Below are 144,179 nucleotides of genomic sequence, written 5' to 3' on the forward strand. Positions count from 1 at the left end.
GTGAAATAAAATACTGAAGACCGAGACACCCGATAATAAAACACGCCTCTTGCACGACACTCTCACACTAACTACGCGTGTCTCCAAGTAGCTACAGATACTGACCTTCGGAATCTCTCAGCCCCCACAGACACCACAACTCCTCCTCTAACCTCCTCCAATCACCCAGCGGCTTCCGTACAGGCTGTACCCACATCCCTCCACCAGAGAGCATTCCCCCTCAGCTCGCCTGCTCATTGAACACACCTCCCAATAAACACACGTCTCCCCCAATAACATCTCTCCACAAGCCTCCAACGGAGACCATTCCCCCTCATCCCGCCTTACATGTATCGGGATTTAAACTTGTATGTTGTGCTACTTGGCCCCGAATCGGAAGCCACACATGCCTCTTCCTCCGCCCCTCACCACTGGGGATCATTTTACCAGTATGGGAGGGATATGGTCCGGAGGAACCAGGGATATTTTGGATCCTGTCCTTAATTTAGAATTCCAAAGGACATTCCGGACAGTACTGGGCCGTCAGATGCCCGCCATGGTGGGACGGAATTTGCCTCACCCTCGGTTCAGAGTATTCTCAGCACTTTGTTTTTCCCTTTTGCTGCTTTTTTTGGTCATTCTCTGAGTTTTATTAATTATAGTTATAATGTGTTGTCGCGCTTCGGGGATTTTTATATGTTAGAGTTGTGTCTTCCATAGTTTACAATCACGCTGCAATTATCCTTGGATACTTCGAATTAATTCTCCTTCAGACTTTGCAGGAATCCAGTTGAGTCCCCTTGGACTTTTGCCTCTCATCAGACTGATTACCTGTAAACTTGTCCCGAGTCTGGGCTCTGATTCCTTCGTGCCCTGGAGTATATCAAACGGGGCGGTGCTAATCCCTCGGGGCTCGGTCGTCCTGATCCTCGCCGAATGAACTTCTAGCCGAGTTATTCCGAGTTATCCAGCATCCTGTAAGTTCTTCTCTCTCACTCCTCCTCTCTCTCTCGCTCACATTTTCACACTCTCTCTCTTTCTCTTTCTCCACCCCCTCTCTCTCTCCTCCTTTCTCTCTATCTTTCTCTCACCCTCTCTCCTCCTCTCTCTCCCTCTCTCACTCTCTCGCTCTCTGTCTCTCTCTCTTTCTCTTTCTCACTCTCTCTCTCGTTCTCTGTCTCTCTCACTCTCTCTTCCTCTCTCTCTCTCTCTCTCTCTCTCTCTCTCTCTCTCTCTCTCTCTCTCTCTCTCTCTCTCTCTCTCTCTCTCTCTCTCACCGTGGGAGAAGAGATCTCCTTGAATGTCATAGAATCATAGAAACCTGCAGCACAATACAGGCCCTTCGGCCCACAATGTTGTGCTGACCATATAAAGTACTCTTGGAACTGCCTAGAATGACGATACTGCATTACCCTCTAATTTTCTAAGTTCCACGTACCTATCTTATACACCTGCATGATTTTCTCCAGACTAAATAGGACGATGAGCTCACTGTGGTTGTGACGTTCCCCAGGGCTCCGGACTAAGTTGGTTAAACTCCTTCCCTGCTCTTTTGAACGTCATTGTAATATTTTCACATTTCAGAGGACGTCCTTCAGACAGCTGGGTTGTTGCAATGCGCCTCTAAAGTCTGACAGCAGACCAGTGAGTGAATCTTCGATGGTGCAGAGTCAGAAAGCAAAGAGCTGCCAGCCTGAGTCAGGACTTTGGGGCTCCAGAGAGAGATGGGGTCTAGAGTTTCCCAGGAGAAGGGGGAAGCAGGCGAGCAGGATGTGCCTACAGATGAACGATCGGAAACATTTGGAAATTGATTGAAAAAAAATGCAAAACGCTGGAGGAAATCGGCAGATCAGGCAGCAAAATTGGAGAGGAATAAATGGACAACGTGCAGGCCGGGCTCCTTCAGAATGCCTGGACTGTGTACTCCTCTGTTTAGTTGCTGCCTGAACTGCAGAGTTCCTCCAGCATTTTGTGTGTGCGTCTCTGTATTTCCAGCAACTGCAGAATTTCTTGTGTTTCATATCGACCTTTGTAAGAGATTGTACTTTGGCATTAGATACACGTTGATATTGAGTATATTGTTTATGGGAGCCTCTTTCTGCGTTGAAACAGCTGTTGAGTTTTCTATATACCAAAAAATACTGAGATATGGACATGGAACCGGGGCTTGCAGAAACAGTTAATGGCAGTGTGATTACCTATAATGCCGTGCATTAAAAATATCACCGGCACTGAAGCATCGATCATTTGCGCAGGCGTCAAGTTTGATGACGTTGGCGAATATCACCCATGCGCGCAGCTCAGAAAAGGCTTCTCGGGAACACGGCTGCTGGTCTCGGACGCAGGTAAGCGATTATCTCGGAGTGACTGTCTTAAACACCGAGTGAGGGTCAATTGCTGTGAACTGCGGGTGCCGTGGCCCGCAATCCCGACACAGTCATGCTCTCTTACCGCTCTCTCAGCCCCACGATCCGTACACGGGCCCCGGGGAGCTTCTTTCCCCTGAGGGAATGGGAACCGATGGATCTCTCACACAGAGCTGAGCTCCAACTATCTAAATGCAAGGATTAGGAACTCGGAGAAAGGGAACAGAATCTTTTACATCACCAGTTGAGAAAATCACCTTTGTTACACTTCCAATCACAAACAAGAGAAAATCTGCAGATGCTGGAAATCCAAGCAACGCACACAGAATGCCGGAGGAACTCAGCATTAGTACTCTTTTCCGTAGATGCTGCCTGGTCTGCTGAGTTTTTCCAGAATTTTGTGTGTGTTACTTGTTCTACCTCCTTTTGTTCTGGACTTTTCTACCCGTGACGACATGTTTTGACCCATTCTCTCTGGGAAGATAATGACATCAAAAACCTTGGTCCAGGGCAACAAGTAGCTTTCACATAACAAACGTGCCGGAGCCTGTTGGTCCTTTTGCTGTGGTACCGTTTCCTGGATGGTAGCAGCAGGAACAGTTTGTAGTTGTGGTGAACTGGGTCCCCAATATCCTTTGGACATTTTTACACACCTGTCTCTGTAAATGGATGAATAGTGGGAAGTTCACATCTGCAGATGTGCTGGGCTGTCTCCAACACACTCTGCAGTTTCCTGCGATTGAGGGAAGTACAGTTCCCATACCAGGCAGTGTGCAGCCAGTCAAGGAGCTCTCAATTGTGTTCCTGTAGAAAGTTCTTGGTATTTGGGGCCCCAACCCAAACTTCTTCAGTCGTCTGAGGTGAAAGAGGTGCTATTGTGCTTTTTTCACAACACAGCCGGTACGTACACACGAGGAAATCTGCAGATGCTGGAAATTCAAGCAACACACACAAAATGCTGGTGGAACACAGCAGGCCAGGCAGCATCTATAGGGAGAAGCACTGTCGACGTTTCTGGCCGAGACCCTTCGTCAGGGCACCATGTGAGATCCTCAGTGGTGTTTATGCCAAGGAACTTAAAGCTCTTCACCTTCTTAACCACAGATTGGTTAATGTTAATAGGGGTTAGCCTGTCTCCATTCCTCCTGTAGTCCACAATCAGCTCCTTTGTTTTTGTGACAATGAGGGAGAGTTTGTTTTCTTGACACCAGTCAGATGTTGTTCAGACCTCAGATAGAGTCAGCAATCAAATGGTTGAGCATGATGCGATGGATGTGCTGAGCTGTGTATATCACAATGCAAGAAGCATCGTAGGAAATCCCGATGAGCTCAGGACAGGGAATTATGATATTGTAGCCATTATTGGGACTTGTTTACACCCAACAGTCTGAGGGATTTAGAGGAACAAAGTTGTAGATAGATTGTAGACCATGTCAATAAACATAGGTTTATTCAGTAAGTGATTTTAACTTTCCATATATTGACTGGGACTCCCATACTGTAAAAGGACTAGATGGGGTAAAGTTTGTCAAATGTGCCTTTAATCAGTATGTAAAATTCCCAACGTAGAAGTGTGCAATAACCTGTTAGGAAATGATCCAGGGCTGGTGACAGAATTTAGTGATTATAGTGCCATGAGATTCAAAGGAAATATGGAAAAAGAAAGGTCTGGACCATGGGTTGAGATTCTAAATTGGGGGAAGGTCAATTTTGATGGTATCAGAAAGGATTTGACAAGTGTGGTTTGGGACTGGCTGTTTCCTGGCAACGAAGTACTTGTAAGTGGGAGGCCTTCAGAAGTGAAATTTTGGGGGTGCAGGGTTTGCATGTGCCTGCCAAAATAAAAATTGAAAATTTCCAGCTGTAGGGAACCTTGCTTTTAATGAGATATAGAGGCGCCGGATATTTTGTTCCTCAAAAAACCTCAGACTGTTGGGTGCTACCAAGACCCATTAATGAGTACAATTTCACGCACTGAGCTCACCTGAGTTTTTTTTAGTTGTCTGCTGTTGGTTTCGAAAAGTTTCCCTATAGTTTTTGCTCTATTATGTGCCCTCTCTCTGGCTTTTATGGTGGCTTTGGCTTCTCATTTTAGCCACGGTTGTGTCCTCCTGTCTTTCTAATATTTCCACTTCTGTGGAATTGCTCAGTTCCCGAATTGCTCCCAGAAACTGCAGCCATTGTTGCTCCATTGTCACTCATATCTTTCCTTTCCAAACAAGTTTGGCCAGCATCTCTGTCACAGAAACATGGAGAAGTTCAGTACGGAAATGGGCTATTTGGCCCATCTAGTCAATGGTGAAAAAATATTTAAGCTGTCTAATGCAACCACCTGCACTGGGACCATCACCCTCCATACCCCTACCATTCAGTGTCCCATCCAAACTTCCTTTAAGTGGTGAAACCGAGCTCATATTCACCACTTGTGCTGGCATCTCATTCCACACCCCCACAACCATTTCAGTAAAGAGCTTTTCCAAATGTTCCCGTTAAATTTTCACCTTCCCCACTGATCCATGACCTCTGGTTGTCATCCCACCCAACCTCAGTGGAAAAAGCTGCTTGACTTTACCCTATCTATACTCTCATAATTTTCTATACTTCTAACAAATCCTCAATCCAATGTATAATTTCCTTCGTTATGTTTAGAGCCTTTTTTAGGTGTATAAAATGATGAGGGGCATTGAGCTGTTGGGAAATGATCTAAGGCTCGTGACAGAATTTAGTGATCATAATGCCATGAGATTCAAAATAAAGATGGAATAAGAGAGGTCTGGACCACAGGTTCAGATTCTAAATTGAAGAAAGGTCAATTTTGATGGTATGAGAAAGGATCTAACAAGTGTGGATTGGAACAGGCTGTTCCCTGGCAACAGAGTACTTGTAAGCGGGAGTCCTTCAGAAGTGAAATTTTGAGGGTGTAGAGTTTGTATGTGCCTGCCAAAATAAAAGTTGAGTGATAACAGGTGCAGGGAACCTTGGTTTTCAAGAGATATCGAGGCCCCAGATATTTTGTTCCTCTAAATCCCTCAGACTGTTGGGAGCTACCAAGACCCATTAATGACTACAATATCATGCTTCCACGCACTGAGCTCATGTGAGTTTTTTTAGTTGTCTGCTGTTGGTTTCTAAAAGCTTTTGCTCTATTATGTGCCCTCTCTCTGGCTTTATGCTGGTTTTGGCTTCTCATTTTAGCTACGTTTGTGTCCTCCTGTCTTTCTAATATTTCCACTCTGTGGAATCACTCAGCTCTCGAATTGCTCCCAGAAACTCCAGCCATTGCTGCTCCGTTGTCACTCCTATCTTTCCCTTCCAAACAAGTTTGGCCAGCTTCTCTGTCATAGAAACATGGAGAAGTTCAGTACGGAAATGGGCTATTTGGCCCATCTAGTCAATGCTGAAAAAACATTTAAGCTGTCTAATGCAACTACCTGCACTGGGACCATCGCCCTTCATACCCCTGACATCCAGGCTCCCATGCAAACTTCTTTTAAATGGTAAAAACAAGGTCATATCCACCACTTGGGCTGGCATCTCATTCCACGCTCTCACAACCATTTCAGTAAAGAGCTTTTCCACATGTTCCATTAAATATTAACCTTCCCCACTTACCCATGACCTCTGGTTGTCGTCCCACACAACCTCCGTGGAAGAAGCTGCTTGCATTTAACCTATCTATACACTCATAATTTTCTATACTTCTAACAAATCTCCAATCCAATGTATAATTTCCTTCTTTATGTTTAGAGCCTTTTTTAGGTGTATAAAATGATGAGGGGCATTGAGCGTGTGGATAGCCAAAGGTTTTTTCCCAGGGTTGAAATGGCTAACACGAGGGGCATAGTTTTAAGGTGCCTGGAAATAGATACTGAGGGATGTCAGGGGTAAGATTTTTACACAGAGAGTGGTGCGTGCGTGGAATGCACTGCCAGCAGAGGTGTTCCAGGCAGATACAAATGGGTATTTTAACAGCCTCTTAGATATCTAGAGCTTAGATAAACAGAGGGCCGTGTGCTAGGGAAATTCTAGGCAGTTACTAGAGTAGGTTACATGGTTGGCACAACATTTTAGGCTGAATGGTCTGGAATATGCTGCAGATTTCTATCTTCTATTTTGAACAGTGAAGTAACTACTCTTCTTTAATTTGTATAGGGTCCACGATTTTAATGCCACTTTTCTACACTCCCGTGGACTCTTTGTCCATCTCCTGAGTAGATAGAGATGGAAAAATATTTAAGAATTAAGATATCCACCATCTGCTTTGTTTCCACACGTGGATTACCATTCCGGTCTTCCAGAGGACCTTGCAATCCTTTTGCTCTTAATCTATCTCTAGAATCTCAGAGAATTATCCTTCATCTTTTCTGTGAGGGCAACCTCATGCCTTCTTTTAGCCATACTGGTTTATTTCTTAAGTGTTCTCTTGCATTTCTTATACCCCATAAGATTCTGCCTGCCTATACCTTTGCCATAAAGCAGCCTGTCTCAATCCACAGTTGCCAGATCCTAGTGTTAATTCCAGGTGTTGATCCATGCCCTGAACACATCCGCCTTTCCTACGCTGCTCCTTGAATTGAAATATACAGGCTTCAGCATATTCACTGCACCATGCTCAACTTTTTCATTCCTGACTTTGTCTGAGGACTGAACAAAATCTGTCTCCACAACCCCTCCACTATCTGTTCTGTTATTCAGGCTCCCATTCCCCCTGCAACTTTAGTGTAACCTCCCCCAACCACCCCCACCTCCCAGCATGCAGCTGTATCACCCCTTTGGCTTTCCTCTCCCAGATCAATAAAAAGGAGGTGCATACCAGGTACAGGCAGATAGGAACAAATGGGGTACTTATGAAATACAGGAAATTCAAGTGAACACTTTTGAAAGAAATAAAAGAAGGCATGAGGTTGCCCCAGTAGACAAGATCAGAATGGTAATCTATATGAGGAAACAAAATAGATGGGGAGGTCAAATCAGTGGATGTTGTCTACATGAACTTTAGCAAGGCAATTGACAAAGTCTCATAAGGAAGTTTGGTCAAGAAGGTTCAGTCACTCAGCATTCAAGGTGAGACAGTAAATTGGATGATCAAACCTTGGCAACTCAAGTAATCTCATCTGAAATGTTGTCCTGCACCCATTGATGTATTTTGTAAATCTTTTTACAGGTTAAAAATGAGAAATAATTTGTCTCCAGGAATCTCAAACACGACACGCCAGTTTTGCTGTCTCTGTCTAGATGTTTAAAAAGTGGAGCAAGAGATTTAATCGACCATCCTTCCTGCTCAGACTGTGGGGAGGGATTCACTCGGCCTTTGACCAACTGGCATGCCCATCATTTTAGTCAGGCAAAAGGCCGTTCACCTGCTCAGACAGTGGGACTGGATTCACTCGGTCATCTCAACTGAAGGTAAGTTCACACTGGGCAAGGCCATTCACCTGTTCTGTGTGTGAGAAAGGATTCAGTCAGTCTTCCCACCTGTGGACACAACAGTCAGTCCACACCGGGCAGAGGCTGTCATCTGCTGAATTTCTGGGAGAGAATGCACTCAGTCATCTGACCTAATGGCACACCAGTGAGTTCACACTGGGGAAAAGCCGTTCACTTGCTCAGTCTGTGGGAAGGGATTCGCTCAGTCATCCAATCTGCAGAGTCATCAGGGAATTCACATTGGAGAGAGGCCATTCACATGCTCAGTCTGCAGGAAGTTATTCACTCATTCATCTCACCTACAGAGTCACCAGCGAGTTCACACTGGGTAGAAGCCGTTCACACGCTCAGTCTGTGGGAAGGGATTCACTCGATCATCCCAATTACAGGCACACCAGTTAGTTCACACTGGGGAAAAGCAGTTCACCTGCTCAGAATGTGGGAAAGGATTCATTGAGTCATCCACCCTACAGATACACCAGTGAGTTCACACTGGAGAGAGGCCATTCACCTGCTCAGAATGTGGGGCGAGATTCACTCATTCATCCACCCTATGAGTCACCAGCAAGTTCACACTGGGGAGAAGCCATTCACCTGCTCAGTCTGTGGGAAGGGATTCACTAAATCATCCCATCTACAGGGACATCAGCAAGTTCACACTGGAGAGAGCCCATTCACCTGCTCAGAATGTGGGAAAGGATTCACTCAGTCACCACAATTACTGGCACACCAGTCAGTTCACATTGGGGTGTGGCCGTTGTTATGATTCCCTAGGTTTTGTTTGCCGTGGACTGTCATTTTAAGAGAGAGAGAGATTAAGAAGGTGAATCAGTCTGCCCTGCAGCTTGTTTACATCGCTCGCAGCTTGTTTAGTTTTAACCGAGGACAAAGATACTCAGAGTCAGACTGAAATGAAGGAGGGAAAATAGGATCGAAACCAGGGAACTAGTGGCCAAGGGTCACTGATTGCAACTTTCCTATGCCCACAAGGGTGGGTTAATTATCGATTCAGCATACATCGAATGTGTGGATGTCACCTCGTTTGATCCATAGGAGTGGATCTGATTTGGGGTATCCTGTGACGACCACTGATGTGTTAACCCTTGCCTGGGTGTGGTGGGGTAATTCACTTGAAGACGATACCCTTTGTGACAAGTCACTTTCGGTGATAATTCATATGTGGATTTGGAACGAAGACAGATAAAATCTACAGCAACTGTTGTCTTGTTTTACCACCATGAAACCTGTGGTATTCAACATAATTGCCTTCTCTCAACATTTACGCTGGATTACAAATATCTCTCTCATCAGCTATTCCATGGTTGAACTGCAACTTTCATACTTTGCCTTCTCAAAACTCCAAGTCTTGTTTCTCCCGAGCTCAATAGTTTTGGAGTTATATTTGCACATATATATACACATAACAATGTTAACTTTTGTTTATCTTGATTGTTACTATATTATAAGTAGATTCTAATAAAGATTGTTTTAACTTCAAAAACAGACTCCAGGTGTAGTCTATTGCTGCTGGTTCATTTCTAAAGCGTTATGATTCATAACAAAATTGGGCCTGCGTCCGAGATATCAACAGTTTTGGGGGCATTGTCATTAATTATCGATTTCATTGAGGAAGTCCCTTTGATTTATTTGTGTGTGGAAAATCAGCAGCAATGGATGTTGATAGATGTCTGGAAGCGCCAACCTCTGAGGTATTAGAGGACGCCAGAAGGATTGAGTTGTTTTGTATTGCTAGGTTAAAACTTGCTAAGGTGAAATCGACAATAAGGAGGGTACAGATGCAGAGGATAATAGCTGAACATTATGTATCTGAGGGTGTGTTTAAAGTGGAGGATTTGGACGTGTTTCCTGAAAGTAAACATCATGAGCGTATGCTGCAGTACAAGTGAGAAAAATTAAAGATGGAGGCTGCAGAAGGCAGAGGCAGTTTGAGGCTAGGGAGGTAGAAAAACAGGGAGGAAGCAGAAAGACAGAGGCTGTTTAAGCTGGAAAAGATAGAGAGATTGCAGCAAATGGGTCTCGCGTTAGACTCTAGTGATAAGTTTAAAGCCAGTCAGGAAGTTAAATTGGTACCTCCATTTGACGAGGCAGAGGTTGATATATACTTTCAGCACTTTGAGAAGGTTGCTCAAAGTTTAAAGTGGCCAAAAGAGGGTTGGCCTATTATCTTACAAAGTGTATTTAAGGGGAAGGGTCAGCAAGCCCATTCTGCTTTGACAGTTGATGAAGCAGCTGATTCTAACATAGTGAAACAGTTTGTGCTCAAAGCTTACGAGTTGGTCCCAGAAGCATACAGGCAAAAGATTGGAAATTTGAGGGAATCTGAAACAGACTTATATGGAACTTGCTTATGAGAGGTTTGTGTGTTTTGACTGCCGGTACACATATAAAAATATAAATGATGATTGTAACAGCTTGAAAGTGTTGCTTTTAATTGAAGAATTCAAAAGGTGCATTCCTGATGACATAAAGACCTATTTAGATGAAAAGGATGCTGCCACTTTGCAGGAGTCTGATAGAATAACAGATGAGTTTGTTTTTACTCATAAGGTTAAGACTGTCCCGAATAAGAGCTTCCAAAAGAGGAGCAGGGATCACCAGGGTAAACCAGACATTAAAGCTGGAATACTGACAAGAGTAAGGATGAAGGGAAGCAGTTGAAGGAGAAATATTCTGGTCTCACTTGTTACTATTGTAAGAAAGCTGGTCATATGATGGTTAATTGTTCCATCCTGAAGATGAAAAAGGAAAAGGAGTCAGTCCCGAATGCCTGTGTCAGTATGTTGAAGCACCTATCAACCCACAGTGTTCTGAACATTCTGTTTGCGGTTCAGTTAGGGTCTGAGAGGTCTGACCGAGTTAAGATGGGATTCGATCATTTTATGTCAGATGGGTTTGTATTAGTAAAAGTAGGGTCAACCCGGGTACCAGTGAAAATTCTTTGAGTTACTGGGGCTTCTCAGTCACTTATATCAGACAGCGTTCTAAAGTTTGGTGATGAGACTAACACTGGTGAGGTAAATCTTATTAAAGTCATTGGGGGCGACATGGTTTCCGTGCCATTGCACAAGCTAACTTTACTGTCAGGTTTGGTTTCTGGACCTGTTCAGATGGGAGTATGCTCCAGTTTACCAGAGGAAGATGTTACTTTCCTGTTAGTGAATGACCTGGCAGATGGTAAAGTTGTTCCTGCAGTGCAGTTAACAACTAACCCAACCACTGACGACCCACAGATGGATTTTAACATTTATTCTTCCTGCGCAGGAACTCGAAGTATAGCTAAAATGTCTGCTGACGCAGACGAGTTTATCACAGAACAGAACCAAGACCCTGAGTTTGAAGCTTTAAAAGAAACAGCTTTCTCCAATGATGAAATTAAGAAGGTGCCAGTAGGGTATTATCTCAAGGATGGAGTGATAATGAGGAAATGGAGGCCAACTGCTATACCAGCGAGTGCGAAGTGGGCAATTGTTCACCGTTGTAGTTCATGAAGTTTATAGGACTGAAATTTTAACTTTGGCCCACAGTCTGCCCTCAGTTGGCCATTTTGGAGTAAATAAAACTGTAAACAGGATTATGAAATAATTCTACTGGCCTAATCTGAGGAAAGATGTTGTGACCTTTTGCTAAAACTGTCACATTAGTCAAGTTGTTGGTAAACCTAATCAGATCTCCACAGTGCCCCACTGCAGTCTATATATAACTGCATTTGGTGAACCCTTTTCAAAATTTATAGTGGATTGTATTGGCCCCTTGCCAAAGACTAAAGCTGGCCATCAGTATCTGCTAACTATCATGTGAACTGCATCCAGATTCCCAGAGGCAATACCTCTCAGAAATATTAAACCTAAAACTGCGCCGAAGGCTCTTACCAAGTTTTTTTTTTTACTTTATTTGATTTGCCTAAAGAAATCCAGTCTGATCAAGGAAGCAATTTAACATCTGGATTATTCCAGCAGGTATTTTATGTACTGGGAGCTAAACAAATTACACCGTCTGCGTACCATCCAGAATTACGATGGGTTCTAGAAAGGTTTCATTCTACCCTCAAAACAATGATTAAGACACAATGTGTTCCACACTGTCTCTCTCTCTCTCTCTCAATGACTTGTAAAGGCTTGAAAAATACATCATCGGACGCACGCACACACATGCCAAAAAAAGACATACTGTGTTGAAAATGGAAAGGACTGAGATGAAGGAATATATTTGCTTTTGTTCGCAGTAAGAGAGTTCGTACAGGAATCACTGGGCTTTAGTTCATTTGAATTTGTATTTGGTCATAGAGTGAGGGGACTTTTGACCTTGTTAAAGGAACAGTGAATGGATGGGGATGTGCGTGTTAACTTGTTAGACTAAGTTTTGAAGTTCAACAATGAACTACTCCAGGCCTGTAGTCTAGCGAGACAAAACTTAAAGATTTCTCAAAACAAAATGAAGTGTTGGTTTGATAAGTGGGCTTGCGAAAGAAAATACCAGGTGGGGGATAAGGTGCTTACTTTATGTCCAATGTTGACAAATCCACTTCAGGCAAAACTCAATGGACCGTATGAAATAGCCTCTCAAATTAATACTGTGAATTATGTTATCAAAACACCCGACCGATGTAAACTAACACAGGTGGTACAGATAAATATAATAATGCCTTATTTTGACAAGCAGGCACCATCTGTGAGTGTTGTTGTCAAAACATATGAATCTGGCAACCCTGAGAATAAAGCAATTGACTTGTCTGAGACTTTTCACAAGCCAAACATTGTCCCAGTTAGGCTAATGATCTAGGTTGTTCCAGAAAACTTTGATAACAGGTTGGCTCAACTGCAGCCAAAAGAACAACAACAGCTGAAGGAATTAATTCTGCAGTTTCAAGATTTATTTCCCGATGTTCCCAAGCAAACCACGGTCGCAATACATGATGTAGATATTGGTTAAACCGATTAAAGAACACCCATATCGCATGAACGTAGAAAAGTGTAAATAGGCTGAGAAAGAAATTGAAAAAATGCGGGAAAATGGTATTATTAGTCCTTCAGCATCAGATTTGAGCTCACCCTGCATTATTGTGCCTAAACCTGATAGTAGTGTTAGATTTTACACTGATTATAGGAAGGCAAATGCAGTAATAAAAACACATGCCTATTCTATCCCGAGGATGGATGATTGCATCAATAAGGTTGGAAAAGCTTAATTTCTTACAAAGATTGATCTGTTTACAGGGTATTGGTGTGTTACATTGACGGACAGAGGTAGAACAAATTGTGCATTTGTGATACCATCTGGGTTGTATGAATATAATGTCTTGCTGTTTGAATGAAAACCGGTCCAGGAACATTCCGGAAAATGAATGATTCTGTAATTCGAGGGTTGGAACACACAGATGCCTATATTGATGACTTAGTCACAGGTAGTGACACTTGGGAAGAGCATATCTCTGCAGTAGAAAAACTGTTTGACAGGTTTTCCCAGGCCAGCCTTACAGTTAACTTAGCTAAGAGTGAATTTGGCCATGCCACTGTGACCTGTCTTGGCTATGTTGTAGGTCAATGCAAGTTGGCTCCTGTTCGGGCAAAAGTCCAGGCAATTTCTTAAATTCCTATTCTGACTGCTAAAAACGCTCTTAGAAGGTTTCTGGGAATGGATGGATATTACCGTAAGTTCTGTAAGAACTTTGCTGCTATCGCTCTTCTTCTGACTAACCTGAAGAAGGGTGAAAAGTTTGTTTGGATCGAGCCTTGTCAGGAGGCATTTGAACGATTTTAAGTTATTATGTGAGATTAGGCCAATCAATGGAGTGCTGTCAGCAAATTTAATTAGCAGATTGGAGCTGTGGGTGGCAACACAAATCATGGGTGCACACAAAGTAAAGGAGAGGGGCAAAGAGACAACCCTGTGGGTTATGTGTCCTGAGGGTCAGAGAGACAGTTGAGATGGAGCCCATTCTTACCACCTGCCGGCGATCTGACAGGAAATCCAGGATTCAGCTACACAAGGCAGGGTGAAGGCCCCGGTCTCTGAGCTTCTTGTCGATACGTCACGCCTTCGTATGGCTACTGCTCTGCCCATGACTGCAAGGAACTGCAGAGAACTTTGGAGAGCAGATAACATCAGAGAAACAAGCCTCCACTCCATGGACTCTTCCTACACTTCCCCTCCCTCGGAAAAGCAGGACATGTACTCAAGGATCCTCACAACCTGTACATTCTTACTGCAAACCCGCTCCCCCATCGGGGAAGAGATACAAAAGCCTTAAAGTGCGTAACACCAGGCTGAAGGATGGCTTCCTGTCTGCAGTTATAAGCCAAATGAATGATAAAATGGACTCGACCTCACAATGTAACTCGACCTGACCCTGCACCATATGTCTATCTGCACTGCACATTCTCTGCAGCCATAATGCTTTGATACAGTTATTTTTTTGTTGTATATCAGCTCGATGTACCGTCGTAATGTATCGATCTGTGTTGATGATACATCAGGCAAGATTTTCACAGTAGCTTCGTACGTGATGATAATAAACAAATTTCCAATTTTAATTGTGTGGAAATATTAGACAGACTGAGCTTCTGCTCTGGAACCACAGAAGGAAACTGAACTGTTGTAATTTCTATGGAAAGCAAATATATGGAAAATGCTTCAATCTCACATCACAATCTGCAGTAACAGGGATCACGTGACCGGTGGTTGGTCTCCCATATCAATATCAGAATCTGGTTTAATAACACCAGCATACGCCAGGAAATCCGTTGTTAATTGTTAATTCTTAACAAAAGATTTTAACAATTGTGATTTAAAATAAGAATATATATATATATATATATATATATATATAGTACAAAAATAGAAAAAGTAAAAATGTAATAAACTATTTTAATTGTGTGGAACTATTTGACTAACTGGGTTGTTGCTTTGGAAATTCTGAAGTGAAGCTGAATTAAACTGTACACATTTATGAGAAGCTCAGAGAAATACAGATGGCTAAATTCTCACATAAACGGGTCATACACCCAGAAACGTTGGCAGCACTTCAGCACGTCGAAACAGTGAATGAAACATGCAGAAAATATTACAGAAAAAAAATCATTGTCCACCCACAACGAGAGGACGTGACAGATCCGGATCTCACTGCCTTGTCTGCAGGGGCAAAAAGTGAGCTACACGTACACGTTGAGCAGTGACCCGCAGATGCTGCAGATCTACAGAAAAACGTGAACGGGAAACGGGATCAGGTGACGGGTGGAGGATCTCCCTCCTGAACTGGTGACTCTGCTCCTCTCCCCTCACACCCTGCCCGACCCATCTGCCGCATTCCCTACATTATTCCATATTTACACCAGATACATGTCTACTTTTCCACACCATATCTACACCGATCCCTTTCCCTCCACCCCAGGTCACAGAGTCACAGGCTCGATTCCCATCCCGGTCCGAAACATAATTCAAGCCCAAACAGGAAGTGTTCACGTTTCATTTAAATCAGTTCTGTGTTTATAAACACTAATTTCTATTCACATTCCACGGGCCTCAGTGGACAGGAACCCTGAAACATCAAGAGAGAAACTGCAGGAGGTGACCATTCGGCCCCTCTGACCATCAACAAGATGGCGGCTGCTCTCCTATCTCATCCATGTTTCTGTCCGATCCTCAATTCCTCGATCCCTTCCACACTTCTGCCGGCCTCTTTTCCACGTGAGGACGATCACTGAGTCTTCACCGCCCTCTGTGGAGGGGATTTACAGATATTCACCACCCTCGGAATGGAGACATTTCCCCTCATCACAGTCCCGGACAGTCCACCCCCTTTTTCAGAGACTGGGATCTCTGGTTCAACCGGTAATGATGTTGTGCATTTCAATGTGTTCTCCTCTCAGTCCTCGAATCTCTAAATGACATTTAGAGTTATCACGTTTGATCTTTCTTCAAGTTATGACCCCAGCACTCCAGGGATCAGTCAGGTGAATCTTCTTAATCTTCTTCTAACAAATACTCTCTAACCTCTTTGCTCATCCTCTATGGAATTAATTTACATCTTCTTCAGCCCCGTGTTGCCCCAAGCACTAACCTCCCACCCCTGTCACTATTTCCACCTTCCCACCTCCCCCCTCACCTGGATCCACCTCTCACTCCCCAGCTCTTGCCTCATCCCCACCCTCACCTCTTTTCTCTGACTATTTCCCGTCCACACTCAGTCCAGAGGGTGGGTGTCGGCCCGAAATGTTGACGGTCCATTTCCCTCCACAGATGCTGCCCGACCCACTGAGATCCTCCAGCAGTTTGTCCTTGGTCTGTATAACCCGTGTTACTATGGGGAGAGGGATTTTACACCATATTCCAGGGTTAGGGTTAGGGTTAATGGACATCTCGGTGAGACAACAACATTAATCACGGGTTTCATCACTGAATCCAGTGTTGTGGGATGTAAAGTCCCCTGTTATGTGTCCGGCTGTGCCGTGTTGTTGGTGGAGTGGGCAGCGTGGTGTTTGTCTCGATTCGGGTCACAACACCAGAATTGCCAGCGGGGTCCACACACAGTGTATTAGTCAACAGAAAACCTCTCGTCCCTGCAGTCTTTGTCTCCTGGTAAACTCAACACCCTGACAGTGTGGACCATAGATACCCCTTCCTCTCAGAGTCAGGGAATCATTCTGACAGCTGATCGCTGAGAGGAATTATATTGGTTGGCCATTAAAGTTCATCGAGATTCGTTTGGACGGATTTGATGTGGAGTTCGGGGTGTCACAGTGAAAGGGCCGGACGGCCGAACTCTCTCCGTTGTCCAATCATCCTTGCAGGTGAGGCGACACTTCACCTGTGAATCTTCCGGGGTCGCCCGTTGTGTCCGCTGCTCCCGATGCGGCCGCCTCTACACTGGTGACACCGGATCCTCCGCAGTTGTGCCGGGTAGGAATGTTTTTATAACGGGTGCCGATATGTTTCTTCCCTTTGTGCGGGAGGGGTGGGTTTTGGGCGTTGATGATCGGGATGCCGTCCTTTTTGATTCAGGGGGTGGGGAGGGAGTTTCATTTTTTTTCTCTCCGAACGACTTCCCTTTTTTCTTTGTTTCGTGGTTCTCTGGAGAAGAAAAAAAAATCTCAGCGTTATTTATGGATACCTGCTTTGATAGTAAATTAACCTTTGAACTATCCACTCCGAGCGGGACTTACTTACTTGGTCACTCAGCCAGGAACAGTCTGTGAATGCTCCCACCCAAATCACCAATTCCCCTTACACCACAGATATATCTGTCCAGATACTCCCCACACAAGACAGGCTGGAGCCAAAAATATTTACTACATGCCAGGCCCTAAAGAGAAATTACAAAATAGTCATAATGGCTTATACACACAGAACAGACTGAAGCTGTCCTATCTCTACACATGAGTGCACAAGGAGATAAGCATCCTGAAACCCTAGCTAGCTACCCTGAAGAAGAAATATGGCTCAGCATGGCTTAGTACATCTGTTGATCATCAGCAGTTTCTTTCAGAAAAACAGGCTGCTATGGTTTAACGAAGTGTTAACCTTCTAACATACTTTATCATTCCCTCCTTTAGATCATTACATGATCAACAAAGCAGTAACTTTTTACAGAGAAAGCAACCAAGTACAGCATTGACTTCTCAGTGGGTAAAAACGGCATACATCAGTGATTATAACAATGATATGTACAACCATTTAGACATAATGCAATATCATGCCTCACCTATTACCGACAGGTCTTCGTAGATCACCATTTCGACCCTTTGGTGAACGCGTGTAAATCCTGCCCTACTCTCTTGATGCTGTCAGTCTCCTCGGCAGTGTGCTTGGAGAGGGATGTAGACTCATCAGGGATATAGGTGCAGCATTCTGTGTCAATAATAGAACAGGTTCCGACTATTTGCCGGATTGCAATCATTTCAGTGGATATTTCTGTTACTTGGGCCTGTGTTTCTGTCAGGGCCCCTGTAGTATTGTGGCCAGCTCCTCAAGTGCTTGTAGCCAAACTGATTATCTCTCGTGAATTCCTGGCTACTCCATAGGAGAGAAAAGCGATCATCCAAAATCGCACAGTCTCAGTTATTCCTCTCGGCTGCTGGGCACCTGCAGTTATGGCCAGGATGTATGTTTCCCAGTATAGGAAGTTCAGTTTGGTGGGGGCCTGCGATACCATCCCGGAAAACACCGACAGCCACAGTCGTCTCTGACTGGACCACAGTTCCTCACTCTCTTCCCCAGGTGTTATTTGAGGAAGCCCAGGCTGAGAGTTCCTCACTCTAGTTGAGCAGGATTACAGACATTGGAATCATAGTTTTACGCAGCAGGCCCCTAGTTCTACCAGTTGGGCAAGGTGTGACAGAGAGACAGAAAGGTGTTAACATGGGGGCCCCCAGAAAGTCATAAACACGAACACCTCCATTACATTCCCGTAACGGTTTAAATGAACCAGCAGCAATAGACCACACCTGGAGTGTGCTTTTGATGTTAAAACCACTGTCTTTATTGGTATCTACTTATAATATAACAAATTAGCAAAATAATCAAAAGCTAAAAGTGTTAGGAGGACACATATGTGTAAATATAACTCCCAAACCACTGAGCGCAGGGACTACCAAGCTTAAAGTCTTGAGATGGTAAAGTATGAAATTCAGTTCATCCACGGGATCAATGACGAGAGAGAGATATTTGTAATCCAAGGTGAATGTCAAGAGAAGGCAATTACGTTGAATTCCACAAATTCCACAGTAGTAAAACAAGATAACAGTCGCTGTAGGTCGTATCCGTCGTTGTTCTAAATCCACATACGAATTATCACCAGAAGTAGCTTATCACAGGAGTACTGTCTTCAGAAGGAACTACCACCCAGGCAAGGGTTAACACACAGGTAGATTCCGCAAGGTACTCCCAATCCAGACCCAACACACAAAGTATTACCGACAGTGATTTCCACAGAATATCCCTTCTCACAAGTGTTTACCACATAACACACCCGAATCCAGCTAAGGGTTAACAAAAGTGGTAGCCACGGGATACTCCAACAAAATCCCCAGATGGATTATACGAATTATCACCAACAGTGATTGGTCACAGGGGTACCCTTTTCAAGTGAATTACCACACCAAGGCAAGGGTTAGCACAAGTGGTCCTCACAGGATACTCCCAAACCAACAGATCCACTCCAATGGATCAAACAAAGTGACAATCACATATTCGGTTTACGCTGGATCAATAGTCAACCCACCTTGGGGGCATAGGAGAGTCCAAACAGTGGCCTTTGACCTCTAGGAACCTTTGTTTCGAACTTTCCATCTTCCTTCTTTCTCTCTGGCTGACGGTGTTTGTGACTGTCCTTGCTTAAATAAAACAAACTGTGAGCTATGTAAACACAAGCTGCAAGCAAGTGTAAACACGCTGCATGGTCAAATAGTTCCGCCCCTCTTTCTGTCTCAGTAAGAATTAAACAGGAGCCGGGAAAGCCAGGCTTGTATACACAGGAATTTAGTAGGAGAATTTAGAATTTTGTATTTTCTCCCCGTATTACCTTTTTAGATATCTTCTGTTGCTCTTTAAAAGTTTCCCAATCCTCTGGCTTCCCTCTCATCTTTGCTATGTAATACATCTTCTCTTTTATTTTTATACTGTCCTTGAATTCCCTTGTCATCCACGGTCGCCCCCTACTCCCCTTAGCTGGCTTTTACCACAGAGATTGCGTGGGACTACAACCAGAGGCCATGGGTTAAGGGTGAAAGGTGAAATGTTAAGGGGAACATGAGGGGAAACTTCTTTACACAGACGGTCATCCGGGTGTGGAATGAGCAGCCAGCACAAGTGGTGCATGCGAGCATGTTTTCAATATTTAGGAGGTTCGTGTAGGTACCTGGATGGTAGGGATGTGGGAGTGGGCAGTTTAATTAGTTCAGCACAAACCAGATGGCCCAAATGGCCTGTTTCTGTATTGTAATTTTCCACAAGAACCTGAAGTAATAGTAATATTCACTCTAAGTCCTTTTAACAGCTGTACAGACCAACCATTCATCTCAGCAGGGATTTTTTATATGGCGTTAAAATTGTGGAACTTTAAGTTAATAATACGTTGAAGAAAATCCCAGATGCACGTCAAGAAAGGCAATTTGCATGAGATTGTTTCAGTTACTGTGGGGCCAGGCACCCATGCAGCTCAGCAGGAAGAGGGAATAATACCAATGGAGAGAGTCAAACTGAGCCAAGGCACAGATTGGAGATGGCAGAAATGCCCCATTCTTATAGAGACAGGACGAGCATCAGGGAATTGATGGTCAGTCCAGATACCAGCACTCTGCCCAGTCAGGAGATGATTTCTCTCAACTTGGGTTGAACCTCATTGTAACAGTGAGGAACAGCCAGATCAAAACTTGGCGATTCCAACAATCTCATCTGAAATATTGTCCTACAGCCATTGATGGACTTTGTAAATCATTTCGCAGGTTAAAACAAGAAGGAATTTGTCTCCAGAAATCTCAAACACAGCACACCAGTTTTGCTGTCTCTGTCCAGATATTTAAGAAGTGGAGTGAAGGATTCAATCGACTATCCTTCCTACTCAGACTGTGGGGAGGGATTTATTCGGTCATCTGACCAACTGGCACGGCCGTCATTTTACACAGGAGAAGGGCCGTTCACCTGCTCAGACAGTGGGAATAGATTCACTCGGTCCTCTCAACTGAAGGTACATCAGCAAGTTCACACTGGGCAAGGCCATTCACCTGTTCTGTGTGTGAGAAAGGATTCAATTGGTCTTCCCACCTGCCGACACACCAGTCAATTCACATCGGGTAAAGGCTGGTGATCTGCTGAATTTGTGGGAAAGGATTCACTCAATCATCTGACGTAATGTCACACCAGCGAGTTCACACTGGGGAGAGGCTATTCACCTGCTCAGTCTGTGGAGCGGGATTCACTTGGTCTTCCAACCTGCAGAGACACTAGCGAGTTCACACTGGGGAGAAGCCATTCACCTGCTCAGTCTGTGAGGAGAGATTCACTCGGTCAGACTTACTACAGGTACATCAGCGACTTCACACCGGGGAGATGCCATTCACTTGCTCAGTCTGTGGGAAGCGATTCACTCAGTCATCCCACCTACAGAGTCATCAGCGAGTTCACACCGGGGAGAAGCCATTCACCTGCTCAGTCTGTGGGAAGGGATTCAGTCAGTCAGCCAACCTACAGAGTCACTTGCGAGTTCACACTGGGGAGATGCCATTCACCTGCTCAGTTTGTGGCGCGGGATTCACTCAGTCTTCCAACCTACAGAGACACCAGCGAGTTCACAGTGGGGAGAAGCCATTCACCTGCTCAGTCTGCGGGGAGAGATTCACTCGGTCAGACAACCTACAGACTCATCAGCGAGTTCACACTGGGGAGAAGCCGTTCTCCTGCTCAGAATGACGGAAAGGATTCACTCAGTCATCTCAAGTACTGGCACATCAGTCAGTTCACAATGGGGAGTGGCCGTTGTTATGAATTCCTGGGTTTCGCTTGCTGTGGACTGTCATTTTAAGAGAGATTAAGAAGGCGAATCAGTTTGACTTGTAGCTTGTTTACATCGCTCGCAGCTTGTTTAGTTTTAACCGAGGACACAGACACTCAGAGTCAGATGGAGACGAAGGAGGAAAAATGGAAAGATCAAAACAAGGGAACTAGTGGCCAAGGGTCACTGATCGCAACTTTCCTATGCCCACAAGGGTGAGTTAATTATCGATTCAGCGTACTGAAAAGTGTGGTTGTCACCTCGTTTGATCCGTAGGAGTGGATCTGATTTGGGGTATCCTGTGAAGGCCACCGATCAAAACAATGCTCAAATTGGAGACGGCAGAAATGCCCCATTCTGATAGAGACAGGAAGAGTATCAGAGAATTGATGGTCATTCCAGATACCAGCACTCTGCCCAGTCAGGAGATGGTTTCTCTTCCAACTTGGGATTAACGTCAATGTAACAATGTGATACCAAATCAAACGTTGGCAACTCATGTAATCTCATCTGAAATGTTGTCCTACAGTCATTGACGAATTTTGTAAATCTTTTTACAGGTTAAAAATTAGAAGGAATTTGTCTCCAGGAATCTCAAACAAAGCACGCCAGTTTTGCTCTCTCTGTCTAGGTATTTAAGAAGTGGAGCGAGGGACTCAATCGACCATCCTTCCTACTCAGACTGTGGGGAGGGATTCATTCGGTCAACTGACCAACTGGCACGCCTGTCATCTTACACAGGAGAAAGGCTGTTCACCTGCTCAGAATGTGCGAAACGATTCACTCGGTCATCCGACCTACAGAGACATCAGCCAGTTCACACCGGGGAGAAGCCATTCACCTGCACAGTCTGTGGGAAGGGATTCACTCAGTCACATCACCTACAGAGTCACTTGCGAGTTCACACTGGGGAGAAGCCGTTCACCTGCTCAGTCTGTGGGAAGGGATTCACTCAGTCATCCCACCTACAGAGTCACTTGCGAGTTCACACCGAGGAGAAGCCGTTCACCTGCTCAGAATGAGGGAAGCGATTCACTCGGTCAGCCAACCTACAGAGTCACCAGCGATTTCACACTGGGGAGAGGACGTTCACATGCTCAGAATGTGGGAAAGGATTCACTCAGTCATCCCAAGTACTGGCTCATCAGTCAGTTCACAATGGGGAGTTGCCGTTGTTATGAATCCCTAGAGTTCGTTTGCTGTGGACTGTCATTTTAAGAGAGTGAAATTAAAAATTTAAATCAGTTTGACTTGCAGCTTCTTTACATCGTTCGCAGCTTGTTTAGTTTTAACCGAGGACACAGACACTCAGAGTCAGACGGAGACTAAGGAGGAAAAATGAAAGGATGGCAACCAGGGAACTAGTGACCAAGTGTCACTGATCGCAACTTTCCTATGCCCCCAAGGGTGGGTTAATTATCGATTCAGCGTACTCAAATGTGTGGTTGTCACCTCGTTTGATCCGTAGGAGTGGATCTGACTTGGGGTATCCTGTGAAGACCACTGATGTGTTAACCCTTGCCTGGGTGTGGTGGGGTAATTCACTTGAAGACGATACCCCTTGTGACAAGTCACTTTCCGTGATAATTCGTATGTGGATTTGGAATGATGACGGATAAAATCTACAGCAACTGTTGTCTCGTTTTACCACCATGAAACCTGTGTAATTCGACATAATTGCCTTCTCTCAACATTTACGCTGGATTACAAATATCTCTCTCATCACCTATTCCATGGTTGAACTGAACTTTCCTACTTTGCCATCTGAAGATTCCAAGCCTTGTTTCTCCCGAGCTCAATAGTCTGGGAGTTATAAGTACACACATATATACACATAACACATTTGTTTCTCTTGTTTAAGTTACTATATTATAAGTAGATTCTAATAAAGATAGTTTTAACATTAAAACAGACTCCAGGTGTAGCCTATTGCTGCTGGTCGTTTCTAAAGCGTCACAATTCATAACAAAATTTGGGCCTGCGTCTGGGATACGAACAGATTAGGCGGCGTAGTCATTAATTATCGATTTCATTGGGGAAATACCTTTTGATTTATTTATGTGTGGAAAATCAGTAGCAATGGATGTTGATAGATGTCTCGAAGTGCCAGGCATTGGAGGACGCCAGAAGGGTTGAGTTGTAATGTATTGCTAAAAGGTTAAAACTTGCTAAGGGGAATTCGACAATGTGGTGGGCACAGATGCAGAGTGTAGTAGCTGAACATTATATATCTGAGGGTGTGTTTAAAGTGGAGGAGTTAGACGTGTTTCCTGAAAGTAAACCTCGTGAGCTTGAGCTCCCGTACAAGTGAGAAAATTAAATGCGGAGGCTGCGGAAAGGCAGAGGCAGTTTGAGGCTAGAGAGGCAGAAAAACAGGGAGGAAGCAGAAAGGCAGAGGCTGTTCGAGCTGGAAAAGACAGAGAGATTGCAGCAAAGGGGTCGAGCGTTAGACTCCAGAGATAAGTTTAAGGCCAGTCGGGAAGTTAAATTGGTACCTCGATTTGACGAAGCAGAGGTTGATAAATACTTTCAGCAGTTTGAGAAGGTTGCTCAGAGATTAAAGTGGCCAAAAGAGGGTTGGCCTATTCTCTTACAAAGTGTAATTAAGGGGAAGGCTCAGCAAGCCTATTCTGCTTTGACAGTTGATGAAGCAGCTGATTATGACATTGTGAAACAGGCTGTGCTCAAGCTTACGAGTTTTTCCCAGAATCATACAGGCAAAAGTTTAGAAATTTGAGGAAGGCTGTGAACCAAACTTATATGGAACTTGCTTATGAGAAGTTTGTGTGTTTTGACCGCTGGTGCACATATAAAAATATAAATGATGATTTTAACAGCTTGAAAGTGTTGCTTCTAATTGAAGAATTCAAAAGGTGCGTGCCTGATGACATAAAGAGATATTTAGATGAAAAGGATGCTGCCGCTTTGCAGGAGTCTGCTGGATTAACAGATGAGTTTGCTTTAACTCATAACGTTAAGTTTACCTTGAATAAGAGCTTCCAAAAGAGTAGCACGGATCACCAGAGAAAACCAGAAATTAAAGCTGGGACTAGTGACAAGAGTAAGGATGAAGGGAAGCAGTTGAAGGAGAAATATGCAGGTCTTACTTGTTACTATTGTAAGAAAGTTGCTCATATGATGGTTAATTGTTGCCTCCTGGGGAAGAAAAAGGAAAAGGAGGCAGTCCCGAATGCCTGTGATCAGTATGTTGAAGCACCTGTAAACCCACAGGGTTCTGAACATTCTGTTGAGGTTCAGATAAGGATTTGAGAGGTCTGACCCAGTGTCATTTTATGTCAGACGGGATTGTATTATTAAAGGAAGGCTCAACCCCGGTACCACTGAAAATTGTTTGAGATACAGGGGCTTCGCAGTCACTTATATTAGACAGCGTTCCAAAGTCTGGTGATGAGACTGAAACCGGTAAGGTAAATCTTATTAAAGGCATTGGGGGCGGTGTGGTTTCTGTTCCATTGTACAAGGTAACTTTACAGACAGGGTTGGTTTCGGGACCTGTTGAGATCGGATTATGCTCCAGTTTACCGGTGGAAGATGTTACCTTGCTGTCAGGGAATGACCTGGCAGATAAAGTTGTTCCTGCAGTGTAGTTGACAACTAAGCCAACCACTGACGACCCACAGATGGATTTTTAACATTTATCCTTCCTGCCCAGTAGCCCGAAGTATGGTTAAAAAGTCTGCCGACGCAGACGGTTCTGAGCAGCATGATTCTGATACCCGTGATAGCCAAAATCGGGATGCAGGTTATGATGAATGTCAGGGAGTTTTCTGCCTTCATTCTTTCAAAAGGATTCAGGTAGTAAGTCTGACGAGAAAGATATATCCCTGTCCAGGAAGGAGTTTATAGCAGAACAGAACTGAGACCCTGAGAGTGAAGCTTCATAAAAACAGCTCTCTGAGATGATTAGATTAAGAAAGTGCCAGTAGGGTATTATCTAAAGGATAGAGTGATAATGAGGAAGTGGAGGCCACCTGCTATACCAGAGAGTGAGGAATGGGCAATTGTTCACCAAATTGTAGTTCCTAAAGATTATAGGGCTCATATTTTAACTTTGGCCCACAGTATGCCCTTAGGTAGCCATTTTGGAGTGAATATAACTGTGAACAGGTTTATGAAATAAATTTACTGGCCTAATTTGAGGAAAGCTGTGACCTTTTGCAAACCTGTCACACTTGTCCAGTTGTGGGTAAACCCCAACAGGTCACCCCAGTGGCCCCACTGTGGTCTATACCTGCATTTGGTGAACCCTTTTCTAAAGTTATAGTGGATTGTGTTGGCCCATTGCCAAAGCCTAAAGCTGGCCATCAGTATCTGCTAACTACAAAGTATTATGTATACTGCATCCAGATTCACAGAGGCAATACCTTTCAGAAATATTTAAGCTAAAACTGTGGCGAAGGCTCTTACCAAGTTGTTTTTCTACTTTTTCTGGATTGCCTAAATAAATCCAATCTGATCAAGAAAGAAATTTTACACCTGGATTATTTCAGTAGGTAGTTTATGAACTAGGAGCTGAACAAATAACGTCATCTGCCTACCATCTGGAATCACACTCAAAACAATGATTAAGAAATATTGTGTTGAAAATGGAAAGACTGGAACGAAGGAATATATTTGCTTTTGTTCTCAGTAAGAGAGTCAGTACAGAATCACTGGGCTTTAGTCCATTTGAACTAGTATTTGGTTGTAGACTGAGGAGACCTTTGACCTTGTTAAAGGAACAGTGGATTGATGAGGATGTGCATGTTAACTTGTTAGACTATGTTTTGAAGTTCAAAAATAAACTACACCAAGCGTGTAGTCTAGTGAGACAAAACTTAAAGATTTCTCAAAACAAAATGAAATGTTGGTTTGATAAACGGGCTTGCGAAAGAAAATACCAGGTGGGGGATATCTTATCTTATCTTATTTTATCTCCAATGTTGACGAATCCACTCCACGTGAAATTCAACGGACCGTATGAAATAGGCTATCAAATTAATGATGTGAATTATGTTATTAAAACACCCGACTGACGTAAACTAACACAGGTTGTGCACATAAATATGATAAAGCCTTATTTTGACAAACACGCACCATCTGTGAGTGTTGTTTTCAAAACATATGAATCTGGTAACCCTAAGAATGAAACAATTCACTCGTCTGAGACTTTTCACAAGCCAAACATGGTTCCAGTTAGGCTAATGAAATCGGTTGTTCTAGAAAACATTGATAACAAGTTGGCTCATCTGCAGTCAAAGCAACAACAACAGCTGAAGGAATTAATTCTGAAGTTTAAAGATTTATTTCCCGATGTTCCCAGGCAAACCACGGTGGCGGTACATTATGTAGATATTGGTCAAGCCAAACCGATTAAACAACACCAATATCGTATGAAAGTAGAAAAGTGTAAATTGGCTGAGCAAGAAATTAAAAATATGCTGGCAAATGGTACTATTAGTCATTCAGCATCAGTTTGGAGCTCACCCTGCATTGTTGTGCACAAACCTGATGGTAGTGTTAGATTTTGCACTGATTATAGGAAGGTAAATGCAGCAACAAAAAGAGATGCCTATCCTATCCCTAGGGTGGATGATTGCATCGATAAAGTTGGAAAAGCTAAATTTCCAACAAAGATTGATCTGTTGAAAGGGTTTTGGTGTGTTCCATTGATGGAGAGAGGTAGAGAAATTTCTGCGTTTGTGAGACCTTCTGAGTCGTATGAATACAATGTTTTGCCTTTTGGAATGAAAAAAAAAATGGTCCAGGATCATTCCAGAGAATGATTGATTTTGTAATTCGAAGATTAGAGCACACAGATGCCTATATTGATGACTTAGTCACAGGGAGTGACACTTGGGAAGAGCATATCTCTGCAGTAGAGAAGCTGTTTGACAGGCTTTCGCAGGTCAGCCTTACATTTAGCTAAGAGTGAATTTTGCCATGCCACTGTGACTTATCTTGGCTATGTTGTAGGTCAAAGCAAGTTGGCTCCTGTTCAGGCAAAAGTCCAGGCAATTTCTGAAGTTCCTGTTTCGACTGGTAAGAAGGCTCTTAGAAGGTTTCTGGGAATGGTTGGATAAAGTTCACCAATAAATTTACTGATATCGCTCTTCCTCTGACTAATCTCCTGAGCAAAAATATTTTTTTTGGGGGGGAGGGGATGTGTTATGAATCCCTAGGTTTCGTTTGCTGTGAACTGTCACTTTAAGAGAGTGCCTGAGTGAGGTGGGGACTAACAATGACGTCAGCCACTGACTTTCTCAGCTCATTTTTTATTTTTACAGAGAGAGAGAGAGATCAAGGAGGCGGGACTGTCTGACTTGCAGCTTGTTTACATTACTTGCAGTTTGTTTCGTTTTAAGCGAGGACACAGACACTCACAGTCAGAAGGACGCAAAGAAAGAGAACAAAAGGATTTAGACAAGGAAACTAATGGCCAAGGGTCATTGTTTAGAACTCTCCTGTGCCCACAAGGGAGGTTTGATTATCAATCCAGTGCACATCGGAAGTGTACCTGTCACCTCGAATAATCCACAGAAGTGGGTTTTGTTTGAGCAATCCTGTGGAGAGCACTTATGTGTTAACCCTTGCCTGGGTATGTGGTCTGGCGATTCACTTGAAGACGATATCCCTAAAAGCAAACACGAGGATATCTGCAGATGCTGGAAATTCAAACAACAGCACACACAAAATGCTGGTGGTACACAGCAGGCCAGGCAGCATCCATAGGGAGAAGCGCTGTCGACGTATCGGGCCGAGACCCTTCGTCAGGACTAACCGAAAGTAAGATTGTAAGAGATTTGAAAGTAGTGGGGGGAGGAGAAAATGCGAAATGATAGGAGAAGACCGGAGGGGGTGGGATGAAGCTAAGAGCTGGAAAAGTGATTGGCGAAAATGATACAGAGCTGAAGGGAAAGGATCATGGGACGGGAGGCCTTGGGAGAAAGAAAGGAGAGGGAGGAGATGGTGAACAGGTAAACAACTATATATGTCAGGGATGGGGTAAGAAGGGGAGGAGGGCATTAACGGAAGTTAGACATTTTAATTACACGTCCCATTCCCATTCTGATATGTCTATACATGGCCTCCTCTATTGTCAAAATGTTCTTGCCATCAGGTTGGAGGGACAACACCTTATATACCGACTGGGTATCATCCAACCTGATGGCACGAACATTGACTTCTCTAACTTCCGTTACTGCCCCTACTCCCCCATCCCTGACATATTTAGTTGTTTGCATGTTCTCCATCTCCCTCTGGTGTCCCACCCCCCTTTCTTTCTTCCGAGGCCTCCCGTCCCATGATCCTTTCCCTTCTCCAGCTCTGTATCACTTTCGCCAATCACCTTCCCAGCTCTTAGCTTCACCCCACCCCTTCCGGTCTTCTCCTATCATTTCGCATTTCCCCCTCCCCCCCCCCCACTACTTTCAACTCTGTTACCATCTTTCCTTTCGGTTAGTCCTGACGAAGGATCTAAGCCCGAAACGTCGAGAACGCTTCTCCCTATAGATGCTGCCAGGCCTGCTGTGTTCCACCAGCATTTTGTGTGTGTTGTTGATCCCTGTGACAAGTCACTTTCGGTGATAATTATTATGTGGATTTGGAACGGCGACGGATAAAACCTGCGATGACTGTTATCTCATTTTACCACCGTGGACCCTATGGAATTCAACGTAATTGCCTTCTCTCTGCATTTGCCCTGGATTACAATTATCTCTCTCCCATCCCTTATTCCGTGAATGAACTACACTTTCATACTTTACCACCTCAAGACTCTAAGCCTTGTTCCCCCGCCCCCCCCACCCACCACCGAGCTCAATAGTTCGGGAGGTATATTTACACATACATTTACACACATATCTTGCTTAAGTTACTATATTGTAAGTAGATACTAATGAAGATAGTGGTTTTAACATGAAAAACGTGCTAGTCAGAGTAGAAATAGGAGGATATTTCAGATGGATACGTGGCTTGAAAAATGGTGCAAGGGGGAGGGATTCAAATTTCTGGGGCATTGTAACCAGTTCTGGGGGAGGTGGGACCGGTATGTCTGCACCTGGGCTGGACTGGAACCAATGTCCTAGGGGGAGCGTTTGCTACTGCTGTTCAGGAGGATTTAAACTAATGTGGCAGGGGGATGGGGACAAGTGCAAAGAGACAGAGGGGTGTAAAATGAGAGTAGAAGCAAAAAGTAGTAAAATGAAAAGTAAAAGTGGCAGGCAGGCAAATCCAGGGCAAAAAGCAAAAAGAGCCACTTTTCAACATAATTGTATAAGGGCTAGGAGTGTTGTGAAAACAAGCCTGAAGGCTTTGTGTGTCAATGAGAGGAGCATTCGTAACAAGGTGGATGAATTGAATGTGCAGATAGTTATTAATGAATATGATATAGTTGGGATCAGAGACATGGCTCCAGGGTGACCAAGGATGGGAGCTCAACATCCAGGGATATTCAATATTCAGGAGGGATAGACAGGAAAGAAAAGGAGGTGAGGTAGCATTGCTGGTTAGAGAGGAGATTAACGCAATAGAAAGGATGGACATTAGCCTGGAGGATGTGGAATCGATATGGGTAGAGCTGCATAACACTAAGGGGCAGAAAACGCTGGTGGGAGTTGTGTACGGGCCACCTAACAGTAGTAGTGAGGTTGGAGATGGCATAAAACAGGAAATTAGAAATGCGTGCAATAAAGGAACAGTAGTTATAATGGGTGACTTCAGTCTACATATAGATTGGGTGTACCAAATTGGTAAGGGTGCTGAGGAAGAGGATTTCTTGGAATGTATGCGGGATGGTTTTCTGAACCAACATGTCGAGGAACCAACTAGAGAGCAGGCCATTCTAGATTGGGTATTGAGCAATGAGGAAGTGTTAGTTAGCAATCTTGTCGTGCGAGGCCCCTTGGGTAAGAGTGACCATAATATGGTGGAATTCTTCATTAAGATGGAGATTGACATAGTTAATTCAGAAACAATAGTTCTGAACTTAAAGAAGGGTAACTTTGAAGGTATGAGACGTGAATTAGCTAGGATAGACTGGCAAATTATACTTAAAGGGTTGACGGTGGATATACAATGGCAAGCATTTAAAGATCGCATGGATGTACTACAACAAGTGTTCATCCCAGTTTGGCAAAAGAATAAACCAGGGAAGGTAGTGCCCCCGTGGCTGACAAGGGAAATTAGGGATAGTATCAAGTCCAAAGCAGAAACATAAATTAGCAAAAAAAAAAAAAGCGGCGCACCTGAGGACTGGGAGAAATTCAGAGACCAGCAGAGGAGGACAAAGGGCTTAATTAGGAAAGGGAAAAAAGATTATGAGAGAAAGCTGGCAGGGAACATAAAAACTGACTGTAAAAGCTTTTATAGATAAGTGAAAAGAAAAAGATTGGTCAAGACAATTGTAGGTCCTTTACAGTCAGAAACAGGTGAATTGATCATAGGGAACAAAGACATGGCAGACAAATTGAATAACTACTTTGGTTCTGTCTTTACTAAGGAGGACATAAATAATCTTCCAGAAATAATAGGGGACCGAGGTTCTAGTGAGAGGGAGGAACTGAGGGAAATACATGTTAGTAGGGCAGTGGTGTTAGGTAAATTGAAGGGATTAAAGGCAGATAAATCCCCAGGGCCAGATGGTCTGCATCCCAGAGTGCTTAAGGGAATAGCCCAAGAAATAGTGGATGCAGTAGTGATAATTTTTCAAAACTTCTTAGATTTTGGATTAGTTCCTGAGGATTGGAGGCTGGCTAATGTAACCCCACTTTTTTAAAAAAAAGGAGGGAGAGATAAACCGGGGAATTATAGACCGGTTAGTCTGACATCGGTGGTGGGGAAAATGCTAGAGTCGTTTTTCAAAGATGTGATAACAGCACATTTGGAAAGAGGTGAAATCATCGGATAAAGTCAGCATGGATTTGTGAAAGGAAAATCATGTCTGACGAATCTTATAGAATTTTTTAAAGATGTAACTAGTAGAGTGGATAGGAGAGAGCCAGTGGATGTGGTATATTTAGATTTTCAAAAGGCTTTTCACAAGGTCCCACAAGGAGATTCGTGTGCAAACTTAAAGCACATGGTATTGGGGGTATGGTATTGATGTGGATAGAGAATTGGTTGGCAGACAGGAAGCAAAGGGTGGGAGTAAACGGGACCTTTTCAGAATGGCAGGCAGGGACTAGTGGGGTACCGCAATGCTCAGTGCTGGGACCCCAGTTGTTTACAATATATATTAATGATTTAGACGAGGAAATTAAATGCAGCAACTTCAAGTTTGCAGATGACACGAAGCTGAGCGGCGGTGTTAGCTGTGCGGAGGATGGTAAGAGGATGCAGGGTGACTTGGATAGGTTAGGTGAGTGGGCAAATTCATGGCAGATGCAATTTAATGTGGATAAATATGAGGTTATCCACTTTGTTTGCAAGAACAGGAAAACAGATTATTATCTGAACGGTGGCCGATTAGGAAAAGGGGAGGTGCAACGAGCCCTGGGTGTCATTGTACACCAGTCATTGAAGGTGGGCATGCAGGTACAGCAGGCAGTGAAAAAGGCAAATGGTATGTTGGCATTCATAGCAAAAGGATTTGAATGACAGGAGCAGGGAGGTTCTACTGCAGTTGAAGAAGACCTTGGTGAGACCGCACCTGGTATAATGTGTGCAGTTTTGGTCCTCTAATCTGAGGAAAGACATTTTTGCCATAGAGGGTGTACAGAGAAGGTTCACCAGATTGATTACTGGGATAGCAGGACTTTCATATAAAGAAAGACTGGATCGACTAGGCTTATACTCACTGGAATTTAGAAGATTAACGGGTAATCTTATTGAAACATATAAAATTCTAAAGGGAATGGAAAGGCTAAATGCAGGAAGATTGTTTCCTATGTTGGGGAAGTCCAGAATGAGGGGTCAGAGTTTAAGGATAAAGGAGAAGCCTTTTAGGACCGAGATGAGGAAAAACGTCTTCACACAGAGAGTGGTGATTCTGTGGAATTCTCTGTTTCTCAGGAAACAGTTGAGGCCGGTTCATTGGTTATAATTGAGGAAGTTAGATATGACCCTTGTGGCGAAAGGGATCGGGGTATGGAGAGAAAGCAGGTACAGGGTTCTGAGTTGGATGATCAGCCATGATCATACTGAATGGCGGAGCAGGATCGAAGGGCCGAATGGCCTACTCCTACACCTATTTTCTATGTTTCTATGTTTCTAAAACCAGACTCGAGTGCAGTCTGTTCCTGTTGGTTCGTTTCTGAAGTGTTACTGTTCGTAACAAAATGCTAGAATCTATCCTGCCATACCCTATGATCGTAGCTTATAACTCTTACCCCACCAGGTGCTGCATTCAATTAAACCTCTTGTCGTTCTAGCTAAGAGAAACTGATTCTTGGAAAACTCAGTGAGATAGAAGGTGCAAGATAAGACTTCACAATGAAGTCAAATGTTACAGGAAACTTTACTGATACACTGTACATCTTTGCCTCATTCAAAGTAAGAATTATAAAGCTCAATTGTTTAATCAAATGTTGTGTACCATTTGTGATTTCGGGGTACAGTACTAATTTGTAACAGTGGACACATCACGCAGCATCCACCCAAATGAGATTTCTTAAGTTTGGCCGGGTGGGGAGGGGACTATCACCTCCTATTTTAAGCTGCCAGCCGAAGCGAGAGTTACATAAGGTTAGATGAATAAGCGAATCGCTTCCCAAATTCACAGTAGGTGAAAAGCCTCTCCCCAGTGTAACGTCAGTAATGCACATTTGGTAGTTTTGGCTGAAAGAATCTCTTCCCAAAGTCCGAGCAGGTGATCAGACTCTACCCAGTGTGAATTCGATGGTGTCCCCGTAGTTGAGATGACCTCATGTTTGCTTTTAGGGATTCGGTCTTCAAGTGAATCGCCACGCCACATACACAGGCAAGAGTTAACACATGAGTGGTATTCACAGAATAGCCCAAACAAAATCCACTCCTGCGAATTATTTGAATCCCTTCACACAGTCGGAGCAGGTGAACAGCCGCTCCCCGGTGTGAACTCGTTGGTGTGCCAGTAGGTCGGATGACCGTGAATCCCTTCCCCCAGTCTGAGCAGGTGAACCGCTTTTCCCCAGTGTGAACTCTCTGATGTACCTTCAGTTGAGATGACCAAGTGAATCCCTTCCCGCACACGGAGCAGGAGAACGGCCTCTCCCTCGTGTGAACTGACTTATGTACCAGAGGTAGATGGAGAACATGCAAACAACTAAATATTTCAGGGATGGGGTAAGAAGGGGAGGAGGGGCATTAACGGAAGTAGAGAAGTCAATGTTCATGGCATCAGGTTGGAGGCGACCCAGCCGGTAGATAAGGTTTTGTTCCTTCAACCTGAATTTGGATTCATTTTAACAATAGAGGAGGCCATGGATAGACATATCAGAATGGGAATGGGACGTGTAATTAAAATGTCTAACTTCCGTTAATGCTCCTCCTCCCCTTCTTACCCTATCCCTGATATATTTAGTTGATTACCTGTTCTCCATCTGCCCCCCCCCCCTTTCTCCCGAGGCCTCCCGTTCCATGATCCTTTCCCTTCTCCAGCTCTGTATCACTGTCATCAATCACCTTTCCAGCTTTTAGCTTCATCCCACCCCCTCCGGTCTTCTCCTATCATTTCGCATTTCCCCCTTACCCCACTACTTTCAAATCTCTTACTATCTTTCCTTTCGGTTTGTCCCGACGAAGGGTCTCGGCCCGAAACGTCGGCAGCGCTTCTCCCCATAGATGCTGCCTGGCCTGCTGTGTTCCACCAGCATTTTGTTTGTGTTGTTGTTTGAATTTCAGATTTCCTAGGGGATATCATCTTCAAGTGAATCGCCATACCACATACTCATGTAAGGGTTAACATGTAAGTGGTCACCGCAGGATTCCCCAAACAAAATCCACTCCTGTGGATTATTCGTGGTGACAGGCACACATTCGATGTGCACTGGATCGATAATCAAACCACCCTTGTGGGCACAGGAGAGTTCCAAACAGTGACCCTTGGCCACTAGCTTCCTTGTCTAAATCCTTTCGTTTTCTTTCTTTGCGTCCTTCTGACTGTGAGTGTCTGTGTCCTCGCTTAAAACGAAACAAACTGCGAGTAATGTAAACAAGCTGCAAGTCAGTCAGTCCCGCCTCCTTGAGCTCTCTCTCTCTCTGTAAAAATCGAAAGTGAGCTGATAAAGTCAGCGGCTGACGTCATTGTTAGTCCCCACCTCACTCAGGCACACTCTTAAAGTGACAGTACACAGCAAACGAAACTTAGGGATTCATAACACTTCCCCTCACACAAAACATTTATATGGAAAGACAATGGGCAATGATATTGTCCGTGCTTTTCATATGCATTATCACAATACCATATTCTTGCAAAATCAGACTCTAGTTTAACAATCATCTGGTTTTGCCCTTTACCTGAATCAAAAACAACAACAGATCATGATCAGTATGAACTACAAGAGGTTTCTTCTCAGGACAAACACAGACATCGAAATGCCGCAAAGCCAAGATGAGTGACAACAACTCTTTCTCTAAGAACCATAGAACATTATAGCACAGAAACACGCCTTTTGGCCCTTGTTGGCTGTGCCGAACCATTTTTTCTGCCTAGTCCCACTGACCTGCACCTGGACCATATCAACCCAAACGGCTCTTATCCATATACCTGTCCAGGTTTTTCTTAAATGTCAAAAATGACCCGCTAAGGTGGAATAATTTCTTTGATGCTCATTGAATTTTCTCGAAAAGTAAGCTACGGGATGTTCAACATCATGATCATCTTTTTGTAATAACATTGCCCCGGCAGCTTCATCACTGGCATCCACATTTATAGAAAATGGCTTTGTAAAGTCAGAGCAGAGGTGAACAACATAAAAACGGCTTTCAATCGATCAAATGCCTACTGACGAGGTTCGCTCCGAAGAAACTTTTCACCCTTCTACAGGACATTATTCAGAGGAAGAGCGATATCAGCAACGTTCTTACAGAAGTTACGATAATATCCGACCATTCCCAGAAACCTTCTAAGAGCCTTCTTACCAGTCAGAATAGGAACTTGAGAAATTGCCCGGACTTTTGCCTGAACAGGAGCCCACTTGCCTTGAGCTACAACATAGCCAAGATAGGTCACAGTGGCATGGCAAAATTCACTCTTAGCCAAGTTAACTGTAAGGCTGGCCTGGGAAAACCTGTCAAACAGCTTTTCTACTGCAGAGATATGCTCTTCCCAAGTGTCACTCCCTGTGACGAAGTCATCAATATAGGCATCTGTGTGTTCTAATCTTCGAATAACAAAATCAATCATTCTCTGGAATGTTCATGGAGCATTTTGCCTTCCAAAAGGTAAAACATTGTATTCATACAACTCAGAAGGTGTCACAAACGCAGAAATTTATCTACCGCTCTGTATCAATGGAACACACCAATACCCTTTCAACAGATCAATCTTTGTTGGAAATTTAGCTTTTCCAGCTTTATCGATGCAACCATCCATCCTAGGGATAGGATAGGCATCTGTTTTTGTTGCTGCATTTACCTTCCTATAATCAGTGCAAAATCTAACACTACCATCAGGTTTGGGCACAATAATACAGGGTGACTCCAATCTGATGATGAATGACTAATAATACCATTTACCAGCATATTTTCAAATTCTTGCTCTGCTAATTTACACTTTTCTACGTTCATGCGATATGGGTGTTGTTTAATCGGTTTGGCTTGACCATTATCTACATCATGTACTGCGACCGTGGTTTGCTTGGGAACATCAGGAAATACATCTTTAAACTTCCGAATTAATTCCTTCAGCTGTTGTTGTTGCTTTGGCTGCCGATGAGCCAACCTGTTATCAATATTTTCTAGAACAACCGAGTTCATTAGCCTAACTGGGACCATGTTTGGCTTGTGAAAAGTCTCAGACGAGTCAATTGTTTCATTCTCAGGGTTACCAGATGCATATGTTTTGACAACAACACACACAGATGGTGCCTGTTTGTCAAAATAAGGCTTTGTCATATTTATGTGTACAACTTGTGTTAGTTACGTCAGTCGGGTGTTTTAATAACATAATTCACATCATTAATTTGAGAGCCTATTTCATACAGTCCATTGAATTTCACCTGGAGTGGATTCATCAACATTGGAGATAAGATAAGATATCCCCCACCTGCTATTTTCTTTCACAAGCCCGCTTATCAAACCAACACTTCATTTTGTTTTGAGAAATCTTTAAGTTTTGTCTCATGAGACTACACGCTTGGTGTAGTTTATTATTGAACTTCAAAACATAGTCTAACAAGTTAACATGCACATCCCCATCAATCCACTGTTCCTTTAACAAGTCAAAGGTCCCCTCAGTCTACAACCAAATAGTTCAAGTGAACTAAAGCCCAGTGGTCCTGTACCGACTCTCTTACTGAGAACAAAAGCAAATATATTCCTTCATCCCAGTCTTTCCATTTTCAATACAGTATGTCTTAATCATTGTTTTGAGTGTAGAATGAAAACTTTCTACAGCCCTTGTGATTCCAGATGGTACGCAGATGATGTTATTTGTTCAGCGCCTAATTCATAAACTACCTACTGAAATAATCCAGGTGTAAAATTACTTTCTTGATCAGACTGGATTTCTTTAGGCAATCCAGAAAATGTATAAAAAAACAGCTTGGTAAGAACTTTCGCTACAGTTTTAGCTTTAATATTCCTGAGTGGTATTGCCTCTGGGAATCTGGATGCAGTACACATAATAGTTAGCAGATAATGATGGCCAGCTTTAGGCTTTGCCAATGGGCCAACGCAGTCCACTATAAATTTAGAAAAGGGCTCACCGAATGCACGTATAAACCACAGTGGGGCCACTGGGGTGACCTAGTGGGGTTTACCCACAAATGGGCAAGTGTGACATGTTTGAAAAAGGTCACATCTTTCCTCAAATTAGGCCAGTACAATTATTTCATAAACCTGCTTACAGTTATATTCATTCCAATATGGCCACCTAAGGGTATACTGTGGGCCAAAGTGAAAATTTCAGCCCTATAAACTTTAGGAACTACAACTTGGGGAACAATTGTCCATTCCTTACTCGCTGGTATAGCAGGTGGCCTCCACTTCATCATTAACACTCCATCCTTGAGTTAATACCCTACTGGCACTTTCTGAATCACATCATCTGAGAGAGCTGTTTCTTTTAAAGCTTCAATCTCAGGGTCTCGGTTCTGTTCTGCTATAAACTCCTTCCTAGACAGGGATAAATCTTTCTCATCAGACTTACTACCTGAATCCTGTTGAAACAATGAAGGCAGAAAACTCCCTGACATTCATCATAACCTGAATCCCGATTTTGGCTATCACGGGTATCAGAATCATGCTGCTCAGAACCGTCTGTGTCGGCAGACTTTTTAACCATACTTCGAGTTACTTGGCAGGAAGGATAAATGTTAAAATCCATCTGTGGGTCGTCAGTGGTTGGGTTAGTTGTCAACAGCAATGCAGGAACAACTTTACCATCTGCCAGGTCATTCCCTAACAGCAAAGTAACATCTCCCACCGGTAAACTGGAGCACAATCCGATTTTAACAAGTCCCGAAACCAACCCTGACTGTAAAGTTAATTTGTACAATGGAACAGAACCCACACCGCCTCCAATGCCTTTAATAAGATTTACCTCACCTGTTTCAGTCTCATCACCAAACTTTGGAATGCTGTCTCATATAAGTGACTGAGAAGCCCCTGTATCTCAAACAGTTTTCAGTGGTACCGGGGTTGACCCTTCCTTTAATAATACAATCCCATCTGACGTAAAATGATCGAATCTCTTCTTAACTGGGTCAGACCTCTCAAATGCTTATTTGAGCCTCAGCAGAATGTTCAGAACCCTGTGGGTTTACTGGTGCTTCAACAGACTGATCACAGGCATTCGGGACTGCTTCCTTTTCCTTTTTCCTTTCTGAGCCTTAACAGAATGTTCAGAACCCTATGGGTTTACTGGTGCTTCGACATACTGATCACAGGCATTCGGGACTGCCTCCTTTTCCTTTTTCCTAAAGAGCCTCCACAGAGCCACTATATAACCAGTTTTCTTACAATAGTAACCAGGAAGACCAGAATATTTCTCCTTCAACTGCTTCCCTTCATCCTTACTCTTGTTACTAGTTCCAGCTTTAATTTCTGGATTACCCTGGTGATCCCTGCTACTCTTTTGGAAGCTCTTATTCGGGATAAACTTAACCTTCTGAGTTAAAGCAAGCTCATCTGCTAATCCAGCAGACTCCTGAAAAGTGGCAGCATCCTTTTCATCTAAATATCTCTTTATGTCATCAGGCACGCACCCTCTGAAATCTTCAATTAAAACCAACTCTTACAAGCTCTTAAAATCATCAGTTATATTTTTATATGTGCACCAGCGGTCAAAACTCATAACCTTATCATAAGCAAGATCCATATAAGTTTGGTTCACAGACTTCCTCAAATTTCTAAACTTTTGCCTGTATGATTCTGGGAAAAACTTGTAAGCTTTGAGCACAGCCTGTTTCACAATGTCATCATCAGCTGCTTCATCAACTGTCAAAGCAGAATAGGCTTGCTGAGCCTTCCCCTTAATTACACTTTGTAAGAGAATAGGCCAACCCTCTTTTGGCCACTTTAATCTCTGAGCAACCTTCTCAAAATGCTGAAAGTATTTATCAACCTCTGCTTCGTCAAATGGAGGTACCAATTTAACTTCCCGACTAGCCTTAAACTTATCACCAGAGTCTAACACTCGAACACTTTGCTGCAATCTCTCTATCTTTTCCAGCTCGAACAGCCTCTGCCTTTCTGCTTCCACCCTCTGTTTTTCTGCCTCTCTAGACTCAAACTGACTCTGACTTTCCGCAGCTTCCGCATTTAATTTTTTTCACTTGAACTGGAGCTCAAGCTCACGAGGTTTACTTTCAGGAAACACATCCAACTCTTCCACTTTAAACACACCCTCCGGTACATAATGTTCAGCTATTACACTCTGCATCTGTGCACTCCTCATTGTCGATATCCCCTTAGCAAGTTTTAACCTTTTAGCAATACATAACAACTCAACCCTTCTGGCGTCCTCCAATGCCTGGCACTTCGAGACATCTATAAACATCCGTTGCTACTGATTTTTCACACACATAAAAATCAAAAGGTATTTCCCCAATGAAATCGATAATTAATGACTACGCCCCCAAATCTGTTCATATCCCAGACGCAGGCCCAAATTTTGCTATGAATTGTAACGCTTTAGAAACGAACACCAGCAATAGGCTACACCTGGAATCTGTTTTTAATGTTAAAACTATCTTTATTAGAATCTACTTGTAATATAGTAACTTAAACAAGATAAACAAATGTGTTATGTGTATATATGTGTGTAAATATAACTCCCAGACTATGGAGTTCGGGAGAAACATGGCTTGGAGTCTTGAGATGGCAAAGTATGAAAGTTCAGTTCAACAATGTTATAGGTGATGAGAGAGATATTTGTAATACAGCGTAAATGTTGAGAAGGCAATTATGTCGAATTCCACAGGTTCCATAGTGGTAAAACGAGACAACAGTTGCTGTAGATTTTATCCGTCATCATTCCAAATCCACATACGAATTATCACGGAAAGTTACTTGTCACAAGGGGTATCGTCTTCAAGTGAAGTACCCCACCACACCCAGGCAAGGGTTAACACATCAGTGGTCTTCACAGGATACCCCAAATAAGATCCACTCCTACGGATCAAACGAGGTGACAACCACACATTTGAGTACGCTGAATCGATAATTAACCCACCCTTGTGGGCATAGGAAAGTTGCGATCAGTGACCCTTGGCCACCAGTTCCCTGGTTTCGATACTTCCATTTTACCTCCTTCGTCTCCGTCTGACTCTGAGTGTCTGTGTCCTCGGTTAAAACTAAATAAGCTGCGAGCGATGTAAACAAGCTGCAAGTCAAACTGATTTAACTTTTTAATTTCTCTCTCTTAAAATGACAGTCCACTTCAAACAAAACCTAGGGATTCATAACAACGGCAACTCCCCATTGTGAACTGACTGATGTGCCAGTACGTGGGATGACTGAGTGAATCCTTTCCCACAGACTGAGCAGGTGAATGGCTTCTCTCCAGTGTGGACTCGCTGGTGTCTCTGTAGGGTGGATGACTGAGTGAATCCCTTCCCACAGACTGAGCAGGTGAATGGCTTCTCCCCAGTGTGAACTCGCTGATGTCTCTGTAGGTTGGCTGACCGAGTGAATCGCTTCCCTCATTCTGAGCAGGTGAACGGCTTCTCCCCAGTGTGAACTCGCTGATGACTCTGAAGGTGGGATGACCGAGTGAATCGCTTCCCTCATTCTGAGCAGGTGAATGGCTTCTCCCCAGTGTGAACTCGCTGGTGTGTCTGAAGGTGGGATGACCGAGTGAATCCCTTCCCACAGACTGAGCAGGTGAATGGTTTCTCCCCGGTGTGAACTCGCTGATGACACTGTAGGTTGGATGACTGACTGAATCCCGTCCCACAGAATGAGCAGGTGAATGGCTTCTCCCCAGTGTGAACTCGCTGATGTCTCTGTAGGTTGGCTGACTGACTGAATCCCTTCCCGCAGAATGAGCAGGTGAATGGCTTCTCCCCAGTGTGAACTCGCTGATGTATCTGTAGGGTGGAAGATTGAGTGAATCGCTTCCCACATTCTGAGCAGGTGAATGTCCTCTCCCCAGTGTGAACCCGCTGGTGTGCCATTACGTCAGATGATTGAGTGAATCCTTTCCCACAAATTCAGCAGATCACCAGCCTCTGCCCGGTGTGAACTGACTGGTGTGTCCACAGGTTGGAAGACCAACTGAATCCCTTCTCACACAGAGAACAGGTGAATGGCCTTGCCCAGTGTGAACTTGCTGATGTACCTTCAGTTGAGATGACCGAGTGAATCTATTCCCACTGTCTGAGCAGGTGAACGGACTTTCTCCCGTGTAAAATGACGGGCGTGCCAGTTGGTCAGATGACCGAATAAATCCCTCCCCACAGTCTGAGTAGGAAGGATAGTCGATTGAATCCCTCGCTCCACTTCTTAAATATCCGGACAGAGACAACAAAACTGGCGTGCTGTGTTTGAGATTCCTGGAGACTAATTCCTTCTCGTTTTAACCTCTGAAATGCTTTACAAACTCCATCAATGGCTGTAGGACAACATTTCAGATGAGACTGCTTGAGTCGTCAAGTTTTGATCTGGCTGTTCCTCACTGTTACAATGAGGTTGAACCCAAGTTGGACAGATAAATCATTTCCTGACTGGGCAGAGTGCTGGTATCTGGAATGACCATCAATTCCGATGCTCTTCCTGTTTCTATAAGAATGGGGCATTTCTGCCATCTGCAATTTGTACCCTGGCTCAGTTTGACTCTCTCCATTGATATTATTCCCTGTTCCTGCTGAGCTGCATGGGTGCCTGGCCCCACAGTAACTGAAACACTCTCATGCAAATTGTCTTTGTTGACGTGCATCTGGGATTTTCTTTCACGTATTATTAACTTAAAGTTCCACAATTTTAACACCAGATAAAAAATCCCTGCTGAGCTGAATGGTTGGTCTGCACATCTGTTAAAAGGACTTAGAGTGAATATTAGTGTTACTTCAGGTTCCTGTGGAAAATTACAATACAGAAACAGGCCATTTGGGCCATCTGGTTTGTGCTGAACTAATTAAACTGCCCACTCCCACACCCCTATCATCCAGGTACCTACACGAACCTCTTAAATGTTGAAATCGAGCTCGCATGCACCACTTGTGCTGGCTGCTCATTCCACACCCGGGTGACTGTCTGTGTGAAGGAGTTTCCCCTCATGTTCCCCTTAACGTTTCGCCTCTCACCCTTAACCCATGGCCTCTGATTGTAGTCCCACCCAATCTCAGTGTTAAAAGCCAGCTATGGGGAGTAGAGGTCGACCGGGGATGACAAGGGAAGTCAAGGACAGTATAAAAATAGAAGAGAAGATGTATAACATAGCAAAGATGAGAGGAAAGCCAGAGGATTGGAAAACTTTTAAAGAGCAACATAAGATAACTAAAAAGGCAATACGTTGAGAAAATACTAAATTCTAAATTTTCCTTCTAAATTCCTGTGTATACAAGCCTGGCTTTCCCGGCTCCTGTTTGATTCTTACTGAGAGGGGGGGGGGGGGGGAGAGAGAGAGAGAGAGAGAGAGAGAGAGAGAGAGAGAGAGAGAGAGAGAGAGAGAGAGAGAGAGAGAGAGAGAGAGAGAGAGAGAGAGAGAGAGAGAGAGAGAGAGAGAGAGAGAGAGAGAGAGAGAGAGAGAGGGGGAACTATTTGACTATGCAGCGTGTTTACACTTGCTCGCAGCTTGTGTTTACATAACTTACAGTTTGTTTTATTTAAGCAAGGACAGTCACAAACACAGTAAGCCGGAGAGAAAGAAATAAGATGGAAGGTTCGAAACAAAGGACCTAGTGGCCAAAGGTCACTGTTTGGACTCTCCTGTGCCCACAAGGTGGGTTGATTATTGATGCAGCGTATACCGAATGTGTGATTGTCACTTTGTTTGATCCATTGGAGTGGATCTGTTGGTTTGGGAGTATCCTGTGAGGACCACTTCTGCTAACCCTTGCCTGGGGGTGGTAATTCACTTGAAGAGGTACCCCTGTGACCAATCACTGTTGGTGATAATTCGTATAATCCATCTGGGGATTTTGTTGGAGTATCCCGTGGCTACCACTTTTGTTAACCCTTAGCTGGATTCGGGTATGTTATGCGGTATCCACTTGTGAGAAGGGATATTCTGTGGAAACCACTGTCGCTAATACGTTGTGTGTTGGATCTGGATTGGGAGTACCTTCCCGAATCTACCTGTGTGTTAACCCTTGCTTGGATGGTAGTTCCTTCTGAAGACAGTACTCCTGTGATAAGCTACTTTTGGAGATAATTCGTATGTGAATTTAGAACAACGACGGATAAGACCTACAGCGACTGTTATCTTGTTTTACCACTGTGGAATTTGTGGAATTCAACGTAATTGCCCTCTCTCGACATTCACCTTGGATAACAACTATCTCTCTCTCGTCATTGATTCCGTGGATGAACTGAACTTTCATTCTTTACCTTCTAAAGACTTTAACCTTGGTATTCTCTGAGCTCAGTGGTTTCGGAGTTATATTTACACATATGTGTACTCATAACACTTTTATCTTTTGATTATTTTGGTTAATTTGTTATATTATAAGTAGATACGAATAAAGACAGTGGTTTTAACATCAAAACCACACTCCAGGTGTGGTCTATTGCTGCTGGTTGATTTAAACCGTTAGGGGAATGTAACAGAGGTGTTCGTGTTTATGTCTTTCTGGGGGCCCCCATGTTAACACCTTTCTGTCTCTCTGTCACACCTTGCCAAACAGGTAGAACCAGGGACCTGCTGGGTAAAACTATGATTCCAATGTCAGTAATCCTGCTCAACCAGAGTGAGGAACTCTCAGCCTGGGCTTCCTCAAATAACACCTGGGGAAGCGAGTGAGGAACTGTGGTCCAGTCAGAGGTGACTGTGGCTGTCGGTGTTTTGAGGGATGTTTCTCAGGACCCCTCCAAACTGAACTTCCTATACAGGGAAACATGCATCCTGGCCATAGCTGCAGGTGCCCAGCAGCCGAGAGGAATAACTGAGACTGAGCGATTTTGGATGATCGCTTTTCTCTCCTATGGAGTAGCCAGGAATTCACGAGAGATAATCAATTTGGCTACAAGCACTTGAGGAGCTGGCCACAATACTGCAGGGGCCCTGACGGAAACACAGGCCCAAGTAACAGAAATATCCACTGAAATGATTGCAATCCGGCAAACAGTCATACAGAATCGTACGGCTTTAGATTTTATCCCAGCTGAGAAAAGGGGAACCTGTGCTATTATTGACACAGAATACTGCACCTATATCCCTGATGAGGCTACTAACGTTACATCCCTCTCCAACCACACTGCCAAGGAGACTGACAGCATGAAGAGAGTAGGGCAGGATTTACACGGGTTCACCGAAGGGTCGAAATGGTGATCTTCGAAGACCTGTCGGTAATATGTGGGGCATGATATTGCATTATGTCCAAATGGTTGTACATATCATTGTTATAATTACTGAGGTATGCCGTTTTTACCCATTGAGAAATTAATGCTCTACTTGGTTTCTTTCTCCGTAAAAAGTTACTACTTTGTTAATTATGAATAATCTAAATGAGGGAATGATATAGTATGCAAAATGGTTAACACTACATTAAAAATAGCAGCCTGTTTTTCTGAAAGAAACTTCTGATGATCAACCAATGTGCTAAGCCGTGCTGAGCCATATTTCTTCTTGAGGGTAGCTAGCTCGGGTTTCAGGATGCTTATCTCCTTGTGCACTCTTGTGTAGAGATGGGACAGCTTCAGTCTGTTCTCTGTGTGTAAGCCATTATGACTATTTTGTAATTTGTCTTTAGGGTCTGTCATGTAGTAAATATTTTTGGCTCCAGCCTGTCTTGTGTGGGGAGTATCTGGACAGATATATCTTTGGTGTAAGGGGAATTGGTGAACCGGGTGGGAGCATTCACAGACTGTTCCTATCTGAGTGACTAACTAAGTAAGTCCCGCTCGGAGTGGATAGTTCAAAGGTTAATTTTAAAGGTTAAAAGTTCAAAGCAGGTATTCATAAATAACGCTGAGTTTTTTTTCCTTCTCCAGAGAACCACGGAACAAGGAAAACATGAAAGTCGTTCAGAGAGAAAAAAAAATGAAACTCCATCCCTATCCCCCGCATCAAAAAGGACGGCATTCCGATCATCAACCAACAAAACCCACCCCTCCCGCACAAAAGGGAAGAAAAATATCGACACTCGTTAAAAAAAACATTCCTACCCGGAACAACTGAGGAGGAGCCGGTGTCACCAGTGCCGAGGTGGCCATATCGGATGCAGCGGACACAATAGGCGACCCCGGAAGATTCACAGGTGAAGTGTCGCCTCACCTGGAAGGAGGTTTGGCAACGGAGATTGATCGGTCGTCCCGCCCTTTCACTGTGACACCCCGAACCCCACATCAAATCCGTCCAAACGAATCTGGGGAACTTTAATGACCAATAAATATAATTCATCTCAGCGATCAGCTGTCTGAATGATTCCCTGACTCTGAGAGGAAGGGGTATCTATGATCCACACTGTCAGGGTGTTGAGTTTACCAGGAGACAAAGACTGCAGGGACGAGAGGTTTTCTGTTGACTAATACACTGTGTGTGGACCCCGCTGGCAATTCTGGTGTTGTGACCCGAATCGAGACAAACACCACGCTGCCCACTCCACCAACAACACGGCACAGCTGGACACATAACAGGGGACTTTACATCTCACAACACCGGATTCAGTGATGAAACCCGTGATTAATGTTGTTGTCTCACCGAAAAGTCCATTAACCCTAACCCTAACCCTGCAATATGGTGTAAAATCCCGCTCCCCATACCAACACGGGTTATACTGACCAAAGAACAAATTGCCGGAGGAACTCAGTGGGTCGGGCAGCATCTGTGGAGGGAAATGGACCGTCAACATTTCGGGCCGAGACCCTCCCTCTGGACTGAGAGTGGACGGGAAATAGTCAGAGAAAAGAGGTGAGGGGTGGGGATGGGGCAAGAGCTGGGGATGTAGATGTGGATCCAGGTTAGGGGGGATGTGGAAGGTGAAAATAGTGACAAGGGTGGGAGGTGAGTGGTTGGGGCAACACGGGGCTGCAGAAGATGGAAATTAATTCCATAGAGGATGAACAAAGAGGTTAGAGAGTATTTGTTATAGAGAGTGCAATGAAGATTCACCTGACTGATCCCTGGAGCGGTGGGGTCATCATATGAAGAAAGATCAAATGTGATAACTCTAAATGTCATTTAGAGAATCGAGGACTGAGAGGTGAATACATTGAAATGCACAACATCATTACCGGTTGAACCAGGGATCCCAGTCTCTGAAAAAGGGGGTGGACTGTCCGGGACTGTGATGAGGGGAAATGTCTCCATTCCGAGGGTGGTAAATCTCTGTAAATCCCCACCACAGAGGGCGGTGAAGACTCAGTGATCATCCTGACGTAGAAAAGAGGCCGGCAGATGTGTGGAGACCGAAGGGATCGAGAAAATGAGGATCGGACAGAAAAATGTGGCTGAGATGGGAGAGCAGCCGCCATCTTGTTGATGGTTAGAGGGGCCGAATGGCCACCTCCTGCTGTTTCTCACTTGATGTTTCAGTGTTCCTGTCCACTGAGGCCGGAGGAATGTGAATAGAAATTAGTGTTTATAAACACTGAACCGATTTAAATGAAACGTGAACACTTCCTGTTTGGGCTTGAATTATGTTTCGGAACGGGATGGGAATCGAGCCCGTGACTCTGTGACCTAGGGGTGGAGGGAAAGGGATCGGTGTAGATATGGTGTGGAAAAGTAGACATGTATCTGCTGTAAATATGGAATAATGTGGGGAATGCGGCGGATGGGTCGGGCAGTGTGTGAGGGGAGAGGAGCAGAGTCACCGGTTCAGCTGGGAGACTCTCCACCCATCACCTGATCCCGGTTGCTCTTCACGTTTTTCTGCAGATCTGCAGCATCTGCGGGTCACTGCTCTACGTGTACGTGTAGCTTCATCTTTCCCCGTTCAGACAAGTCAGTGAGATCCGGATCTGTCACGTCCTCTCGTTGTGGGTGGACAATGTTTTTTTTTCTGTAATATTTTCTGCATGTTTCATTCCACTGTTTCGACGTGCGGAAGTGCTGCCAACGTTTCTGGGTGTCTGACCCATTTATGTGAGAATTTAGCCATTTATATTTCTCTGAGCTTCTCATAAATGTGTAAAGTTTAATTCAGCTTCACTTCAGAATTTCCAAAGGAACAACCTAGTCAGACAAATCGTTCCACACAATTAAAATAGTTTATTACATTTTTATTTTTTCTACTTTTGTACTATATATATTCTTATTTTAAATCACAATTGTTAAAATCTTTTGATAAGAATTAACAATTAACAACAAATTTCCTGGCATATGCCGGTGCTATTAAACCTGATTCTGATATTGATATGGGAGACCAACCACCGGTCACCTGATCCCAGTTACTGCAGACCGTAATGTGAGAATGAAGCATTTTCCAGATATTTGCTTTCCACAGAAATGACAACAGTGCAGTTTCCTTCTGAGGTTCCAGAGCAGAAGCTCAGTCTGTCTAATATTTCCACACAGTTAAAATGGGGAATTTGTATATTATCATCACGTACAGAGCTACAGTGAAAATCTTGCCTGATGTACCATCCACACAGATCGATACATTACGATGGTACATTGAGCTGATATACAACAGAAAATAACTAACAAAGCATTATGGCTGCAGAGAAAGTGCAGTGCAGATAGACATATGGTGCAGGGTCACGTCGTTACACTGTGAGATCGAGTCCATTTTATCATTCATTTGGCTTATAACTGCAGACAGGAAGCCGTCCTTCAGCCTGGTGTTACGCACTTTAAGGCTTTTGTATCTCTCCGCCAATGTGGGAGCGGGTTTGCAGCAAGAATGTCCAGGTTATGAGGTTTTTTTGTGTACATGGCCTGCTTTTCCGAGGGAGGGGAAGTGTAGGGAGAGTCCATGGAGGGGAGGCTTGTTTCTCTGATGTTCTCTGCTCTCCAAAGTTCTCTGCAGTTCCTTGCAGTCATGGGCGGAGCAGTAGCCATACAAAGGCATGAAGTATCGACAGGGAGCTCAGAGACCTCTGCCTTCACCCTGTCTTTTGTAGCTGAATCCTGGACTTCCTGTCAGATCTCCGGTCCAAACAATCTTTTCACACTTCTTCAGGTTAGTCAGAGGAAGAGCGATAGCAGCAAAGTTCTTACAGAACTTACGATAATATCCATCCATTCCCAAAAACCTTCTAAGAGCCTTCTTAGCAGTCAGAATAGGAATATAAGAAATTGCCTGGACTTTTGCCCGAACAGGAGCCAACTTGCATTGACCAAGACAGGTCACAGTGGCATGGCGGAATTCACTCTTAGCTAAGTTAACTGTAAGGCTGGCCTGGGAAACCTGTCAAACAGCTTTTATACTGCAGAGATATGCTCTTCCCAAGTGTCACTCCCTGTGACTAAGTCATCAATATAGGCATCTGTGTGTGCCAACCCTCGAATTACAGAATCATTCATTTTCCGGAATGTTCCTGGACCAGTTTTCATTCCAAACAGCAAATCATTGTATTCATACAACCCAGATGGTATCACAAATGCAGAATTTTTTCTACCTCTGTCCGTCAATGGAACACACCAATACCCTGTAAACAGATCAATCTTTGTAAGAAATTCAGCTTTTCCAACCTTATCGATGCAATCATCTATCCTAGGGATAGAATAGGCATCTGTTTTTGTTACTGCATTTGCCTTCCTATAATCAGTGCAAAATCTAACACCACCATCAGGTTTGCGCAAAATAATGCAGGGTGAGCTCCAATCTGATGCTGAAGGGCTAACAATACCATTTTCCAGCATATATTCAATTTTTTGCTCAGCCTATTTACACTTTTCTACGTTCATGGGATATGGGTGTTGTTTAATCGGTTTAACCAATATCTACATCATGTATTGCGACCGTGGTTTGCTTGGGAACATCGGGAAATAAATCTTTAAACTGCAGAATTAATTCCTTCAGCTGTTGTTGTTGCTTTGGCTGCAGATGAGACAACCTGTTATCAATGTTTTCTGGAACAACAGAGTTCATTAGCTTAACTGGGCCAATGTTTGGCTTGTGAAAAGTCTCAGACAAGTCAATTGCTTCATTCTCAGGGTTGCCAGATTCATATGTTTTGACAACAACACTCACAGATGGTGCCTGCTTGTCAAAATAAGGCTTTATTATATTTATCGGTCGGGTGTTTTGATAACATAATTCACATTATTAATTTGAGAGACTATTTCACAGGGTCCATTGAGTTTTGCCTGAAGTGGATTTGTCAGCATTGGAGATAAGGTAAGCACCTTATCCCCCACCTGGTATTTTCTTTCGCAAGCCCACTTATCAAACCAACACTTCATTTTGTTTTGAGAAATCTTTAAGTTTTGTCTCGCTAGACTACAGGCCTGGAGTAGTTCATTGTTGAACTTCAAAACTTAGTCTAACAAGTTAACATGCACATCCCCATCAATTCACTGTTCCTTTAACAAGGTCAATGCTGTCCTCACTCTATGACCAAATACAAATTCAAATGGAGTAAAGGCCAATGATTCCTGTACCAACACTCTTACTGCGAACAAAAGCAAATATATTCCTTCATCTCAGTGTTTTCCATTTTCAACACAATGTCTTTTTTTGGCGTGTGCGTGCATGCGTCCGATGATGTATTTTTCAAGCCTTTCCAAGGCACGGAGTGAGAGAGAGACAGTGTGGAACACATTGTGTCTTAATCATTGTTTTGAGGGTAGAATGAAATCTTTCTAGAACCCATCGTAATTCTGGATGTTACGCAGACGATGTAATTTGCTTAGCTCCCAGTACATAAAATACCTGCTGGAATAATCTAGATGTAAAATTGCTTCCTTGATCAGACTGGATTTCTTTAGGCAAATCAAATAAAGTAAAAAAAAAAACTCGGTAAGAGCCTTCGCCACAGTTTTAGCTTTAATATTTCTGAGAGGTATTGCCTCTGGGAATCTGAATGCAGTACACATAATAGTTAGCAGATACTGATGGCCAGCTTTAGTCTTTGGCAATGGGCCAACACAATCCACTATAAATTTTGAAAAGGGTTCACCAAATGCAGTTATATATAGACTGCAGTGGGGCACTGTGGAGACCTGATTAGGTTTACCGACAACTTGACCAATGTGACAGGTTCTGCAAAAGGTCACAACATCTTTCCTCAGATTAGGCCAGTAGAATTATTACATAATCCTTACAGTTTTATTCACTCCAAAATGGCCACCTGAGGGCAGACTGTGGGCCAAAGTTAAAATTTCAGTCCTATAAACTTTAGGAACTACACCTTGGTGACCAATTGCCCATGCCTCACTCGCTGGTATAGCAGGTGGCCTCCACTTCCTCATTATCACTCCATCCTTGAGATAATATCCTACTGGCACTTTCTTAATCTCATCATCTGAGAAAGCTGTTTCTTTTAAAGCTTCAAACTCAGGGTCTTGGTTCTGTTCTGCGATTAACTCGTCTGCGTCGGAAGACATTTTAGCCATACTTCGAGTTCCTGCGCAGGAAGGATAAATGGTAAAATCCATCTGTGGGTCGTCAGTGTTTGGGTTAATTGTTAACTGCACTGCAGGAACAACTTTACCATCTGCCAGGTCATTCACTAACAGCAAAATAACATCTTCCTCTGGTAAACTGGAGCATAATCCGATCTTAACAGGTCCTGAAACCAACCCTGACAGTAAAGTTACCTTGTGCAATGGCACGGAAACCATGTCGCCCCCAATGACTTTAATAAGATTTACCTCACCAGTGTTAGTCTCATCACCAAACTTTAGAACGCTGTCTGATATAAGTGACTGAGAAGCCCCAGTAACTCCTAGAATTTTCACTGGTACCAGGGTTGACCCTTCCTTTAATAATACAAACCCATCTGACATAAAATGATCGATTCCCTTCTTAACACAGTCAGACCTCTCAGACCTTAACTGAGCTTGAAACAGAATGTTCAGAACCCTGTGGGTTGATAGGTGCTTCAACATACTGAACACAGGCATTTGGAACTGACTCCTTTTCCTTTTTCTTCTTCAGGATGGAACAATTAGCCATAATATAACCAGCTTTCTTACAATAGCAACAAGTGAGACCAGAATATTTCTCCTTCAACTGCTTCCCTTCATCCTTACTATTGTCACAAGTCCAGCTTTAATTTCTGGTTTACCCTGGTGATCCCTGCTACTCTTTTGGAATCTCTTATTCGAGATAATCTTAACCTTATGAGTAGAAACAAACTCACCTGCTATTCTATCAGACTCCTGCAAATTGGCAGCATCCTTTTCATCTAAATAGGTCTTTATGTCATCACGAATGCACCCTTTGAATTCTTCAATTAAAAGCAACACTTTCAAGCTGGTACAATCGTCATTTATATTTTTATATGTGTACCGGCAGTCAAAACACACAAACTTCTCATAAGCAAGTTCCATATAATTCTGTTTCACAGATTCCCTCAAATTTCCAAACTTTTGTCTGTATGATTCTGGGACCAACTCGTAAGCTTTGAGCACAGACTGTATCACTAGGTCATAATCAGCTGTTTCATCAACTGTCAAAGCAGAATAGGCTTGCTGGGCCTTCCCCTTAATTACACTTTGTAACAGAATAGGCTAACCCTCTTTTGGCCACTTTAAACTCTGAGCAACCTTCTCAAAATGCTGAAAGTATATATCAACCTCTGCCTCGTCAAATGGAGGTACCAATTTAACTTCCTGACTGGCCTTAAACTTATCACTAGAGTCTAACGCTAGACCCCTTTGCTGCAATCTCTCTATCTTTTCCAGCTCAAACAGCCTCTGTCTTTCTGCTTCCTCCCTGTTTTTCTGCCTCTCTAGCCTCAAACTGCCTCTGCCTTCTCCATCTTTATTTTTTCTCACCTGTTCTGCAGCTCAAGCTAACGAGGTTTACTTTCAGGAAACGCCTCCACTTTAAACAGTCCCTCAGATACATAATGTTTAGCTATTATCCTCTGCATCTGTGCCTTCCTTATTGTCGATTTCACCTTAGCAAGTTTTAACCTTCTAGCAAGACTCAACAACTCAATCCTTCTGGCGTCCTCTATTACCTCAGAGGTTGGCGCTTCCTGACATCTATCAACATCCATTGCTGCTGATTTTCCACACACAAATAAATCAGAGGGACTTCCTCAATGAAATCGATAATTAATGACAATGCCCCCAAATCTGTTAATATCTCGGACGCAGGCCCAATTTTGTTATGAATCATAACGCTTTAGAAATGAACCAGCAGCAATAGACTACACCTGGGGTCTGTTTTTGAAGTTGAAACTATCTTTATTAGAATCTACTTATAATATAGAAACAAGCAAGGTAAACAAAAGTTAACATTGTTGTGTGTATATATATGTGCAAATATAACTCCAAAACTATTGAGCTCGAGAGAAACAAGACTTGGAGTCTTGAGATGGCAAAGTATGAAAGTTCAGTTCAACCATGGAATAGGTGATGAGAGAGATATTTGTAATCCAGCGTAAATGTTGAGGGAAGGCAATTATGTCAAATTCCTCGGGTTTCATGGTGGTAAAACAAGACAACAGTTGCTGTAAATTTTATCCGTTATCATTACAAATCCACATACGAATTATCACGGAAAGTGACTTGTCACAAGGGGTATCGTCTTCAAGTGAATTACCACACCACACCCAGGTAAGGGTTAATACATCAGTGGTCTTCACAGGATACTCCAAATCACATCCACTCCTACGGATCAAACGAGGTGACAACCACACATTTGAGTACGCTGAATCGATAATTAACCCACCCTTGTGGGCATAGGAAAGTTGCGATCAGTGACCCTTGGCCGCCACTTCCCTTGTTTTGATCTTTCCATTTTTCCTTCTTCGTCTCCGTCTGACTCTGAGTGTCTGTGTCCTCGGTTAAAACTAAACAAGCTGCGAGCGATGTAAACAAGCTGCAAGTCAGACTGATTCACCTTCTTAATCTCTCTCTCTCTCTTAAAATGACAGTCCACGGCAAACAAAACCTAGGGAATCATAACAACGGCCACATCCCAAAGGGAACTGACTGGTTTGCCAGTAATTGGGGTGACTGTGTGAATCCTTTCCCACATTCTGAGCAGGTGAATGGGCTCTCTCCAGTGTGAACTCGCTGATGTCTCTGTAGATGGGATGACTGAGTGAATGTCTTCCCACAGTCTGAGCAGGTGAACGGCCTGTCTCCGGCATGAACTTGCTGATGTACCTTCAGATGCGATGATTTAGTGAATCCCTTCCCACATTCTGAGCAGGTGAATGGTTTCTCCTCAGTGTGAACTTGCTGGTGACTCTGTCGGGTGGATGAATGAGTGAATCTCGTCCCACATTCTGAGCAGATGAATGGCCTCTCTCCAGTGTGAACTCACTGGTGTATCTGTAGGGTGGATTACAGTGTGAATGGCTTCTCCCCAGTGCGAACTCGCTGATGACTCTGCAGAGTGGATGACTGAGTGAATGCCTTCCCACAGACTGAGCAGGTGAATGGCTTCTCCCCAGTGTGAACTTGCTGGTGACTCTGTCGGGTGGATGAATGAATGAATCTCGTCCCACAGTCTCACAGGTGAATGGCTTCTCCCCAGTGTGAACTTGCTGGTGACTCTGTATGGTGGATGAGTGAGTGAATCTCGTCCCACATTCTGAGCAGGTGAACGGCTTCTCCCCAGTGCGAACTCACTGATGACTCTGCAGATTGGATGACTGAGTGAATCCCTTCCCACAGACTGAGCAAGTGAACGGCTTCTCCCCAGTGTGAACTCACTGGTGTGCCATTAGGTCAGATGACTGAGTGAATCCTTTCCCAGAAATTCAGCAGATGACAGCCTCTGCCCGGTGTGAACAGACTGTTGTGTCCACAGGTGGGAAGACTGACTGAATCCTTTCTCACACACAGAACAGGTGAATGGCCTTGCCCAGTGTGAACTTACCTTCAGTTGAGATGACCGAGTGAATCCATTTCCACCGTCTGAGCAGGTGAATGGCCTTTTTCCTGTGAAAAATGACTGGCATGCCAGTTGGTCAAATGCACGAGTGAATCCCTCCCTACAGTCTGAGCAGGAAGGATGGTCGATTGGATCCTTCGCTCCACTTCTTAAATATCTGGACAGAGACAGCAAAACTGGCATGCCGTGTTTGAGATCCCTGGAGAGAAATTCCTTCTCATTTTTAACCTGTAAAAAGATTTACAAAATACATCAATGGATGTAGGACAACATTTCAACAGAGATTACTTGAGTTGCCAAGATTTGATCATCCAATTTACTATCTCATCTTGAATGCCGAATGACTGAACCTTCTTGACCAACCTCCCATATGAGACTTTGTCAAGTGCCTTGCGGAAGTCCATGTAGACAACATCTACTGCCTTGACCTCCCCATCTATTTTGTTTCCTCATATGGATTACCATTCTGATCTTGCAGAGGATTAATTTTTCCCTTCCAATCCTTTTGCTTTTAACATATCTGCAGTATCCCTGAGGATTCTCCTTCACCTTATCTGCTGGGGCAACCTCATGCCTTCTTTTATTTCTTTCATAAGTGTTCACTTGAATTTCCTGTATTTCATAAGGACCCCATTTGTTCCTATCTGCCTGTACCTGGTATGCACCTCCTTTTTATTGATCTGGGAGAGGAAAGCCAAATGGGTGATAGAGCTGAATGCTGGGAAGTAGGGGTAAAGGTTGGGGGTTAAACGAAAATGGCAGGGGGAATGGGAGCCTGAATAACTGAACAGAGAGTGGAGTGTTTGTGGAGATAGTTGTTGTTCAGTCCTCAAAGTCAGGAATGAAAAAGTTGAGCATGGTGCAGTGAATATGCTGATCAATGTATATTTCAATACAAGGAGCATTGTAGGAAAGGTGGATGTGTTCAGGGCATGGATCAACACCTGGAATTAAGATACTAGGATCTGGCAACTGTCGATTGGGACAGGCTGCTTTATGGCAAAGGGAGAGGCAGGCAGAATCTTATGGAGTATAAGAACTGCAAGAGAACACATAAGAAATAAACCAGTATGGCTAAAAGAAGGCATAAGGTTGCCCTCACAGAAAAGATGAAGGATAATTCTCGGAGATTCTAGAGAGAGATTAAGAGCAAAAGGATTGCAAGGCACAAAGTTGGTCCTCTGGAAGACCGGAATGGCAATCCACGTGTGGAAACAAAGCAGAAAGGGGAGATCTTAAATCTTAAATATTTTTACATCTCTGTTTACTCAGGAGATGATCAAAGAGTCCATGGGAGTGTGGAAAAGTGGCATTAAAATCGTGGACCCTGTACAGATTAAAGAAGAGTAGTTACTTCACTGTTCAAAATAGAAGATAGAAATCTACAGTATATTCCAGGCCATTCAGCCTAAAATGTTGTGCCAACCATGTAACCTACTCTAGTAACTGTCTAGAATTTCCCTAGCACACAGCCCTCTGTTTTTCTAAGCTCCATGTGCCTATCTAAGAGGCTGTTAAAAGACCCTATTGTATCTGCCTGGAACACCGCTGCTGGCAGTGCATTCCACGGACGCACCACTCTCTGTGTAAAAATCTTACCCCTGACATCCCTCAGTATCTAGTTCCTAGCACCTTCAAACTATGCCCCCTCATGTTAGCCATTTCAACCCTGGGACAAAACCTCTGGCTATCCACACGCTCAATGCCCCTCATCATTTTATACACCTAAAAAAGGCTCTAAACATAACGAAGGAAATTATACATTGGATTGAGGATTTGTTAGAAGTATAGAAAATTATGAGAGTATAGATAGGGTAAAGTCAAGCAGCTTTTTCCACTGAGGTTGGGTGGGATGACAACCAGAGGTCATGGATCAGTGGGGAAGGTGAAAATTTAACGGGAACATTTGGAAAAGCTCTTTACTGAAATGGTTGTGGGGGTGTGGAATGAGATGCCAGCACAAGTGGTGAATATGAGCTCGGTTTCACCACTTAAAGGAAGTTTGGATGGGACCCTGAATGGTAGGGGTATGGAGGGTGATGGTCCCAGTGCAGGTGGTTGCATTAGACAGCTTAAATATTTTTTCACCATTGACTAGATGGGCCAAATAGCCCATTTCCGTACTGAACTTCTCCATGTTTCTGTGACAGAGATGCTGGCCAAACTTGTTTGGAAAGGAAAGATATGAGTGACAATGGAGCAACAATGGCTGCAGTTTCTGGGAGCAATTCGGGAACTGAGCAATTCCACAGAAGTGGAAATATTAGAAAGACAGGAGGACACAACCGTGGCTAAAATGAGAAGCCAAAGCCACCATAAAAGCCAGAGAGAGGGCACATAATAGAGCAAAAACTATAGGGAAACTTTTCGAAACCAACAGCAGACAACTAAAAAAAACTCAGGTGAGCTCAGTGCGTGAAATTGTACTCATTAATGGGTCTTGGTAGCACCCAACAGTCTGAGGTTTTTTGAGGAACAAAATATCCGGCGCCTCTATATCTCATTAAAAGCAAGGTTCCCTACAGCTGGAAATTTTCAATTTTTATTTTGGCAGGCACATGCAAACCCTGCACCCCCAAAATTTCACTTCTGAAGGCCTCCCACTTACAAGTACTTCGTTGCCAGGAAACAGCCAGTCCCAAACCACACTTGTCAAATCCTTTCTGATACCATCAAAATTGACCTTCCCCCAATTTAGAATCTCAACCCATGGTTCAGACCTTTCTTTTTCCATATTTCCTTTGAATCTCATGGCACTATAATCACTAAATTCTGTCACCAGCCCTGGATCATTTCCTAACAGCTTATTGCACACTTCTACGTCGGGAATTCTACGTACTGACTAAGGAAACATTTGACAAACTCTACCCCATCTAGTCCTTTTACAGTATGGGAGTCCCAGTCAATATATGGAAAGTTAAAATCACTTAGTGAATCAACCTTTGTTTATTGGCATGGTCTGCGATCTCTCTACAAATGTGTTCCTCTAATTCCCACAGACTGTTGGGTCTTGCATTGTGATATACACAGCTCAGCACATTCATCGCATCATGCTCAACCATTTGATTGCTGACTCTATCTGAGGTCTGAACAACATCTGACTGGTGTCAAGAAAACAACCTCTCCCTCAATGTCACAAAAATAAAGGAGCTGATTGTGGACGACAGAAGGAATGGAGACAGGGTAACCCCTATTGACATTAATCAATCTGTGGTTAAGAAGGTGAGTAGCTTTAAGTTCCTTGGCATAAACACCACCGAGGATCTCACATGGTGCCCTGATGAAGGGTCTCGGCCAGAAACGTCGAAAGTGCTTCTCCCTATAGATGCTACCTGGCCTGCTGTGTTCCACCAGCATTTTGTGTGTGTTGCTTGAATTTCCAGCATCTGCAGATTTCCTCGTGTGTATGTACTGGCTGTGTTGTAAAAAAAAAGCACAACAGCACCTCTTTCACCTCAGACGACTGAAGAAGTTTGGGTTGGGGCCCCAAATACCAAGAACTTTCTACAGGAACACAACTGAGAGCACCCTGACTGGCTGCATCACTGCCTGGTATGGGAACTGTACTTCCCTTAATTGCAGGAACCTGCAGAGAGTGGTGCGGACAGCCCAGCACATCTGTAGACGTGAACTTCCCATTATTCAGGACATTTACAGAGACAGGTGTGTAAAAAGGGCACAAAGGACATCGGGGACCAAATTCACCACAACCACAAACTGTTCCTATTGCTACCATCCAGGAAATGGTACCACAGCAAAAGGACCAACAGGCTCCGGGACACCATCTTCTACCAGGTCATCAGACTGATTAATTCATGCTGATACAATTGCATTTGTATATTATATTAACTGTCCTATGTACAAACTATTTATCATAAATGACTATATATTACACACTGCACATTTAGATGGAGACATAAAGTAAACGTTTCTACTCGATGTAATAAAGTCAATTCAATTCAATTCACCCTCTCCACCATCTGTTCGGTCATTCTGGCTCCCATTCCCCTACAACTTATTTTAACCACATTACCCCTCACCCCCCACCCTACCACTAGCAACCCTTACCACCCTTACCTCTTCTTCTGTTCCCCTAACAAATCCCCTATCACCCCTTTCCTCTACTAGGTAATCCCCCCCCCCCAACAGCTTCTAAAATGGTCCACCTGTTGTTTTGGGGGGATGGGCACCAGAGTACTCTGCGATGCCAAGTCACCCCAACCACAAAGTGTTCCAGCTTCTACCAACCGGGAAACGGTACTGCAGCATAAAAGCCAGGCCCAACAGGCTCCTGGACAGCTCCTTCCACCAGGCCAACAAGTTAATTTATGCTGATACAGTTGTGTTTCTGTCATAATGACTGTCCTATGTACACACAATTTATTGTAAATTACACATTGCACATTTAGATGGAGAAGTAATATCAAGCTTTCTACTCCTCATGTATATGAATGATATAAGTCAATTCATTTCACCCACTTCACTATCTGTTCTGGCATTCTGACTCCCGTTCCCCCCTGCAAATTTAGTTTCATCACACACTAGCAACAGCAAGCCTTACCACTAGGATATTAGATCTCTGCTAGTCTTAATTCCCAAACTAACAAATCCCCTATCAACCATTTGACATTCCTCTGCCAGGTAATCCCCCCAACAGTTTCTATAGTGGTCTATCTGTTGTTGTGTGAGATGGCAACAAGAGTACTCTGGAATGGCTATTTAACTTTATTCCCCTTCATGTCTCTCAACCAGTTTCCTGTGTTCTGCACCTTGGGTGTAACTCACCTCTCTTCATGTCATAACTATCACCCCCTCCAACTCCCGGATGATCCAGAATTCATCAATTTCTAGCTCCAACTCCTTAAATTGCAGCTGGACACACATCTTGTAGGTGAGGGCATCAGGGACACTGGAGGTCGCCCCAGCTTCCCACCAATGTCCCCTCTAATTTGTAATGACCAGTGTGCACATAAATCTTGTACTGTGCATTCTTTTACCCAGTGACAACATGTGCACAGTGAATTTTATCTGGAGAGGTAATAACTTGGATCTCCTCTGGGTTCGATGGAGTTCATCTGCCCTCTCACAGAACCTACGTAGCAGGCCTGTAATGGGTAATGAAGGATTTGCACATTGTCCATATGTGGTTTGCTTGCTAAGTTACGCTTTAAAAAGTTGCATTTTCCAAATATCACTCCACTTCTTCACACCTGAAAATTCTCCAGCAACTTTTGCATCTCCACAACAAACACAGGTAACACAAGTTTCCGTATTCTACATAAATATATCCCCTGAACCCTCCCCCAAGTGACAGATGGTGGTGAACTCAGTGATGGCAATGCCAATGAATATGAAGGGAAGGGCAGTAGTCTGTCTCATTGGAGTCTGGCACATTTGTTATGTGAAAGCTGCTTGTTGCCCAGGGCAAAGGTGTTTGATATCATTAACTTCCCAGACAGAATGAGTCAAAACATGTCGTCACGGGTAGAAAAGTCGAGAACAAAAGGAGGTAGCTCAAGCAACACACACAAAATGCTAAAGGAACTCAGCAGGCCAGGCAGCATCTATGGAAAAGAGTACTATTACTGAGTTCCTCCGGTATTTTGTGTATGTTGCTTGCATTTCCAGCATCTGCAGATTTTCTCGTTTGTGATTGGAAGTGGAACAAAGGTGATTTTCTCAACTGTTGATGTAAAAGACCCGATTTTGTTCCCTTTCTCCGAGTTCCTAATCCTTGCATTTGGATAGCTGGAGCTCAGCTCTGTCTGAGAGATCCATCGGTTCCCATTCCCTCATCGGCCGGAAGCTCCCCGGGGCCCGTGTACGGATCGCGGGGCTGAGAGAGCGAGAGGTGAGCAGGGCTGTCCCGGGATTGCGGGGATGCTCACAGCAGTTGCCCCTCTGTCGGTGTTTAGGATAGTCGCCCGCAGATAACCGCTTACCTGCGTCCGATCCAGCAGCCTTTTGTGAACTGCGCGCATGCGTTAAATTCGCCACCGTCACAACCTTCACGCCAGCGCATATGATCGATGCTTCAGCGCAGGCGAAATTTTTAATGCAGAGCATTATGGGTAATCACGGTGCCATTAAAAGTTTCTGCAAGCGCCAGTTCCATGTCCAAACCTCATTTTTTTTTGTATATAGAAAACTCAGCAGCTGCTTTAACGCAGAAAGCGGCTCCCATACTCAATATACTCAATATCAAAGTGTATCTAATGCCAAAGTACAATCCTCTTGCAAAGGCAGATATAAAACACAGGAGATTCTGCAGTTGCTGCAAGTACAGACACACACACACACACACACACACACACACACACACACACACACACACACACACAAAATGTTGGAGGAACTCTGCAGTTCTGGCAGCAACTAAGCAGAGGATTACAAAAACAGCAAAGGGAAAAACAGAGAGCTGAGAATACTCTACCGCCGACCCGAGGGTGCGGCAAATCCCGTCCCACCATGGCCGGCATCTGACGGCCAAGTACTGTCCGAAATGTCATTTGGAATTCTGAATAAAGGACAGAATCGAAAATATCCCTGGTTCCTCCGGACCATATCCCTCCCATACAAGTAAAATGATTCTCGATGGTGAGGGGCGGAGGGAGAGGCATGTGTGGCTTCCGATTCGGGGCCAAGTAGTGACTTGTACTTTAAGTTTAAATCCCCATACATGTGAGGCGGGATGAATTTTTAAAGAACGGGGAAGATGTGATGTGTATGTTGCCGGGGCAGTTTCCCTCATGACTTTAGAGAGACGGATAAAGCGAGGGGCTAGATTCCGCCTTTCCAGATTGAATGGACGATCTTTACTTGAACAGAGACCCGCTTGTCAATATTGAAAGACGGGCCAAGCCGCCTGTGTCTGTTGGCCTTGGCCCGCAGCCCGGCTGAACTTCCTTTCTGAGTCTTTGTCCTTGAGACACCTTTGAACAAATTACTCGGCGGAGGGGACCCCGACATCTAATTCCTGATCAGGAGATTGAGCGGGCAGAAACTCAATTTGACATGCGAATGGGGTCATAGCCAGCGGTGAATGCTGAAGGGTATTGTGGGCGGACTCGGCCCGGATTAAATGGTCACTCCAAGAGGACAGATTCCCGGACAGAAGGCAGAGAAGGGCTTGCTCCAGGTCCGGGTCCGTCCTCTCAGCCTGCCCATTAGTCTGAGGGTTGAACACCCACTGGCACAAGCTGATGGGGAGGATCAGAGACATTGCCGGGTGTCGATGGCGAAGAGGAAGATTCAGAGGGAGGGTTCAGTGAGGTGGTGTGTGGTCTTTGGATGTGTGTAAAACGTGTGGGGTGGGTGTCGGTGATTTCAATGCGAAGGGCCTGTGCTGATGGAATGGACTCGGGGGGTTTCCGTGTAGGAGGACTGGGCTCATTCGGACAGGTTATTGGGGGAGACGTGTGTTTACTGGGAGGTGAGTTTAATAAGCAGGCGAGCTGAGGGGGAACGGTCTCTGGAGGAGGGATGTGGGTACAGCCCGTACGGAAGGCGCTGGGTGATTGGAGGAGGTTAGAGGAGGAGTTGTGGTGTCTGTGGGGGCTGAGAGATTCCGAAGGTCAGTATCTGTAGCTACTTGGAGACACGCGTAGTCAGTGTGAGAGTGTCGCGCAAGAGGCGTGTTTTATTATCGGGAGTCACGGTCTTCAGTATTTTATTTCACCTGCTATATTTCCCATTAACCTTCATCTATATCACGGTTATGTCCTCCCGAAGTTTTCCTGCTCTCCACTAATGATCATAACAATTTGAAAATACTACTGGCATCTGAGAAAGTCCAGTGTGAATCCTTCACCGGTCCGGAGAAGCAGCAACATTTCAGGGCTTGATTCTGCAGAGTCGCGCTCCCCGTTATTGCACGATGTCAAATCTCCATGGCAACCCGATTATCCAGCAGCTTTTGGGAGTCAGTAACTGCCCCGTTGCATCAGATTATGCTTCTTCTGCTGCATTGAAAGATTCTGCCATGTCACTAAGAAGCGATTTTTTTTTAACAACCTAGTTCAAATATATCGCAATTTTCCCAGTGAACGCAAATCGAGCCACTTCCCCGCATCTCCATCCTCTGTGTGGAATGTGTTTTGATTCCCGGTCAGATTCTTCGAGACACATTCACTGTATTCTTCCGGTAGCGACCGTCCACAGTCATTACACCGACTCTGACTCTGCCTTTCAAATTCTCATATCATCCCGGCAGACTCCCAACATCTTCTATCTTCTAAGGATAATTTAAGTACTTCAAACTTAGCAGGAATCCAATTCAGACCCCTTGGACTTTTGCCTCTCATCCGATTGGTTACCTGTGAACTTGCCCGAGTCTGGGTTCGGATTCCTTCCTGCCCTGGAGTATATCTAAAGGGGCGGTGCTAATCCCTCGGGGCTCGTTCGGCCTGATCCTCGCCGAATGAATTTCTGGCCGAGTTACTTGGAGTTATCCAGTATCCTGTAATTTCTACAATTTTACTCTCTCTCTCTCAATCTCTCTCTCTCTCTCTCTCTCTCTCTCTCTCTCTCTCTCTCTCTCTCTCTCTCTCTCTCTCTCTCTCTCTCTCTCTCTCTCTCTCTCTCTCTCTCTCTCTCTCTCTCTCTCTCTCTCTCTCTCTCTCTCTCTCTCTCTCTCTCTCTCTCTCTCTCTCTCTCTCTCGTTAATATAATTCCCAGCTTTGTTTAACGCTGCGATTTATGGAGCGTGACAACATCCTTCACTATTTTCAAAAGTCCAACAGCTTCGCACTGGGAAGTGGCCGTTCACCTGCTCCGTGTGTGCGAAGAGACTCATTCAGTTAACCCACCTTGTGATGCTCCGGTGAGTTCACAATAAATAGAGGCCACATTTCTGTCTGGAGTGAGCAAAGAGTTTTACTCACTCATCCCAGCTGCTGCAACACCAGCAACTTCACATCAGGGAGGAAGTTCAAATTAGCTCCGTGTTAAATGTTTGACCATCACGGTGACTGAAGGCAGCTGCAGGTCCATGAGGGACTGTTACTGTCAGATTCTGCAGTTCTTGCGGCTGCTCATCGCACCCAGGACTGAACCCTGGTCAGTGAGCATTGGAGGAGTCTGTTCTGCTGATGTTAGACTTAAACTAGACTGGTGTTTAATATTGTGGATCTGAGAAAGATAAATCAGTTCTGTATGAAATCCCGTGTCTCGGGTGCTTACTGTCTCTACCACACTCACAATGTACACTAGACTGGCCACTCGGCCGATCTGGTTCCTGCCCTTGTTTCTGTTCCATATCAGAATATTAAACTCCTTCTTCACAGCTCTTTTGAACATCATTGTAACATTTTCACTCATTTCAGAGGACGTGCTTCAGACAGCTGGGTTGTTGCAATGCGCCTCTAAAGTCTGACCGCAGACTAGTGAGTGAATCTTCGATGGAGCAGAGTCAGAAACCAAAGAGTGGCCATCCTGAGTCAGGGTTTTGGGGCTCCGGAAAGAGACGGGGTCTAGAGTTTAAGAGGAGAAGGAAGAAGCGGAATCAGGCCAGCAGGATGTGCCTACAGATGAAAGATCGGAAACATTTGGAAATTGATTGAAATAAATGCAAAACACTGGAAGAAATCGACAGAGCAGGCAGCAAATGTGGAGAGGAATAAATAGACAACGTGTAGGCCGGGCTCCTTCAGCAAGTCTAGACCATGTATTCCTCTGTTTAGTTGTTGCCTGAACTGCAGAGTTCCTCCAGCATTTTGTGTGTGTGCGTCTCTGTATTTCCATCAACTGCAGAATCTCTTGTGTTTTATATCTGCCTTTGTAAGAGGATTGTACTTTGGGATTAGATACACTTTGATATTGAGTATATTGTTTATGTGAGCCGCTTTCTGCGTTAAAACGCCCGCTGAGTTTTCTATATACAAAAAAAAACTGAGGTATGGACATAGAAGCGGTGCTTGCAGTAACTGTTTAAAAAATTCGCCGGCGCTGAAGCATCGATCATATGCGCAGGCGTCAATGTTGATGACGTATGCGAATATCACGCATGCGCGCAGTTCACAAAAGGCCTATGGAAAACGGCTGCCGGATCGGACGCAGGTAAGCGAATATTTTGGGGCGACTGTCTTAAACAGCGATTTCGAGACAATTCCTGTGAACTCCGCACAGCGTGACCCGTAATCCCGGGACAGTCCTGCCCTCTTTCCTCTCTCTCAGCCCCACGATCCGTACACGGGCCCTGGGGAGCTTCCGGCTGATGAGGGAATGGGAATCGATGGATCTCTCAGACAGAGCTGAGCTCCAGCTATCTAAATGCAAGGATTAGGAACTCGGAGAAAGGGAACAAAATCGGGTCTTTTACATCACCAGTTCAGAAAATCACCTTTGGTTTATCTCCAATCACTAACAAGAGAAAATCTGCAGATGCTGGAAATCCAAGCAACACACACAGAATGCCGGAGGAACTCAGCATTAGTACTCTTTTCCGTAGATGCTGCCTGGCATGCTGAGATCCTCCAACATTTTGTGTGTGTTGCTTGAGCTACCTCCTTTTGTTCTCGACTTTTATATCTGTGACGACACGTTTTGACCCATTCTTTCAGGGAAGGTAATTATATCAAAAATCTTTGCCCTGGGCAACAAGTAGCTTTCACATCACAAATGTGCCAGACTCCAGTGAGACAGACTACTGTCCTTGCCTTCATATTCATTGGCATTGCCATCACTGAGTTCACCACCTTCAGTCCCCTGGGGAGGGTTCAGGGGAAATATTTATGTACAATACAGAAACTGGTGATACCTGTCTGTATTGTGGTGATGCAAAATTTGTTGGAGAGTTTACAAGAGGGAAGAATTGGAGTGATATTTGGAAATCTGACTTTTTAAAGCATAATTTAGCAAGCAAACCACTTATGGACAATGTGCAAAAGCACTGGTGGGAAAATCCTTCATTACCCGTTACAGGCCTGTGACATGGTGTGAGAGTGCAGATGAACTGGATCGAGCCCAGAGGAGATCACAGTTCTTACACACAGTGATTTGCTGGCTGTTAAAATGAATACCTCTCTATATAAAATTCATAGTGCACATCTCGTCACTGGGTAAAAGAATGCACAGTACAAGATTTATGTGCACACTGGTCATTACAACTTAGAGGGGACATTGGTGGGAAGGTGGGGAGAACTCCAGTGTCCCTGACACCCTTACCTACAAGATGTGTATCCAGCTGCACTTTAAGGAGTTGGAGCTGAAAATGGATGAATTCTGGATCATCCAGCAGTTGGAGGGGGTGATAGATATGACATGAAGAGAGGTGTTACACCCAAGGTGCAGGACACAGGAAACTGGTTGAGAGACATGAAGGGGAATGAAGTTAAATAGCCACCACAGAGTACTCTTGTTGCCATCCCACACAACAGCCAGGTGGGCCGCTTTAGAAACTGTTGGGGAGGGAGGGATTACCTGGCAGAGGAAAGTCAAACGGGTGATAGGGGATTCGTTAGTTAGGGGAACAGAACAGAGGGGATGAATGATCAGTTTTGATGGTGTCAAAAGGACCTGACAAGTGTGGTTTGGGATAGGCCGTTTTCTGGCAAAGGAGTACTTGGTAAGCGGGAGGCCTTCAGAAGTGACATTTTTGAGAGTGTAGAGTTTGTATGTTGAAAGGTAACTAGTGCAGGAAACCTTGGTTTTCAAGAGATATTGAGGCCCCCGATATTTTGTTCCTCTAAATGCCTCAGACTGTTGGGTGCTACCAAGACTCATTAATGACAACAGTATCATAATTTCACCCCCGAGCTCATCTGACTTTTTTTTAGTCATCTTCTGTTGGTTTCTAAAAGCTTCCAATAGTTTTTGCTCTTTTGATTTCCCTCTCTTTGGCTTTTATGTTGGCTTTTGCTTCTCATTTCAGCCACGATTGTGTCTTCCTGCCTTTACAATGCTTCCACTTCTTTGGGATGTATCGATCACTCAGCTCCTGAATTCTCCCAGAAACTCCAGCCATTGCTGCTCCGTTGTCACTCCTACTTTTTCCCTTCCAAACAAGTTTGCCAGATTCTCTGTCACAGAAACATGGAGAAGTTCAGTACGGAAACAGGCTATTTGCCCAATCCAGTCAATGCCAAACAAACATTTAAACTGTCTAATGCAACTAACTGCACCGGGACCATCGCCCTCCATACCCCTACCATCCAGGCTCCCATCCAAACTTCTTTTAAATGGTGAAACCGAGCTCATATTCACCACTTGTTCTGGCATCTCATTCCACACTCTCACGACCATTTCAGTGAAGAGCTTTTCCAAATGTTCCCATTAAATTTTCACATCCCCACTTACCCATGACCTATGGTTGTCATCGCACCCATCCTCAGTGGAAATAGCTGCTTACCTGTACCCTATCTATACTGTCATAATGTTGTCTATTCCCAACAAATCCTCAAAGAAATGTATAATATCTTTGTTTATGTTTAGAGCCTTTTTCAGGTGTATAAGATGATGAGGGACACTGATCATCTGGATAGCCAGAGGCTTTTTCCCCAGGGCTGAAATGGCTAACGTGAGGGGGTATAGTTTTAAGGTGCTTGAAAGTTGATACGGAGGGGATGTCAGGGCTAACTTTATTTACACTGAGAGTTGTGGGTGCATGGAACGGATTGCAGGCTACTTGTGTGAGAGTGCTTCAGTTACTGTGGGGCCAGAAACCCATGCAGCTCAGTGGGAACAGGGAATAATACCAATGGAGAGAGTCAAACTGAGCCAGGTCACAGATCGGAGATGGCAGAAATGCCCCATTCTTTTAGAGACAGGAAAAGCATCAGAGAATTTGATGGTCATTCCGGATACCAGCACTCTGCCCAGTTAGAACATGATTTCTCTCCAACTCTTCACTGTAACAGTGTGATGCCAGCTGACACCTTGACAACTCAAGCGATCTCATTAGAAATGTCCTGCACCCATTGATGGATTTTGTAAATCTTTTTACAGGTTAAAAATGACAAGGAATTTGCCTACGGGAATCTCGAACACAACACGCCAGTTTTGTTGTCTCTATCCAGATATTTAAGAAGTGCGGCAAGGGATTCAGTCGATCATCCTTCCTGCTCAGACTGTCGGGAGGGATTCACTTGATCATCTGACCCAATGGCACGCCTGTTAGTTTACATGGGGGGAGCCCATTCATCTGCTCAGACAGTGGGAATGGATTCACTCGGTCATCTCAACTAAGGGTACATCAGCAAGTTCACACTGGGACAAGGCCATTCACCTGTACTGTGTGTGAGAAGGGATTCAATCTGTCATCCCACCTGTGGACACACCAATCAGTTTACATTGGGCAGAGGCTGGTCATCTGCGGAATTTTTTGGGGAAGAATTCACTCAGTCAACTAACCTAATGGCTCACCAGCGAGTTCACACTCGGGAGCGGCCGTTCACCTGCTCAGACTGTGGGAAAGGATTCACTCAGTCATCTCAGTTACTGAGACACCAGTCAGTTCACACTGGGGACAGGCCATTCAACTGCTCAGCCTGCGGAAAGGGATTCACTTCCGCATATAAGTTACTGAGACAACAGTCAGTTCACACTGGGGAGAGGCCATTCACCTGCTCAGACTGTGGGAAGGGATTCACTTCATCATATCAGTTACTGAGACACCAGTCAGTTCACACCGGAGAGTGGCCATTCACCTGCTCAGACTGTGGGAAGCGATTCACTGAATTATCTCGACTGAAGATACATCAACGAGTTCACACCGGAGAGAGGCCATTCAACTGCGCAGACTGTGGGAAGGGATTCGCTCAGTCATCTCAACTGAAGGTACATCAGCGAATTCACACTGGGGAGAGGCCATTCACCTGCTCGGACTGTGGGAAGGGATTCACTTCGTCATCTCTACTGAAGGTACATCAACAAGTTCACACTGGGGAGAAGCCGTTCACGTGCTCGGACTGTGGCAAGGCATTCACTTCATCAGCTCACTTACTGAGACACCAGTCAGTTCACACTGGGGAGAGGCCATTCACCTGCTCAGACTGTGGGAAGGGATTCACTTTGTCATATAAGTTACTGAAACACCGGTCAGTTCACACCGGAGAGTGGCCATTCTCCTGCTCAGACTGCGGGAAGGGATTCACCGAATTACCTCAACTTAAGGTACATCAGCGAGTTCACACCAGAGAGAGGCCATTCACCTGCTCAAACTGTGGGAAGGGATTCGCTCAGTCATCTCAACTGAATGTACATCAGCGAATTCACACTGGAGAGAAGCCGTTCACCTGCTCAGACTGTGGGAAAGGATTCACTCAGTTATCTCAACTGAAGGCACACCAGGGAGTTCACACTGGAGAGTGGCAAATCACCTGCTCAGACTGTGGGAAGGGATTCGCTTCGTCATCCCATCTGAAGATACATCAGCGAGTTCACACTGGAGAGAGGCCGTTCACCTGCTCAGACTGTGGGAAGGGATTCACTTCGTCATCCCATCTGAAGGTACATCAGCGAGTTCACACTGGAGAGAGGCCGTTCACCTGCTCAGACTGTGGGAAAGGATTCACTCAGTCATCCATCCTAAAGGCACACCAGCGACTTCACACTAGGTAGAGACCGATCTGCTCAGACTTTGGGAAAAGATTCTCTCAGCCAAATCAACCAGTGTGCATCATTGAGTTCACACTGGGGAGAGGCCGTTCACCTGCTGTGAATGTAGGAAGCGATTCACTCAGTCATCTAATCTTATGTAGCTCTCAGTTCTGCTGGCAGCTTAACAGAGGGGTTTATAGCCCGCCCACCCCAGTCTGGCCAAACTGAAGAATCTCGTTTGTGTGGATACTGAGCGATGTGTCCCCTGTGTAATCTGCCCCGGGGTTCATACTTTCTATGGACTATCTCTTTAAAATGCAAAGAGAACTGAGACTGACTTTGGACACGCTGTTGGATTTCTGCAGAAGTGCTGGGTTGTTATGGTGACCAGCTAATGTTTATGCTCTCTGTGGTTAAGCAAGGTCAGAATGATCCTTTACCGACACAGAACAAGCAAGCGACTTCTTACAGAGAGAGGGGGCGGAGCTACATGATGGACAGCTGGTGTTCAGCACAATGGTATTTAAACACGGAACTGCTTTTCTCACAGGACACACGGACGCACGAAGGCAAGTGATGAAAGTTTCTGCCAGTTGGACTTTCTAGCAGGGTGGGATTTGAGGATCGATAAAAAAGAGTCGATCTGTGGCTGTTAGTGCGTGTAAGAGCAACCCTGTGGAATCTACCGGTGAGTCTAACCCTTGCCTTGGTTGGTAGACTTTCTCTTGAAAAGATGCTTTTGAGTTGGTCACGTCTGGCTAACTTGGAAGATTTGATGGGCATTGGAAAAGGTCAACAACACCTGTTTACTTGGATTACATCTCCCTCTCCCTCCCTCCTCCCCCCCCCCCCCCAAATCTTGTGAACTAAATTGAATCTACCACATCATCGTAAGACTATATCGTTTACCACCGAGGTTTTGGATTTTATATACAGGTGGCCCCCGTTTTTCGGACGCTCACTTTACGACAGCTCACTGTTACGAAAGACCTACATTAGTACCTGTTTTTGCTGACCAAAGAGGATTTTCGCTTTTACGATAAAGATGATGCCTCCTTTATATGTGAGTTTACCCCGAAAAAGACTACCATGACCGTGAAGCCTTGTGCGGCAGTTGTGTACGCATGTGTGTACGTGCATAGCTGTGCACGTGCCGATTCTTTTTCTCTTCAAATCAATTTCAGTTCACTATCTTCCCGATTTTCAGTGAAACTACACTGTAAATTCAATATTTCTACTTTATATAGTGTGTATATTTATCATATCATTCCTACTTTTACTATAGGTTAGTGTTATTTTAGGTTTTATGTGCTATTTGGTATGATTTGGTGGGTTATTCTTTGGGTCTGGGAACGTCCAAAATCTTTTCCCATTTAGATTAATGGTAATTGCTTCTTCCCTTCATGACATTTCGGTTTACAAACGGTTTCATAGGAACGCTCTACCTTCAGATACCGGGGGAAACCTGTATTCACACCTATATATGCATAACATTGCTAACCCTTGGATTATCTGGTTTAAGTTCACTATTATTAGTAGTTACCAATTAAATAGTGTTTGTTAACTGCAAAACCAGACTCCAAGTGTGTTCAATTGTTGCTGGTAGTTTTATAGGTTTGCGTCTGTGTGACACCTGAAATAACAAATGGTACATAATATGTGATTAAACTATTAAGATTTATAATTCTTACTTTGATTATAGGGTTAGTAAAGAAAACAAAAAAAAAGAAAAAGGGCCCACTCTCTCCATTCACGTCTTCTCATCTCTCCCCAGCAAAAGGCCATGAAAATCTCTCTTCCAGACTCACAAGAAAGAACATTTCTGTTATTGGATAATTTTGTCGTGGTTTTTCGTGCCCCACAAACGACCAGGAGACACAGAAGATTCTTCAAGAAGTATTAAACTTTAATTTGCAAATCAAAGCTGAGACTGTCATTGAGCTAGTCGCTGATTGCCCACCGATCCTTGGACATAGCATGTTTTATAGCAATCTCCTGGCTTAGTTGCATTAGCATATGCAATCAGTCTATAGTTGCGTACCACACGTACATCCGCCACTATCGTTTCTACCCATTGACTTAATCATGTTCTAATCTACATCTCTTAGCTACCTCTCATTAACACACCATTGTCTTCTACATTCTTAAGATTTCATTCTCCTACTAAATTGGGTACATGCATAGCAAATAGCAAACTCAGACTACATAATCTACATCTTTTAGCTTCCTCTTATTAAAACACCGTTGTCTTCTACATTCTTAAAATTTCATTCTCCTACTAAATTGGGTACATGCATAGCAAATAGCAAGTTTCAAAGCTGACTACATAGTTTTGGTTACACAGCAAATAATCTCAATTTTTATACTCCAATATATCCCCCCTTTGAGACCCAGAGGAGAAAAGACTAAGAGTCTGCGCACAAAAGCCCCAATAAATTCAAGCACTTATTCCCAAATCTTGGGTTAAACTATAATTTTCTGCGCCAAGACCTCAAAGTATTCTCTTCCTGTTACCCTGGGCCGCTGAGCCAAAAACCTGTCCCTTTGTACCTGAGACAGGGAAAAAGACTCAGCAGCCCTTACAATCTACTCCCATACTGCCGTTTTGCTCTTGTTCATCCTGCAGGTGTTGTAGGCTGTAACGATATATTTTCGGTGTTTCTTTCTCCACTAAGCTTGCTTCAGTAATTGCCACGAGCATTGGAAATTGTTTGGTTGCAGCACGCACTACAAGAGATTTGAGACAAGGAAGAAAACAGCACAGCACAAGCGCACAGCTCAACAATATAATACTGACAGTTATTGCGATTTTAGTCAGCCATGCTCCCCATCCTCCGAGTCTACTTTCCAACCAATCAAAGAACTGATGTTCAAACCTGCATTCTGTTTGACCTCCGTCCACAGATTCTTTAATTTATTCATTGATCTGGTGAAAGACCCTTCTGGGCTAGTATTGTTTGGTATGAAAGTGCAGCATTGTTCTCCAAACATTACACACACACACCCCCTTTTTCTGCCAAAAGCCAATCCAGTACCTGTCTGTGTTGCCATGCCACCCTGCTAGTTGCATCCAGCTGTTGCCCTAAGGCCTCCAGCGCATCGTCAGTGTAGTTGATGAATCTCTGTTGATTGTAGTATATATAGTTTATCCATTCAACATTTTTGCTTACCCCTATCACAGGTATGATAGCTTCCTAGTGAGCATCTCATGCGATGTCAGGCATGTCACTCGATTAGTTTGCATGCGGTAACTCATCAATGCTAACGGTAAAGCATCGACCCAATTAAGTTTAGTGTCTGCACAAATTTTGTTTAGTTTGGCTTTCAGCGTTCCATTAATTCTCTCTACCATGCCCTGCGACTGAGGGTGGTATACACATCCAAATCTTTGCTTTATCCTCAGTGCCTGTAGTACCAGTTTGACCACTTTCTGGATAAAAGCTGAACCATTGTCTGAGCTAACTTCTGTAGGTATTCTAAACCTTGGGATCACTTCATTTGTCAGAAATTTTACCACTGTATTTGCCCCTTGATGTCTTGAAGGTACCGCCTCCACCCATCTGCTAAATCGATCAATTACTACCAGCATGTATCTTTTCCCTCTCACTGTCTTTATCATGTCTATGTAATCGATCACTAGATGTTTAAATGGTCCTTCAGGTACAGGAATGTGACCTATTGGGGTTGTAATTCCCTTCCGAACATTATTCTGTACGCATACCTCGCACTGTGACAAGACAAAGTCCACTGAAGCCTGTAAATAAGGTGACCAAAAACCATCCTTCTTTATTTTCTTTATCACTTCCACCCTTGCACAATGGTCCATCCCATGCGCTTCTGAAATCAGAATCGTCAGTAGAGGGGTGGGTGCGACTAACAAACCGTCTTCGGTGCTCCACAAGCCTTCCGGGTTCTGCTTGGCCCCCCTTTTTCTCCACATTGTCTGTTCTGCCAAAGTTGCCTTACCTTGTATTTCAATTACGTCCTCTACCTCAGGTTCTGGAGTTAGGCTTACCTGGGGGGCAATGACAGCTGATGTACACCCAGACGCTTTTCTGGCTGCCTCGTCCGCAGCTTGATTTCCTTTTGTTATTACATCATTTCCCTTTTTATGTGCCTGGCATTTTACTATAGCCAATGCTTTAGGTTTCATTATGGCTTTTATTAAGACTAGAATTTGCTGACAATGTTGTATGGGATCTCCATTACCTTTTTTAAAACCTCTCTGCTTCCACACTGCCCCGAACAAATGGCATACTCCATGAGCATATGCCGAATCAGTATAGATGTCTACTTTCTCACCTTTCATCATTTCACACGCAGCTGTCAGGGCTTTGATTTCCGCTAGTTGGGCGGAACACGGTTGGGGACATGGCTCCATCCTAATAATCTTATAGCTCGACTGATCCTGCTGCACTACCGAGAACCCTGCGTGATTTCCATCATAATCCCTATAACAAGAGCCATCTACGAACAGAACCTTTTTATCTGCATCTTCTAGTGGTTCTGACCGTAAATCTGCTCTCAATTTGGCAAATGCCATCGTCTTCCCTACACAATCATGGGGTTCTCCTTCATAGTCCAAAGGGACAAAATCGGCTATATTACTGGTAGTGCATCTCTGTATAGTTATGTCTGGAAATTTCAATACCATCTGATACGCTGCTATCCTGGCCGGCGTCAGCACAAATTTCCCCTTTTCTAGCAATTCTGCTACTTTGTGGTGTGTGTACAGAGTCACAGGATAGCCCAGGGTTACAGGTGATGCCTTTCCATATGCATAGTACAGCGCCGCCAATCCCTAATAATAGGGTGGATACCCCTGAGCCACCTCATCTAGTCTCGTACTGTAGTATGCTATCGGCTGCTTTGCTTTTCCTGTGCCTGTTTCTTGTGTTAGAACCGCTGTGACATAACCCTCCTGTCGGTTGGATACATACAAATGAAAAACCTTCTCGTAGTCAGGCAAAGCTAATGCTGGTGCTGACTGCAATTCCTGCTTAATAGTATTGAAAGCTATCTCCGCCTCTCCATTCCACTGTAAGCTGTTCTTCAAATTGGTATGTCCTGCTTCTTTCATTATCTTTCTCAAAGGTGCCACAATCTCAGCATTTTCTCCTATCCAATCTGAGCTGTACCCTGCCATTCCCAAAAACGTCATCATCTGCCCTACAGTCTGGGGTTTGGGGGCCTTAGTTATTGCCTCAATCTGATCTGGTGCTATCGCCTTCACTCCCTTGGATATTACCCTGCCTAAGTATTCCACTTGCTGCGTGCAAAATTGCAGTTTCTTTTTGGATACTTTATGTCCTCCACGCGCTTGCTTCTCTAACAGAGTTATAGTGTCCTGCTCACACTGTTCCTCGCTGTGGGAGCAAATCAACAGGTCATCCACATACTGTAACAATGTACTTTCCAATGGTATGCCCTCTAGGTCTGCCTTCAATACCTGATTAAAAATGTGTGGTGAATGTTTAAACCCTTGCGGCATTCTGGTATAGGTATACTGAGCACCTCTGTAAGTAAATGCAAACAAACACTGACACTGATCGGCTAGAGGAATGCTAAAGAAAGCCAAACACAAATCAATCACTGAAAAGTAACTTGCTTCTGGTGGAACATTAGTCAAAAGCGTGTGTGGGTTGGGGACTACCGCTGGCCAGTCCTCTACCACATTATTTACCGCTTGCAAATCATGCACCAATCTCCACTTAGATTTATCTGCTTTTGAGATCGGCAGCAACGGGGTATTGCATAGACTGTTTGTTCTTTTAAGCACTCCTATTTCAAGCAACCCCTGCACTGTCGATGCTCTTCCCTCTTCTGCTTCTGGTCTTAGAGGGTATTGTGGTCTCCTGGGTGGAATTGCTCCCCTTTTCAGCTTTATTTCCACCGGACTAGCTGTTTTTATTTTCCCTACGTCCATGTCATGCTGCGACCACAGAATAGACGGCAACTCATCTAACCTTTATCTTTCTGCTGGCCTCTTTCCTTTCCCAGCAAGGGCAGATGTGGTTGGGGAGTTATTTCGACCTCTCTCATTGTCCCTATCATATCTACACTTACCATTATTTTAATGCAATTGTTGTCTTCTGATATCCACACCTCTGGCATTATTTTCCTCCACACTGTTACGGTTTCAGCACTCTTAACTAAGGGTCCTAAGTCTTTAGTCTGATCTCCCTTGTTTACCAACAACGTTATGTGGGGCGCAGCCTCCGGTGTCCTGTACGATTTTTCTAAAAAGGTGTTCCACTTAACTTGTAAAGCTGCCCCTTGCTTTCCAATTATCACAGCCTCCCCTTCCAGGTGCTGTTGGGTACATGCCTCCAGGTGCCATCTCTCCTCTAACTCCTTGTTCTGAGTCTCGTCAAAAATCACTGTACAATGTAGCTCAGATTTGGGCATTACAGCCCTGGGTAATATAGCCTGCACGCCCTTTTTCCATTTCTCCCAGGTTTCCTGAATCTGATCTGCGATGTCTCCTATCCAAAAGACATTAGCCTTCTTGTCTTCTCGCACTATCAATTAAGCCCCTGCTCTTTCCACACTCAGCCCATTTCTGGTGCATTCTAATTTTAATTCCAGTTTCAATAAGGCATCTCTGCCTAACAAATTAATCAGAGTTCCTTTAAATACTAGCACCGGCAAAACAATTCCTTTATTTCCCATTCTCAACCGCACTGGAGCCGTGCACTGAGTCAACTGTGTTTTCCCCGAGAACCCTACCGTCTTAATAAACTTTCCTGACATGGGAAGGTGAAGGGCATACTGTGGCTGTACGCAAGTGTACGTGGCTCTAGTATCTATCATCATTGGTGTCAGTTGCCCTTCTAACATAACCTGAACAATGGTTCCTCATCTGCCTCCCTTGTTATCATTGGGTAATGTCCCTTCCCACTCGAGTTCTCGGGGCACCCCTAATACCTCGCATAGGGGTTCACAGGTCCGCTTGGGCCTGTGTGGGCTGGTCCTTGGCTAAACTGTAGTTCCCTTCTTATCGGTTCCTGCTGGTGTGTGACAGGCCATGGTGTAAACAGACAATCTCTTCTCATGTAACCTGGCTGATTACATCCCCAGCACAATCTCGCTACCTCTCTTTTCCCCTGTTTCCTCACTGGTCCCCTCTGCCCATAGCTCCTCTGTCCCCCTCCTTGGGACTTCCAGTCCTGTCTGGGCTGTTTGAATTTAGTCTGTTCCTGATAGGGCATTTGTGGGAATGCTCCTCCAAAGACGATTATTGGCATGGGGTTTTCTGGCCCTTGTCTTACAGTATGATCGGTTCCTCCATATAGTGGTGCTTCTTCCTGTTCGATGGCTGTACGCGGACCGCTGGTTGCTGGCAGCATCTTTTTGCTTTGCTCTTTTTCCTTCTTTTTGAGTTCTTCGAGCTGCATTTGTATTAACTTCCTTTGCACCTCTTCCTGCTGCTCAGCCAACCTTCGTTTGTCTATCCGGTATTTCTCAACCGCCTGGACTACGTGGTCTCTAAATTCTTGTGGGGTCATTGACGTCAGCCCAACCACTTCCTCCAGTTTGGATTTTACTTGCAGAGGCATTGCATCCAAAATGCTATGTCGGAACAATGTGGTGATAAATAAGTTATTTTCCACCTCTTGCTCAGTCTCCAGTCTCCACCTTTTCAAATGGTTTTTCAGTGTCTCCCAGTTGATCCCCTTTTAAGGCTTTGGGGTCCACTTTGGGTGCGTAAAGCTTCCTGAGGGCCTGCCATACCCTCTGCCTCACTCTGTCAAACCCGTCTCCATCAGTTCTCGGGTCGTTCGAGTTTACTATGCCAGCCATTTCCATTAGTTCGTTAAACTTGGAGGTTCCCATCAACCTTATCAATAGTGCCTTCAAATCTCCCAGAGCCAATAATCGTCCCGCCGTTTCTTCTTCAAAGGCTCTAATCCATTTCCCTGCTCCTTCATGTAGATTGGGCAGAGTGTTTTTCAGTCCTTCTAGGTCCTGGGATCCCCAAGGGATATACTGCACTTGTCCTGATCCTTTAACTAACAACGGCATCATTCTTCCTCCTTCTTCCCACCTGCCCTGGCTCTCCTCCTCACCTGACTCCCCTTCTGTCTCAGGGTATGTCTTTACTGCCTCCCACATAAATGTCTCCGGGGTTCTGCTCTTCCCTCGGTCTCCCTGTGCAGTCCTTCCTTTCTGTCTTGATTCAATATTTGATTGGCCCCTGGAGTATTTTTCGCATCTCTTCTGGCAATCCCCTCTCAGTAACTTATCTGGCTCTCTCTCTACTTCCGCAAGTCGCTCCCCTACCGCCTCCTTCTGCTCTTCTAGGCTTCTGCCTCCTACCTCTTCCCCACAAATTCTCGCATCCTCTCTCTCTCCACTTAACTCTTGCTCCTCCAATGAGTCACCTTCTCTTTCTTCCTGTCCGTGTCTGTACACCTGTGGCAGGGACTTCTCATGATCCTTACTCGTACTTCTCCATGCATGTTTACTATTCCCGTCAGCAGGGGGCACTGCTTAGCGGATCTTTCCTCATTATAGGGAGGGGGCTTTCTGTTTCTTTCGCATCCGGGTACGGAGCTGAAGCCAGCTTCTCACTGTACCTTCCTCTCTCTCTAACAGGCTGTTTCTCCAGCACCTTAGTGTCTTCCTCGCTTGTAATCAATATTCCACCTGTCCTCCTCAGCCTTTCTCCCTCCGTTCTGAAGAGTTTTTTCTCGTTCTCTTTTTTGCCCCTCTTTTCTTAGATTTATCTTTTGGTTTGTACTTTTTAATTAGTGCCTCCATTTCTTCGCACAAGCTTACATCAAACGTTCCTTCTCTTGGCCATTTTGTGACCAGGTTTTTGGTTCTCTTTTCCCATTTTTCTGAAGTTTTTGTGATCTCATATTTATTTACCGGGATTTTTTTGCTCAGAATCTCTACTGCCGTTCCTTTACTTGTCATGTTGTTCTCTCTTTTTAAGGTATTTCAGAGATTCACAGTTCATTTACTGGATAATATTATTTACTCTAATGCTATGCCTAGTCTATCGCCTATCTACCAGCGCTTTAAACTATATATTGGACTGTCCTTGTTTCCTATTCTGTTCTGCCCGTACAGACCTCTATTCAGAGCGGTATCCACAGAACTTTTCTCTCTGCACCTCGTTTATTCAGACCCTTATCTCTTAAGGCGGTATCCACGAGGATTTTCTCTATTTTTCCTTTCCCTGCCCGTTCAGACCTTCGTTTCATACGAAGCGGTATCCACAGGAACTTACCAACACCACGTGGAATTTTTCTTCACTTAACTTCTTATTAGCTTATTTGTACTTACCCTCACTGCAGTGTTCTTGATCAATCCTCTGAGCCTCCTGTGAACTCCCAATTCTGCCAAATTCTTTGGACCGGGGAGACCCTTCGGTAGTGGTTCCACACTTCTGAGACTCCAAGACCTCCCCAAAGCCAAAAGAATTCTTAGTCCAAATTGTCGCAAAAAGCGCTTACCTTTTGTTTGGGTGCACCATTAATTCTGCTAGCCTTGTGGGGGTCCCTAGAGGACTGGGAGGTGTCCCCAATCTGCCGTTTCCTTTCCGCGGGTCTCTTTCCGGTCCTGCCGCGGTCGCCAATTTCGTCGTGGTTTTTCGTGCCCCACAAACGACCAGGAGACGCAGAAGATTCTTCAAGAAGTATTAAACTTTAATTTGCAAATCAAAGCTGAGACAGTCATTGAGCTAGTCGCTGATTGCCCACCGATCCTTGGACATAGCATGTTTTATAGCAATCTCCTGGCTTAGTTGCATTAGCATATGCAATCAGTCTATAGTTGCGTACCACACGTACATCCGCCACTATCGTTTCTACCCATTGACTTAATCATGTTCTAATCTACATCTCTTAGCTACCTCTCATTAACACACCATTGTTTTCTACATTCTTAAGATTTCATTCTCCTACTAAATTGGAAACATGCATAGCAAATAGCAAACTCAAACTACATAATCCACATCTCTTAGCTGCCTCTTATTAACACACCATTGTCTTCTACATTCTTAAGATTTCATTCTCTAGCAAATAGCAAATTCAAAGCTGACTACATAGTTTTGGTTACACAGCAAACAATTTCAACTTTTATACTCCAATACCATCAGCAGCCAGTAACTCTACTATCTGCAACTTCTCCAAAGAGTAGACGAAGGTGAGCCACGATCCAAAACCTGGAGCATTTGTATCCGAGACCTCACGTACGCCCCTCGGGACTGCTGGAGCTGCAGATTCCTTATTGCGTCCCTGTTCTCCAGAATTCCTGCCATAAAATTTGGTCCCCAGCGGTTGGACCAATTCTGGACTCTAGGTCAAGCAACGCTCCCTCAAGCCACTCAATCTCAGAGCCCCGCCTCTTTGTCGACCCCCTAGTGTAATCCCGACATAAAAACCGGATGTGCCCACATCCCACCACAGCCGGAGGGAGCAGAACTCTCTCTGTGTCTCTCTCCAGGTGGCCCAGAACGCACGGAATGAATCCCGGAATCGGCTGTACTCCAGCAGCCTGTTGTTAAAGTGCCAATACCCGTATCCCACCCGAGGGTGCAGAGGAGTAAATTCCATCCACACAAGGTGATGATCCGAATACGACACCGGCCGCATGGAGGACGCCAACCCGCGGGAGTCGTAAGCCCGAGAGATATACAGGCGGTCTATCAGGGAACCCTCCCTCTCTAGATCTCCTCGAGAAAGAGCTTGAGTTGGGATGAAGATTTCGCCAGCAGTCCACCAAGTCAAAGGAGCCGACCAGCTCCTTTAATTTTTTTTGCCGATGCTGGGTCGTGTTTGAGGCCCGAGCGGTCCTCCACCTCAAGGGTACAGTTGAAGTAAGGGCAGCTCGGAGGTGTCAGTGTTGCAGTTGAACAAAGGAGACTATGGAGCCATGAGGGAGGAGCTGGCCAAAGTTAACTGGACGGATATCCTAGCAGAAAAGACAGTGGAACAGCAATGACAGGTATTCTTGGGAATAATGCACAAGGTGCAAAATCAGTTCATCCCCCGGAGCAGGAAGGATTCAAAGTAGGGGAATGAGCACAGTGGATGACAAAGGAAGTCAGAGATTGCATAGCATTAAAAAAAAAGGAAGTATGACAGAGCTAAGGTGAGTGGGAGGACCGATGATTGGGAAATTTTTAAGGAACAACAGAACTTCACTAAAAAGACAATACGGGGAGAAAAAATGAGGTATGAATGCAAGCTAGCCAGGAATATAAAGGAGGATAGCAAAAGCTTTTTTAGGTATGTGAAGAGAAAGAAGATAGTTAAGAACAATGTTGGGCCCTTGAAGAATGAATTGGGTGAAATTGTTATGGGAAACAGAGAAATGGCAGAAGAATTTAATAAGTACTTTAGATCTGTCTTCACTAAGGAAGACACAAGCAATCTCCCAGATGTATGGATGGGCCAAGGACATAGGGTAACAGAGGAAATGAAACAGATTGACATTAGGAAGGAAGCGGTGATGAGTAGACTGATGGGACTGATGGCTGACAAATCCCCAGGTCCAGATGGTCTGCATCCTAGGGTACTAAAGGAGGTGGCCCTGGAAATTGCGGATACATTGGTAATCATTTTCAAATATCCTTAGATTCAGGATCAGTTCCTGAGGATTGGAGAATGGCTAATGTTATCCCACTTTATAAGAAAGGAGGGAGAGAGAAAACAGAGAACTATCGACCTGTCAGCCTAACATCAGTAGTGGGGAAGATGCTAGAGTCCATTATTAAAGATGAAATAGTGGCATATCTAGATAGCAGTGATAGGATTGGGCCGAGCCAGCATGGATTTACCAAGGGTAAATCATGCTTGACTAATCTATTGGAGTTTTTCGAGGATGTAACCAGGAAGTTAGACAAGGGAGATCCAGTGGATGTAGTGCACCTCGATTTTCAGAAGGCATTTGATAAGGTCCCACATAGAAGATTGGTGGGTAAAATCAAAGCTCAGGGCATCGGGGGGAAGGCATTGACATGGATAGAAAACTGGTTGGCAGATAGAAAGCAAAGGGTAACGGTGAATGGGTGTTTCTCGGAATGGCAGGTGGTGACTAGTGGGGTGCCAGAGGGTATTAGGACCACAGCTGTTTACAATTTACGTCAACGATTTAGATGAAGGCATTGAGAATAACATCAGCAAGTTTGCTGATGATACAAAGCTGGGTGGCAGTGTGACATGTGATGAGAATGTTAGAAGAATTCAGGGTGACTTGGATAGGCTGGGTGAGTGGGCAGATACTTGGCAGATGACGTTTAATGTGAATAAGTGTGAGGTTATCCACTTTGGGAGCAAGAACAGGAAGGCAGATTATTATCTGAACGGTGTAAAGTTAGGTAAGGGAGAAGTACAAAGAGATCTAGGAGTCCTTGTTCATCAGTCTCTGAAGGTGAATGAGCAAGTGCAGCAGGCAGTGAAGAAGGCTAATGGAATGTTGGCCTTTATTACAAAGGGAATTGAGCACAAGAGCAAGGAAATCCTCTTGCATTTGTACAGGGCCCTGGTGAGACCACACCTGGAGTATTGTGTACAGTTTTGGTCTCCAGGGTATCCTGGCTGTAGAGGAAGTGCAGCGTAGATTCACAAGGTTAATTCCTGGGATGTCAGGACTGTCTTATGCAGAGAGGTTAGAAAGACTGGGCTTGTACACGCTGGAATTAAGGAGATTGAGAGGGGATCTGATTGCAACATATAAGATTATTAAGGGATTGGACAAGATAGAGGCAAGAAATATGTTTCAGATGCTGGGAGAGTCCAGTACCAGAGAGCATGGTTTGAGAATAAGGGGTAGGTCATTTAGGACAGAGTTAAGGAAAAGCTTCTTCTCCCAGTGAGTTGTGGGGGTCTGGAATGCACTGCCTCAGAAGGCGGTGGAGGACAATTCTCTGGATGCTTTCAAGAAGGACCTAGATAGGTATCTTATAGATAGATAGATAGATAGATAGATAGATAGATACTTTATTTATCCCCATGGGGAAATTCAACATTTTTTTCCAATGTCCCATACACTTATTGTAGCAAAACTAATTACATACAATACTTAACTCAGTAAAAATATGATATGCATCTAAAATCACCCTCTCAAAAAGGGATATGGGGACAAGGCAGGAACCGGGTATTGATAGTAGATGATCAGCCATGATCTCAAAATGGTGGTGCTGGCTCGAAGGGCCGAATGGTCTACTTCTGCACCTATTGTCTATTGTCTATTGAAGTCTCCCCCGAGGATGACGCAGTCCCCACGATCGATGGAACTCAGCAAGGTGGACAGCTGACAGAATAGGGCACCTGCATCACCCCGCGCCTCGGAGCATACACATTGATAAAATGCAGCGGTACTCCATCCAGGCGCACAGCCAGGTGGAGCAGACGGCCGGGCACGACACTTGGACTCTTAGGATTTCTGGCTGGAAGGTTGGGGCCAACAGGATAGCCACATGGTTAGAGTTGGAGCTAAGGGGACTCATGTATACCCCGCCCTGCCACTCCAGGAGCCAAGCGGACTCGGCCCCCGGGGTGCTATGGGTTTCCTGCAGGAAACTCCCATGATAGTGGGGTGATGTAATGTCACGTAATAGCATGTTCCTGCTGCTATATAAGTGCAGACCGCAGTTGTTGCGTACTTCGTTTTGGTGTGAACTGACTGTTGGTAGTTATGCCATCGGAGATGAAGAGAGAGTGAGAGTGAAGAATCAGAACGAACCCCAGAGGGATTGGCGTTAACCAGCGGCATTCGGCGCATTACGGGTGTGACTGACGTTTAGAACCGTCCGTACATGGCACGCGCGTTTTATTAACTCTTACACGGTTTGGGTATTGTGTGATGACCACTTCCGGCAGAAAGGTCAGTTACTTTGAGAACTCGTATTCTGCGTCATAACTTCGGACAAGGCATTTCGGCTGGGAGCTGTGTCAGCAGAGACGTCTTTATTTCAGCGACTGTTCTAAAGGTGGATTGGGAAGCCCCTCCTCTCGAATATGTCAGGAATCGTTTGGACTTATTGGATTACCACCTTACGGCTTAAATGGGATCTGCTGAGAATTGTCTTTAAGTTCGACTGTCTGATAACTATAGAAGCATAACGCTGTTAACATTCGTTTAAGTTAATCGTTTACTGTTCAATGTTTATTTGAGTAGAGGTTAATAAATGTCGTTGTTTATTTTAGAAAAACTCGACTCATATTTATCTCTATTGCTGCTGATTCATAACAATGGGGATTTCTCGGGGGGGGGTGAGGATTTCCATTATCTCGCTATCAAAGGAGATAGTCTTGAACCCCTCTAACCCCTCGGTCTGGAGATGTCCCTCTAACCCCTCACTACAGATATATCCCTCATCTTCCTCCCCGTATGTTCTAATAGATGGCTGCACTTGTAACCCACACTGCGCAGCGAGTACCTCACTCATATCTTCCCACTCCACTGTCGCATCAGTCTTATCCACAGTTACGACAATGGAGGAATAATCCCCGGAGACTCCCTGCAGGCCATTAGTTGATGGGTCCGGCATGCAGGTTATATCACCCTCCCCAGGAGACAGGTACGAAGGGGACCCCAGCAGATCTGGTCCAAGGGATTTACCGGCAATCTGCCAACCTCTACCCGGATTCCCACCCCTTATAGCCATATAGCTATATAACAATTACAGCACGGAAACAGGCCATCTCGGCCCTTCTAGTTCGTGCCGAACGCCTACTCTCACCTAGTCCCACCTACCTGCACTCAGCCCAAAACCCTCCATTCCTTTCCTGTCCATATATCTATTCAATTTTACTTTAAATGAAAATACCGAACGGGCCTTTACCACTTCTACTGGAAGCTCGTTTCACACAGCTACCACTCTCTGAGTAAAGAAGCTCCCCCTCGTGTTACCCCTAAACTTTTGCCCCTTAACTCTCAACTCATGTCCTCTTGTTTGAATCACCCCTGCTCTCAATGGAAAAAAGCCTATCCACGTCAACACTATCTATCCCCCTCATAATTTTAAATACCTCTATCAAGTCCCCCCTCAACCTTCTACGCTCCAAAGAATAAAGACCTAATTTGTTCAACCTTTCCCTATAACTTAGGTGCTGAAACCCAGGTAACATTCCAGTAAATCTCCTCTGTTCTCCCTCTGTTTTGCGTTAGCGCGTGGTCTAGTGGATGATCTGAAGGTGTAAAGTATTGTGGGTTTTCGAAGCATTGTCGTGTGGGCCTAATTTGATAATACTATTTTGTAAAGCCTTTGGAATGATATCAGTTATCGATATTACGATTGGGATAATGAATACCCTGTTCGTGTTCCATAGTCTTTCATTTTCCCCTTTTAATTCAGCATATTTATGGTATTTTTACTAATTCATTTCTCTAATTTATGTGTGTTTGGTATGGCTCTATATATATATTTAAAGTTGTTTTTGCTTGTTTATCCTGTAAAAGTATATCCGAACGGTTATCATGGATTATCCTGTTTGAAATAATGATCGGTCACAGTTTGATATGAAGGACTCTAGTTCTAAAATAGTGTTAGCGCGTGGCACGTGGTTAGGGCATTCATCTAGTGATCCGAAGGTCGCTAGTTTGAGCCTCAGCTGAGACCATGTGTTGTACCCTTGAGCAAGGCACTTAACAACACATTGCTCTGCGACGACACCAGTGACAAGCTGCTTGGGTCCTAGTGCACTTCCCTTGGACAACATCGGTGGCGTGGAGAGGGAAATGTTTGCAGATTGGGCAACTGCCGGTCTCCCATACAACCCTGCCCAGGCCTACGCCCTGCAAACCTTCCAAGGAATGGTCTCACGAGACTAACAAATGCCTATAAGTGTAAAATAACTTCTCTCTCTATTTTGTTGACATCTTTCCTATAATTCGGTGACCAGAACTGTACACAATACTCCAAATTTGGCCTCACCGATGCTTTGTACAATTTTAACATTACATCCCAACTCCTATACTCAATGCTCTGATTTATAAAGGCCAGCATACCAAAAGCTTTCTTCATTACCCTTGTGCTGCCTTTATGGCAGTTATTTAGTTTATAATATTTTCGCGTAGTAATTTGTTAGCATTTTTTAGTTAAAGTTAGGATTGTTTAAAGCAATTGATTTGTCTGTAATACATCGCGGCTGCGATGACGTCACATCCGGGTTCGCCGCGTCTTGTGGGAAATTACCAGTTTGAAATTCACGCAAGGGTAGGGGTCACTCACATGTGCCACCATAACGCTGACTAGGGTCTCTCTATGCACCAAAGACACAGTGAAAGCAACGCTGTAAGTCATTAGGTAATCGATATTTCGAGTTAAAATGTTAACGCCGATTCTGTTAAAAGTAACGACGGTCGGTAAGGTTTACCTTTTCGTCAGTTAAAGAGTCGGGATAGTTTGTATTGAAGTGTATCTAAAGCAGCCAATGGAGCAGCTAGATTCTGACTGTATGCTGCACTTTAATGTAATGTAGTTATCGTAGTTTTACCTTTGCAAGTATTCACAATGTAAATGTGATATTTAGAAGGAAACAAACACTGTACCAATCCTGTATTGTTTTTCAACAGTTTTCACCATGCGTTAATGTGAAGAGTGAACAGTAAATGGTTAATCTTACTGCGGTCTCGTTTGCATTGATTCTGGTTTATCTCGACGTTTACCTCGGCGTTACTTCACACCCGAGCGAGAACGTTTCAGTGAAAAAGCGGCATTATCAGGTGTTTAAAGTGCAGCCATGTCAACCCGATCCAGCATCAAGTCGTTGTCAAAGTCATCGTCATCCTGCGACAGGGGCAGTAGGGCATCAAGTAAGGCCACCCAAGCAAGAGCGAAAGCAGAAGCCGCCAAGGTGCGAGCGCGCTTTGCCAAAGAAGAATTAGAAGTAAAGATGAAAGCGGCTGCCAGAGAAGCCGAAAACCAGAAGGAAAAGGCTGCCAGAGAAGCCGAAAAGGCTGCCAGAGAAGCCGAAAACCAGAAGGAAAAGGCCGCCAGAGAAGCCGAAGCGGCTGCCAGAGAAGCCGAAAACGAATTGGAAAGGAAAAGGGTAGAGGCACGGTTAGAAGCGCTGAAGCTAGAACGAGAAGCAGCAGCTGCCGAGGTGGAAGCAGAGTTAATAGAAGACGCCGAAGAAATGCATGATCCGAAGGACGGAAAATCTACCTCAGAAAAGATCGGATTGGAACGTACAAGGGACTATGTCCAATCTCAAATGGAATGGAAGACTCTTTCTTCCTCTCCTTACTTATTCGATAACGTCCCACTTCATGAGGAGTCTTGGAGAGGCCCGACGGCATCACGTCCATCCGAGAAAGATTATTTACCCTCACAACTCCGCGATGAACCCAGGAATGCAAGGGCTCACGACAAGTACTTCTCGACACCGAACTTACCGGATTTGGGGAGAAGAGAGGCAAAGACTGAGTCCAGACCAGCAAATTCCATAACAGATGTACGCCCTCAGTCGTGTACCTGTGGACATGTTCCCTCAGCCCGCACGCCACTTGCAGACGAATCCGTAGCACGGTATTTCGCACGACGGGATCTCGTCACTTCAGGACTATACCAGTTCGACGATAAACCTGAAAATTACCGTGCATGGCACTCCACTTTCACCAATGCTATCGACGGAGTCCAGCTCAGAGCAACCCAGGAGTTGGATCTTATGGCAAAATGGCTGGAAAAAGAATCATGCGAACAGGTGAGACGCATGCGTTCAGTGTACATCAACAAACCCGAGCTAGCATTGAAGAAAGCATGGGAGAGACTTCAGGAGGGCTACGGAGCCCCCGAAATTATTGAGGCGGCGCTATGCCAACGTTTGGGAAATTTTCCTAAGGTGTCAGCCAAGGAACACACCAAGCTAAAAGAATTCGGAGATTTACTCATGGAGATTCAAGGCGCCAAAGAAGATGGCCACTCAGCTGGTCTAGTATACCTAGACACTCCAACCGGGATTAGACAACTCGTGGACAAACTTCCATTTGGGCTGCAGGACAGGTGGTTGTCCGTTGCCTCAGATTACAAGGAAGAACACGAAGGTCGATTCCCTCCCTTCGAGTATTTCACCAGGTTCGTGTGCAAGGAGGCGAAGAAGCGAAACGATCCTAGCCTCATAGGTCCAGGAAGCAGTGCAATTTACACCAAGCCAGATAAATCCACTTCGAATAATTCCAACATTACTAAACCAGTCTCAGCGCTTAAGACTCAAGTCCTTACAACTAACAACGACCCTAGCAAGAATTGTCCATTGCATAACAAACCCCACCCCCTCAAAAGATGCAGAACGTTTAGGGAAAAACCCCTCGAAGAGAGGAAGGCCCTTCTCAAGGAGAAAGGAATATGTTTTAGATGCTGTTCCTCGACCTCTCACTGTGCGAGAGAGTGTACGATCGCCGTGAAGTGCCTGGAATGTGATAGCACTAATCACGACTGGGCCATGCATCCTGGCCCGTTACCGCAAACCGACAAAGCTCCTTCACCCCCACAACAGGACGGCATGGAGGGAGGAGCTCACTCCAGGACACCTGTTGTCAGCTCGAGCTGTACGGAAGTTTGCGGTCAAGCTCAGGCAAGCCGTTCTTGTTCAAAGATCTGTCTCACTAAGGTGTACCCTAAGGGAGCCAAAGACAAGGCCACCAAAGCCTACGTAATTCTGGATGATCAGAGCAATCGCTCGCTAGCCCGTCCAGAGTTCTTTGACTTGTTCAACATCGAGAGCGAGCAGTTCCCATACTACCTTAGAACTTGCTCAGGCAACATGGAAACTTACGGAAGGAAGGCCGAAGGCTTCCAGATCGAGTCCCTGGATGGTAAAGTCGTCATCCGTCTCCCTCCGCTCTTACAGCGCAATGAAATCTTGAACAACCGCACCGAGATCCCGACGCCAAGTGCGGTGCTACACCAGCCCCATCTCCACCACATCGCCAAACACAACCCAGAGCTGGATCCAGAAGCAGAAATACTCCTGCTATTAGGAAGAGATGTTCTCCGGGCACACAAGGTTAGGCAGCAGGTCAATGGACCACACGACGCCCCCTTTGCGCAACGCCTGGATCTGGGCTGGGTGGTGATAGGAGAGGTGTGCCTCGGCGACGTACACAAACCAACAGTTAATACACTCAAGACCAATGTGCTAGAGAGTGGCCGCCATTCAATTTTTCAACCCTGCACAAGTGTCATGTGTATTAAGGAAGCACGACAAGGCTTTAACAAATGTAAAGTAACCGACAAGACGCTGGGTCAGTCAGTCTTCGCTCAAACTGAGCATGATAATAAACTCGCTCCATCAGCTCAAGACGTCATTTTCTTAAAAATAATGGACACCGAGGTCTTCCAGGATGAAGCAAATAATTGGGTTGCCCCACTACCCTTCAGAGAACCACGCCGGCGCTTGCCAAACAACAAAGAGCAGGCGGTCAAGCGGTTCACATCCTTGCAAAAAACCCTGAAAAGGAAACCTGAGATGCAGCAACAATACGTAGCATTTATGGAGAAGATCTTCGCTAATGGACATGCCGAAGTGGCACCGCCACTGAGGGAAGGCGGGGAGCGCTGGTACCTCCCAACGTTTGGGGTTTACCACCCACAAAAGCCCAATCAGATCAGGGTCGTCTTCGACTCCAGTGCTCAGTGCGCTGGCATCTCCCTCAACGACGTGCTCCGACTTAAACAATACCCTTTTCGGGGTCCTGCTACGCTTCCGGAAGGAGAAGGTCGCAATCCTAGCGGACATCCAGCAGATGTTCCATTGTTTCTTAGTAAAGGAGGACTACCGCGATTTCCTCCGTTTCTTATGGTACAAGGACAACGACATTAACAAGGAAGTCGTCGAGTACCGGATGAAAGGCCACGTTTTCGGCAATAGTCCATCGCCCGCTGTGGCCATCTACGGGCTGCGAAGAGCCATCAGAGAGGGCGCACGGGAGCACGGCGACGACACCGTTCGGTTTGTAGAAAGACACTTCTATGTCGACGACGGCTTGATATCACTACAGAAAGAAGACGAAGCAATCGATCTGCTCCGACGTACACAAGCCTCTCTTGCCGAGTCAAACCTCCGCTTGCATAAGTTTGCATCAAACTGTCAGGCAGTAATGGAGGCCTTTCCACACGACGACTGTGCTCCAGCAATCAAAGACCTAGATTTAGACGGAGAAACCATACCCACGCAAAGGAGCTTGGGTCTCCTCTGGGAGATTATGACTGACTCCTTCACCTTCTCCGTGCCGACCGCGATCAAGCCATTTACCCGCCGTGGAGTTCTCTCCACTGTTAACAGTGTTTTCGATCCCTTGGGTCTACTGGCACCAGTTACAATCCAAGGAAGAGTCCTTCTCAGAGAACTTACCTCTGGGCTCTCTGACTGGGATACTCCCCTACCAGAAGACAAGCTCAGTAAATGGGAGGCTTGGAGAGATTCACTTCAAGACCTAAAACAGCTTCATATCCAACGTAGGTACACCGTGACCTCACCTACCGCGGCAGTGCACACAGAATTGTGTGTTTTCTCGGACGCGTCTACCAAGGCCATCGGTGCTGAAGGTGGTCAAGCAGGGTGGTCAAGTCGAAATAGGATTTGTAACCGGTAAGGCGAAGCTCACTCCCCAGCCCGAGCCGACAATCCCAAGACTTGAACTGTGCGCAGCTGTCCTGGCTGTGGAAATGGCAGATCTTATCCAGGACGAGCTAGACCTAGAGCTGGACTACATCAAGTTCTACACAGATAGCAAAGTAGTGCTTGGGTATATTTATAACGAATCAAAACGCTTCTACGCGTACGTTCATAATAGAGTTCAACGTATCCGCCTGCCTTCAAAGCCCGAACAATGGCATTATGTACATACTGAGGATAACCCTGCAGACCATGCATCGAGATCCTTACCTGCATCTCGTCTGGTGCAGACATCCTGGTTCACCGGACCCACTTTCTGTATCAGCCACCAACGGGTAAGACTCAAACGAGTGAGACATTTGAACTGATCGAACCCGAAAGGGACTCGGAAATTCGCCCGCAAATACAAACAGGAGCCACCTACCTCGAAGAATTGACACGTACTAACGAACGCTTTCAACGGTTCTCCACTTGGCGTTCTTTAGTGAGAGGACTTGCGTTCCTCATTCACATGGCCAGATCACACAAACGTTCATCCCGAAACAGTAAATGTAAGGGATGGCACAAATGTAACCTAGCCCGCACTGCGGACGAATTGGCCCAGGCAAAGGACGTCATCCTTAAAGCAACTCAAAGAGCGGCTTTCGCAGAGGAGTTCAGCTCTCCAAGCTAATAAACCAATACCTAAGGACAGCCCCCTGAGGAAATTCAGCCCGATCCTGAAGAACGCTATCATCTGCATCGGAGGTCAGTTAATCCACTCCCAACTTCCAGCTGCAGAAAAGTGTCCGGTAATCCTGCCCAAAGACAGCCACGTGTCTTTACTGCTCACTCGCCATCACCATGAACAGGTAAGGCATCAGGGCCGTCACCTGACGGAAGGAGCAATAAGGGCAGCAGGACTGTGGATCTTGGGAGGTAAAACACTGATCAATTCAATACTTCATAAATGCGTAACCTGCAGGAAACTGCGAGGCGGTTTGGAAGTTCAACGTATAGCGGACCTCCCACCAGAACGCCTCGAGGTCTGTCCTCCTTTTACATATGTGGGGCTCGACGTGTTTGGTCCCTGGACTATCATAACGAGGCGTACCAGAGGGGGACAGGCAGAGAGCAAGCGGTGGGCCATTATGTTTAGCTGCATGAGTTCGAGAGCGGTACACATTGAGGTCATCGAATCTTTGGATGCCTCCAGCTGCATTAACGCTCTCAGGCGCTTCTTCGCACTGAGGCCCTGCAAAACAGTTAAGGTCTGACCGCGGCACGAACTTTGTTGGAGCATCAAAGGAGCTGGGGATGGACAAAACGGTGCAACAATACCTCAGTCAGCAGGGATGCAACTGGGAGTTCAACACACTACACGCCTCTCACATGGGAGGCGCATGGAAGCGGATGATTGGTATCGCCAGAAGAATTCTTGATTCAATGTTTCTGCAGCAAAGCACCCGACTGACCCACGAGGTACTGTGCACACTAATGGCAGAGGTCACAGCCATTATGAATGCACGACCACTCCTACCCGTGTCTTCTGACCCGGAAAACCCCTTCATACTCTCGCCATCAATGCTCCTTACGCAGAAGGCAGGAGCTGCCCCTCCACCGGGGGACTTCTCCGATAAGGATCTGTACACAAAGCAATGGAGACAGGTCCAGGCCCTGGCAAATCGATTCTGGTCTCGTTGGAGACAGGAATATCTACCTTTGTTGCAACACAGACAAAAGTGGTCAGAACCCCGCAGGAACCTTCAAGTTGGAGATTTAGTCCTACTCCGGGACAAGCAAATCGCCCGCAACTGCTGGCCAATGGCCAGGATCACTGCCACATTCCCTAGTAGGGATGGACATGTCAGGAAGGTTGAATTGAAAACTACCGACCAAGGCGATGTGACAATTTACCAAAGGCCCGTTACAGAAGTCATTCTACTTCTACCTAATGACTGATTTAGAGACTGAAGTTTGTATTATGTTCATTGTGACCTTACGAAGGTCAAGCGGGGAGTGTGCTGCCTTTATGGCAGTTATTTAGTTTATAATATTTTCGCGTAGTAATTTGTTAGCATTTTTTAGTTAAAGTTAGGATTGTTTAAATCAATTGATTTGTCTGTAATACATCGCGGCTGCGATGACGTCACATCCGGGTTCGCCGCGTCTTGTGGGAAATTACCGGTTTGAAATTCACGCAAGGGTGGGGGTCACTCACATGTGCCACCATAACGCTGACTAGGGTCTCTCTATGCACCAAAGACACAGTGAAAGCAACGCTGTAAGTCATTAGATAATCGATATTTCGAGTTAAAATGTTAACGCCGATTCTGTTAAAAGTAACGACGGTCGGTAAGGTTTACCTTTTCGTCAGTTAAAGAGTCGGGATAGTTTGTATTGAAGTGTATCTAAAGCAGCCAATGGAGCAGCTAGATTCTGACTGTATGCTGCACTTTAATGTAATGTAGTTATCGTAGTTTTACCTTTGCAAGTATTCACAATGTAAATGTGATATTTAGAAGGAAACAAACACTGTACCAATCCTGTATTGTTTTTCAACAGTTGTCACCATGCGTTAATGTGAAGAGTGAACAGTAAATGGTTAATCTTACTGCGGTCTCGTTTGCATTGATTCTGGTTTATCTCAACGTTTACCTCGGCGTTACTTCACACCCGAACGAGAACGTTACAACCCTATCCACATGAGATTCCACCTTCAGGGAACTATGCGCCATTATTCCTGGATCACTCTGTTCTACTGCATTCCTCAATGCCCTACATTTACCATGTATTTCCTATTTGGATTATTCCTACCAAAATGTAGCCCTGCACACTTATCAGCATTAATAAGCATTATCAGCATTAAACTCCATCTGCCGTCTTTCAGCCCACTCTTCTAACTGGCCTTCAATGACCTACCATTGACCATATTTAAAATATACAAGGATATTGCCCGTATGTGAGGACTTGATTTGTAGGAAAATATTAAATAGAATCGGACTTCATTCCACAGAGCGAAAGAGAATGAGAGGAGATCAGGCAGAGCTATAGAAAATTCTGAAGAGTATAGACTGGAATTAGTTCATGAATTAAAAATTAATGGTGAAATGCTTAAAGGGAACCAGAAGAGATTGCTGTGGGTGCAGTCTTTATTTCCTGGCGTTCAGGAGAATGAAAGGAGATTTGATAGAGCTATATAAAGTTACAGCTAGACTGGAAGAAGAATTCATGAGCTAAGGATGAATGGTGAAATGTTTAAAATGAACAACAACGGGATTATCGTCATTCATACTGTGGCAACAGTGTGGAACACGGTGCCTGGGAAAGTGATGGATGCCGGCAGGATTGTAACATTTAAGAGAATTCCATATTGGTACATGAATGGGAGGGACATGGAGGGCGATGTTCTAATTGCAGGTTGATGGGACGAGGCAGATTAACATTTCGGCTGAAGGGCCTGTTTCTGCAATGTAGCATTCTAAGATTCTGAGGCATGTCTGGAGAAGGAATGGATTCACTGAGGACTCCGGTGTGCATTGATGTAGTGACTGAAAGAGAGGTTTCCTGACAAATTGACCGAGTAACTGGAGGTCACTCTGACTGGAGTGATGATGATGTGCAGGTCAGACAGAGCTAAAGGAGACACATTAGGATTTGGAATCCATAATCATCACAATAAATGGAGTGATCTGCAGGAAGCAGGTCAAGAATGGAGATACACGCAGAGCACTACAGCACTTCGGCCAGTTGCTTACCACTGGGAGCATTTAATAGGTCGTGGGAGCTTAACCCCACTACCACCCCCCGGGTATAGCAATTTAAAGCAACCAAGGGGGCGCTGTATTATTGAAAACAATAAATAGGTAAATTGGCTTATTATTGTCACATGCACCACGGTAAAATGGAAAACATTTCAGCATGCGATCCAAATTACATCACATCGTGCAATGAGGTTGTACAAGGAAAAGCAGAACAGAATAGTTTAGGGAAACAGTGTTTCAGTTGCTGAGAAAATGCAGTGCAGGCAGACGATAATGTAGAAGGTCAAAGAATAATAAGGAGATCAGGGTTTTGTTTTTTGGAACTATGCTCCTAAACTGTAGAATTCAACACCTAAAACTGTGCAGAAGTCTGCGGTACATATTACGACTGGCATTTTGTCTTTTATTTTCTAGTTTGCAGTTTATCCCGTTGTGATGTGGTGTGAACGGCATCGTCTGGATGAAAGGTGCTTTATAAATAAGTTGTTATTATTATTATTATTATTATTATTATCATCTCTAATTTCCTCCACATGTATGAATGAGGATTTCTCAGGAAGGGTGAGGATGTCCATTACCTCGCTATCAAAGGAGTCTCCCTCTAACCCCTCACCACAGATAAATCCCTCATCCTCCTCCCCGTATGTTCTAATAGATGGTTGCACTTCTAACACACACTGCGCAGCGGGCACCTCACTCATACCGGCCTGCTCCACCGTCACATCTGTCTTATCCACAGTGACGACAATGGAGGGAAAATCCCCATGGACTCCCATTAGTTGATGGGGTCGGTATGCAGAGTATATGACCCTCCTCAGGTTCCACCAGCAGCCTGATTCTGACGGTGAGACAACTTGGTCTCCTCTCCGCTCATACTGTTTAATACACTTGCCTCCAGGGAGACGCTTACTACTAAGTCCTGGGTGGAGGGCTCCAGGTCTGTCTTAATTGTGCAAACAGGCCTAGCACTAGTGTCCTGCACAATCACACCACCTACCATAGGGCTGGTGGCCACATTTGGGGATTCAGGATTTCAACCAATCTCTACCCGGATTCCCACCCCTTCCTGGGACTCCCCCGCATCTACATTCCCCTCTCCTCTTCAAGCTAGAGGAGCACACAGGTGCAGGATTCACCGATGGGGCGGCACTCATCGCTTCCATCACCCCGTCCGACTGTGCGCTTCCCCGAGCCTCCCGCTCCACTTCAGGGCAAATGGGCGTGAGCTCTGCGGTGTCGGGGGCCGAATTCTGAGTGTGTTTGGATTTCTTCCTCGCTTTCCTTCCCCGCACAGGCTCCACCCCATCCCTCGCCTGAACCTCCCTGCACGTAGCCTCAGGAACACTCGCCTGAACCACAGGGGTAGGACCAGAGACTGGAACAGAGGTAGGAATAGGGACAGAGATAGGAGAAGGCGCAGGTGTAGGTGCAGGAATAAGAATCCGGTGCAGAGGTAGCTGGGGCATTGTTGCCCGATGTGGACTCCCTAGGGATTTGGGTGTTAGGACAGTCCCTCAGAAAGTGCCCCACTTCCCCGCACGCATGGCACCGTGGGTGCTCACAGCTCCAATGTACCTGATAGCGTACCCCTCGTGCCGGACTGTAAACCGTCCCTCAACTTCGTCCTCCTTTTCCAGCTGCATGAATACCTGTCACCGGAAAGAGATTACGGTACGGAGGGTGCGTCTCTTAAATTTGTGTCTGATGGCATTTATCTCTGACCGTACTTGCCCCAAGCGTGCTAGTGAGGGAAGCAGATCCTCTTTGGGGATGAAAGGCTTAACGTGACCGAGGACGATGCGTTGTGTGGGAGCTGTCATCAGCTCCATCTGTAAAAAGATGTTTTCCACCGTGATCCCCCTGCTAAGAGCCCGGTGCACTAACTCATCATTCTCCAGCAAAACACTGCCTTCCTGAACTCTTTCTCGGTGGTCAAAATACCACCTTTCCCCACCTGGTCTTCCATGGCCTCCGCACAATTTTTCAGCTTAATTCCAGGACGCAAAATACATTGCACCCCACATTCCACTTTCACCGACCGAAATAGGGCATTGTTCGAGGCAGGAGAGGCAGCCACCTTTGCATAACTCCCCGAAGGCCTGCGACTCCCTGGAGACTGGTCCGGCATGCTGGCACTACGCCCGAATCGAGAACTATATGGTGGTGCCGGTTATAAAGTCCTGGAGCGGTTTGGATAACTGGCCAGAAAAGTTTGTACTCAACAGTACCTTGCTGGCTCAGCGCCAGAAATTCCAATGCCAGGAAATGCTCCATCTGTCCTGAAGACCTCCCAGGCCGTGAGAGTTCAAGATGTCTCAACAGATGCTCCGGCTCCTACACCAAACAAGAATCATGAAGATGAGGGGGGGGGGGGGTGATGTTGTCCCGATGTTAGTGGGGTAACAATGGCGTTTGTCTCCGGTTTTTGAGCGAGAAGGCTTCCTGGCGAGTTGGCAGCAGCCACAGCAGGGTGCTACGCTGTTCGCAGCCGTCAATGAACCCAGTCCAAACTGGCAGAAAAACTCCAAACGAAGCTTCCACACTAAAACAGCCGCTCACTCACATGTCCAAGAGACATTTAGAACCACCTCCAATCTATCTCACGAACTTAACACAACAGTTCTTCCTCGATTTCTCCCAGCTCATTCAATACATTTCCATGCTGTGTCTGACCCCGGGAGTGTGTGATCGGATGGTTTCGAGGAAGCTTCACTCCGTATCTGACCCCGGGAATGTGTAATCGGACTGTGTGGAGGGAGGTTCACTCTGTGTCTGACCACGGGAGTGTGTGATGGGATGGTTTGGAGGGAGCTTCACTATGTGTCGGACCCCAGGAGTGTGTGATGTGACAGTGTGGAGGGAGATCCAATCTGTGTGTGACACCGGGAGTGTGTGATGGGAGGAGTGGAGGGAGATTGTGTCTCATCCCGGGAGTGTGTGAAGGGACGGTGTGGAGGGAGCTCCACGCTGTGTCTGACCCCGGGAGTGTGTGACGGGACGGAGCAGAGGGAACTTCAGTGTGGGTCGTAGTCCCAGAATGTGTGTTGGGATGGTGTGTGGGGAGCTTCACCCTGTGTTTGTCCCTGGGATTGTATGATGGGACGCTATTGAATGATATTAAGCCTGTGACTAACACTATCAGTATATGAGCTTCCAATCTCTTTTGTCTTTTTTTTCTGTGAGAACAAGGAGATCCCGCAGGACGGTGGGGGTCGGGATTGTGTGGGTATTTGGGGTGTGAGGGAGTCGTGTGTCAGCCTGAATGGGAATGGTTAGTGAAGGGGTCTTGGGGATCAGACACCATCAGACTGACATCCCTCAGCCTGGAGCTGAGACGCTGCAGTACCAGTGTGAGGAGCTCAGACCCATTATTGCAGTTCACCGGGGGCAACAGTAACCCCAGGTCACTATTTTTCTTCAAATGAGACAAGTTCAACACCAAGTCAGGAAGTAACAGCGGTTTATTGATTTCATCACGACAAGTGTAAATTTAACAATGTTAGATGAGGGATTTGGACCAGTTGGAGGAATGGGCTGAAAAATGGCAGATGGAGTTTAATGCGGACAAGTGTGAGGTATTTCAATGTAAATGGTAGGACACTGAGGAGTGCAGTAGAACAGATGGATCTGGGAGTACAGATACATAATTCCCTAAAAGTGGCATCACAGGTAGATAGGGTCGTAAAGAGAGCTTTTGGTAAATTGGCCTTTATAAATCAAAGTATTGAGTATAAGAGTTGGAATGTTATGCTGAGGTTGTATGAGACATTGGTGAGACTGAATTTAGAGTATTGTGCGCAGTTTTGGTCACCTATTTACAGGAAGGATATTAATAAGGTTGAAAGAGTGAACAAAAGGTTTACAAGGATGTTGCCGGGACTTGAGAAACTGAGTTATAGAGAAAGGTTGAATAGGTTAGGATTTTATTCCCTGGAGCGTAGGAGAATGAGGGGTGATTTGATAGAGATGTATAAAATTATGATGGGTATAGATAGAGTGAATGAAAGCAGGCTTTTTCCACTGAAGCTAGGGGAGAGAAAAAGCAAACAGGTCATGGGTTATGGGTGAAGAGGGAAAGTTTAAAGAGAACATTAGGGAGGTTTCTTCACGCAGAGAGTGGTGGGAGTGCGGAATGATCTGCCAGATGAAGTGGTGAATGCGGGCTCACTTTTGACATTTAAGAAAAACTTGGACAGGTACATGGATGAGAGGTGTATGGAGGGATATGGCCCAGGTGCAGGTCATTGGGACGAGGCAGAAAAATGGTTCAGCACAGCCAAGAAGGGCCAAAAGGCCTGTTTCTTTGCTGTAATCTTCTATGGTCCTAATGTGTGAGCTGCTGACGTACGGGAACAAATAAACTGCTTCCGATTCACTCATAGTCACACACAATTAACTGACCAGCGAAAAGCAGTGACAGATTGAATAATCTCACAGTCGGTCTCCATCGGGGAACCGATAATCTTTAAAATCACAGTTCAGGACCACGTCCGGGATCGCTGCAGATCTACTGTCCCATTTGAGGTATTTGTCAATTTAACATTATTATTTCGGCCAGACTGCCGAATGCACTGTCCTCAGCAAAGGGAGCAAAAAGATTTTCTCCCCGGACAACCTTGTCCGGGTCACGGGGTCCCAGGATCTTCCTGTCTGTGTAATGACCCAGGGTCCTACGTGGAGGACTCACGTGGGAGGGGTCTCGAACGGGAACATCGGGCAGAAGCTGTGCCGCAGGACAAGAAGCGGAAATACGTCACTGAGGGACCGCTTCTGATGTCACAGAGCGCAAGACTGGAGCCAGTTCGGTCAGAATGGTTGGGAATTATACCTGGCGCACGTCTATTAAAGGTAAGGGTTGCAGTTAAAGGGGCGTACGGGAAAACGGCCAAAATGTCCCCATCCCGCGAGCGGGGATGTTTACATATTCAGATATTCACATGGTCACTATCATTCCGGGGCTGGGTTCCTGCAGAGACTCCAGTTCCTTCCACCCGGTCTCACTGAAACGATTCCCAGCCTCACTGAAAACATTGTTCCTCAGCCTGAAACAGATGGGAGAATAAAGATGAAATAAACAGACCACATGTGAGTAACAGGGGACCGGGGTTAATGTTTCAACAACTCTCACAGACAAATATCACCAGAAAACCCGCGGATCCGCTGATATTTTATCACATTGAACACAAACACTCACCCAATCCGCTCCAGACTCGGGAGGGTCAGTATGAGGCGGCGGAGAGCGGGGACAGATCGGTCTGTCAGCGAGTTTGATACAAGGTCCAGCACCATCAGTGATGGGTTTGTACTGAGAGCGGAGACAAGATCCTCGACACCAGAATCTGTGAGACCGACATGGTTCAGCCTGAATATGACAGAGAGTGAGGGTGAAGGACACAGAGAGACAGGAGACAGTAGAAATCCCCAGTGTTTATCAGTAACACAATTACTGATCACATTAATGTTCAGTGTCAGACACCCAGTGACTGTAAACACAATCTCCCACAGTCTTGTACCTACCACAGTTTCTGTATTTTACACGCCGGGTTCCTCAGAGCTGCAGACACCAGTTTCACTCCTGAATCTCCCAGTTTATTAGCACTCAGGTCCAGATCCATCAGTGATGGGTTTGTACTGAGAGCGGAGACGAGATCCTCGGCACCAGAATCTGTGAGACCGACATTGTCCAGCCTGGAGATGAGAGAGAGTGAGAGTGAAGGACAGAGAGACAGGAGATGGTACAAATCCCCCGTGTTCATCAGTAACACAATTACTGATCACATTAATGTTCAGTGTCAGGCACCCAGTGACCGTAAACACAATCTCCCACAGTCTGGTACTTACTGAAGTTTCTGTACTTTACACTCTGGGTTCCTGAGAGCTGCAGACACCAGTTTCACTCCTGAATCTCCCAGTTTATTCTCCCCAAGTCTAAACACAAACAGACAAATTGATGAACATAATGATTCAAACCGTGGGTCTGAGGGAATTTCTCTCACTCGGATATTTCAGGAAACATTAAACCTTTCAGTAAATCACTGATCGAAGTTCCCATCACTGTCAATGTCCCTCACTGACCAGCTCCAGGGTATTCACCGAATGTCAGTAATTTAGTCTGTCGTTGTGACACTGTAAACTCCACATATTCTATTCCATTCCCCGATGGTTAGAAAAGTGTTCCTGATGTGAGAGGGTTGGGAGGGTCAGGGATGAAGGATGGGAGAAAGTCCCACAGTGAGGAAGATTTGTGAGTGGGAATGTGTCGATGGGAGATGTTGGAAGAGACCCCACCTGAGGAAAAGGGATAGGAAGACAGAATCTGCAGGAGGAAGGGAATGGGGAAGAGAGATCCCTCATGAGGAAGGGTAATGGGGATGAGAGGTTCCACAGGAGGACGGGGATGGGGATGAGAAGTTCCACAGCAGTATACCGATGGCAAAAGATAATCCAACAAGATGAGATGATCCAGAAATACATTGCAAGGGAGGGGTGGATCTGAACTGAGGCCCACAATCAGGAGAGGAGATGCGCCCATGGGGTCTGGGTATCTGGTAGTGAGCACAGTCACACAGGTGGACTGATGGTGATAGTCACACACAGGGAAGGGCAGGGGAGGACAATCTCACAATGGTATTTCTTTCCTTCTCACTGGGACAGTCTGCTGACGGTAAGGGGAAGGGGGTGTGAATCTCTGACTCACCTGCTGCAGTCAGTGCCAGTCTGGGTGTCAGTAACAGTGAGAAGGAACATTGTCAATGGGCGTGTCACAGGCAGCAGGAAACACGGCCATTCCTGTGATTTACTACCATTAAACCAATGGTCGTTGTTCACTGATCTGATGAATTCCCCAACATCCCTTCACAAGGAACCACAGAACCCTCCCGTCCTTGGGGAATTACTGGCTGATCCCCTGGGCATTTGTCACAATTCTTCACAATCTGATTTACTACAAATTTGACACAATTCGTTACTACAGTTTGACCCAAATCCCTTTACATTGAAGCAACACTGTGGAACAGGTTCACAGTTCAGAGTGAGAGATAAATCAAGTTACCTCAACTCCTGGCACTTGTGCAGCCCGGGTCCCAGCCGCTGGATTCCTTCACACTGAACATGGCAGTTCTGCAGGTCGAGGTGTTTTATTGTATCACAGAGTCCAATGGCATGAGACAGGACTGCGCAGTCAATTGGTGTCAGTATCATCCCATTAAATGAAATTGTTTCCACAGATCCCAGTGCGGCCTGAGCCAGTCCACGATTCTGAGACTCAAACAGGTAGTGCAATGTGTTCAGGAGGCTGCTTTTACCTTCTTCACTCCATGTGTTTCCACTCTGGCGTTTAACCTCCTCCTTCACCCAGTCAATCACCTGGCAGGTTGTCTGATGAGGAAATGGACCCAGAAACTCCTCCAGGCCCCGAGCTGTCATTGGGGAGGAGAGACCAGCAACAAAACGGAGAAATACCTCAAATCGCCCATCTGTCGTGTTGTGGGCTTCAGTGAGGAATTTCAGGATACCTCCGGGGTGTATAGTCAGGAATTGTGCGACTGCCGCTACAAACTCTTGGATGGTGAGGTGTGAGAATGTGTAAACCACGCTCCAGGCAGCATCCTCTCTCTCCAAAAGCTCCATCAGGAACCCGGACAGGAACTGGGAAGGCTGCAGATTGTACTTGATCAAATCTACATCTGTAAACACAATCTTCCTCTGGGATACTCCTCTGAAGGCCATCAGACCAACATTGAGTAACACGTCACGGGGTCTCTCAATTTCACGGCCATGGTTTTTCAGGATGTTGTAAATATAGTAGGAGTACAGTTGGGTGATGGTCTTGGGAATTCGCTGCAGGTCCCTGACTCTTTGTGTGAAGAAGGGGCCCAGTGCCAGAGCGAGGATCCAGCAGTAGGAGGGGTTGTAGCTCATGGTGTACAGGATCTCATTCTCCTTCACATGTTTGAAAACAGCTTCCGCCACCGTCTGATCTTCAAAATGTCTGATGAAATATTCCTTCCGTTCCTCATCAACAAATCCCAGGATTTCGGCCCAGATACTGATCTCTGCCTTTTCCAATAAATATAAAGCAGTGGGGCGGGTGGTCACCAGCACTGAACACCCTGGGAGCAGCTTGCCCTGGATTAAACTGTACACAATGTCAGACACTTCACACCACCACTCGGGATCTGGGCACTGGTGCTTGGGTTCTGTATCTCTCTGACTGTCAGCAAAATCAATTTTGTGCTTGAATTCATCCAAACCATCAAATATAAACAGTAATCCCTCTGGGTTCTTCCAGACCTCTCTCAGTAAATTCCTAAAGTAAGGATACTGATCCAGAACCAGTTCCATCAGGTTTATTCTGCAGTTAATGGAGTTTAAATCCCGGAATTTGAAACTGAAGACAAACTGGAATTGTTGGTATATTCTCCCCGTGGCCCAGTCATAAACAATCTTTTGAACCATTGTTGTTTTCCCGATCCCTGCGACTCCGGCCACTGCTGCTGAATTCCCAGATTTGGACTTACTTCGGGAAAAGCTGCTCTGGAATAACTGATCAGTCTGGATTTTTTCTAACTCTCCGCGAAGGTGTTTCTGTCTCCACTCGTCGTGCTCTTTGCCTCTTGCCAGCAGCTCATGTTCCACCAGTCTCCGATCTCGAACAGTAGAAATGACCGTGAGCTCAGCGTATCGATCAACCAGCTGGAAAACCTTCACCTTCTCCGTCATCCGGATCGTGTTCACTCTCAGTGTTTCAGTTTGTGCCCGCAGAGTCTCCTTATGTTTCTGTTGAATATCTTCCATGGGAACAGAGAACATTGTCAAAATGTTAAATGGCTCAACTGACAAAGAATTTTACAAATTCAACATTCAGTGTTTGAACGGATTTAATGCTTCCAATCATATTAAGACAGAAAGTAAAACTCTGTTCACAGACACCAGAACTGACAGCGATTAATGTCTCAGAAAATGTCCAATCCTCATACTTTGGTATGAATTGCTTGTGAAGGCGAGCATTCCTCTGATATCCTACTCCATTTCTGACTGCACTTCTGTTACAACAACATTTCACTATGTTTAAAGCATTGTTTGCATCATTAACAGACGATGTTAATGTTAATCTGCTGTGGAAATACGGAAAGCAGGACACTGTGCATTTTGGCAAAGCTGCACACTGGGGAGTCACAGGTGTCCACTGCTCTTGCATTAAAACAGGAGCAGAATATGTGTCAAATACTGAGGTCGGGCAGAATCTGTGGAGAGAATGACTTTGAGGTTTCGGATCGACAGCTCATTGGAAAGACAATTAAAAAATTGTTTGCTTTTGGTTTCAAAGTTGGAGGAGCGGTGGACAGATGGAGTCTCTGTGAATGGAAGAGACCACAAGCATGACAGTGACGTTCGCCGTGTTTCTGGGAGAGGGTGGTGATGTCTCGGCAACCGCTCCTGATCAGTCTGGCAGTGGGGTGTGGGGCGCTGTATTATGAGGCCTCTGCCTGTCAGGGTCGACCATGGATGTTACGTCCCAGCTGACTAAAAACACAAGACAGGACACTGCTATATGGAGAGCAAGCAGTTGCCCATGTAGCACGCTCCTCTCTCCATATATCTGATGAACACAAAGGAACGGCAAAGACAGATATAGCTTGGAACCAGAAGCATCGCAGGAGCAGCCAGTTTGCATTGAACACAACATAAGACTGCCTTAGGAGTTCCAGCTCCAGGTTTTTCCCTGTGGGTTTACTCCCATGAAGTGTTAGAGTGGCAAGGCAGCGGAGGATTGAGATCAGAGTTTTTCTTCCCCTGGAGGAGCTGCCAATCGTGTCTGACAAAACCCATCTGCCCTAAGCAGATAGTTGTAAGTCCCAGTAACCTGCCTTTGCCCTGTCTGCTCTCGGATGAAACTCTTCCACCGGGCTTAGTAGCTAAGCCACACACGAAGGCCAGGAGCTGGACTTGGTTAACAGAGGCTATTTGATTCAGACGCTATTGGGAGATAATAGCATAGTAGATGAACATTCAATAGTCTTATAAATGCAGAATTAAAGCTGTCCTTGAGGCTGGTGGTACATACCTTCAGCCTTTTATATCTTCTGCCCCATGGGAGTATGACAGAGAGAATGTTTGTGGGGGGTTAGGTTTCAGCAGCAAGGCTTTGGGCGGGGGAAGTAGCATCTTGCTAACCTGATTGAGTTCTTCCAGGAGGGGACAAAGGTGATGGATGAAGTTACACATGGATATTGTCTACTTGGATTTTAGTTGCGTGTTTGACAAGCTCCCACATGGGAGGCTCATACAGAAAATGAACATACTTGGGAACTGTGCGAATTGTCCTGGCTGCCAGGGTCCCACACTGGGAGACATTTCTTTCACTGGCGGGTGGTGACTCTGTGAAATTATTGTCATAGACAGCTGAGGAAGACAAGTCATTGGGTATATTTAAAATACAGGTCGATATGTTCCTGATTCGGGAGACTGTCAATGTTTACTGGGATAATGGGGCAGAGAGGAATTGCAGAGCAAATTCATTGCGCCGAAAGGATTAATTCTGCTCCTGGATCTTATGGTTTTAGGGAGCATCTGGAGTATTGTATTCACTTCTGATTGTCCAGCTCTTGCAAGGATTGGAGAGGGTACAGAACAGGTTCATCAGGATGTTGCCTGGATTTGGTGACATGTGCTACAAGTAGAGGTTTGTTAAACTTGGTTTGTTTACTCTGGTGGCGGAATGGAGATCTGACAGACGTGTACAAGTTTGCGAGATAAAAGTTTTTGTCGACACCCTCATCTTTTATTTGTTTCTTTTTTACATAAGGCTGGTGTCTAATACCAGAGGGCATTTGGTTAAGGTCAGATGGGGTAAATTTACAGCAATTGTGGCTAGTTTTTTTTGACAGAGCTGTGGGTGCCTGCAAGTTACTGCCTGGGTCCTGTCGGAGGCAATTATGTTACAGATGTTCCTAGTTATACATGAATAGGCAGGAAATGCAAGGATATGGTCAGTAATATAAGAAAGGATACCAAAGTAGTTTTTTTTTCTTTCCCAGATATATAAAGAGTTAAAAAAAGGGAGAGGGTCGATATCGGACCGCTGAAAACTGATGTTGTACATAGAAACATAGAAAATAGGTGCATGAGTAGGCCATTCGGCCCTTCGAGCCTGCACCACCACTCAGTATGATCGTGGCTGATCATCCAACTCAGAACCCTGTACCTGCTTTCTCTCCATAACCCCCCCCCCCCCACCCCCGGATCCCTTTAGCCACAAGGGCCATATCTAACTTCCTCTTAATATAGCCAATGAACCGGCCTCAACTGTTTCCTGTGGCAGAGAATTCCACAGATTCACCACTCTCTGTGTGAAGAAGTTTTTCCTCATCTCGGTCCTAAAAGGCTTCCCCTTTATCCTTAAACTGTGACCCCTCGTTCTGGACTCCCCCAACATCGGAAACAATCTTCCTGCATCTAGCCTGTCCAATCCCTTTAGAATTTTATACGTTTCAATAAGATCTCCCCTCAATCTTCTAAATTCATGTGAGTATAAGCCTAGTCGATCCAGTCTTTCTTCATATGAAAGTCCTGCCATCCCAGGAATCAATCTGGTGAACCTTCTTTGTACTCCCTCTATGGCAAGAATATCTTTCCTCAGATTAGGGAACCAAAACTGCACACAATACACTCGGTGCAGTCTCACCAAGGCCTTGTACAACTGCAGTAGAACCTCCCTGCTCCTGTACTCAAATCCTTTTGCTGTGAATGCCAGCATACCATTTGCCTTTTTCACCGCTTGCTGTACCTGCATGCCCACCTTCAATGACTGTTGTACAATGACACCCAGGTCTCATTGCACCTCCCCTTTTCCTAATCGGCTACCATTCAGATAATAATCTATTTTCCTGTTCTTGCAACCAAAGTGGATAACCTCACATTTATCCACATTAAATTGCATCTGCCATGAATTTGCCCGCTTATCTAACCTATCCAAGTCACCCTGCATCCTCTTAGCATCCTCCACACAGCTAACACCACCGCCCAGGTTCGTGTCATCCGCAAACTTGGAGATGCTGCATTTAATTCCCTCGTCTAAATCATTAATATATATTGTAAACAACTGGGGTCCCAGCATTGAGCCTTGCAGTACCCCACTAGTCACAGCCTGCCATTCTGAAAAGGTCCCGTTTATTCCCACCCTTTGCTTCCTGTCTGCCAACCACTTCTCTATCCACATCAATCCCATACCCCCAATATCGTGTGCTTTAAGGAGACTGCCTAGGGTGTGTGGGGATTCCCAGAGCATGAGGACCTGCAGTGAAGGCTTCAACAGAACCAACAGCTGGATTAACATAAAAATACAATATAGAATATTCAGGCTGCCAAGAGAGATTCTCTAAATTGTAAGCTTAATCCAAAGATCAACGAATGATTATTGCTGAATTTTGATTCCCAGGTTTTGCCAAGTCACTGTTTAACACCTGAGATGTGGTTTGAACTGTGCATTTCATCACTCACCTATCAGCTGCGTGGGTAGCTCAGATAACCCTTGGGCGACGTTCATGTATTCCTGTGGATCGGGACCTGTTTAAATATATTAAAAAATCCATGGAAACAGAGCTAAAATAATTAAACTAACTAAAACGTTTATTTCGATGTGTCTTTGTGTTCAGTGCGTGTTTTTAACGTACCGAGTTCCTGTATTTCCCTCAGTATTCTGTCCAACTTCGGTAACTCAGTTCTCCATGTCACAAAGGATTCCCACATTGCCCTCCGGGCCCGGGAGCCTTTGCCCATCACCAAACTGAGGAAGAGTTTGGAACTCTCTGCCCGATTTCCCTTCTCTGTCAGTTCGGTGACTTTCTATAAAAGGAAAACAATGAATTTATTGTGGAGCAGACAGACAGACATGGAGAATGTGGAGGAAAATATCTGTTCATGGTCCCGGTAGCTTCAGAACAGATGCAGTCACTGGGCTGCTGCTTCATCCTCTCTGGGTTCAGTCATTAACAGAGAAACAGTAACAGAAGGAAATTCTAAATCAATAGTGTGCAAGAATAAGTATTTACTGACACCCTGCAGTAGATGCAATGTGACTAATTTCCTTGTCCATCAATGTGCAACATTACACCAAAAAGATGCGACAACAAGAATGGAAGAAGGGGAGAGTGGGAGAGCAAAAAATGGATGGCGGGCATCACTGAATCGTGGCTGAACGAAGTTTGTAGTTGGGTGCTTACATCCAAGCATAAATATTGAATCGAAAGGATACGCAGGTAGGTGGAAGTGTTGGGTCAAAGATGCTGTCATTAAAAATGAAAAGTCCTGAGAAAGAGGTGATATCGGATTGGACGATGTAGATGTTAAGAAACTGCATAAGTAAAATGACCCTGATGATACAGGCCTGTTAACAGTAGCCAGGATGTGACCTACAAATTACAACAGGAGAGGGAAGAGGCATGCAAAAAGGTGAATGTGAAAATAGTCACATAGTCAATATGCAGGTAGATTTGGGAAATCATGTCGGTGCTGAATTCCCAAGTGAGGGACTTTATAGAATGCCTATGCGATGGCTTTTGAGAGAAGCCTATGGTTGACCCCACTATAGGAAAGGCGGATCTGGATTCGGTGTTGCGTATTGCGCCAGATTTGATTAGGGAGCTTAAGATAAATAAACCCTTAAGAGGCAGTGATCGTCAAATAGCAGAACTCACAGTGCAGTTTGAGAGGGAGAATGTAAAGTTAGATGTATCAGTATGGCAGTTGGATTACAGAGGCATGAGAGAGGAGCTGGGCAACAATAAATTCAAAAATGACACTAACAGCGACAATGGCAGAGCAGGAATGGCTGATGTTTCTCGGAGCAATTTAAAAGGTGCAGGACAAATGATCACGAAGATGCAGAATTATTCTAAAGGGAGGGCGATCAACTGTGGCTGATGAGGAGCACAAAAGCAAGGGAGAGGGTACAGAATATTACAAAATATAGTAGAACGCTGGAGGACTGGGATGCTTTTACAAACCAAGGCAATTAAAAAAGCCTAAGTACTTAAAATATGAAATATGAAGGTAGGCTAGCGAATAATGTAAAAAAGCTTACCAAAAGGTCCGTCTGATATTTGAAGAGTGAAAGAGAGGAAAGTGGATTTTGGGCCGCTGGAATATGACAGCGGAGAGGTAATGTCAGGGGACAAGGAAATGACGGAAGGTATTAGTCGGTATTTTGCGTCAGTCTTCACTGTAAAAACATTAGAACGTGCCAGATATTTGAGAATGTCAACACGTACAAACAAGCTGGATGAACTCAGCAGGTCGGGCAGCATCAGTTGAGATGAGCAGTAAAGGTTTCGGGCAGAGACCTTTCGTCAGGACTAAAGAATCATTGACTGCTCATTTGAACTGATGCTGCCCAACCTGCTGAGTTCATCCTGCTTGTTTGTATGTGTTGATTTGACCACAGCATCTGCAGTGTACTTTGTGTTTACTATTTGAGAATGTCAGGTGGCAGATATGAGTGTATTTGCAATTATTAAGGAGAAGGCGCTCAGGAAACTGAAGTACTGAAGATAGAGAAGTCCAGATCAAGCGCACCCGATTGCTTCTGAAAGAGGAGGCTGAAGAGATTGTGGAGACATTAGTAATGATCACTCAAGAATCACTAGATTTTGGAATGGTTTCGGAGGATCGACCATTTAAAATGGGAGGCCAGTTAGTTTGATCAGCGTTTGGGAAGATGTCATCAGTCGAGAATGGAGGATTAGATTTTGGGGAATTTGGACGCACATATTAAAAAAGACCAAAATCCATGGAAGGGAATCTTGCCTGACAGAGCTGGGAACAATTAGGGCTTTTTCATGTTGGATGTTAGTGACCAAAAGTGTTCTGCAGTGTCTGGTTTTGGGACAGTTTCTTTTTCCTTTATGTTAATGATTTGAAGGCTTTCTGACTAAGATTGCACGCATTACGAAGATATGGGGAAGGACAGGAGGTGTTGAGAAAGCAGGGATTTCGCTAGAGGACATAGACTGATGACAAAATGGACAAATCAGTGGCAATTGGAATGTAGTATAGGGAGGTACATGGCCATACACTTTGGCAGAAACGATTTTGCTGAGAATGAGTGCCGGATGCGCCTGTACCGGCTGGAGCGTGGAAGGATGGGAAAGGCAGAAGAGTTGAGGGCTTGGATTGACACATGGAATTATGACATCATAGCCATTACTGAAACTTGGCTACAAGAGGGGCAGGACTGGCAGCTCAATGTTCCAGGGTTCCGATGTTTCAGACGTGATAAAGGCAGAGGGATGAAGGGTGGAGGGGTGGCTTTGCTAGTCAGGGAAAATATTACAGCAGTGCTTCGGCAGAAAAGATTAGAGGGCTTGTCTACTGAGACCATATGGGTGGAGCTGAGAAACAGGAAAGTTTCTCATTAATATGAGAAACATATTAACCACATTATGACCACATTAATAGGGTTGTATTATAGACCACCCAATAGTCAGCGAGAATCGGAGGAGCAAATCTGCAGAGAGATAACAGACAACTGCAGGAGACAGAAAGTTGTGATTGTAGGGGATTTTAATTTTCCACACATTGATCGGGACTACCATCAGGTCTAGATGGATTAGAGTTTGTGAAATGTGTTCAGGAAAGTTTTCTAAATCTATATATAGATGTACAAACTGGGGAGATGCAATTTTAGATCTCCTATTAGGAAATGAGTTAGGGCAGGTAATGGAAGTGTGTGTAGGGGAACACTTTGGTTCCAGGGATTATAATGACATTAGTTTCAATTTGATCTTGGATAAAGATAGATCTGGTTCTCAGGTTGAAGTTCCAAACTGGAAAAAAAGGCCAAATTTGAAGAAATGAGAAAGGATCTAAAAAGCGTAGATTGGGACAGGTTGTTCTCTGGCAAGGATGTAATTGGTAAGTGGGAGGCCTTCAAATGAGATATTTTGAGAGTGCAGTGTTTGTATGTTCCTGTCAGGGTTAAAGGCAAAATGAATAAGAATAAGGAACCTTGGTTCTCGAGGGATATTGGAACTCTGATAAAGAAGAAGCGAGAGATGTATAACAAGTATAGGCAACAGGGAGGAAATAAGATGCTCGCAGAGTATAAAAAGAGTAGGGAAATACTTAAGAAAGAAATCAGGAGGGCTAAAAGAAGACATGACGTTGTTTTAGCAGTCAGGGTGAAGGATAATCCTAAGAGCTTCTACAGGTATGTTAAGAGCAAAATGATAGTAAGGGATAAAATTGGTCCTCTTGAAGATCAGAGTGGTCGGCTATGTATGGAACCAAAAGAAATGGGAGAGATATTAAATGGGTTTTTTGCATCTGTATTTACGAAGGAAACTGGAATGGAGTCTATGGAAACAAGGCAAACAAGTAGGGAGGTTATGGAACTTATACAGATTAAAGAGGAGGAGATGCTTGCTGTCTTGAGGCAAATCAGAGTAGACAAATCCCCAGGATCTGACAGGGTATTCCCTCGGAACTTGAAGGAGACCGGTGTTGAAATTGCAGGGGCCCTGGCAGAAATATTTAAAATGTCGATATCCAAGGGTCAGGTTTCGGAGGATTGGAGGATAGCTCATGTAGTTCCGTTGTTTAAAAAAGGCTCAAAAAGTAAACCTGGAAGTTATAGGCTGGTAAGTTTGACATCGGTAGTAGGTAAATTCTTGGAAGGAATACTAAGAGATAGGATCTACAAGTATTTGGATAGACAGGGACTTACTAGAAAAAGTCAGCATGGCTTTTTGCATGGAGATCATGTTTGACCAACCTATTAGGGTTTTTCGAGGAAGTTACCGGGAAACTGGATGAAGGGAAGGCAGTGGATGTTGTATACATGGACTTCAGTAAGGCCTTTGACAAGGTTCCGCATGGGAGGTTAGTTAGGAAGATTCAGTCGCTAGGTATACATGGAGAGGTAGTAAATTGGATTAGACATTGGCTCAATGGAAGAAGCCAGAGAGTGGTAGTGGAGGATTGCTACTCTGAGTGGAGGCCTGTGACTAGTGGTGTGCCACAGGGATCAGCGCTGGGTCCATTGGATCATCTATATCAATGATCTGGATGATAATGTGGCAAATTGGATCAGCAAATTTGTTGATGACACAATGATTGGAGGTGTAGTGGACAGTGAGGAAGGTTTTCAAAGCTTGCAGAGGGATTTCGACCAGTTGGAGGAATGGGCAGAAAAATGGCAGATGGAGTTTAATGCAGACAAGTGTGAGGTATTGCACTTCGGAAGCTCAAACCAAGGTAGAACATACAAGGTAAATGGTAGGACACTGAGGAGTACAATAGAACAAGAGGGATCTGGGAGTACAGATACATAATTCCCTAAAAGTGGCGTCACAAGTAGATAGGGTTGTAAAGAGAGTTTTTGGTACATTGGCCTTTCTAAATCAAAGTTTTGAGTATAAGAGTTAGAATGTAATGGTGAGTTTGTATAAGACATTGGTGAGACCAAATTTGGAGTATTGTGCGCAGTTTTGGTCACCTAATTACAGGAAGGATATTAATAAGGTTGAAAGAGTGCACAGAAGGTTTACAAGGATGTTGCTGGGACTTGAGAAACTGAGTTACAGAGAAAGGTTGAATAGGTTAGGACTTTATTCCCTGCAGCGTAAGAGAATGAGGGGTGATTTGATAGAGGTGTATTAAATTATGATGGGTATAGATAAGGTGAATGCAAGCAGGCTTTTTCCACTGAGGCCAGAGGAGGAAAAAAACAGAGGTCATGGGTTAAGGGTGAAGGGGGAACAGTTTAAAGGGAACATTGGGGGGGGGGGGCGGCTTCTTCACGCAGAGAGTGGTGGGAGTGTGGAATGATCTGCCAGATGAAGTGGTGAATGCGGGCTCACTTTTGACATTTAAGAAAAACTTGGACAAGTATATGAATGAGAGGGGTGGGGAGGGATATGGCCCAGGTGCAGGTCAATGGGACTAGGCAGAAAAATGGTTCGGAACAGCCAAGAAGGGCCAAAAGGCCTGCTTCTGAGCTGTAATGTTCTATGGTTCTATGGCAGGTGTATGGATGAGGGGGAACCTAATTGTAACCTGTGGAATATCCAAAGGCATTGAAAGGACGCGGAGATGATGTAGACTATTTTTGAATCTGGGAGAAAATTTAGAAACAAAAGTTGTAAAGAGTGTCAGGAGAACTAGTGCAGGATTCCGTGCAGGTTCAGTCGGTGTTAGGAAAGGCAAAAACAATGTTAGCATTCATTTCGAGAGGATTAGAATATAAGAACTAGGACTGGCTAGACCGCACTTGCTTATTGTGAACGGTTTTAGACCCTGATCAGAGAAAATATGTCATGGCTTTGTGGAAAGTCCAGAGTGGAATCAAAACTAACAGAATCAGTGATCTTAAACCAGATTTTGACGAGAATAATTCCTGGATGCGTCTGTACTGGCTGGAGTGTGGAAGGATGAGGGGGAATCTAATTGTAACCTGTGGAATGTCAAAGGCATCGAGAGGATTATGTTTCAAAGTGGGAGAGATGATGTTTCAAAGTGGGGGAGTCTACAACCAGACGGAATAGCCTCAGAATAGAGGGACGTCCATTTAGAACAGAGATGAGGAGATTCTTTAGCCAAAGCGTAGTGAATCTATAGAATTCATTGGCACTGACAGCTGCGGAGACCAGGCCATTGGGTATATTTAAAACAGAGGTTGGTACCTTCTTGATTAGTCAGGTCAGCAAAGTACACTGGGAGAAGGCAGGAGAATGGGGTTGAGAGGGATAAAGAAATCACCTATGATGTAATGGTGGAGCAGTATCGATGGGCCCAATGGTCCATTTGTGCTTCGATGCCTTATGGTCTTATGATGTATAAAGACAGCAGAACATTAAGGAATGTCAGTGCGGCCGTCTTATGATGGAGATGGTTACTGCCTGGCACTCATGCTGTAAAATGATGATCACTTCCTAAATGCAGACATGGGCTTCCTGATTAACTGAGGAATTATGAAGTAAGCATTGAATCGTCTTCAAGCAACATACACCTATGATGGAATTAAGGTAATAGAGGATGCAACTGAAGATGGATGGGCTTAGGACATTACTCTGAGAAATAAGAGCAATGATGTCCTGGGTTTGAATGATTGATCTCCTAGAACAGTTACCAGTAGGGAATTGGAAAGGTTTTCCATAACTAATTTGGATATTATGTGCAGTTCTGCTCACCTACCTACAGGACAGATGGAAATAAGTTTGAAAGAATACTTATTACGCAGACCTTCTAACCCCTTATTCTACTTCCAGGTCATTTGGTCGGCTGACTTGGGGCTCCTGGCTGTCGCACGATCTAAATTTAAGTTCAGAGCTGTCTGCGCCTTTGCTGTTGTAGCCCCTAGACTGTGGAACAGCATTCCCCTCCATATCAGATCTGCCCCCTCCATTGACTCTTTTAAGTCCAGGCTCAAAACTTACCTTTATTCACGAGCGGTTGAATCTTCCTGATGTGGCTGATTTTTGGCTTGTGCCTAGGCTCGTGTATTGTTTATTTTGTGCCTGTAAGCTGAGTGTCTTGTTGTTTATATCTGTGTTTCTTGTATTTGTAATTTTAGCTACCTGTTATGGTTTGTACAGCACTTTGGTCAACATGGGTTGTTTTTAAATGTGCTTTTTGAGTAAATTTGACTTGACTTGACTTGACAAGGATGTTGTCAGGACTGGAAAACCTAAGTTATAAGAAAAGAGTAAAGGGGTTAGGACTTTATTCATTGGAACGTGGAAGACTGAGGGCAGATTTGATAGAAGTGTACACAATTACATGGGGTATAGACAGGATAAATGCAAGCAACATTTTGTACTGAGGTGAAGAGGTGCTACAACAAGAAGTTATCAGTAAAGGGTGAAAGGTGAAAAGTTCAGGGGGTACAAAGGTGAAACTTGTTAATTCAGAGGGTGATAAGAGTGTGAAACTATCTAGCAGCGCAAGCAGTACAAGCGGATACATGCGGTTAGATCCATGAATGTTAAGGGTACAGATCGCCATGGCCCGGTGAAGGTCAATGGGAATAGGTAGTTTACGTAGTCCGGTATAGAATAGATGGGCCAAATGGCCTGCTTCTGTGCTGTACCTTTCTATGACTATGACAAGTCTGCCACACATTGTTTGGGAACTCACGGAGCCAAGACCAGCTGTGGTTAGCAGGTTTCCCTCCATCAAGTACTGCAGTGAAGCCGGTTGGCTCAATTTACAATCTGACTGTTTCATACTCATCCTGGATTAATGAGATGAGGTGAATCTGCTCGACAGTTCAGACAAGATTTGACATTAGTTTAGACTGGATGTCCATGTTCAAAGTCCAGATATGCAGCCACTGCTCTTATATCACACTGATAAATACAGCAGGTCTGAGAGGAAAAGGTGACACTGAACCTGTAGTTCCCAGTGCTCCCCACCTTAACAGCTGAAACCAGATCTGCTGGAGACAAGTCAGAGATCAAAGGCTCCAATTCCATGTAGAACTCCAAGAAGTTGAAGGAGATTAATTTTGGTCACTATTCCCAGCAGTTCTGTGACAATACACAAGCTACACTCACCTCATTTTCTTCTCTACTGAAATGTCCCTCCTTCGTCAACATCCAACCGAGTCTTTCAACCTTTTCTTCAATTGCTTGTTTGAGTCTCTCTCTGTAGAACTTTGTCAGTTGGTAGAGTTGATACTCGCCCCCCTCTGCAAGGAGGTCAGAGATTGTAAACCCTGGCTCTGTGAATATAAAAAGGAATATGTAGGCTTGAACTCAGATATCCCTCGTCTCCACCACTCTCACCCAACTCAACAAAAAAACGTGTCTTGAACCTGCCTACAGACACAAACAATGGATTGATTCCAACACTGGCCTTAAAACCGAACCAACGATGTTCTAGACATTACGTAATAGAAGGACCACATTTAATGCAAACCAGTCCATCCCGCCAACCAGCCCACTCACCTATTTCAGTTTTGGATGGGCAATAGATGTTGGGACTGTCGGTAATATTCGCTTCCCAGATTTCTGAATCTGGATTCCTCAGTATTCCTAGATGGATACTTCCTCCATCCTGGCAAATACATTTCCCCTGATTCACATCCCGGAAATTCTCTCCTTATCTGGACAGCTGCATTTCCTCCAATACACATCCTGGAAATCCTCAGAGCAGGTAGTACATTTCCTGTAGTGGGGTAACGGGTGCCCCACTACACCACGTGTACCATACCCACACATTCCCCCTCTCCTCTGACCAACCCTCCAACAAGGCCTCACCTTTACCCTCCTCCTTGCCACATTCTGCGAACCCATCACCCTCATATTTCACTCACCTGCTCCTTGTTGGGGACTTGACAATTCCATGTTCAACGAGCTTCTGAGCTGACAGTCAGTCGCCTCACTTGTGCTGGTTCCAGGGTCCTGATCGGTGTCTCTGACATCACTGTCTCTGGGCTGACAGGCAGTCGCCTCACTTGTGCTGGTTCCAGGGTCCTGATCGATGTCTCTGATGTCACTGTCTCTGGGCTGACAGACAGTCACCTCACTTGTGCTGGTTCCAGGGTCCTGATCGGTGTGTCTGACGTCACTGTCTCCGGGCTGAATTTGCTCCAATTCCTCTGTGGCCAGACCGCATTCCATTGGGACATTGCTCTCAATCTGACCCTGCTTTGGTACCTTGCTTCCTGTGTCCCGATCATCTTCCCTCGATGATTCGCCTGGTTTAAACCTCTTCAATCCTTTTGTTACTCGCTTCAATTTCCCACCTGAAATAAGTGATGAATTGCAGGTTATACAAGTATAATTTCGAGCTCAGCAAAACTGATTCAGACTGCAGTGGAGCCAAGACACAGTCTGACCAGATTTGGAGTGGAACTGTGCTGGGTAATGTGAACCGTACGTCCTGCCAGGTGACCATCCCAATAACCCAGTGACTGGACACATTAACTCCCAGTAAAATTACAGGATAGACACAGTAATACTGATCACTGAATTCACAGCAGTTGAACACACGGATGACCACAGGATCTTAATGCAACGGTGTCCGGTGACACTGGGAAATATCACTGCGATTATCTTCCAAAAGCTAAGATCTCCCAGGGTCACTAACTGTCCAGTCATCTGTGTCACACACCAACCAGCAACGGGATTACACATGGTCCAGTCTGCTGGATCACACATTCTCCAATCGCTTTGTCACATGATATCCAGTTCCCTTGGTCACAGAATGACCATTCCCTTGAGAGGCACATTGTCCAGTCCCCTGAGTCACAGACTGATCATTACCTGGAGATCTATGCTGACCGCTGCCCTGGTTCCCATCTTATCCCCCGCCTGATGATCATCATGTAACAACTATGCAAGTCATTGGCAAAGTCTTGGTTATAGAGCTTTGCGTGCAGTTGCAGTTGGTAATCTATAGGATGGACGTGCTTAATCTGGAAAATGTGTAGTGAAGAATGAACACTACGGTACTGGACTAGGGTGTTGTTCATTGTGTTATATGGTTCGGCTAGGACAGTTTTCCCTGGAGCTCAGGGGCTTGAAGGGTGACGCTACACGCGTATATGAACATAAAATAATCCAGGGCATAGATAGGGTAGATGGTCATGTTATTTTCCCCATGGTAGGGGAGTCTGAGACTTGAGGGCAGAGATTTGAAATGGACCAAAGGGGCATTTTTTCACCTGCTGGGTGATGGGTATAAATTACGTGCATCCAGAGGAGATTGCAAACACAAATAAGATTACGAAGTTGAGAGCATGTGGTCAGGAAAAAGGATAGAAGAAGTTTACAAGGGAAATTTGATAAAAACTGCAGGAAAATGGGGCAATCTCAGGCATTTAGATCAGCATGAATTAGATGGGCAGAAGGACCCGTTTCCAGGCTGTAATATCGTTTTACTCCACCTGGAATAACAGATTTGAACAGAATCACAATTTCTATAGGTGACAGAGATATTTGGTAATTGGTAATACCGGGTTTCCCAGCAGAGATCCTAGGAATTTAAATTCATGTAGAAGATCATCTCAGGAGGGAAATAATGAGAAACTCACATTCACCATTTCTCCACAGCCCAGACATTCATTGGGGTATTAAATCTCTGAAGCAGACCACAAATGTATCTACAATGAGCTGCCTCCTGATCCTCAGCCATTCCCAACACCGGCAATAATCTCCGCTCTGCTACAGAAAACAGATTTCGGAAACACCCCACTTCTCGCTTGTGCAGCAGCCGAGAAAACCCAGGGAGGTGTTGATAGCTTTCCTTCCAAAAACTGAAATGCTCTGTTATCACACAATCTCTGAAATCCAGGAAATGCTCCTATTATCTGGTTCTGAATTTTATAAATGAAAGTTGGTGATGTCTTACACCGCAGTACTAGTTTGGAGGTGAAAAGGACCCTGACCCTGAACATTTACATAAACCACAAGACCGCTGTTGCATTCCTGTCTGTGTTTCACTCACAACCACCTGATTCTGGAGTCCCTGTTTCATTCACTCAGGTGAAGCTTTGCCTGGTGAGTGGAGTGATTCGACCATCACCGGTGTCAGGTCCCTGCGCTGGAACTGTTAGGTTTGATCAATTATTCAAGGCCTCTTTAGCAGTGGGATAAATGGCACTGCTTGATGAAACTTTTCTATGCCCTGTTAACATCTGTGTAAGTTTCTTCATCTGAACTACTGTGTACAAACGCGACAAAAGTTTAATTCAAAGATCCCAGTGATCATACCTGTGTCCATTCTGATTCTGACTGACGATTGTTGATTGTCGTCGTCTTGTTTACATTTTGGTCCCGGTTCTGGAAAGCTCCACCTGCTGGTGATGCAGTGAATTACGCAACAAGCAGACAGTGAGTTAGAGAGACTACAATTACTTTGCAAATATGACAGTATTTCCATCCCTTGCATCAGAGAAGCAGTTGGCTTGTGGACCAAACATTCCCGCTTAATAACAACTTCCACACCATCTCTGTATCTCTGTCCAGTGATATCTGGGGTATCTACTGACAGAGTCACAGAGTAATAGAGTCCAAATTCAGCGTGTTCCACTCAACGAGACAATGCCAACTACAGTGCCAACCGAGATGGTCACAATTTCCTGTGATGGGCCCATTTCCCATCTGGCCTTTTCACTCCATCTACACATCCCAACTGTTTTTTTTTAAATTATGCGACGGCGCCTGCCTCATCCACTTCCTCTGGCTGTTTCCTGCACATAATCCCCAACATCTGCATGAATCCGTTGCTGCTGGGGTTGGTTTTTCAATCTCTTTGCCACCCCTTGTCCATTTAGATCCCCTAGATGCTACGATAATCTTCTCTGTGAACAGCAACTACTAATGCTGTGCATTCTGCGATCTTACCCGTCAAGTAAGCCTTGTGCAACCGCATCCAAATCATTGCAATAATATAACGAATATCAAAGTTCCCAAATTGTAGCCTCACGGCACACCACTGATTACTCACCTCCATTGCGAGGAGAAGCCTTCAACCAGCACTCTTTGCTTGCTACCTTGAAGCTAATTTTGAAAACATCCAACTTGCTCTCTCCGGACAGCATGAGACCTGATCATCGAGACCAAGCTGCCATGTGACACATTGTCAAAGGCTTTGCTGAAGTCCCATGTACAACATCCATGGGAACATAACTTTGAATTTCCACCTCTGCTTAATGTCACCTTCACAGGTTCTGACAATGTAATTAGCAGAAAAGTACTTGATGAGGCCAAGGTATGTCAATGTAAACTGTTGCTTGCCATTTGCTAGTGAGGATTGAATAAAATGCAGTGTTGGGACATTTTGCTTTATAAAAAGTCTGTTCTCAGCAGAGGCTTGCATGACGATATATTCGAGGGTTAGTATATCATTGCAAATTGCAATAGCCAGAGGAATCAATGGCATGTTGCAGCAGTTCATGATAATTCCGCATTTCTACAATCACTACAGCACGACACGTTTGGGGCTTCGTATAAAGGGAGGAGATTGTCAATGCATTTTCAGGTGATTATAATATAACAAGGAAACATCAGAACTGACCAAACACTACTTCAGATGATGCAGGACCTTCAAATGAGCAAACACTGAGAGAATGTTTGTGACTTTAAAGAGCTGGGCTTCTGAAAGTACATTACTAGGCCTGGAGTGATTGGAGCTGGGTCAGGCAGAGGCATAACTGGTATTTCTGGGCACATTCAGTCCATTTAACTAATTTCCTACCTTCCTTGTACAGATATGTAATGACTAAAGGACCAGTGTTTGAGTAAATGAGACTCACCAACCTTTCTCCTGACTGAATCAATAGAAACTCTGAGTCAGAAGGGTTTCTCTCCAGTTGGTGCTCTCAGTCCTTGGGCTGGTTCACTTGTCACTGTTCCCTCGTTTTCAGTTGTGGTTTGCTTCCAGTTGTGGGCTTTTCTTCCAATAAATCTCTCACCGCAGGTCTAACTTTAACCAGAGAGATAATGAAGCACATTAACAATACAAAGGAGAGTAAAACATTTCTGCTCAATGTTCCAAAGGCAAATCTCACTGAACTTTAAAAGCTGAAGACAAATAAAAGGATCTCAGTGAACAAATCTGTAATTGTCCCTCACACGTCATGAATCCTGATAGGGGATACGAAGGACTCATCATCCTGTCATGATAAGATATCGGAGCAGAATGAAGTGATTCGGCCCATCGAGTCTGCGCCATCATTCAATCATGGCTGATTATTTTTTTTTGCCCCAATACCATATTCCTGCCCTCCTCTCATAAAGTGCTGGAAACTCGGTAAATCAGATTGGATCTGTGTAAAAATACAATGTGGAAGACCCAGTATCAGAACTGGGTTTGTCCAAGATGATGCGTGATATGCTGAACCCTTAATTGCGCAATTTGGCCCAGATCTCATCCTTGTTCATACCTATAATGGGGGAGGTACGACACCCAGTGTTCTGAAAAGGTAGTAAAAGTAATTATTGGGGCATTAATAGTGATCTTTCGAGACACGAAAACGAAAAGCTCTTGAATTTATATAAAATGGACCTTCTAGTTAATCCCTGCTCAACATTAGTTCTGTATTGTTAAGCACGTGAGCCTCATTGCCTCACAGTACGCTCCCTCGGACAAGGCGAAATTATTATTATTTTTTCTTGCGTTACTCATTACTATTTCCTGGACACCAGAGAGGCTGCCGGTGAAACAGTTCTGTCCACTCTATTGACGTTTAACATTTGGTCTATAACAGGAAGCACGACAATGTACCACATTCAATCGTGTTTAATATGATAGAATCTAACGTGGTTGGGTCTCCGATGTTCCCACAAATTACTATTTTTTCAGCTGTGTGGATCAACCATTGCTCTGAGCCGTAAATTTTCACACGGCCTGAAAAAAGCGCAGCATCAAGGATATATCTTTTTTTTGTAATGTGCATCCAATGCCCCGACATCCTTCCGAGAATGGGGGCGACCAGAACTGTATGAAACACTCCAGATGTGGTCTGATCGAGTTTTATGAATTTTGAATGTAATATCTTGACTTATAAAGGCAAACATGCCATTTGCCTTCTTAACCAGCCTGTCAATCCGTGTAGCTACTTTCAGGGAGCAATGAACTTGGACTCCAAGATCCCGGTGCTCATCGACATTTTAAGGGTCTTACATTTAACACTGTACTGTCTCTTTACATTCCACCGACCGAGGTTCCAATATGATCATCACTAATCAAATCTCACTGAGATTTCTCAGGTCCTGTTGAATTTATTGCCAAGTGCACAAGTACAGGAAGGTACAGGTACAGAGAAACACTGACTTGTGGCAGCATCACAGGCAAGTACATCCAGATGACACACGGAACATAAATTATACAAAATCTCTGTCAGTAACAATATAAAATATCGTTTTTATGTCGTTAACAATATATAGAGTTTTGTGAAGTGACCAATTTATAAATATATGGTATGTATCGATTGAAAATTTAGAAATATTGAATTTGGTCCGTCAGTCAAATGGTTGACACAGTTTGGGATCAACTGGACTGTAAGCAGCTGTCCCTACAACACCGACTGGGACTTCCTGCAGGCCCAAGAGCAGTCTGGTTATTCCTTCTCTTTGAACACACAGACAACAGGAACAGGAGCAGGCCACTCGGCCCCTCCAGCCAGTCCTGTCATTCAACAAGACCCCATACCTGTCCATCCTTGCCACACCCCCCAACACCACTCATATCCTTACTTTGCCCGGACCATTAGCCCCACTTACAGGTCAATAGTCTGCCCGTGTTTGTCCACCAATATGGTGAATCCCTCTGCTCACCACCACCTTGGGCTCAAACATTTCCACAGATGAGCCCCTCCTGTCCCCACTGAGACAAACATCCTGTCTGACCCCTCTCACACCATCTTTATCCTTTCAATAAAATTCCCCCCACTTCTTCAGGCGGGATCTCTGGCACCCCGGGGAGCCGGCATCAAGCCGATGGACCAAGCAGTCTCCTCCTGCTTTTCAGCCATAAATCAGACACCGGCTGCAGATTATGGTTCACAAAAGCCCCCAACTTCCCTCGGAGGGAAATGGAGATAAATAAAAAAGGGGGACATTTAGTTTGAGGTTTGTTCCGCTTTGACAGAGAGTTCGGAACGCGAGCGGGAGATGGTGGTACCACCCTCTCCACTGGCCCTCCTCCACTATTGGGTGTAACCAGTAATTGACATCTCTTCGCATCAATGAGAATAACGTAGCTTGTAAATACTCTGTTCACAGCACCGGTGGTGGGGTGGGGCGGGGGATGTCGTGATTGGTACCTCAGCCATTAACCCGTTTCAATGCGAGCCTGGCAGCACGGTTGAGTGAAATCAGCCTTTTCTCCTTGGAGCGACAGAGGATGAGAAGTTAAGTGATAGAGGTGTATAAGATGATGAGAGACATTGATCCTGTTGATAGTCAGAGGCTTTTTACCAAGGGCTGAAATGGCTACAACGAGAGTGCATAGTTTTAAGGTGCTTGGAAGTTGGTACGGGGAAAATGTCAGGGGTAAGTTTTTTACGTAGAGAGTGGTGACTGCGTGGAATGGACTGCCGGCGACGGTGGTGGAGGCTGATACGATAGGGTTGTTAAAGAGTCTCCTGGATAGGTACATGGAGCTCAGAAAAATAGAGGCCTATGTGCAAACCTAGGTAGCTCTAAGGTAAGGGCATGTTCGGCACAGCTTTATGGGCCCAAGGGCCTGTAATGTGCTGTAGGCTTTCTATGTTTCTGTGTGTGCGACGTAAAGTACCGCACACATATCGTTAGGTCCTGGTGTGGGAGAGCACTTGTATTTTAAAACACCGGAATGGCCGTTTATTCTGGTTTCAGAGCGACAACAAAATCAATGATGGGATTCATCCGGCTGTGCCGTTGTTGGAGTGGGCAGCGTGCTTTTTTTCTCGAGTTTGGTCACAAAGTCCCGACTGATTTGGGAGAACTATCGAGGCTGATCTGGTTTCGAGTAGATTAATCAATGCAGAGTTTTGCTGTTCAGTATTTTGAAAAAAAGAACATCTGTTTTACAAATGTAAACCAGAATTGCCAGCTGGGTTCACACACAGTGTATTAGACAACAGAAAACTTCTCATCCCTGCAGTCTTTGTCTCCTGGTAAACTCAACATCCTGACAGTGTGGACCATAAATACCCCTTCCTCTCAGAGCCAGGGGATCACTCAGACAGCTGATCGCTGAGAGGAATTATGTTTGTTAATTGTTAAAATTCACCCAGAGTCAGATAGATGGAGTTGATGTGGAGATCGGGAGTGTCACAGAGAAAGGGCCGGACAGCTGAACCCTCTCCATTGTCCATCCGACCGCCGACAAATGGTGGCTCCGCGGGGATCTCCGGCCACTCGTGGCCATCCGAGGTCCCCTGACCACTAGTGGTGCTGAGGGGTCTGTGTTGGGGTCGTGGAAAGACACATGGAGTCTGCAGCAGGATTAACATGGAATCGGGAGCTTGTTTCTCGGTCCAACACCGTGATGTCCAGCTCACCGAGTTACTCATAAATTCCATCCCCTGACGTAGCTGGGGCACATACTTAAAGCACAAAGTTGGATGTAAACCGTTCATCAATTTAATGCTTGTTTTCAATTCAACCATATACTTAAAATTACATCTCCCTTCGAATGCACTGATTATACAAGTTTACATTAATTAAATTGTTAGTGCTTTTCCAGTCAACCTACAAACACACATAACTGGAGCACACATCCCTCAAAACTGATGCTGCAGGTAATGAAATCATGGCTGATCTGATCTGAAATTTCATTCTGTATTCCATCATGTCCGTCCCTGTAACCCATTGTTTATCAAGAATCTTAGCCTTCAATGGAATGAAAGGCTTTGCTTCCACTGGCCATTGAGGAGAAGAGTTCAGAACACCCTCAGTCAACACAGGAACAATAGATGTATCCGTCTGAAATTAGAAATTCTGAAAACGGAACAGGTATTTGCTGGGCGGATGTCGCACCCTTGCTTTGAAACAGGTGGCCATTGTTCTAGACCTGTTACTAATCTTTATTTAACCTGTGGAAAATGTCAATCGTGCAGTTAACATAGAAAAGCATGGAACATAGAAAACCTGCAGCACAATACAGGCCCTTCGGTAAACAACGTTGTGCCGAACGTAAACCTATCTTAGAAATTACTAGGGTTACCCATAGCTCTCAATTTTTCTGAGCTCCATGTACCTATCCAAAAGTCTCTTAAAATAGCCTATCGTATCACCTCCACCATCGTTACTGGCAGCCAATTCCACCACTTACCACTCTCTGCGTAAAAAGCTTACCCCTGACATCTCTTCTTACCGACTCCCAAGCAGCTTAAACATGTGCCCTCTTGTGGCAGCCGTTTCAGCCCTGGGAAACAGCCTCTGACTACCCGCACGATCAATGCCTCTCGCCATCGTATACATCTCTATCAGGTCAAGTCTCATCCTCCGTCGCTCCAAGGAGAAAAGGCCAAGTTCACTCAACCTGTTTTCATGAGGCATGCTCCCCAATCCAGGCAACATCCTTGGAACTCTGCTTTGCACCCTTTCTATGGGTTCCACATCCTTCCTGTAGTGAGGTACAGAGCACAGTACTCCAAGCGGGTTCTGAACAGGGTCCTATATAACTGTAACATTACCTCTTGGCTCCTAAATTCAATTCCACGATTGATGAAGGTCAATGCACTGTACGCCTTCTTAACCACGAAGTCAACCTGAGCAGCTGTTTTGAGTGTCCTATGGACTCGGACACCAAGATCCTTCTGATCCTCCACACTGCCAAGAGTCTTACCATTAATACTGCAGTCTGTCATCATATTTGACCTAACAAAATGAACCACCTCACACTTAATCGTCTTGAACTCTATCTGCCACTTCTCAGCCCTGTTCTGCATCCTATCAATGTCCCGCTGTAAACTCTCACAGCCCTCCACACTATCCACAACACCCCAACCGTTGTGTCATCAGCAAACTTACTAACCCATCCTTCCACTTCGTCATCCAGGTCATTTATAAAAATCACAAAGAGCAAGGGTCCCAGAACAGATCCCTGAGGCATACCACTGGTCACCAGCCTCCATGTAGAATATGACCCATCTACAACCACGCTTTGCCTTCTGTGGGCAAGCCAGTTCTGGGTCCACAAAGCAATGTCACCTTGGATCCCATGCCTCCTTACGTTCTCAATAAGCCTTGCATGGCAGACCTTATCAAATGCCTTGCAGAAATCTATTTACACTACATCTACTGCTCTTCCTTCATCAATGTATTTAATCACATTCTCAAAAAATTCTAACAGTAGGAACACAAAAAAGCACAGACGCCAGAAGTGGCTCGAAAAAACAAACAAAAAAAACATTGATGTCCTTGATCGCTGAATCAATGCAGAGGCACCTGGTTGGTTGGAAATAAAGATCCAAAATAAATACCAGAAGCTGAATTATTCGCAACTCAATTCCCCAAGATTTCCTGAGAGTGTGAATACTGTGCATGGTTTCTTACAAATAACCCCGCCTACTGCCCCACACGTATCTCTCGTAACCATGGCAACACACACAGTGCTGGGGGATCTCAGCAGGTCAGGCAGCATCTATGGATGGCTGTAAACAGTCGGCATTCCGGACCCAGTCCCTTCCTCAGGACTGGAATGGAAAGGGGAGGAGGGTAGATGATTGACTGATTTGGAAGGTGCGGTTTGTTGTTCTGTGAGGCTCGGAGCTCAGGGTCTGTGTTTAAAGAGCACATTCCTCAGAACAGGGAGCGGCCATTCCACTGAAATCAAATCCAAACCGGTTCGTCAAAACACTGTCGTTCAAATGTGATGGAAGTTTAACGCTTTCTGCTACAGGGAACAGCGGTAGAACCAATGGCACAATGTAAAGAACATTACCTGTGACCTCCAAGGTAACCGTACTTTTTTTTCCAAGGCTGCTGCCTGGCCAGTAGAGTTCCTCCAACATTTTGTGTGTGTTGCTGGGATTTCCAACATTTGCAGTTTTCTCTTGTTTGAGAGAGATCGGTGACGGGTCACTGCCCCGTGGGCTATTTCATATGTCACTACCGGGGTGAGAGATTTCTTCTGCTTGCACTCAGTAGTAACCACTCTTGGTTCTCTTAATCCATTTGGATAGTAATTGACTCGTTTACATGAACATGTCAGGACTCCCTTCTCCCACAAAACTCACTCTCAATCTCGACTAAAACATAGTCTCGCTTTAAACGCTGAACCGTTGTGCGGAATCATAGACAACACTTACCTCTGATGTTGTAACCGGACGGCGTTCAGTGTGGTCCCGGGAAATCACAGTCTGACATCCCGGTGACCGACAATGGTCCTGCATCGGTGGTGCTCACCCTGTACGGAGAGTTGAGTCTGAGCTGCTGCTCCCGAGGCCACTCGGCTGTGATGTGTCCGTCGCTCATTACAGATGGACAGGGCCGGGTGAGCCGGGGTAGAGCGGGACTGCCGCAGTCCGGGTCACACTAACTCTCACCGGCTCAGGACGGGTCTGATAGCGGGAGGAGGTGGGAGTGGGATCAATGTAGCAACCCTAAAGAGGGAAACAAACAGGCTGCATTAACCTTTCTGTCCGGATTTCCGTGTGGATCTCTCCTTTTTCTTTCATCACAACCAGTGGGGCGGAGTTTCTCTGTTTAACACAGCGTGTCCCAGGCTGCGGATTTGATCCAGCCCGGGTTCTGGGAAGGTCTGAACTCCGCCCTCTGTGTAAGAAAGTCTGCCTGACATGGATAGAGTTTCAGCTCAAACCTCCCTCACCTGTTCAGGTACAGGGAGCCGCATTTCTGCTGAAATTAAACCAAACACATTCGACTATATATATATATATATATATATAGTCGAAAAAAATATACTTCTTTTACTATTTACTATTAAATAGTATTTACTATTAGAAAGTATACTATTTTCTATACACTGTTGTCACAAGAAACCACCCCCACCCCCCCCCCCCCCCCCCCGTCCACGGCTAACAGTCGGTTTCATTTCACAAGCAATGGTTGTTGATCCGCACCCCGCCGGAAATAACTGTGGAGTGTTTTTCTCTTAAAAGTTATTATTTCCAAATGGCCAGAGGAAGGGACTGCGTTGTCATTGAAAATACCACATACGTTAAATAGGCAGTCAAAAAGGGATTGACGCACTGATTGAAAATGAGCACGAGTGTCTGTGGGGGGTGTAGTGGTATGCTGATTAAAAGTGGAAGCCTCACTCCGCTCTATCCCCTGAGCTAACGCTCACTCTCCCCGTCCCTCTACCTATCTACCCTACCTGTACACCTCATGGTTTTGCAGACCTCTGTCAAATCTCCCCCAAATCTTCTACGTTCCCAGCAGTGCATGCAAGGTAGCCAAACATCTCACAAAACTAGAAGCCTTTTGCAAGGAAGCATGGGCAAAAATACCCACAGAAGTATTGAAAGACTATTAGCTGGCTACAAAAAGCGTTTACAAGCTGTGTTTCTTGCCAAAAAGGGTGTTACTAAGTACTGACCATGCAGGGTGCCCAAATCTTTGCTTCGGGCCCTTTTCCTTTTTTGTTATTTTGAAACCGTAAAAGATGGAAATACAAAAAAAGGTAATCTTGCTTAAAATATTAAAGAAAGTGTCTTTAATTTCTTAATTAAAAATTCTTAAAAGTTAATTCTTAAAAAGTCTTTGACTTTATGCCTTTTGGAAATCAGGTCATCTTTTACTCGCTTAGCTATTCACAGTAACAGAAATTTCGATGGATTTTAATTTATCTATTTATTTATTTACTTATTTATCTATCGGTCGGTCCATCTATTTATTGATTTGTTTGTTTGCTTGTTTTTTGAATTTTGTTTGCGTGTTTGTCCATCTTTCTCTCTATCTGTCTACCGCTCGAGGCACGAGAACCGAATCATATTGGTAGTTATTCGACAGACCCAGAGCACAGAATCCGGCCCTTCCCAAACGTGCCATGACGAGCATGAGACCACCTGAATTCGTCCGTAAAACCACTGATTGGGCCATATCCCTAGAAATATTTCCTGTGCATGTCGAATAAACGTTTAAATATTTTGGATGTATTTGCCTCCATTTCTTCCTCTGGCAGCTCATCCCACTGGGGATAGCATTTCCCAGCACAAAGCCGCTCAGAGGCTTTCTGATCGCCCATCTTTACAAATGCATGTGCTTATTATAACCGACCGTGAAACTTCCTCCAGAGGAATTCTTTCTTTATCGCGTTTAGTCCAGATTAGCGAACGGGATGTTGATAGTCTGGGTGCACGGCATAGTGACATTTTTAACCATTGCCCGAAATGATCAAAGGGCAGATTGTCCCGGGCAGAGGTGGCACCAGGCCGGTCACTAACCAGCAATGGACTAACCTCTCCCAGAGAGACGGAAGGAGGGCGGGAGGGAGCTGGAAGGGTATGGGTGGATGAGAAATAATAGAGATAATTGAGATAGTTGCACGGTGAATGATAGAAAGAGAGAGTGATAAATGTATTAAGAATCGAAAGAGAGAGAAAGAGAGAAAGAGGTGGTGGTAAAAGAGGGAACGCCAAGGAAAAACAGAGACGGAGAAAGAATGGGCAATTGAAACAGAGACAGAGAGAGTGAAAAAAGAAAGGGAGAGTGTGTGTGACAGTGGGAGAGTAACAAGTAGAGCCGCATATGGTCAGGCAGAGACCGAGCGATTCGGGTTCAGTGTCGGGCGGAGACCGGATTCAGATGGAGAAATGGAGAACATCTGACATGGATCGGGTTAAATTGGCACAGGGTCAGTGCCAAGGTGACCTATCCGCCGAAAATCCACAGTCTCCTACCTCCTTACTTTCTCCTTTCACAAAGAGTACTCATATTTGACTCAAGTTCTCTGCCACTAGATTTGTTGAGAGAAGCTATTTTTAGAAAGCAATTGAAGGACTTGGTCCGAGTTCAGTGGAATATGGTCCTTTTGTTCCAGGAAAGGATTAAGCTGAATTCATTCCACCTCCAGGCAGCATCGGGGCGGAGCTCACAGAGTAAAGTGGAGATCAAGTTCACAGCTTGGAATTCATTGAACAAAGAACATCTCTCCGGCGGTTGTAATGGGATATCATGAAATACCTTGAGAAGTATACAAAGGAATCCGCCCAGAAAATGTTTTCAATCATAAAAAGTTCAGCACAACCTCTGCAGTTCCTCTCTGTATTTCCCATCATCCCCCACTCGCTGACCAGTTCCCGGCCTGGTTCAGGTTGTTCTTGAGAGTGAGGTTCATCTGCAACTTTTGCAACCTGCCAATGTCTCTGCTCATCCCAGTCCGCGGCCCGCACAAGCTCATTGAAAGGCCAGTCACAGGTTACAAATCTGGATCCAGAATATTTCATTTAGTCTAATTCAGAAGCTTTTTGTTCCTTTGCAGACAATTGAAATCCCAACAGACTCTGTTAGTGACCTGAATTCTGGGACCTCATGGAGCCCACCTCCCATCCTAACTGGCTTTCCTCCCGCATTAATCACATCACTGCCTGTCATGTCCACTATCCTATCACATTCCATTCCGCCCCGTCCCATCCCTCTTCAGTTTTGGCCATCCCCATCACTTCCCTGTATGCTCCAGTCTTGACCATGTGCTGGACCACAAACTTCGAGCAAACCTTTGGCTATACGGCTGATGTTTGAATTGAAGACAGTCTCTGCCTTCAGACTCCGTATGTTACAAAGGGACAACAGAGTACTTACTCCCAGGCCATTGAAAACTTATCACACTTCACGTCCGATTCTTTTCACCCGAAAACGGGCTGTGTTCCATACCTACCCTCTTCACCGCACCATCCCACGGATGCATGCGTCCCCACAACCCAGGGGTGGTAGCTCTACTGTGGGAGGTCAACTCGAATGGCAATGGAGCTGCTCCGTTTCCGAGTTCACAATAATAAGCACAAATCACACTGCCCGATGGTGTGACCATACGCTTCTTCAGGCTATTAAAGTGATTTGGAGGCACGTGCGCATCGATTTTGCAATAGTCCCGGTGGTTCAGAAGTCACACCGTAAGTCCGGGTGACTCCATATCTCAGAGTCTCTGCATTCATTATACAAATCCCTGGTCTGCCCACCGCGTGTACAAGGTGCGTGCACAGACCCACAACACGTGAAGGAGAACCCCGCCTCAGAATGTAAATTGACCAGCTAGTACCAGCATCTCAGATCTACATTATGTGCAGAGATTACAACATAAGATACATCCCTAAGACAGACGTCAGAATTTGAGGTTATGATCCCATTGAGTTTCCAGAATACCGGGTTCATGTATAAGAGGGGAGTAGAAATGGGTGTTCAGCGGAACTGACACCCAGGGATAGAGTCTGAACATCATTTGTGGAATATCAGCCCGGATCACCACTTTCTACCTTAAGGAGATAATGTGTCATTCTGAAATCACCAGAGGTCAGAAACCACGTCAAGGACACTCAACGAATTATAGATTTTAGCACCGTAATTGTAAACTAAGCTCAGAACAGTTACTTACTGCATTTTGGGCAAAATATCACCTTAATGGGTATCGTGACGACAGTACCAAAGGGGGTGTAAGGTATTCCTTCTTCCTCTAGTTTGAAGGTCACCGGTGGGCAAGATGTAACACCCGCTTAACACCACCGAACGCGATTCACAGTCACGTGAAGCCACGTGAAGTCATGTTCCTCAATGTTGTCTCGCAATTCTAATAGTAGTTAGGAATGTGTGTGCTGTGTTGGCCTTCGTTATATGGGGGAATTAGTTTAGGAGCCGCGAGGTAATGTTGCACCTCTATAAAACACTGATTAAACGATATGTGGAGTTCTGCTCGGCTCATGATAGGAAGGATAAAGAAGCTTTAGAAAGAGAGCAGAAGAAATTTCTCACGATGTTACAACGTGCAGAGAAAATACCTTGGAAAGACGTTTCGAGCGAGCGTCAGCTTTTGGTTTTTGAACGAATGGGCAGAAGTGAGATTTGACGGAGGTGCAATCAATAATGAGAGGCACAAAATGTGGGCAACGAGCGTCCTTCTTTCCCCTAAGATCGACAAACCTATTGTGAGAGGGTTCACGCTCAGGGTGACCGGGAGGAAGAATATGCGTGATGTCAAAGGCACATCTTTTTCTCTGCACACAGTGAGATAAGGACAAAGGAAGCACCAGAAGGGGGTGAGGTTAGGGATAGATACGTACATCAGAGACATTAGTAAATGTCTTAAACTGCATACGTGTAAAGGAAAATCAGTGGGCTATGTGGGATAGATGGGTTGGATTGACAATAGGGTATGGGTTTGGCACAATATAGTGGCCCAAATGGTCTGTACTCTGCTATGTTCTATGCAGATGCAGGCGGAACAAACTTCAGCCGGAAAATGTAGCTGAGAGGCAGAGAAAATGCAGGGGAATAAAAATAACTAAACCTGAATTCACCCTGTGTGTCAAGGACAGGATACTCGATAATTTAAAATGGGACATTAAAGAGTATTAATTTAATACAAAAGCTAACCGACAGCGACAGGAATGTCACGCTCTTTAGACCCTAATAGGAGATCGCATTGTGCAGTTCGAATAGCGGCCTGCTGTCCGATAGTAATGTTGTGCACCACCCTCTCAAAGAAGCAAAAGTGTGCAAATACCTGTTATAATTTCTAAACAAGAATGGAACAGGCATCTCACAAATATGGAAGGTTTGTACATATCAAATGTGGACCAATTTCCAATTAGTTGCCTTCACCAGCACGTATTTCTTTCTAACAGATGTGGTCTCGGGTGGGGTGATGGATAAGTCTGCGTCAGGACTTACACCATTACAGGAAGCAGCGCATTGTAACATCCTGGGGAGCTGGGTGGTCTCCATTCATCAAATACAGACACGTCTGAGGAAATCTCTAGGGAGAGCTGCGCTAAAAGGATTTGAATTGAATTGAATTGAATTTATTACTTACATTCCTCATATAAATGAGGAGTAAAAATCTTTACGTTACGTCTCCGTTTAAATGTGCAATGTCTCTGTCTAAATATGCAACTTACAGTAATTTATAATAAATGGTTTGATCAACAGGACAGCCATATAACTTAGCTATCATATCGGATGTGACTATCAGCTACTTGAACAAAAAAAACGAAGGAAATCGCAGAAATTTGCATTATAAAGTGGAACTGAGCTCGCAACACGGCACCATCTTGAAACAGATCCAGAAGAAACACAAATTAAACGAGATGATGTCGTTTCAATGGGCATTCAGAGAGATCTGGGTATCTATCATCCCTACTCATCACTTTCAGATCAGCAACTTGGATGAGAAACTGTTCCTGTTCAAGTGATGACAATTGGATTCAACAGTTTATATTGAATTTACAGTCTGCCACTGATTAGTTAAATCTCTGTATCGACCAGGGTCGAGAATCTACAACTGGTTTCGTCTGTTTGGCGCAGAGCTATTCGGTGAGCAAAATGAAAATTTCCAGAGATAACCCATCCCTTGTTTTATGTTCACCAGGATTTCTCTAATTACCTCTCATGGGGGAAACCTGTACTTGGAAGCAGTTAAATATTAGCTAGGCCACAGGAATGTCTGCACTAAACTCCCATCGGTCCCGAGGGTACAGCTCATCAGCCCAGGGGTTATATTCACCCCAGTTCGCCTCAGGACAGCAACACCTCCTCTTCTCTAATCTGTATAGTGTCTGTGACCTCACTGCTGCTTTGCCTCACTTGTACGGACTCTGTGTACATCTCCCGAGTAACTACAGAGGGAAAACATCTTTATAAGATCTCTTCCACCTCGTTTGGCTCCACTCGTGAAGTACCAGTCTGACCTTCCAGAGGGTCATTTTTTTCTTCCTCTCCTTCTACTCGTAATACATCTCTAGAAACTCTAATGATGCCGCTTCACCCTGTGTTCTAGAGCAAACTCATGACTTATTTTATCCATCCTAGTTAATGTCTTTAGTGTTCAATTGCATCTCTAATAGTCTGCAAGTATTTCATATGTTCAAACCTGCCATTAGTTGTAATGAACCCCTCCTGTGTCAGAAACAGGGCCAAAATTTCTCTCGAAAACCAAGGATCTCTAAACATAGTTTCCTTGCCTTTTACTCGGACAGGACCATGCAGATTCTGTGCTCTCAGATTACACTTTTGATGGGCTCCCACTGACCAAGAACAACCTTTTGATCAAACAACCACTCCAATGCCCACTTGCCAGATATTTCTGATACCATCAAAGATGACTTCTCTCCGATTGTGAATTCTCACCCTGAGGACCAGGTCTATCCTTTTCCATAATTACCGTGACTGTAATCACTTTGCAATCACTGGATGGAAAGTGTTCCCCTCCACAACACTTCTGTCACCTGCACTGTCTCATTTCCCTCACAGGAGCTCCTGTATCACTCTCTCTCCAGTTAGCACTTCTGTGTGCTGATGAAGGAAAATCTCCTGAACACATTTTACTAACTCCGTCCTACCCAGCCATTTACTGTATGGGAGACACCGCCAAAATGTGAAGGTTTAAATCACCTACTATCACAACCTTATGTTTCTTGCAACAGTATACAAATCTTTCTATACCACGCAGACTGTTTATTGGTCTATAAAATAATCAATTTGACATGGTTATACATTTCTTTTTCCTCAGTTCTCCCTATAAAGCCTCACTAGATGAATTCTTCAGTTTGTCATCGCTGAGTAGTGCCGTGCTACATTTCCCGGCTAACAGTGCCAAATTTCCCCCTTGCATCCCTTCCACGCTTTCACGTATAGAACAACGGAACATCGGAACATTCAACTGTCAGTCCTGTCATTCCTACAACCAAGTCACACTGATGGCTCGTATGTTAGAATTTCGCGCACTGATCTATTCCCTCAGCTTATCCGGCTGTCCTACCGTAGTCCTTCAATTGAAATATACGCATCTCCAAACATTAGTCACACCATGTTCAACCTGTCACTTCCTGATATAAGAAATAGGAGCAGGTGTAGACCATCTAGTCCACCGAGCCAGCTCCACCATTCAATAATTCATAGTGATCATGGACTCATCTCCATTTACCCGACTTTCCCGATAAACCTATTTCCCCTACTTTGCAAAAATCTATCCAACTTTGTCTTAAGAATATTTACTGAGGTAGCTTCCATTGCTTCATTGGGCAGAAATCTCCACAGATTCACCACTCTGGGAATAACAGTTCCTCCGCATCTCCATCCTAAATAAACTCCATTGGATATTGAAGGCTATGCCCCCGAGTTATAATCTCAACTACCAGTGGAACAAATTTATTGCCTCTATCTTAGCTATCCCTTTCATAATTTTATGTCTCTATAAGATCTTCACTCATTCTTCTAAATTACAGCAAATACAGTCCCAGGCAGTACAATTTCTCCTCATAGTCTAATCCCTACCTGTCTGGAATAAACTTGTCTGATTTCAACTTTATATGTAGGTTTAACAACATCTGTCTGCACAACCACGCAGACTACTAACACCACCCGTAGCTTATCAGTCCCTGTTCAGTTCAGATATACACCTTTTCTTCTCTACAGCCCAATCTTTCCTGGAAGAGAGCCCAATGATCATTTTTACATGTATATTTAAACCGTTCTCATGTTACTACATATCAATTAATTAGGTGCGGGATTGTTGATCTGAGTAATCCAGGAAATTATAGGCCGGGAAATTTAACGTCAGTAGTAGCTAAATTATTGGAAGGAGTACTAAGAGATAGGATCTACAAGAATTTGGATGGCCAGGGACTTATAAGGGAGAGTCAACATGGCATTGTGCATTGTAGGTCATGTTTAACCAATCTATTAGAGTTTTTCGAGAAGGTTACAAGGAAAGTGGATGAAGGGAAGGCAGTGGATGTTGTCTACATGGACTTCAGTAAGGCCTTTGACAATGTCCCGCATGGGAGGTTAGTTAGGAAGATTCAGCCGCTAGGTATACATGGTGAGGTAGTAAGTTGGGTTAGACATTGGTTCAATTGGAGAAGCCAGAGAGTGGTAGTGGAGGATTGCTACTCTGAGTGGAGGCCTGTGACTAGTGGTGTGCCACGGTGACCAGTGCTGGGTCCATTGCTATTTGTCATCTATATCAATGATCTAGATGATAATGTGGTAAATTGGATTAGCAAATCTGAAGATGATACAAAGATTTGAGGTGTAGTGGACAGTGAGGAAGGTTTTCAAAGCTTGCAGGGGGATTTGAATCAGCTGGAAAAATGGGCTGAAAATTGGCAGATGGAGTTTAATGCAGACAAGTGTGAGGTATTGCATTTTGGAGGGACAAACCAAGGTGGATCCTACAAGGTAGGACCCTGAGGGGTGCAGTAGAACAGTGGGATCTGGGAATATAGATGCATAATTCCCTAAAAGTGGTGTCACATGTAGATAGGGTCGTAAAGAGAGCTTTTGGTACATTGGCCTTTATAAATCAAAGTATTGAGTATGTTACGTACCCATGGGTATCTTGTACTTGTCACGTGACAATGGTGTTGAAGCTATACTGGACCTAAGGCAATGGTCTTGTGATGGTGGAGTGATGTCCTTTTCCTGCCAGTAGAGGTCATGTGACAGATTTTTTTCAACAGGGTATAAAAGGAGGACCCCTCCCTGTGAGGAGAGGCCATTCGTGGCTGGATTTGCCATTTTGACTCCATGCTACTGCGTGGTCCAATGTTATGACGCAGTTTTGTTGAAAGGTGGGAGTTTTGTTTTCTGCCTATAGTTTAAAAGGTCATTGCCGGCAGTTTCGTTACAATACTGCCAGTTAAAAATCAGTGGAGAGTGAAGATTGGTGTTCGGGAGCTAAAAGATCGAGGAAAGTTGATTTTGACGGTGAAACAGGTTCAACCGTGTTTGATCCTCATTCGGAATGAATTTGTTGGCTGTCGCCGTGTTCACCCCTGCAATAAGAGCAGAAAGGGTTGGATAGACACTTTCATCGAGGAAAGGTCAGTGCCTTTAAGCTGTTTCATTTTCATCATCGTAAATTCTCCGGGAAAAGTATAGTTTGACTGGGAACCGCAACAACACGATGTGAAAGAGAATTTAAATCATCTAAAAAAACTCTCCTTTAATGGACTGTCAGCATTTTGAACTTTTGCAGTACTACTTTGAAGAACTAGTTTTGCAACATCGCTTTAAGAACTGTTTTCGCTTTATTCCTTTAAGAACTGTTTAAGTTCCTGCACAGCAGCTGATTTCTGGTTGCGTTAGTCATTTGTTTACTTTCTGGGGGTTTGTTTTTCAGTGTTTAATAAATGTTTTATTTATTATATAAAAAAAATCCCTGCCTCCCTTATATATTTATTGTTGCTGAATCAGTAACAGTGATCATACCTTTCCTGTTTCTCAGCTCCACCCATATGGCCTAGGTAGACAAGCCCTCTAATCTGTCCTGCCTGAGCACTGCTGTAACATTTTCCCTGACTAGCAATGCTACCTCCCCACCCTTCATTCCTCTGCCCCTACCACGTTTGAAATATCGGAACCCTGGAACATTAAGCTGGCAGTCCTGCTCCTCCTGTAGCCAAGTTTCACTAATGGCTATAATGTCGTAATTCCATGTGTCAATCCACACACTCAGCTCATCAGCCTTCCTCACAATACTCCTTGCATTGAAATAGACACACCTCAGAAGATTATTACCACCACAAAAGACTCTTTCTGACTTTGCATGAACTTCTAACATCATTTATTTTCACCCCCGCTCCACTATCTGCTCTGGAGCTCTGGTTCCAAAGAATGGACATCATTAAGCTGGAAAGAGTTTAGTGGAGAATGACCAGTATGTCGCTGGACTAGGATGTTGGGTTTTCTGTTATATGGTTCGTCTGGGACCGTTTGCCCTGGATAATTGGAGCTTGAACAGTGACCTTACACATGTACATAAAAATAATCAGCGGCGTAGATAGAGTAGATGGTCAGTCTTTTCCCAGGGTAGGGGAGTCTAAGACTTGAGTGAAGAGATTTAAAATGGACTAAAGTGGCATTTGTTCACGTGGCAGGTGATAGGTATAAATTACATGCAGCCAGAGGAGGCTGCAAACACAAATATAATTACAATGTTGAGAGGATGTGGGCAGGGAAAAGAATAGAATGAGTCTATAAGGGAAATTTGGGAAAAGCTGTGGGAAAATGGGGCAAGCACAAAAGACATTCAGATCAGCAGGAATTAGTTGGGCCAAAAGACCTGTGTCCAGGCTGTAATCTCTGTTTTATTCCACCTAAAATTGGAGAGTTGAGCACAATCACAGTACCTACTAGGGATTGAAACATCTGGTCATTGGTTATACCGGTTTTCCCATCAGAGATCCTGGGAATTTTAAATCCAGATAGCAGATAATCTCAATAGAGAAATATTGAGAACTCACATTCATCATTTGTCCACAGCCCAAATATGGATTCGGATATTAAAACACCAAGGCAGACTGCAAATTTATCCAGAGTGAGCTGTCTTCTGATCCTCAACCATTCTCAATGCTGGTAATGTTCTCAGCTCGGCTACAGAAAACAGATCTTGGAAACTCCCCTCATCTCCTTTCTGCCGCAACTGAGAAAATCAGAAGGGAGTTGATAGCTGCCCTTCCAAGACCTGAAATGTTCGGTTATCACACAATCTCTGAATTCCTGGAAATGCTCTTACAAACCGGCTCTGAATTTTATAAATGAAAGTTGGATATATCTTACACATCAGGGCCTGTCTCGAGGTGAAGCAGAAACTGATCCTGGACTTTTACACAACACACAAGCCCACTGTTGCATTCCTGTGTTTCACTCACAGCCACCTGATTCAGGAGTCCCTGCTCCTTTCACTCAGGTGAAGCTTTACATGGTAAGTGGAGTGATTCGACTATTACCGGTGTCAGGTCCCTGCACTGAAACTGTTGGAATGACCAATGACTCAAGGCTGTTTTACCAGTGGGATCAATAACACTGCTTGATGAGAGTTTTCTGTGCCCAGTTAAGTAAGTCTCTTGATCTGTACTAGTGTGCGCCAACATGACCGAACTTTAGTTATAATGATCCCAGTGATCATACCTTTGTCCATTCTGAGTCTGACTGATGATTGTTGATTGTTGTCGTCTTGTTTACACTTTGGTCCTAGTGCAGGAAAGCTCCACCTGCTGGTGATGCCCGGAATTACAAACAAGCCCACAGTGAGCCAGAGAGAGTACGATTACAGTATTTGCAAATAACAGTATCGTCATCCCCTGTATCAGAGCATCTGTTGGCATAGGAACAAAACAATCCCTGTTAATATCAACTCCCACACCATGTCTGTATGTCTGTTCAGTGCATATACTGTTAAAGTTACAGAGCAACAGAACACAGATACAGAATTTCAGCCCATTGAGACAATGCTGACCACAGTGCTCACCGAGATGGTCACAATTTCCTGTGATGGGCCCATTTCCCCCCACCCTCGGCCTCTTCACTCAATCTACACATCCAAACTGCCTCTAGAATTATACAATTGTGTCTGTCTCATCCACTCCCTCTGGCACTTCCCTCCACATTATCACCAACCTCTGCATGAAACAGTTGCCGCTCGTGTTGGTTTTGCAATCTATTTACCACTCCTCTGCCCATTTAGATCCCCTATAAGCTACGATAATCTTCACCATGAACACCATCCACTAATTTTGTGTCATCTGTGAACTTACTGGTCAAGCCTTGCACATTCATATCCAAATGTTTGTAGGATAGTAACTGTTCTGGAACCTGGTGTTCCATGTCCTGAGGCACCTGTACCTTCTACCTGATGGCAGCAGCGAGAAAAGTACATTGCCTGGGCGGTGAAGATCTTTGATGATGGATGCTGCCTTTCTACTGCAACATTTTATGTAGATATGCTCAATGGTTGAGAGAGCTTTACTCATGACATCCTGGACCAAATTCACTACCTTTTGTAGTATTTTCTGCTCTAAGGCATTGGTGTTCCTTGACCAGTCCATAATGCAGCCAGTCAGCAGAGTTTCCACCACACATCTAAAGAAGTTTGCCAAAGTTTTGATGACATACTGAATCTCCAGATGCCTGAGGAAGTAGAGGCACTGTTGTACTCTCTTCGCAATTATATTTTTATGAAGGGTCCAGGACTGGACCTCTGAGAGTGACACCCAAGAATTTAAAGTTACTGACCCCCTCCAACTCTGATTCTCCAATGGGTACTGGCTCAGGTACCTCTGGCTTCCCTCTCCTGAATTCTACATTCAGTTTTCTGGTCTTATTGATACTGAGTGATAAGTTGTTGTTATTACACCACTCAGCCAAGTTTTCAGTCTCCTTCCTGTATGCTGATTCAACATCCCTTCTGATACAGCCCACAACAGAGGTGTCATCAGCAAACTTACATATGGTGGTGGAGCCGTACTTAGCTACACAGTCACGGGTGTAAAGCGAGGAGACCGGGGGCTAAGTTTCAATATAATTATGGAGAAGGATAGGACTGGAGCCAGGGTTGAGATTTTTGATTGGAGAAAGGCTAACTTTGAGGAGATGCAAAAGGATTTAGAAGGAGTGGATTTGGACAATTGTTTTATGGGAAGGATGTAATAGAGAAATGGAGGTCATTTAAAGGTGAAATTTTGAGTGTACGGAACCTATGTTCCCATTAGGTTGAAATGAAAGGTTAAAAGTTTGAGAGAGCCATGGTTTTCAAGGGATATTGGAAAATTGGTTAGGAAAAAGAGAGAGATCTACAATAAATATAGGCAGCATGGAGTAAATGAGGTGCTCGAGGAATATAAAGAATGTAAGAAGAATCTTAAGAAAGAAATTAGAAAAGCTAAAAGAAGATACGAGGTTGCTTTGGCAAGTAATATGAAAATAAATCCAAAGGGTTTCCACAGTTATATTAATAGCAAAAGGATAGTGAGGGATAAAATTGGTCCCTTAGAGAATCAGGGTGGACAGCTATGTGTGGAGCTGAAAGAGATTGAGATTTTGAATAATTTCTTTTCTTCGGATATTGAATTGTGAAAGGTAAGGGAAACAAGTAGGGAAGTTATGACGATTAAAGAGTAGGAAGTACTGGCGCTTTTAAGGAATATAAAAGTGGACAAATCTCTGTGTCCTGACAGAATATTCCCTAGGACCTTGAGGGAAGTTAGTGTAGAAATAGCAGGGGCTCTGACAGAAATATTTCAAATGTCATTAGAAACGGGGATGGTGCCGGAGGATTGGTGTATTGTTCATGTGGTTCCATTGTTTAAAAAGGGTTCTAAGAGTAAACCTAGCAATTATAGGCCTGTCAGTTTGACATCAGTGGTGGGTAAATTAATGGGAAGTACTCTTAGAGATGGCACATAGAATTATCTGGATAGACAGGGTCTGATTAGGAACAGTCAGCATGGATTTGTGTGTGGAAGGTCATGTTGGACAAAACATTGAATTTTTTGAAGAGGTTATGAGTAAAGTTTACGAGTGTAAAGCAGTGGATGTCATCTATATGGACTTCAGTAAGGCCTTTGACAGGGTTCCACATGGAAGGTTAGTTAGGAAGGTTCAATTGTTAGGTATTAATATTGAAGTAGTAAAACGGATTCAACAGTGGCTGGATGGGAGATGCCAGAGAGTAGTGGTGGATAACTGTCAGGTTGGAGGCCAGTGACTGGTGGTGTGACTCAGGGATCTGTACTGGGTCCAATATTGTTTGTCATATACATTAATGATCTGGATGATGGGGTGGTAAATTGGATTAGTAAGTATGCTGATGATACTAAGGTAGGTGGTGTTGTGGATTATGAAGTAGCTTTTCAAAGCTTGCAGAGAGATTTAGGCCAGTTAGAAGAGTGGGCTGAATGATGGCAGATGGAGTTTAATAAGTGTGAGGTGCTACATTTTGGTCGGAATATTCCAAATAAGACATACATGGTAAATGGCAGGGCATTGAAGAATGCAGTAGAACAGAGTGATCTAGGAATAATGGTGCATAGTTCCCTCAAGGTGGAATCTCATGTGGATAGGGTGGTGAAGAAAGCTTTTGGTATGCTGGCCTTTATAAATCAGAGCATTGAGTATAGATGTTGGGATGTGTTATGAATGTGAAGCAACTTTGAGGGGCCGAAGGGTACAAAGTCGCCCCCTCCTTTTTGAGAATCGCAAGATCGCTATTAATTCGGGTCTGGGACCCAGGAAATGAGAGAGAAACACTCAGAATACACAAGGTTTGGAATGTGTCCTGGCCTCAGCGGAACGGAACCACTGATAACAGCCATTGTCTCTTGGAGACGGAATTGTGTATTGAGTACTGTACTATTCATTGAAACCCCTCAGGGGACAACCAGAGTGGTCTGGTTGAGGGATTGCATCATCCCAACCTGATTGACATCTGAAACCCCGTGAGTAAGGATAAAGGAGGGTCTGGGGAACAACCCTTTGCGACGCACCAGGAGAAACGCAAGAAATCCCGTGACAGCGTTTGATAGCGAAAGCCGGTGGGGGCTCGTATGCGTCCTCCCTTTGCCTGGGGTGGCGGGCTCATCACGGAAGAACGGTTTAGCTAAAGGAGAGGCCACAAGTGAACGGCCATGACAATGAGACTCCTGATGGATCGAAATCATAAAGGAAAGCCGGCAAGTTTTTCTCCAAATCTCTCTCTCTCTCCAACAATTGCAACACAGCGGTCCCCAACGGCTGCAGCCTGCATGAACTGAGTGAACTTTAGATTTCCATCGGACAATTCATTATCCCTTGACAACGATAGAGCTTATTTCTTATTGATTATTATTATACCCGCACTTTTAGGTTTAGTATTGACGACGTATATTTGTATATTTGCATTGATATTATTTTCGTGTATTTTTACTAATAAATACTGTTAAAAATAGTGTCATCAGACTTCAACGGACCTCTCTATCTTTGCTGGTAAGTGACCCAGTTACGGGGTTCGTAACAGATGTAATGTTAAAATTGTACAAGGCATTGGTAAGGCCAAATGTGGAGTATTGTGTACAGCTCTGGTCAACAAATTATGGGAAAGATCTCAACAAAATAGAGAGTACAGAGAAGATTACCGTAGATTCCGGACTACAGAGCGCACCTGATTAAAAGCCGCTGGCTCTAATTTTAGAAATAAAATCAATTTTTTAATTGTAAAGGCCGCATCGGATTTTAGGCCGCACCGGATTTTAGGCCGCACCGGATTTTCGGCCGCAGGTGTCCCACGTTGTAATATGAGATATTTACACAGAAAGATATTAAACGTGAGGATTTTTTTAACTTTTAATTAAATCCATATGGTAACAAAAACAAATACATATTGCAAATGCTTTTTTTCGAACCGTGCCCGTACGCGGCTACTTTTAAATATACGTTGCGTATACTTCTTTACTGAACAACATTCCAATATCTCCTAACGACTGGTAAAAAAATATATATATTGCAGCCTACCAGGAAAAGTTATTGATCACCTTTAACTTAAAAGCAGCGTTCGCTCAGATCCAAAGCCGCTCGCGTAATGCGCTCCCCCCCCCCTCCTTTCCGTTTATCGCAAACCGGCATTTTCCCACAAGACACCGCGAAACCGGGTGTGACGTCATAGCATCCCGCGATGTAGTACAGAAAACAAATATAGTTTAAACTAAGTAGGCAGCACAATGCTTCGAGTGTTTTCCATGTTGATGAGGGTGAGTACAAATGACTGATTTACAATAATTTAATTGTGAAAGTGCGCTTGATTTATCGTACAATTTCATTGGACCTCTGTGAACTACTCATCAATTTTATTGGTCTACTGTCATGAGGCAAAATGTTTACGAGGCGGCATGAAAAAAAACCATGCATTAGCCGTTTCGGATTATAGGCCGCAAAGTTCAAAGCTGTTCAAAATGTGGGAAAAAAGTAGCGGCTTAAAATCCGGAATCTACGGTAACTAGAATGTTACCTGGATTTCAGCACCTAAGTTACAGGGAAAGGTTGAACAAGTTAGGTCTTTATTCTTTGGAGCAAAGAAGGTTGAGGGGGGATTTGATGATGTATTTAAAATTATGAGAGGGATAGACAGAGTTGACATGGATAGGCTTTTTCCATTGAGAATAGGGGAGATTCAAACAAGAGGACGAGTTGAGAATTAGGGGGCATAAGTTTAAGGGTAACACGAGGGGGAATGTCTTTACTCAGAGAGTGGTAGCTGTGTGAAATGAGCTTCCAGTAGAAGTGGTAGAGGCAGGTTCGGTATTGTCATTTAAAGTAAATTTGGATAGGTATATGGACAGGAAAGGAATGGAGGATCATAGACTGAGTGCGGGCCAGTGGGACTAGGTGAGAGTAAGCGTTTCGCACGGACTAGAAGGGCCAAGATGGTCTGTTTCTGTACTGTGGTTGTTATATGGTTATAAGTACACATCCCTGTGGTACTCCTGTGCTGATGGAGCTTGTGGAGGAGATGTTTTTGCCAATCTGAATGGAGTGGGGTCTACAAGTGAGGAAATCCAGTATCCAATTGCACAAGGATGTATTAAGTTCAGGTCTTGGAGTTTACTGATTAGTTTTAAAGGTACTCTGATAATTTTTACTTTGAACTTCCTCAACATCCCTTATGAGGCAAATGACATTGAGCTGCATCTCCAATTCCTAAACACATTCTCTGAGGAGTTGCTGCTTGGTGCACCTGGTGCAGATGTGGTTATCTGGGAGGCTGGAGGTGTTCCCAGAATTTCCAGTAAGTTCTCTTTTTTTTATTTTAAACAATGCACAAACATCAACTGATTTCACAATGCTTGTGATGTTTTGCTGAAATGCAATGCCCATATTCATTAGTTTTCTCTTCATTCCAATACAGTCCATACATCAATGTTCACAACATCCATCCCCAATACCTCCCCACCTCACTGTCAATCTGTTACATCTCCTCCTGAGGTGACTTGTCTCTTTTACTGAGGGGCAGTGATCAGACAATTAAAAACAAAACATGCAGCACTCCTTCTTGGGCTGTTACTGAACAGTGGCTCACCAAAGATAACGGAAAAAGCAAATAACAAAGCTCTACACCATGTACTGTGAGTTTAATTAAGACCAAGAGTAACGCGGCAACATTCTGTAACAATGAAATTAAAGTTGTAATGGCTCCTTTTACCCTGCCTTGTGCTGCATTTAATTCAATCTGTGCTGGTGATTTTTCCTCCGGCTCACTGCCCCAGGGGCGAGGGTCCTCTCCCAATCCCGATCCCACAGACTATCCCAACACAGAATAGAAAGGAAACCACCGCCTGTTTAGGAACAGTCAGCATGCGCAAAGTGATTGCTACATCATCAGTACAGGGGGTGGCGGGGCTGAAATGAAACCTGCAGATGCTGCAGATCTGTGGTAAAATGAGAGGGGGACACAGGATCCTGTGACTGGTGGAGGGTCTCCCGTGACAATAAACCAGATCCTCATTTTCATTTTGGGGAAATATCAGATAGACTGGGACTTCTGGAGGGACGCTTAATTGAAGTGTACACATTTTTGAGTAGCTCAGAAAAATAGAAAAGACTAAATTCTCACACAAATGTGTAATATACCCAGAAACTTTGGCTGCATTTCGACCGGTGGGAAGAGTGGAATGGAGTCAGGAGAAATATTCCCCGCCCACAATGAAAGGACATGTCAGATGTAGATCTCACAGCCTTGTCCAAACGGGCAAAAGATGGGTGTGTTCCCAGCATCATCACCTCATCCTCACCCCTCCCGAGGAGCAGAATAACAAGGGCTGAGCATCAGCTCATCCAAGGCGGTTTGGGGTGAAGGTCCCACAACCCAGACTGACTCCAGCAGGTTCCCTCCAGGAAGGCAGGCGAAGGCCACCAGTTTGAGTGAGTTAACAGGACTCACTGCCCTGCATCAGACCTCCTCACTCGGGACTGGTTTCAATACTCACCGATGGGAAATTTATGTCTTCCCCATCCCCCAGCTCCCTGCCCGGGGGCATTTTTTTCGATCCCAAAACAGATTCAACAAAGAATACAAAGGAAAACACCACCCATCCGGGAATGCGAGCATGCGCAAAGTGATCAATGCGTCATCAGAGGGGAGGACTGTCCAGGGTGATCTGCTTTGGGATGGAGTGCCTTCAGTCGGTGCAGTGTCTTGTTGTTTAGGATTTTCATAAACAACAGTTTTATTGATGTAAACTGGAATTGCCAGTAGGATAAACACAGATTGCATCAGGTAACAGAACCCCTCTCATCCCTGGTCTTTGTCTCCTGGGAAACTAAACACTTTGACAATGTCAACTGTAGGTATCCCTTCCTCTCAAAGTGAGTGAATCATTCAGATCACTGATCACTGAGAGCAATTATGGTTTGTTGGTTACTGAAGTTCGCCCTAGGTGGTTTGGATGGAGTTGATGTGGAGTTCGGGGTGTCACAGTGAAGGAACCGGGGCAGCCAAACGCTCTGACCTTGTGACCTCCAGCCTCGGATGGTGCCGCGGCAAACCTCCTGCAAAGCGCAGGCGCGGTGCCGACCCCAGCTGTTGCCGGCGGTACTCCTGATCGGGCAGCAGTAAGGAAGGGGCTGATCTCGGGTTTGTGTAAATCGAGGGTGGGTTGCAGTGGGAAGTGTCCTAGGCCGACCTCTGCTTGACAGCCAGAGGCTCCAGGCTCTCCAGTCTTACAACTCATGCCCTCCACCTCTTCAATAACTTCCAGTTCCCCGGTCCTGAGCACCTCATTTTCACTATGGATGTCCAATCCTTATGCACTTCCATTCATCAAGAAGGCCTCAAAGCCCTCCGCTACTTTCTGGACAATAGACCTCACCAATTTCCCACCACCACCACACTCCTCCAGTTGGTGGAACTGGTACTCACACAATAACTTCTCTTTTGGCTCTTCCCACTTTCTTCAGATCAAGGGTTCAGCTATGGGCACT

At 44.7% G+C, this 144,179-nt stretch overlaps 2 protein-coding genes across 3 annotated transcripts; one reads left to right on the top strand and one right to left on the bottom strand.

The window, feature by feature from the left end:
* Positions 1-2,182: 2,182 nt before the first annotated feature.
* Positions 2,183-70,548, top strand: LOC140723892 (uncharacterized). The gene is made up of 4 exons (XM_073038432.1): positions 2,183-2,324; positions 11,055-11,179; positions 20,733-21,172; positions 67,535-70,548. Exons 1-4 carry the CDS (start codon positions 2,183-2,185, stop codon positions 68,538-68,540), a joined length of 1,713 nt encoding a protein of 570 aa, XP_072894533.1. The 3' UTR covers positions 68,541-70,548.
* A 25,737-nt stretch (positions 70,549-96,285) lies between these two features.
* On the bottom strand, positions 96,286-114,173 carry LOC140723887 (NACHT, LRR and PYD domains-containing protein 3-like). 2 transcript variants are annotated; one of them, XM_073038426.1, is made up of 9 exons: positions 114,152-114,173; positions 113,391-113,557; positions 105,513-105,684; positions 105,340-105,405; positions 99,890-101,627; positions 98,680-98,766; positions 98,356-98,526; positions 98,033-98,200; positions 96,286-97,880 (listed from the first exon to the last, which is right to left on the bottom strand). In XM_073038426.1, exons 2-9 carry the CDS (start codon positions 113,430-113,432, stop codon positions 97,772-97,774), a joined length of 2,553 nt encoding a protein of 850 aa, XP_072894527.1. In that variant the 5' UTR covers positions 113,433-113,557; positions 114,152-114,173; the 3' UTR covers positions 96,286-97,771. The 2 variants fall into 2 exon arrangements, with proteins under 2 accessions (XP_072894527.1, XP_072894528.1); XM_073038427.1 differs by lacking the exon at positions 98,356-98,526.
* Positions 114,174-144,179: the final 30,006 nt, after the last annotated feature.

The sequence above is a fragment of the Hemitrygon akajei genome, unplaced genomic scaffold (genome assembly GCF_048418815.1).
Source record: "Hemitrygon akajei unplaced genomic scaffold, sHemAka1.3 Scf000144, whole genome shotgun sequence".
NCBI lineage: Eukaryota > Metazoa > Chordata > Chondrichthyes > Myliobatiformes > Dasyatidae > Hemitrygon > Hemitrygon akajei.

Coding starts and splice junctions, on each gene's coding strand:
- LOC140723887 (XM_073038426.1), bottom strand. CDS start 113,432: ATGTTGACGAAGGAGGGACATTTCAGTAGAGAAGAAAATGAG. Junction 105,685..113,390: donor TCAGTAGAGAAGAAAATGAG/GTGAGTGTAGCT, acceptor TTCCTTTTATAG/AAAGTCACCGAACTGACAGA. Junction 101,628..105,339: donor GCTACCCACGCAGCTGATAG/GTGAGTGATGAA, acceptor TTCCCATGGAAG/ATATTCAACAGAAACATAAG.
- LOC140723892 (XM_073038432.1), top strand. CDS start 2,183: ATGCCGTGCATTAAAAATATCACCGGCACTGAAGCATCGATCATTTGC. Junction 2,325..11,054: donor GCTGCTGGTCTCGGACGCAG/GTAAGCGATTAT, acceptor CTTCCTGCGCAG/GAACTCGAAGTATAGCTAAA. Junction 21,173..67,534: donor CGAGTTCACACTGGGGAGAA/GCCGTTCTCCTG, acceptor CACTGGGGAGAG/GCCATTCACCTGCTCAGACT.